The sequence below is a fragment of the Plecotus auritus genome, assembly GCF_963455305.1.
Source record: "Plecotus auritus genome assembly, chromosome: 4".
NCBI classification, from domain to species: domain Eukaryota; kingdom Metazoa; phylum Chordata; class Mammalia; order Chiroptera; family Vespertilionidae; genus Plecotus; species Plecotus auritus.
In genome coordinates, this window is record NC_137775.1 from 40,860,441 (window position 1) to 40,978,167 (window position 117,727).

Below are 117,727 nucleotides of genomic sequence, written 5' to 3' on the forward strand. Positions count from 1 at the left end.
CCACAGTTTGCTAATAAGTATTTCTTAGATTTCAATCTGGCTAAGCATTCATTCTATTGATTTACTGTGGACTCCTAGAAGTTTGTCTTTCACTGCTTTGCAAGCGTAACTCTGCTGAACGGAATCTGCAGGCCAGCTCGGTGGTTCTGTCCTGCAGTCCAGCATCCTCTTTTCCTCCATGTACCTCCTCAAGCATCCTTTACGACAGGCTCGGCCTTTACCGCTGAATTCCTTCACGCCACAGGGAGAAGAAGTGCCTGTAAGAGCATACAAGTGAGTAGTAAGTGATGGTCAAATGAAAAGCTGATTCAATGATTAAGACAGATTTCTTTTTTTTTTTAAATTTAATAAATCTTTATTGTTCAGATTATTACAATTGTTTCTCCTTTTCCCCCCCATAGCTCCCCTCCACCCGGTTCCCACCCCACCCTCTACCCTTACCTCCCCCTCACTGTCCTCATCCATAGGTGTACGATTTTTGTCCAGTCTCTTCCTGCACCCCCCATATCTTTTCCCCTGAGAATTATCAGTCCACTCCCTTTCTATGCCCCCAATTCTATTATATTCACCAGTTTATTTTGTTCCTCAGATTTTTAAAAAATATTTTATTGATTTTTTACAGAGAGGAAGGGAGAGGGATAGAGAGTTAGAAACATCGATGAGAGAGAAACATCAATCAGCTGCCTCCTGCACACCCCCCACTGGGGACGTGCCTGCAACCAAGGTACATGCCCTTGACCAGAATCGAACCTGGGACCCTTCAGTCCGCAGGCCGATGCTCCATCCACTGAGCCAAACTGGTTTCGGCTGTTCCTCAGATTTTTAATTCACTTGATTTTTAGGTTCACTTGTTTATAGATATGTATTTGTTGTTCACAATTTTTATCTTTACTTTTTTCTTCTTCTTAAAGAATACCTTTCAGCATTTCATATAATACTGGCTTGGTGGTGATGAACTCCTTTAGCTTTTTCTTATGTGTGAAGCTCTTTATCTGACCTTCAGTTCTGAATGTTAGCTTTGCTCCGTAGAGTAATCTTGGTTGTAGAGTAATTCTTGCTATTCATCACTTTGAATATTTCTTGCCACTCCCATCTGGCCTGCATAGTTTCTGTTGAGAAATCAGCTGACAATCGTATGGGTGCTCCCTTGTAGGTAATTAACTGTTTTTCTCTTGCTGCTTTTAATATTCTCTCTTTGTCTTTTGCCCTTGGCATTTTAATTGTGATGTGTCATGGTGTGGTCCTCTTTGGATTCCTCTTGTTTGGGGTTCTGTGCACTTCATGGACTTGTAAGTCTATTTCTTTCACCAGGTAGGGGAAGTTTTCAGTCATTATTTCTTCAAATAGGTTTTCAGTATCTTGCTCTCTTCTTCTGGCACCCCCATAATTCTGATGTTGGTATGCTTGAAGTTGTCCCAGAGGCTTCTTACACTATCTTCAACTTTTTGGATTCTTTTTTCTTTTTGCTTTTCCGGTTGAGTGTTTTTTGCTTCTTTGTTTTTCAAATCTTTGACTTGATTCTTGCATTCCTCCAGTCTGCTGCTGGGTCTCTGTATAATATTTTTTATTTCAGCCAGTGTATGTTTAATTTCTAGTTGGTCCTTTTTCATATTCTCGAGGGTCTCGCTAAATTTATCGGCCTTTTCTAGGATATTCTTGAAAAGCCTTATAACCGTGGTTTTGAATTCTATATCCAGTCATTTGTTTTCCTCCATTTCTTTCGTTTGTGATCTGTTTCTTTGCCTCCACATTTTCACTGCTTCCCTGAGTTGGTAGGGTAGCTTTGTGTGCTAGGTTTTCTATATGGCCCAGTGGGTCGGCCTCCCCAGTTAACCTGAGGTGGACACTCTTAGTGCACCCCTTTGTGGACTGTGTGTACAGCCTTGTTGTAGTTAAGTCTTGATTGTTGTTGGTATCACTGGGAGGAATAGACCTCCAGGCCAGTTGGTTGTGAGGATCAGCTGTGTCTACGTTGGGAGAAGTTCGGTGCTGGAGACAGCCTTATAGGATTAGACTTGCAAAATTGCAAAAGCCTCTGTGCTCAGCTTGGATGGGGTGGAGTCTCAGGGCGGAGCAGACAGTCTTGGCTTCCTGTCAGCTCTGCCCTTGGGTGCGTGCCTCCAGACCTCTGCCTTCCACGACTCCCCTGAGTTTCCGCCTGACAGTCCAGATTCCCCCTGTAAGAGCGTGGGTCCCCAGGGGCTCGCCCGGAACTGGGGTTCAGTGCAGTCGGAACTATGGTTCAGTGCAGTCAGGAGCTTCCGACTCCCTTCCACTAGGGAATGCCTGCGGCGACCTCCACATTCAGCTTTCTCTGCAAGCACTCGCGCGCGCCTCCAGACCTGCCGCGACTCCCCCGGGTCTCCGAGTCTCTGAGTCTCCGTGTGCCTTTCTCTCTCCCTAACAGTCCAGACTCCCCTTATATGAGCCTGGGTCCATGGGGTTTCACCCGGAACTGAGTTTCAGTGCAGTCGGAACTGGGGTTCAGTGCAGTTGGGGGCTTCCTTCCCCTCCCGCCAGAGAAAGTCAGCCAGGCACTCAGTCGCCATTCCTCTCTGCACGCGTCTTCATACCTCAGCCCTCCTTTGCCACTCCTCTGATTCTCCGTGAGCTTTCCTCTTTCCTTCTAGTTGTAGAATTTCCACTCAGCCAGCCTTCCTGTGGTTCTGGATGATGTCCGTTCTGTCTTTTAGTTGTAGTTTTGAAATTGTTGTGCGAGGCAGCAGTTTAGGTGCTTACTTATGCCGCCATCTTGGTTTCTCCTCAAGACAGATTTCTTATGTGGACCTACTATCACCATCTTTTTTTTTGAAATCCATGAATAAATATCAGTAGGAACCAAAAATTTATTTCCAATTGCAGCAGATAATGACAAGTGATGATGGACCAAGCCTCGTACCACTATCAGTTGTGTTTATTTCAGATTATTCACAGATTTTCCATTAAAAGGAAGTAAGTGAAATGCAGGCAATTTGTGAGGAAAATATTTTAGGTGAAATGAATGATAAATAATTTGATAATCTTTTGATTTCCTAAGAAGGAAAAATTATAAGATCTGTAGCTTCCTCTCAGAGAATGCTTTACACGCATTAACTCAGAAAAAGTTTGTTATTGCAAAGAAAAGGAAAAGGTAAGTTATCACATAAGCCTCTGGGAGGCAGGAGTGATTAAGTGACACTGCCGAGCTAGAGTGCAATCTTGTTTTCATGAGAAAACATCTGAAAAAAATGTGAGCAGCCTACACAGTCCACAGCAAGCCTCTGGAAGCAGATATTGCCACCTCTGGGGCCACTAGAAAACAAAATCAAATCATTGGGCAAATTACAAAATGGAACTTTTAGGAATTAGGGAAATAATGTGCCATTTTACTTTACAAACATGGTGATGAAATCACATTATATCTGTGTTTGTGGTTCAGTTTTACTTAAAAGTATTTTTTAAAGTTGCTAGGAGTGAAGACACCCCACCCCCATCCTTCCCACACGTACCATCCAGCCAATGGCAGGGCACCCTGGGAAAGTGGAAGTCTGAGGGAGCAAAACTTTTAAGTGTCATTATTACTCTGACATTCCTTAAAACCATTTCTCTGGAGTATCAGGCAAGTTCTCTTAACCTCTGGAGTTTGGAATGGTTTTGTAGGTTCATGTGACAACGGACTTCAAACTAAAGGCTTTTGGAGACAGGTCTGCAACTAGCTGCTCTCGTCTCTAAATATGACTTATAAGAAGGCATATGCCCATGGGAGAGGGAGTGGGATGGGGAACCAGGGAAATAGTGGGAGAGAAAAGGAGAGGGCTTGGTGGAAGGATGGGTGAGAGGGGGAGTCAGAACAAAGGACACATGGGGTTCCAGTGTTCCGCCTCCTGGTCCCTCTCGTTAGCACAAGTGATGGGGCTGCCCATGGATTCACAATCCACTCTAGCTCTTCTTGGGAGCTGCTTGAGGCCTGAGGCACAGGCTGACTCTCCCAGGAGAGTGTGGCTGTAGCAGAGGCAGAGCTCAGACAGACAAGCTCTGATGCGTGAGTGAGCCTTGGGATGATGTCAACAACAGCTGACCTGTCACAAGCCCTGAGGATGAAAACCAGTGGGAATCTTGTTTTGGAGCCGCCAGTGCCCAGCTAGCTCTTGGCTAGGTGCTTGGAAACAGACTGACTAACATAATGGAGTAATTTTGTAATCTGTCATAATACCATAAGCCACAGATCCACAGGCCTTGACCCCTCACAGGTATAATAAGCTCCTTTTTTCAGCTGCACATGTTCTCCCTGTGGGGAGTGGAGAGGGGGCACTTTTTCTAAATCATATCCAAAGCAGGTGTTTTCCTGGAGAACAAAGCATTATATTCATTAGCAGCAATCTTACGTATAAACCAGTTCTTTTTACTAGCCAGTTAACTAATTGACAGTTAAGAATTTGTATTAATAATATACTGTAGCCAGGCATTGCTTAATCTGACAGTTTTATTAAAAATGTAGGCAAGCTTTGCAAGCCAGCATGACTGTCAGCTTTATGCAGGAATCCTGCTTACCAAGGATCTTAACATTGCCTATAAAACAATATCCCACCAGCAGAAAATTGTTCTCCCAGGTCAAAGTCCAAGAGTCAGCAGAGTTACTCACTTGGAGGACTTTTTGTTGTTCCCTCTGTGATGCATCTGAACAAGGAATTGATTTTTGTCCCTGTTTTCTTGAAATCTTATTGGCCTGATTCACTTGTTCTGGCTGACCCATTTTTCAAGACCCAGCTTACATACTCCCCGAATCTTCTCTCATTTCCTCCTCTGATGGAAATCAAGTATCTTCCTCTTCCACTGTCCCAGCACTTGCACTGGACTTCTCTTGTGCCCTCGCCTCACCTTGGGGCACAGTCTGTCCCATCTATGTTCCCATCCTCCCTCCCATGATCCCTTGCCCACAGCAAATACCAAATATTCACTAGGTCAAATGGAATTTACCCTTCAGTGGTATCTCTAATCTCAGTCAGTCAGGCTGTAAACAGTCTTTTGACCTCTGTGCTTTTTATAACTACCTCTAGAATCTAGTCCTTCTCTGTGCCAAGACCTTTAATTCCTCTTGCCCATTCCTGTTACAGCCTCAACCCCCTTGAGAGGAATATCTCAAAGACAAAAATATGACTGTGGGACTCCTCTGCTTAAAATTCTTCCACAGGTACTCATTCATCTCCAGATATTTACAGAGCACAGACTGTGTGCCACATACTGTGTTGGGAGCAGGAACTTCAGTAGTGAACAAAACACTCCAAAATCCTGCACTCATGGAGCTGATATTCTGGTTGGGGGGACAAACAATACATAAACAAGTAAGTATATAAGTGCTATGGAAGAAAATAAAAACAGCAAGAGGGATCTGGAGTGAAGAAAGGGAAGGCCCTGTCAGCATGGCTCAATGGTTGAACATTGACCTATGAACCAGGAGGTCAAGGTTCAATTCCTGGTCACCCGGTGGGGAGATGCAAGAGGTGGCCAATCCATGATTCTCTCTCATTATTGATGTTCCTGTCTCTCTCTACCTCTCCCTTCTTTGAAATCAATAAAATATATTTTTAAAAAGGAAAGAAAAGAAAGGGAAGGCCAGCGCATCCTGGGTTGGGCAGGAAGGAGAGGCTTCTGTGCGAAGGTGACTTTGAGCAGGGACTGGGGAAGTGAGGGAGAGAAGCAAGTGGGGAAGAGCTCACCAGCCGGAGGGAACAGCAGTGGAAGAAGGTCCCGCGGTGACAAGGAGCAAGTCAGTGTGTTTGGGACAGAGTGAGGATAAGAGGTGGGCGGGGGGGGGGGGGGGGCGTTGTGTTGGACTTTGTGGGCATTATAAGGACTTTGGATTTTACTGTGAGCGATATGGGGAGTTTAAAATGTTTCAGCAGAGGAGAGTTTTAATATAACTTCAGTTTTTAAAAGGTTACTCTGGCTACTATGGGGAGTAGAATGCTAGGGAGGGCTGGATAAGGTCAGAGATAGGGAGACCTGTTCAGAGGCTATTGCAGCAATCCATCAGAGAGATGGCAGTCACCTGGACAAAGGTGGATCATGCAGGTAGTGAGAAGTGGCTGGCTTCCATGTTTTATCAAGGTAGAGCCAACATGGCTTGTTATTGGGATGGATGTAAGGAGGGAGGGAGGGAAAAGAGAGGGAGGAACCAATGGTGACTGCAAGTTTTAAAATATTTATTTTAAGCAATTGGAAGAATGGCTTGTCCTAGGACTCTGGTTGGCCCACCTTCCAGTGTGGTCACCCTCCTCTCCTTTTCTATGTTCTATATTCTATACTCTATTCACACCTACCTCCTCCATGTTCCATACTCACATTATTTCTCATGCCCAAATCTTTGCTTATAACAATCCCTCCTACTGGGTTGCCAAAGTATGGCCATTTGTCTACAACAGTGGTCGGGAAACCGAGGCTCGTGAGCCACATGCGGCTCTTTGGCCCCTTGAGTGTGGCTCTTCCACAAAATACCACAGCCTGGGCGAGTCTATTTTGAAGAAGTGGCGTTAGAAGAAGTTTAAGTTTAAAAAATTTGGCTCTCAAAAGAAATTTCAATTGTTGTACTGTTAATATTTGGCTCTGTTGACTAATGAGTTTGCCGACCACTGGTCTACAAGGTGAACTCCTCTTCCACCTTCAAGACTTCTAAATCTCTCTCTCTCTCTCTCTCTCTCTCTCTCTCTCTCTCTCTCTCCTCTGCTCCCCTCCCCTCTCTCTCTCACACACATGCTCATAATAGGCATATTTTCTTGCTTCTTTGAATATCTGGCAATCTTTGATTTGATGGCAGACGTTGTACCTTTTACTTTGTTGGGTACTATATATTTTTGAATTTTTATAACTATTCTTCAACATTTTTCTGAAATGAAGTTAAGGTACTTGAGAATCACTTGATCCTTTGGGGCCTTTTGTTTAAGATATTTTAGAGTAAACTAGAGCAGTGTTTAGTCTAGGGCTAATAATCATTCCCCATTATTGAGACAAGACCCTTCTGAGGACTACCAACCCTCCATGAATTCTGGGGTTTTCTGGTCTGGCTGGTGGAAACACACTATTCTTAGGTTTGTGCAAGTACCAGATATTACTCTCTCTGACCCATTTAAATAGTTATTTTTCCAACCTTGGGTTACTCCCCCCTCCCCATATTCATGCTGATAAATACTCTATAGACTATTTGAAGGTGGTTTTCTGCAGTTTCTGGGCTTCTCCCCGTGTGCAGTTCTCTCTTCTCCGGCACTCTGTCCTGAGAACTTTACTTGCCTTGGTCTCCCCAGGCTCTCAGCTCCATCTCCTCCATTCAGGGATTCCAACAGGATCCACCAGAGTTCCACTTTGCTGTGGCCTAGAAACCACTCAAGATAGAAAGCTAAGGAAATCTTAGGACTCACCTCATTTGTTTCCTATCTTTCAGAGACCATTCTCCTCCATTGCCTGATCACCGCTGTTTCACACATTTAATCTGGTCATGTTGCTGTTGCAGGTCAGAGGGTAAATCAAGTCCCTCTTACTCCATTATGGCTGAAAGCAGAAGTCCTAAAGGCTCCTCAAATCTGCCCTGAGAAAGCTTAAACGAAAGCATTGGGAGGATCAAACTCAAGTAACTTAGCTGCATGTCAGAATATAACAAATCCAGTGTCCAGCAATGTAAAATTCACAATGTCTGTCATCGAGGAAAAATTACCAGGCATACAAAGAAGCAGGAAAAGATGACCCACACCCAGGAGAAAAATCAACCAATAGAGACAGATCCAGAAATGACAGAGGTGATGGAATTAGCAGATGAATAACTTAAAACATCTATTGTAAATTGTTTGGATGTAGAGGAAAGCATGAGCATGTTGAGGAGAGATATGAAAGTTCTTTATTTTATAAAGAACCAGAGACTTGGATCCTAGTATTGATGCTTCCACAAGCTGGCTGTGTGATCCAGGAGAATACCTCTCCCTCTGTGGGCTAAGGACGTCCCTGCTAATACTCTCTTCCTCTCAATCCCTTTCTCATCCCCTGAGTTCTACATCCCATGTATCTGCATGTCTCCATCTCTACCTCTCAATCATCTCTCCCCTGGACTATGGCAAGTCTCCCGTCCTAAAAACTGCCACACCAAATCCTTTTCTCCCACAACATAGCCAGAGAGATTTTTCTGAAATGAACAATAAACCATGCCTCTCTTCTGGCCTTCCACTGCCCGTAGGATAAAGTCCACAGTCCATCTTGAGGCTCAAGACCCCTCTTGGTCTGGTCCCACCCTGATAGCTCCCTTGAGCCTCTCCAGAAACCATTCTTCTCTTTTCCTCGCGGCTCCACTCCTGCCCTTTCACCTGGGAGCTTCCTGCCTAGAACGTATGGCCCAATGATTTTTCCACTCAATTTCCGATTCTTTGTCAAATTCCCAGTTTAAACACCATGTCCTCAGAGAAGGTTTTTCTGACCACCTAGGTCCCTCCCCATAACTCAGTTGGGCACTGCTCCTGCTCTGCACTTTCCTATTTCTCGGATTCAATGGTCACAGCACTTATTTCACCACATTATAAATGCTTAATTGTCTCTGCCCGTCCCAACCTCTGTGCCTGTTCCCCATGGTGTCTCAGGACCTAACCCAGTGTCTGGTTCTAAAAAGAACAAATGAATGACTATCCTCTGTATCTATTCCAGTTCTGCTCCTCCATCCCACCCCCAGAGCCCTGTGCTAGGCCATGGCCCTGTCACCCTGGATCATGAAATAGCCTCAGACCAGCCTCCCTGCCTTCACACAATTCACCCTGCTCACAGCAGCAGGAGCCACTGTCCTCAAGCATTTTGATCATATCACTGCCCTTCTTAGAAGCCTACAATAGTTCCAATTGCCTCTTGAATTAAATTAAAACTGTTAATCATGGTTTTCAAGGGTCTCTACCAATTAGCTGCCTCCCTCCCCCCACATCTAACTGCTGTCATCTTCTCACAGGTCCTCAAGCAAGGCTCCCCCTGCTGCCCTGAAAACCTGCGCCATGTCCACCCACCTCCCTCCTAAGCCAGTACCTGGGGCATCTCTCCCCTTTCTTAGCTCACTCCCTCCTCTTTCTCCCAAGTCATATCTCTTCCCCCATTTTAGAAATACAGGCTAGGTAGGGCAAAAGTAGGCTTACAGTTGTTCATATGGAAAATAGTACAATAATCTTACCTAATAAAAGAGAAACATGCAAATTAACCATCACTCTGCCACGCCCACAGCCAATCAGAGTGAGTATGCAAATTAACCCAACAAAGATGGAGGTTAGTTTGCATATGCAGGCACAGAGCGGTGTGAAGCCTGCTATGAGGGGAAGGGGGGCGGCGGAGGGAGCAACTGGAGTGGTGCTCCAGACAGAAGAGAGGACTTGCCGGCTCCCGGGCTGCTGGGAGTGAAGCCAGGGGCCTATTCTTGCACAAATATCGTACAACGGGCCTCTAGTGAATAAATAATAATACAAGAATAAACTGTTTTGCATACTCACAACTGTAAATGTTAGTAATTGTTTCCTAAATCAATTCCATGCGGCTTTGTCCTTCCTATTATAACCTGTTTTCATGTATGCAGGATATCTGCTTATATGTTAGTGCCTCAGAGCTGGTGACTTCTGCTAATTGAGTTTTGGTATTATCTGCCCTATTAGGGTCCAGCAATGACAAGGACAAGGGACTGTGTCTTTTCATCCCTTGGGACTCCCTGTGATCCTCAAGCATGTTCTGTACCCGTTGCTCACCTTTGCAACAGAGATGGAGGGGAGACTGGAAAGTGGGAATTCCTAAAGGAAACCTGTTTTCCTTCAGGTTGCCCAGCCCAGACTCCAGGCAGTCTGACAGGTGCAGCCCAGCTGAGCAGCAGGCAGTTAGTGGTCAGCATCGCCCCCATGGGGGGATCTCAATGTGGTGGTGAAGAAGAGGGACAACAACAAACTTCTGAGTGCCCACTCTGTGCCAGGCCCTGTGCTTGGAGCTTCACAGTTGTTATTTCATGTCCACGCCCCTGCTCTCCCCCCTCCCCCACCCTAAACCTGATGAGTTAGGTGAGATTATTCTTAACTTACAAGCACTTTAGGAGTCAGAGCAGTGTGTATAATTGGCCCTCTCACTGACAGAGGTCTTGCAGATCCCCTAAGGTGGGGAGTGGACCTTCTGGCACAGTGCTCCAGATCTAAACCCAAGGCTGACAATGTTGTATCCACACAACACATACACAACATATATAATGATGCCTCCCACTTTATGTCTGAGGAAGACGCCCCAAGCCTGCCTGCCCCACACAATCCTGCTCACCCTGTTTCTTCTTTTCTTTTTTAAAATATATTTTTATTATTGATTTCACAGAGGAAGGGAGAGGGAGAGAGAGATAGAAACATCAATGATGAGAGAGAATCATTGATCGGCTGCTGCCTGCACGCCCCACACTGGGGATCGAGCTTGCAACCTGGGTATGTGCCCTGACCAGAATTGAACCGTGACCTCCTGGTTCATAGGTAGATGCTCAACCACTGAGCCACGCTGGCTGGCCCCTGCTCACCTTGTTTGTCTAGTCAGCCCATGTGAGACAGGACGCTTCCTATAAATAATTACTTTTTAAATTCTAGCCACAGATTCCTTTAAGAATTTGATGGAAGTCATGGACTCTTTTCTGAGAAAAAAACGACATGAACATATGACATTTATGTATAACATCGGTGTGCTCGGTCTCTCCTCTCCTGACTCCTTGCCATCGGGTTATCCTGACCCAGGACCTACAGAGAGAACTGCATGTTCTCTTATGCCTTTCCTGATTGCAGAATTCAGAACTTATTAAAGGGACGTGTTGGAGGACTCTGTGTCCATGTTGTTTCTGTATGTTCATGTTTCAAATGATGTGCTGCAGGAGTCTTGAGTTGACAATGCAAGTGCTAGCTTTATAGCGGAGACCTAAGAGAAAGCCTAGGGATTGAAAAGAAGTTGGAGAAGGGGTTTGGGGGAAGGCAATTTCATGCTCCTTTGCTCTGCTTGTACCCAATGAATCTGTGGTCCCCACAGTCGATTTGAGTCACAACACCTTTATTTCCAGAGGGACTCTCGTCGTGAGGGTAGATTACACTATCGTTGGGCTTCGGCTTCATGTTTTGAAGCACCATGCCAGAGTGTGCTCCATTTACAAGGGGGAGCTCCTTTTCAAACAGTGAACTCGTTTTCCTGGAAAACTCTTCCCTTTGTATTTGATGAGAAAGGAAAAAAGAAAATAACTGGTCTTGTGGGAGGCTGTTTGAAGCTGAAGCGTGACATCTCTCGGTGGAGAGATGGAAGGGCCTTCTAAGTAGGCCACTTTTAACTGCGACATGCCCGAGACCAGTGTCCGTGGCTTCAGAGTGCCTGTGAACCCCCTAAAGGTGTATGCAAAATTTGGGGTGTAAAATACACATTTTTCTTAACAAAAAATAAGAAAAGGTCCAGAGCTTTCATCAGGTCCTCAAAGGCTTCTTTGCTCATGAAAGGTTAAGGTCCACTGGGTTGGGCCTGTTTTCTCCAAGTGTTTGAGGGAAGATGACCTCCAGCAGAACCACTGGGGGAGCTTGTTGAACACTCAGATTCTGGGGCTCCCCCTCGCCCCCCAATCTTCTTAATCAGAATCTCTAGGGGTGTGAACTGGAACTCGGAATCTTTAACAACTTCCCCAGGTGATGTGGTTAAATTTCTGAATTACCTAGGTCCTAGGAGGTTTCAATTGTTTAACATCACAGGTTAGAATAAGACCAACAATGACAGTGCAGTGCTTATATTTACCCAAATAGGCCTGGGTTCAAATCCCAGCCCAATAACTTACTAGTTATGTAACCTTGACAAATTATGAATCCCTCTGAACCTGAATGCCTTCATATGTAACTGTGGGGCTAAATAATTGACCTGACTTGAGGTAATATTGCCCAATGCTTAGTAGGAGTCCAAAAAATACTTATTGGTCCTAGCTCCTCTTAAACACTGAGTATTTCCAAAACTTTCCAGGTCCAATGTTGTTTTCTTAAAAATGCCTTATGAGGCTTCCCCCCACCCCATAAAAATGTTGTCATTAAAAAAACAGGTTAATCATTTTCTACAATGATCCACCATCCATGTGTAAAGGAGTTTTGTTATATCATCAAATATGCTGAAATTTCTTTGTCTCAACTTAACAAAATAGCAATATTCATATTTTGCAGACTCTACTACACTGTAGCTCCCTCTGTGGAAACGCCTCCTACCCCCTCCCCCATGCACACACACTTGGTTGTTTTGAGCACATTCCTTCCCTTTGGTGATTTTGCAGCCCTATTCTACAACAGTTGCATGTTGTCTGTCATTGGAAAATCATTAACACAACTGGTCATTTTTATATACCAAAGAACATTTATGATATAAACAGAAAATTTAAAAGACATACAATGTCTAAATAAAAACAACAAACTCTTCTCATTCATTTTCACATACAGTAACCAAAGTTCTCATTTGAGGAAAAAAATCTAAGAATTTGTCCCTGGTGCCTTTCTGAGGCTAGACATTTATTTCAGTCACTGGTGGAAGAATTGCCTGTTTTGAGCATAAGAAATTATGGCTCTATGAAGAACCACAATTCTGCTTACCTTAAATTTATCACCTTATTATTCTTAAATCTGTTTATCAAAATCTTTTTGAATAGGATCAACCCAGGTTTTGTATTCTTTGATTGCCATCTGCTGGTAGTTCTCCATACCAGAAAATAAAAATTCCTAGCAAGATAGCAACACCCTGGCTAATGCTTGATTTAAGTAGTTCTTGCAACCTCAGAGAGAACGATACTCTAATGCCCATAATGATATCAGAGAATCATGCCAAAGTTCCAGAGAACATGCCTCTCAGAAACATACCGTGGGCAGTTATTTCCTTGGAGGATGGTGGCACAGCTACTAAGCATCACTCTGCAGGGCCAGTTGCTCACTCTTTTTAAAAAAGTAGACTTTATTTTTTAGAGCAGTTTTAGGTTCACAACAAAATTGAGTGGCGAGTACAGAGAGTTCCCATATACCCCCTGCCTCCACACATGCACAGTTGCCCCCACTATCAACATCTGGCACCAGAGTGAAATATTTGCTGCAGTTGATGAATCTACATGGGTGCATCATAATCACCCAAAGTCCATAGTTTACATTAGGGTTAACTCTTGATATTGTATATTCTCTGGGGTTTGACAAATGTATAATGATGTGTATCTATAGTAGAGAATAGTTTCACTGCCCTAAAAATCCACCGTGTTCTGTTCATCCCTCCCTAAACCCTGGCAACCACTGATAGTTTTACACTCTCCATAGTTTTGCTTTCATGCACTGGGGTGGGGGGGGGGAGTCCCCTCAGTCCGGGACCCCTTGGGAGATGTTTACCTGTGGGCCTAAGCCAGCAGTTGAACATCGCTCTCACAGTCTGGGACCCCTTACTCCTTACCGCCTGCCTACTCGCTGTTCCTTACCACTCAGCTCTCTGCTCCTTAGGCTCCCACCACCACTGCTGCGCTTGCCAGACATGAGCCCAGCATCTGGCTGAGCGGCGCTCCCCCTGTGGGAGCACACTGACCATCAGGGGGCAATTCCTGCATTGAGCGTCTGCCCCCTGGTGGTCAGTGCGCATCATAGCGACCAGTCGTTCTGGTCGTTTCACCTTAACAGCCGCTTAGGCTTTTATAATATAGATATTAACTTTTTTTAGTAGACCTTTATTTTTTAGAGCAGATTTAGGGTCACTGAAAAATAAAGTGGAAAGTACAGAGGTTTCTCATATCTTTTGTGCCCCCACATCAACATCCCTCACCAGTGGTACATGTGTTACAACTGATGAACCCACATTACACATCATTAGCACCCAAAGTCCAAAGTAAATATTAACTTTTGTACCTAATTTTATAATTTTGTATTTTTCTTAATTAGAGAACCTCAATTTTATAAGCTTCAGGACTCAGAAATATTCGCTTTTTAACAAGATGATTTATGTTTTTCCTGAAGTTCTAATCTCTATTGAGATTTTTTTTCTTCTTACTCAAATATCTATACCTTTGAAACTGCCCAGAGTGAACTCTTCTGTTGAGTTATGGCACTCTTCCAGGTTATAATTCAATCTGGGTGGGAAATTTCACTAAGTGCTATTTTATGGCTTACTTTGCAATGCCAATCATTACTTTTTCACCATGCAATTTAGCTGTGTTGGTGATGCATAAAGTTAATTTCATAAAGAAATGACCTGAGTTTGTTGATACTTCATCGACAACTTGCTTTAGTACAATAAATTTTCAGCTTTGTAATCACAAAAGTATTGACAAGTCCAGCATACTAATGAAAACTGAGGAGCCAAAATACAAACCTGCTCCCAATACTAAAGGAAACATATAGACCTCAACTCCTCTTTTAAAGTTGTTTTCATGGTTTTAGAGTTGAGCATAAACAAGTTCTAATGTCTTTCTAACTCACACCTCCCTTCACATTCTCTCCAAGTCTGAGATTGGGATTTCATTGGGGTCCTAAGGGCCTTAGGGGATAGGGAATGAAAGAATTGCAATTGTTTAGTACCTTTTACCTAGTCAAAGTTTCCACATGTAGGCTACGATTTGAAATTTCAACTGAAATAGTGTTGTGGAAGCTTTCTGTCAATCATAAGTGTTATAGAAATGTTACTTTGTTGATGTTACTGTTGTCATTATGATGGAGGTTACTTTTCATTTTTATTAGAGACAAATAAAAAGAAATTGGTTAGCCAAAACCGGTTTGGCTCAGTGGATAGAGCGTTGGCCTGTGGACTCAAGGGTCCTGGGTTCGATTCCGGTCAAGGGCATGTACCTTGGTTGTGGGCACATCCCCAGTGGGAGGTGTGCAGGAGGCAGCTGATCGATGTTTCTCTCTCATCGATGTTTCTAGCTCTCTATCCCTCTCCCTTCCTCTCTGTAAAATATCAATAAAATATATTAAAAAAAAAAAGAAAGTGGTTAATTTATATCTGAAGAAATTGAGCTCTTTTATAAAAAATTGTTTTTATTAATTTTAGAGAGAGAGGAAAGAAGGATAGAGAGATAGAAACATCGACATTGAACGACTACCTCCTGCACACCCCCTACTGGGGACCAAGCCTGCAACCGGGAGGTGTGTGCCCTGACCAGTAACCTCTTGGTTCATGGGTCGATGCTCAACCACTGAGCCACTCCAGCTGGGCAGATTTAGCTTTTAATGGGAAAAAATCCTGACTCTGAAACAAAATAATAAGGGTGATTTGCTAGGTTTTGGCAGTGAAGGTTATTGTAAGGTTGGGGGAGGGGAAAAGGACTAGAAACACTGTATGTATCTACTTAGTAATTCCAATCTTTCCAGTCTTTTTGAGGCTAATTCCATTAAGCAGAAAATTAAATAATGTTGATTATGGCTACACAAATGTATTTTGGTATGTATAAATGTAAGTCAATACCAGTAGTACAAGGATGACTTGCAATGAAGAGACAGTCTAAAGAAAAAGCAAATTATTAAAAGGAACCTAAAAATAGTTAGGCTTTCTACACTTAAGAGGAAATATCTACCTAGCAATTAAATATTCATTTATAGACACATATAGAGACAACGCAAAAATGCCTTTTAACATGTACCATTAGAACGAGAAGAAAATGTGGTTGTAGCTCTGGTTCTACCATACTCATTTACTTTTAAATATTTCATTAAAATGATCTCTTGAAAGAAACTATTGTGTTGGCTTAAAAGCATCACAACGAATCAGAAATTTTGACTAATTAAAGGTATAATTCAGATTTGCTTTGGAGAATATTTGGATGATTTGAGTTTATCTAAGTTCAATAAGGTTAAGTTTTAGGGTGAAATGTGTTTATACTTTTGGAAATAGAATACATTTTCAAATCTTTAATCTGCTTTGGTAAAAAAAATCATATTTTAGACTGGTTTGGATGTTAGTAAATAAATGTGATTTGTTCAAAATGTTATTTCATGGTTCAGTTCTGTTCAAGCCACTCTTATGCATGACCCCAAAGCTGCAATGAAAAGATTACCACTGTAGAAAAAAAGTCAGAAGTGAAATATTTATCATCAATAATTTATGTTGCCACGAGATTATAAAACTGATGTGTTAGCTTTACGTAAATGCTGAGTAAAACATGTAACCAGTTCAGCATTATTAATAGCTGGGAAGACTTAATAACAAATTCAACATAAACAAAAGAAACTGGGATCCTACCTATATCAGCTGAGTCAACTTTTGTTTCTGAAGCAAGGCAAATAGTTCTGAGCATCTCAGCATTGGGTGAACAATACTGTTCTGACTTCATAGTCCAGCCCTCTTCCTCTCATGTCTGTTTTATTTTCCTAATAGAGTCTTTGATAACTTTATACAAAAAAAAAAAAAAAATGAGGATGGAAACACAGAGAAAATGATTTTCTGAAATTTCCTTTCAAAATGGGACATTTCAAAGGGAAGCCAGAATACGTGTGAACAGTCTATTACCAAGGAAAGCATTACTGATAATGATAATACTAGTTTTGAGGACATGATATAAAATATGACATATGACTAGATTTCTCTTCCAACAACGGAAAGTATATTGAAAGGAACTTAGTAAATAGAATATAAAGTCTTAAAATGGCTTTTTACAAATACAGTGTAATATGTAATATGACATAAAGCAATTACGGCATTAGCCTACTGCCTGGGTGGAAGAAAGCGCTGTTGGCGTGGCGGCTGTACATATTAGCACTGGGATGGGTAGGTCACCTCTCTACCGGCTTGGGAATGTCCCGCTGTAAAACGGGCGCATTGTAGACCTCAGCCTTTTAATAACAAACATTACGTTGCAAACAAAACCTTGTGTCGCCCTGCTCTGACTGACCCTTGTTTCCAAAATGTGGGGGCTGGAGGAGCGGATCCGGAACCTAAAGAAAATTATCAGCCATGGAAATTAAAAAGTGAGAAGGAAGAACAGGTGAGGTAGGGATAGGAGAGAGGGAGAGGCAAGAAAGTTCTGCGCCCCCAATCCCAGCCATGCGAACAGCCCGCACCCACTGCTCGGTGGGGAAGCCTTCACCGACCCCCTGGGCCGGGAGTGGGTCGCTGGGATAGGAGGCAAAGAAGGCAGGGAGAGGGACTCCAGGACTAGCAACCGGGTCCTAGGGGAGGGTCTACGGGAGCTTGAGGGGCGGGGCTGTAGCTTTGGGGGCGGGGCAAGGGGCGGGACCTCGCAGAATTCCACGGCTGCGCGCGCCACGTCTCCCTTAGCGAGCGTGTGAAGCAGAGCAGGGGGAGGGAAAACACGAGCGGGGCGGGAACTATCTCTTCTCGCGAGAGTAGGCGACGGCAGCGGCGGTGGCGGCGGCGTGTCCGTGAAAGTAGCGTGGGGGCGGGGAAGAGAGGCAGCGTCGGCGTCCGAGCTACGCCACACCGGGCCGGAGCGCTGGGAGTCAGAGCGCTGAGCGGGGTCGTGGGGGAGGCGGGGAGAAGAGGGAGGCAGAGGCGGGTGGGCCATGGCGGGGCAGCAGTTTCAGTACGATGACAGCGGGAACACCTTCTTCTACTTCCTCACCTCCTTCGTGGGGCTCATCGTGATCCCAGCCACATACTACCTCTGGCCCCGAGACCAGAATGCCGGTAAGTTCGTCTTGCAGCTGCCCGCGGACCTGCTCAGGCCGCCCCCCCCCCCCCCCCCCCGGCCCCTCCGGGCCGCGCCGCTCCCGCCAGCTCGGGCCCAGCCCAGCTCGCCGCGTCCCGGTGATACCGCCCGCGCGGCCCGGTCTTGCGTCCAGGCGTCCGCCGCTGACGGGCCCCGGTCGCGGCGGTGTTCATCTCGGTGCCTCTCCGGGCTCCTCTCCACCAACCTTCATTGTCCTCCTACAATGGGGAGTTTCGCTTCTCACCCTCTCCCCATTGTTCTGGACACTCTGCAGCCTCCTCCTGTCTCTTTGTCTTCTCTGCCTCTGGTTTTATTGAGTATTTTTCTTTATGGAGGGAGCAGGATGGGATGAGAGGATGGGAATTGGGAGTGAGAGAGGAGTTGGCTAGGAGGTAGCCGAAGGTGCAGGCACAACTCTCAGTCCCCAAGCCACGTTCCTCTCCCCCACCCCCGTTTCCCAGTTGCAGCTGTCGTTACAGATGTTTTAGGTACCGTCTGAGCTGGGTGGCGTGTTCAGGATTCCAACTGAGCTCACCAGCCGTCCCTCCCCCGTCCCTTTCCCCCCTCGCTGTTCCATTTGTTAACTCATACTTGTGGTGGTTATTCATTCCCCTGAGCAAAAATAGGCTTTTCTCTATTTCCTTTTCTTTGGCGTTTCCTGTTTATGGCGGAAAAAGTGCGAGTGCAAAGGATTAAGTCTTGGAGGTAGTTTATCTTGGAGGTAGTTATGAGGTAGCTGGTTCATGTGCTTTTAGTTCCAAATCTTTTCACATTAAGTAACAATGGGTTAGAACACAGAATATAGATTCTTGTCAAGGTAATTTATGTGTGGGTAATGCTTGGATTCCATTTGTTGCACTGTACTAGGACATATGGCAGGTGCTATTCTTCATGCGGATGGAACTGTAAGGCCCTCCTAATAGGTTATTTATGGAAGCGTTAACAGTGACTAGTAGGTTTTGAGTATTAACATTTAGGGAAAGTTTCTACTTCACAAGAGCTTTGCCTTTTTGATTAAATTTTCCCGTAAGTTGGGTGTGGGAGGTCTAGGTTGTCCAGGTTATATACTGTACTTTGGGGTAAATGTTAACACAGACATTTGAATATGTTCAGAACTTATGCTTTAAAACTGATTATTGCTTTGCAAAATTCTTGAGTTATATACGTTAAAATTGAATGTAGGATAAATAATAACAAAGGATTTTTTTTTTTTTTTGCACATTTAGCAGTAGTTAAAATACCCATTAGGTGCAGAATACTGATCAAAGTTACCAGTTTTCTCATTCAGTGGGTAGTTTATGAAAATTGGATTTTGATCTTTTGTGCCTTTTCTTTCCTAAGTTTATTTAAATTGTCTGGGTTTTTTGGATAGTAGTTGTGTATAAGTGATAAAGTCTATTGCCTCCCTTTATCTGCAAATCCTAGGCCATTTTGGTAATTTTATTTCAATTAAAAAGAGTACATTTTTCAGTATAGAGTTTATTTTCACTTATCACCCATTTGTATGTGTAGCTGGTTGTGTGGAAGACAAAAGGGTATTGGGAGAGTAGGTAGGTTTGGTTTGAGTGTTGCAAGAAGCTGCCCTGATTTCAGAAATTAGTCATTTTAGTCTACACTGAATTTTTGAAATTTGAAAGTTATATATATATTATATATATATTACATATATATATAATATATATATATTATAATTATTATTTTAAAAAATATTTTTATTGATTTCAGAGAGGAAGGAAGAGGGAGAGAGAGAAACATCAATGATGAGAGAGAATCATTGATTGGCTGCCTCCTGCAGGGGATTGAGCCTGCAACCCAGGCATGTGTCCTTGACTGGAATCCAACTTGGTACCCTTCAGTCCTCAGGCTGACACTCTATCCACTGAGCCAAACCAGCTAGGGCTTGAAAGCTATATTTTCATGATGGGTTTTATATGATAAAATTTGCCTGATAACGTATCATAGGCAGGTCATACTTGAGCCCCTTCATATAGTTTGGTCTTTGGAAAAGTGGTAGGGAATTAATATTGACTAAGTCAATATGGACTTCAAATGTTACTTTATTTAATCCTCAAAAATATACAATGAAGTAGGTACTATTATTATCACCTTTATTCTTCCATGAAGAAACTGGAATTTAGAGAGCTTAAGTAACTTTCCTATGTGGTGTGGTGGAGTCAGGTCAGTTTAGCTTCCAATCCCTCTGTTATTTCCATATTGCTAGATACAGAGTTAGGTGTTTATCTGCCCCTTCTTCATACCTGGCTCTCTGCTTCAGATTTGCCTTAGCCAGTAAGTGTGCATATGTTGATGTGTTTGTTTGGTCTTGCCTCAAATTGCATTATAAAAATTAAGGTGGATACTTAAAAGCTATTCTAATCATCATGAAAATTGGTGTGTGTCTTTAGAATAGAGTTGTTTCTTTAGAATTGCAGTGGTATTAAAAGGATGTTTTTGTCATAGTGACATTTTCCCCAAAGTCCAGTTGCAGTATCTTGAATATCAGAGAAATCTTGAATTATAGGTTCACCCAAAGCTCTGAAAAAAAATAAAGTTTTTCAAATGTTTGCAGCAAAATAATTTGGTGATTTGTACTGACAGGATGCTACTTATAATATTCATCACACTTAAAAAATCATCGTATTTTGCTGTTGTAGTATTTATTTATTTGTTTATTGAAGCTGTTTTAGACCCTCCAGGGCTTGTTAGGGTAGAAATATGCTGTCTAAAATCTGAGAAATTCTGAAGTCTATCTGTCCTCAAAGATTTTGAATAAAGGATGTGGACCTGTAATATTATTTTTGAATAACACAATAGGATATTTTAATATTTGAGTTTTAAGCTTATGTTATTTAATTTTCCTGTGAAACTATAATCAGGGGTCCTCAAACTTTTTAAACAGGGGGCCAGTTCACTGTCCCTCAGACCTTTGGAGGGCCGGACTATAGTTTAAAAAAAAAAACTATGAACAAATTCCTATGCGCACTGCGGGCCCGGGACGAGTCGGCTGCTAAGCAGGACAGGCTGCGGCACCCGGCGGGCCGGATAAATGTCCTTGGCGGGCCGCCTGTGGCCCGCTGGCTGTAGTTTGAGGACCCCTGCAAGTAGCCAATACAAAAAGTCATGAGTCCGAATTTCAGAGTTCTTATGTCAGTCTTGACTTTTCAGGGATATCCTCTGTATGAAAGCATGAAAAGATTTTCTTTGTCAGCAATTATACAACCTTAAGTTTAGTTTAAGTAATCTTTGTTTAGTTTTTTTTTTGTTGTTTTTTTTTTAAAGATGACATATTTGGGGCTCTCAGTTTCATGGTTAATAGTTGTTTTAGTGTAGCTCATTTGGAATTATTGGGCTTTCAGAAAATATGGCACCATTTCACAGATTGTAAAATCTAGGGTTTGAGAAATAGAAATAGCTTAGTCATTGGCATATTTGGCATACTAATTGAAGTTAGTCTGTTATCCAAGACATTATCAGTAGAATCCTTTTGCCTTGATGTTTTGTCTAATATTTTGGGTTAAGTGGGCTTATAATTAATACCCCTTTTAGTAGTTGAAGGTGATAATATTGTAATGAACCCAGTTATTAATAACTGGGAAGGAGCAAAGGGAAGGTCAAATATTATAGGCATGCCCAGTAAAGTCTGGGTGAAATAGGGAAGGTACTTGTCTGTTAGTCACACCTAGGAACAGGTCATTGGCTAGAGTAGGTGTGGCTACTGCAAGTGTGGGACGATTTAAGATACTTAAGCTCCTAGACCAGCCGTGGGCAAACTACGGCCCACGGGCCGGCCCCGGCCCGTTGGGCTGTTCTATCCGGCCCGCAGAGCCAAAAGAGCGGGAGGGTTCTCTTGCTCTCCCCTCCGCTCCTTCACCAGCAGCAGTGTTAACATGGCAACTTCGGGAAACACAGCCGCAGCTCCTCCTTCTGAGTGGGCGGATTTATATCCGCCCATTCAGTAGAAGGAACAACCTCTCAATCTTCCAGAGGCTCCTTGTAATGCCCGCGGACACGTCCCCCGACATCACCCTGGGAATGCGTAGACACGTCATGGTGATGATGTAGGGAGACACGCCCCTGGAGAGCACAGTATCAGAGCATTAGCTAAAAAGGAGACCAACAACACTGTTCCCACTGAAGTTGATGTTTTAAAGACCAAAAACCTTTCAACCCAGTCTACATTGCCATTGAAATAAAATAAAAAAAGACTGTACCCTTTTATGTAATGATGTTTACTTTGAATTTATATTAGTTCACACAAACACTCCATCCATGCTTTTGTTTTGGCCCTCCAGTCCAGTTTAAGAACCCAGTGTGGCCCTCGAGTCAAAAAGTTTGCCCACCCCTGTCCTAGACAAAGGAGTTCTCTCTCCTGCTTGCTCCACTCCTGGCTTGTGGAACTCTCATGCTCCTGCATTTGCCCACATGGCCCACTGCCTTGTCTACCGCCCCCTGCCCTCCCCCTCCCCCCCCCATGGACTGATGGAATGTAACTAGCCTGACCCAGCACTACCATGGACTGGAAATTGGACACTAGTTTTGTTTCTAGCTCTGCTGAATCTCCAGCTGCACCTCTTTCAGGACTGGATTAAGGAAAACTGGACTTTGCAAACAAAGGGATGTAACTCCACACAAATAAGTCTCTTATCCTCTTGTGCGAGTTTTAGAAAATTATTTTTCTTGAGATATTGTAAGGACCTCCCCCCTAGCACAGTTGGGGTAAGTGATTCCCCACATCCACTGGTGGATACCCCACTTTGATAACAATTACACATTTATATAACTTAAGAAGTAATCACCCCAATAAGTCTAGTACCCACCTGACGCTATAATTAGTTATTATAATATTATTGACTATATTCCCTATGCTGTACTTTACCTCCCTATGACTGTTTTTGGAACTGGCAGTTTGAACTCCTTAATCCCTTCACCTTTTTCTTCCATCCGCCCAACCCTGCTCCCATCTATCTGGTGGCCAATGATTTGTTTTCTGTATCTATGAGTTTGTTTTTGTTTGCTTGTTTATATTGTTTTTCAGATTCCACATATAAGTGAAATCATACAGTATTTATCTTCCTCTGACGCATTTAAATTTGCATAATACCTAGATCCACCCATGTTGTTGAAAAGGCAAAATTTCATTATTTTTTATGGTTGAGCAAAATTCCATTGTGCACATACATATACTACATCTTTTTTTTTTTAATGTTTTTTATTGATTTCAGAGAGGAAGAGGGAGAGAGAGATAGAAACATCAATGATGAGAGAGAATCATTGATCGGCTGCCTCCTGCACACCCCCTACTGGGGATCAAGCCTGCAACCTGGGCATGTGTCCTTGAAAAGGGAATTTAACCATGACCTCCTGGTTCATAGGTCAGCGCTCAACTACTGAGCCATGCTGGCAGGACTATACTACATCTTCTTTATCCATTTATCAACCTATGGGCACTTAGGTTGCTAGGTTGCTTCTATATATTGGCTATTGTAAATAATGCTGCAGTGAACATAGGGGTGCATATGTCTTTTCTAATTAGTTTTTTGGATCTCTTCAGATAAGTATGTAGAGGTGGAATTGCTGAAAACTTTGATCTTACTCCTTGATCTTTTTCAATACTCACTGTGTGATCTTAGGCAAATTACTATTTAACTTCTATATGTTTACTCATCTGTAAAAGAGAGAACGTAGTTATCTGTTTCATAGAATTTAAAGTCAGGATTAAACAAATAGATATATGTAAAGTGTTAGAGCAGTGTCTGGCACATAGTGGGGCTGTTAGCTCCTACTGTTTTTGCTGGTTACATATCCTTTTTAAAAAATATATATTTTTATTGATTTCAGAGAGGAAGGGAGAGGGAGAGATAGAAACATCAGTGATGAGAGAGAATCATTGATTGGCTGCCTCCTGCATGCCTCCTACTGCGGATAGAGCCCACACTGGGAATTGAATCATGACTTCCTCATTCATATGTCGACGCTCAACCTCTGAGCCACTCTGGCTGGGCTAGTTACATAGTCTTTCTGGAACAGTTTCATTGGGAACTTAAGTACTCAGAGTTTTATTTTTATTTTTGTTTGAAAGGATTAATGAAACTTTTTAAAGAAAGTTACATTTCTTTATTCTTTGCTTGCTCTCTCTCAAATGTTGTCAAGTGATTCATCTCTGACTTGGGAATGTCAGTAGGAGTCCACTTTTAGTGCTTAGTAATAGAGTAAGAAAACTCTAAATTTGAAAAGTTACACATTTTGGTTTTAAGTTCCAACCTAGTCCCTATTTAGTTATTTCTGGACTCACAGCTTCATTTTGTAGGGGTAGTAATAAAAACCTGCCCTACCTACCCAACAAGTGATTATGAGAAGCAAAGAAATAAATGCATATAAACAAGCAAAACTATGTGCACTACAGAAATTGCTTCATTTAGCAAATGTTTATAGAGCATTAACTTTGTGCTAGATGCATCTTCTAGATAATGGATTAGAAGCATAAGGGAACTGAACAAAAATTACCCATGGCTAATTAAATATTTTGGTGTATGCAACCCCATTGTTTTCCCTCTGTGGGAATGACTTTAGACATGATTCCTCTTTTTGTGGAGAAAGGCCACACATCCCCTCCAGTCTTGAGTGAGATAATTGTGGTCCTCCTCATCAGCTCTGCTGCTGTTTCTTGAATGTTTACTAGCATCAAGGTGGGTAATACTAAATGCACTCACAGTAACACTTTGAGCTAGATTCATGTATTATCTCAGTTTTATTAATGAAAAAAATGGAGCCTTAGAGAGGTAACTAACTTGCCTAAAGCCATATAGCTACTAGGTAGAAGATTGGGTGTTAGACCCAAATCTGTCTTATGCCAGAGCTTCTCTTATTAGCCACTAATCTATACTGCCTCCTGTAGTTAATATAGCACATTATAATAAGTATTAAAATGGCAAGTGGGAGCACAGAGGAAAGAGTGGATAATTTTGTTTTGGGATTTAGGTGTTTCATGCAGAGGAGAGGTGACTTATGATAGGTCTTAAAAGGTAAGTGGGATAAGAGCATTCTAGATGTGGGAAAAGCATATGCAAAAGCAAGGAGATGTTCAGAAATGGTAAAAATTTAATGTCATTGACACTTAGGAGCATATCAGCCATTTTAGGAAGTTCATACTTTATTTGGTATGTTATTGAATAAAACAATGGAGGTTTTTAAGTAGGGGAACAACATAGTTTTGCTCTTGTAGAGCATTGTATGAAGAATGATTTTGTAGAAGCGGGGGTGGTGGCTAGGTGGAAAAAAAGTAGATGGAGAAGGAATCCATTTCAGAGACTAATTAGTCCATTGAGATATCAGGATGTAGGGGAATGGGCAGATTTGAAAGAGAATTCTAAGATAACTTGGGCTATTTATGGAATGTAAGTACCATAGAGAGAATAAGAGAGTGGAATGTAGATTTTGAATTTTCACTCATCTCTGTTTTTACTTATTTCCTTTTTCTTTCTTTCTTCCTTTTTTTTTTTTTTGATGATGCTTGGCCAGGGCTAAATTTTACCATTTTAAAGTGTACAGTATTTTTTTTTTAATTTAATAAATCTTTATTGTTCAGATTATTACATTTGTTCCTCTTTTTTCCCCCAATAGCCCCCCTCCACCCGGTTCCCACTCCACCCGGTTCCCACCCCACCCTCTGCCCTTACCTCCCTCCCACTGTCCTCATCCATAGGTGTACGATTTTTGTTCAGTCTCTTCCCGCACCCCCCCACACCTCTTTCCCCCCCCCGAGAATTGTCAGTCCACTCCCTTTCTATGCCCCTGATTCTATTATATTCACCAGTTTATTCTGTTCCTCAGATTTTTTATTCACTTGATTTTTAGATTCACTTGTTGATAGACATGTATTTCTTGTTCATAATTTTTATCTTTACCTTTTTCTTCTTCTCCCTCTTCTTAAAGAATACCTTTCAGCATTTCATATAATACTGGTTTGGTGGTGATGAACTCCTTTAGCTTTCTCTTATCTGTGAAGCTCTTTATCTGACCTTCAATTCTGAATGATAGCTTTGCTGGGTAGAGTAATCTTGGTTGTAGCTTCTTGCTGTTCATCACTTTGAATATTTCTTGCCACTCCCATCTGGCCTGCATAGTTTCTGTTGAGAAATCAGCTGACAGTCGAATGGGTGCTCCCTTGTAGGTAATTAACTGTTTTTCTCTTGCTGCTTTTAATATTCTCTCTTTGTCTTTTGCTCTTGGCATTTTAATTATAATGTGTCTTGGTGTGGTCCTCTTTGGATTCCTTTTGTTTGGGGTTCTGTGTGCTTCCTGGACTTGTAAGTCTATTTCTTTCACCAGATGGGGGAAGTTTTCTGTCATTATTTCTTCAAATAGGTTTTCAGTATCTTGCTCTCTGTCTTCTTCTGGCACCCCCATAATTCTGATGTTGGTACGCTTGAGGTTGTCCCAGAGGCTCCTTACACTATCTTCAAATTTTTGGATTCTTTTTTCGTTTTGCTTTTCCGGCTGAGTGTTTTTGCTTTTTTGTATTTCAACTCTTTTACTTGATTCTTGCGGTCCTCTAGTCTGCTGCTGGGACTCTGTATAATATTTTTTATTTCAGCCAGTGTATGTTTAATTTCTAGTTGGTCCTTTTTCATATCCTCGAGGGTCTCGCTAAATTTATTGGCCTTTTCTAGGAAATTCTTGAAAAACCTTATAACCGTGGTTTTGAACTCTATATTCAGTCGTTTGTTTTCCTCCATTTCATTTGTGATCTGTTTCTTTGTCTCCGCATTTTCGTTGCTTCCCTGAGTTGATAGAGTAGCTTTGTGTGGTAGGTGTCCTCTAGGGCACAGTGGCTCAGCCTCCCCAGTTATCTGAGGTGGACACTCTTGGTGCACCCCTATGTGGACTGTGTGCTCAGCCTTGTAGTTAAGTCTTGATTGTTGTTGGTATCACTGGGAGGAATTGACCTCCAGGCCAATTGGCTGTGAGGCTCAGCTGTGTCTACGCTGGGAGAACTTCTGCGCTGGAGACACTCTTATGAGACAAGACTTGCAAAATTGCCTAAGCCTCTCTGCTCAGCTTGGATGGGGCGGAGTTTCAGGGCGGAGCAGACAGCCTTGGTTTCCCGTCAGCCCTGCCCTAAGAGGCCCCTGGGTCTCAGTGTCCCTTGGTAATAGCTGCAAGCACCTCTGAGAGAAAGCTGCCCTCGAGTTTCGCCTGCTGCCAGACAGTCCAGATTCTCCCCGAATGAGTCGGGTTTCCCAGAAACTTGCCCGGAACTGGAGTTCAGCACAGTCGGGAGCTTCCGTCTCCCTCCTGCTTTAGAAAGCCAGCCGTGCACTCAGCCTCCTGTGCATTCAGCAGTCAGTCCTCTCTGCGTGTGTGCGCCTCCGGACCTCTGCCTTCCGCAGCTCCCGAGTCTCAGTGTGCTTTCTCTTTTCCTGACAGTCCAGATTCCCCCCGAATGAGTCTGGTTTTCCAGCGTCTCGCCAGGGACTGGAGTTCAGTGCAGTGGGGAGCTTCCTTCTCCCTCCCGCTTTAGAAAGCCAGCCGCGCACTCAGCCGCCCATGCACACAGCCGCCCGTCCTCTCTGCGCGCGTGTCTCTGTACCTCAGCCTTTTGCAGCTCCTTTGAGTCTCAATGTGCTTTCCTCTTTTCTTCTAGTTGTAGAATTTCCACTTAGCCAGCTTTCCTGTGGTTCTGGATGGTGTCCGTTTTGTCTTTTAGTTGTAGTTTTGATATTGTTGTGCGAGGCAGCAGTTTAGGTGTTTACCTATGCCGCCATCTTGGTTTCTCCCTGTTTTTCTTTTTCTTAAAAGCTATTTGGTGATTGGCCCAATAATAACCTATTAACATTTGTCAGTTTTGAATATTGAGTACAGGGAAAAGGATGGGTATGAACATTTTTATTTAAAATGAAATATTGATCTTACTGATTTACTTTATCTAGGTCATTTCTAATTACAGTAGTTTTCTCAATTTCTTCAATAGATTTATTTGTGTGTGTGTTTTTAAACAGAAAAAACTGGCTAGTATCAGCTTTGTGTTCAAAGGAATATATTTTATGAGTGTGCATATTTAATTTAGAGCAGCGGTCGCCAACCTTTCAGACCTCATGGACCACCAGTGGTCTGCGGACCACCAGTTGGCGACTGCTGATTTAGAGCATATAGTCTTCCTAAGACTTTAGATCTCAAAGGGATGTTAGAGATCTGAGAAGTTTGAGTTGTTTTAAAATAAAGTCATTCCCACTGTGTTCCATCTTGATAGAAAGGGGTATGTATTAGACAGGTAGCATAGACACACTTAAGTCCTACACAGTAGAGAAAACCAGCTGGGTACTTGGCAGTATGAATTATATGACAGCATTTAGGCTTTATAGATGTGGTGACAAACATTGGATTCGTAAATGCATTGTGTAAAATTGTTTTTATTTAAAGGTTATATTGCATACTTGCTTGATCTTGGAGAATCTAAAAAACAAAGATAGGCTTATTTTTATTTTCTCAGATGTTCTCTTAATCATACTTTTTATTCAGACATAAAGGTCATAACAAATATATCCTTATTGTACTTGGACTTTCTTTTTAAAAATGTTTTCTATTAACATACTATTGATAAGAAATGTTGCCATCTCACCATCACGTTGCTTTTTTGAAAAGTGATGTTCATTCTCTTAACATTGTGGAATTGTGTTTGTGTCAGTATGGATGGAAGAATTTTCTCATATAGATTTCAGATCATTTGACTTTAGATTTTTGCCTGTTTAGTTAAATCTAGTAGTTATTGGTTGAACGTTGCACTGTTTGCCTGTACTAGGAGCAGCAGACACCTACAGAGATGAATGCAGTATAGTCCTGTTTTGATAAGTCTGTAATGTGGGTGGAGTGGAAGGATTATAATTAGACAAGTGCACAAATTATTATATTCAGAGCACAACAGAATGTATAGTTTTTTTTGTTGTTTTTTTAGTAAGCTATAACATATTTTAAAATTTAAACCTAATAATTCCACTTCTGGGACTCTTCTGAGGATACAGTCCTTTTGTAATAAACTGAGTGTTTGCTTTTCTTTTGGACTTTGACATTTTATAGCAAATTGAGAAAAAAGAAACAAAAATGAACGGGTTTGCCATTCCCCCCCCCCCCCTCCCGAAATTTATGTGCTGTGTTGCCTTGTCCCACACATGTAGAATTGAAGTCCTTGCAGCAGTTTTATTTGTTGCACTTTCTTTTTTGTAAAATTCTATTTCACCAGACTTTTTATTAGAGGTATCATCTGATAAGTTGTTTTTAGTTACCTCTCGTTCTTAAAATTTTTGACTTGGATTTCTTACATACTACATTTTCTGCTTTGGATATACAGTTAGGATAGGTATGATTAAATTATTGAGAACAGGGACAATGTATTTTAGGCGATCTACTTATTCTTTTAGTAGGGGAAGGCAGTTAAAATAAGTGATTAATCACACAGGCCTATGAGTTTAAACGTGGGCACAATTCCTATCTCTTTTCTTTAGTGGTTATTTGCTATTCCTCTGATACCATCTGTAACTTTGGGCAAGATACTGAACCTCTTGGAGCATTTTTTTAAAAAGTATAATACATACATACCCCCAGGGTGATAGGGGAGTGTTCTAAATGAGAAAATTCATACATTCAACAAATTAGCACCACCTATTTGCCAGACATTGTGTTAGGCACTGGAATATGGGGGTGAACAATATAGATGAGATTCCTGTTCTCTTGAAGCTTACATTTTAATGTGGGGGAGACATACTACATATAAACAGTAAAAAATATCAGATAGTGATAAATAATATGTAGAGAAGTAGAGTATTCAGAGAATCTTCCTGAGAACATTTCTTCAAGCTGAGTGACAAAGGAGAGTCAGCCATTCCAAGACATGAATTGGATGGGAAAACCCTATTTCAGGCTGGAGGAACAGTTGTGTACAAAACTTTTACTAGTAAAGCAAGAAACAGTGTACATATTCCAGGAACAAAAGAGACCAAAGTAGCAGGAATGTGGCAGGTGAGAAGAATAATCTGGGATAAAGTCAGAGAGGGAGCTGGGATGCATCATATCTGTAAGACAGGGTAAGAGGCTTTGATTTTATTTTAGATGCAATGGGAATTGAAGGTTTATAAGCAGAGAAGTGACAAGGTCTGACTTACTACTCTATTTCTTAATGAGATGAAAACATTCTTTGGCCAGCTTGAACATATATCGTTTTTAGAATGAAGTCATATCTACTTAAAATGTTTAATTTATAAATTTTAGTTGCATATTTAAAAATCATATACTATCAAATATAGTACTTTAAAATAGTTTTATTCCTATAAAACTGCTTTTGCCAATTAGGTTACACAGTATATCCATCTATATATATAAAAGCCTAAGCGACTGGATGACCAGCCGGTAGCTATGATGCACAGTGACCACCAGGGGGCAGACGCTCAATGTAGGAGCTGCCCCCTGGTGGTCAGTGTGCTCCCACTGGGAGCGCTGCTCAGATGGGTGCTAGATGCTGGGCTGACCTGGGCTGATGGCTGGTGAGTGCAGCTGGGGAGGTGCGAGTGTCTCCCGCAGACACTGTCCCTGTGTGCCTGAGCAGCAGTGGAGGCAGGCACAATGGGCCAGGATGAGCAGGACCAGTGCCCAGCCTGGGCTTGGGCTCCTCCCCAGTCGCTTGCCACTTCGAGGTGCGCACTACTTCATGCTGTGTGGGATCGACGTGGACAGTGGGCTGGAGCCCGATGGCTGGCGGGTAAGGCCGGGCTGCAGCAGCACGGAGGTCCACTGATTCCCGCAGGCCAGACCGAGGGATCCCACCAGTGCATGAATCTGTGCACCGGGCCTCTAGTATTTTCTATACATTGAATGATTCAAGGTAATTTGCATCTTCAAGTTTTGGCAAGGAAATAGTCTTTTCAACATTTTCAGAATACAGTGTATATGATTCATTTACATTTGCTTGGGATATAGGACTTGGATTCTGAATATGATACGATCATTGGACATTTTTTTCCAAGCCACAGGTGTGTCATTATGTAACATTAGGTATTTTGATCATACTTTAGATACCTACAGCATTTTTAATCTCCATAATGTAGCCACTTGCTATATTTTATAGTGGTCTTTACAAAGGTTGCTTACAGTAACAGATAACACTTATAATTGTGAGATATATCTACCTCCTTGGGATAATTATTATTATATGGAATATATTATTATTATTATTGCCTTCAGATGATCTCTAAGTATGCCTAACTACCATTGAGATTTTAGGAGGAAGGGAGGAAGCTGTTTTTTCGTTTGTTTTGTTGTTGTTGCTGCTTGGCTTTTTTGGTCTTTTAAAATAGTTATCAAGCTCCCCAGCTTGATTGTCCCAACAATGAGTGAGCCAGTATCATCTTGGTGAGAGATGTTCTCAACTAACTGCAGATAGACTTTGGATAGCTAGAAAACTGATGTATAATGTTTTTAGACTTTTTGGAATATTGAATATAACTTGATTCTTGGCACTATTTTCTAGGATCCTTTTAAGGATTTAGGAATAGTTTTAGTCGTCTCTGAATTTTGGAAAGAGAAATGTGGAACATCTTTTTCCTTTAAATAAATGGTTATCTGTATATCATTTGGCTTTAATTTTAATAATCTTTGTTAAAAGACATGTCATAAAATTTAATCCTCAAAATATAAAAATTTATAGATATATTGATCTGAACTGAAAAATGAAGTCAGACTTTTCTGACCAAGTTTCATTTGCCTAATTTGTTTAACAGTGAGGACTGCTTTTGTCAATCAGGTTACACAGCATATATTTTCTATAAATTGAATGACTCAAGGTAATTGGCAACTTTAAGTTTTGGCAAAATATGGTTAAAGTAGAAGATAAAGCCATTTTGTCTTTGTCTTTATATTTTGCCATATGGGCAAAAGTGTACTTTTTATTTTTAAAAATAAGTTATAGTATTTACAGTTTTAACTCTTTTTGAACATATAGAATATTTACAAGTTGCTTATTAGTGAAAGCATACATATTTTACTTTTATTTTAATAATTTATCAATTTGTAATAATTATGTTGCCTTGATAACATAAATGTAGCACCAGATATTTTAACACATAAAACCTTATAGATGTTAAACTTAAGTATGATATGCAAACTTATGATATGTAATAAATCTTTGGTGATATGTGCCAAAGCATTTACAGGTGTAATGTCTTGATGTCTGCAACTTGCTCTAAAATAATTCAGATAAAAAGGAGGGAGAGGGAAAGAGGGAGCTAGAGTTAAAGTCAAAGTTGCAAAATCTGTGAATTTAGGTGAAGGGTGTTGTTTATTTTAATATTTTTTCAGCTATGCTGAAAGCCTGAAAATGTTTGAAATATAAAGTTGGAAAACCGTAGTAGTCACAGGGATTAAAAAATTAATTTTAAGAAGTATGTGTTATAAGAAATGTCTTACCAGGGTGAAAGTACATTAGGATACAATTATGTGGGAGAAGTGGAATGATGGGCTTGTTCATGAATTTTTTGTAAATGGATGATGGTATGAAATTACTATGGTTTTTAGATTCCATTGGTACATTTAACAGCAATGAAACTATTTTATTTTAAAATGTCAACTTTATGTCAGAAATGGCATCTTTTGCAACTCTTCAAACTTATGATGAAACATTTTTATGCCAAATTAGAAATCTATAAGAAGGTACATGATTTTAATGAAATTTTTGTGGTAAACAGGCAGGCAGGTTTGAAGACTTCAGACCTGGCTAACCATTCTTTCAGCTCTTTGGGTTCTAAGAATATGGTGCTCTGAGTTCATTCAGTTATACTACACACTGGCAGATTATCATGGCATGGACAGATGGATGTGACTGTTTTAGCAAAGGCACTGTATAGCACAACCATAATAGCCTCCCCCCCTAAACCTGAACTACTCCCACAAACATATAAGCTTATGATCAGCAGCTGAGAGCAGTCATAATACATTGTTATTACGTTGTTTTTTAAACTACAGAATTGTTTTATAACCTTGTATTTTCCCTTTTCTATAAATATGGATAATTTCTTAAAGAGACTATATCATATGTTAATGATATTACTAACATAATTTTTATTGGCCATGAAATTAGCAATTTCATAAACTGGAAGTTTAAAAGTGAACTGCTTTTTTATTCTTTTAAGTGTTTTATAAAAATTGTCTGGAGGGACTTTACTTGCGATACTTTGACTTGAGATCATTCATATAGAGATTTGGAGTGTGTATTATGAATTTTAGTTGTGCCTGAAATCTAAATATCATTGTACTGTGGTATAAATCATACCCTGTAATACTTATTGACTAACTTAAATTTTTTCTTAAAAAGGTTAAGAATTTTAATTTTTGGATTGGAAGAATGAGACATAATGTACACCCTGTACAAGACTGTGGAGGTTGAAAACCATGTGTACATTCTCTTGGCCAGAGACATTCAGATAATATAATTTCTTTGAACAGATCAGGCTGTCTGGCTAATAGACTTCAGCATTGTTCTTATAATCTTACTAGAGGCCCGGTGCACGAAATTCATGCACGGTGGAGGTGTCCCTCAGCCCAGCCTGCACTCTCTCCAATCTGGGACCCCTTGAGGGATGTCCGACTGCCTGTTTAGACATCACTTTCACAATCCAGGACTGCTGGCTCCCAACTGCCCTCCCCTGCAGGCTTGGTCCCACCCAACTGCCCTCCACCGCTGGCCTGGTCTCCCCTAACTGCCCTCCCTGCTGGCCTGATTGCCCACAACTGCCCTCCCCTGCAGGCCCGGTCCCCCCCAACTGCCCTCCCCTACAGGCCTGTTCCCCCCCCAACTACCCTCCCCTGCAGGCCTGTCTCCCCCAACTGCCCTGCCCTGCTGACCTGGTGTCCCCCAACTGCCCTCCTCTGCCGGCCCGGTCACCCCTAACTGCCCTCCCTGCTGGCCTGATCGACCACAACTACCCTCCCCTGCAGGCCTGGTCCCCCCCAACTGCCCTCCCCTACAGGCCTGGGTCCCCCACAACTGTCCTCCACTACAGGCCTGGTCCCCCCCAACTGCCCTCCCCTGCAGGCCTGGTCCCACCCAACTGCCCTCCCCTACAGGCCTGGTCTCCCCCAACTGCCCTCCCCTGCTGACCTGGTGTCCCCCAACTGCCCTCCTCTGCCGGCCCGGTCACCCCTAACTGCCCTCCCTGCTGGCCTGATCGCCCACAACTGCCCTCCCCTGCAGGCCTGGTCCCCCCCAACTGCCTTCCCCTACAGGCCTGGGTCCCCCACAACTGTCCTCCACTACAGGCCTGGTCCCCCCCAACTGCCCTCCCCTGCAGGCCTGGTTCCCCCCAACTGCCCTCCCTTGCTGGCCTGGTCTCCCCCAACTGCCCTTCTCTGCCGGCCTGGTCACCCCCAACTGCCCTCCTCTGCTGGCCTGGTCACCCCTAACTTCCCACAACTACCCTCCCCTGCAGGCCATCTTGTGGCGGCTGTCTTGTGGCGGCTGTCGTGTGGCGGCCATCTTGTGTCCACATGGGGGCAGCCATCCTTGACCACATGGGGGCAGCCATCTTGTGTCTTGGTGTGATGGTCAATTTGCATATTACTCTTTTATTAGATAGGATCAATCGTTTCCTTGGTTTTGTGTCTAAAAATGAGAGATTGTGGATACTTAATTTAATGAAATACAGATAAAAAAATCACCAGTGGTTTTTTCAGAAGTGTCCATATTTAATTATGAAATTCAGAAAATTAACATTATTACCATTTCCTTTTCAGATCCCATTCAAGTTTTGTTACTTGTCTTACTGATGTTCTTAATAGTAGAAGATCCAGTTCAGAATTATACGTTACATTTAGTTGACACGTGTCTGTAGTTTTAAGTACAGCACAGTTCTTCAGTTTTTTTCTTGACTTTAAATATTATTTTGTAGAATGAACCTGAATTTGGATTGTCTGGTGTTTTTTTTTAAATCTTCACCCGAGGATATTTTTCCATTGATTTTTAGAGAGAGTGGAAGAGAGGGAAAGACAGTAATATTGATATGAGAGAGACACATTGATTGGTTGCCTCCTGCACGAGGCCCTACCAGTGCTCGGGCCTGGGAGGAACCTGCAACCATGGTACGTGCCCTTGACCAAAATCAAACCTGGGACCCTTTGGTCATAGGCTGATGCTCTATCCACTGAGCCAAACCAGCTAGGGCGTCTGGTGTGTGTGGTTTTTTTTTAGGTTTTTTTTTTTATGATTACATTCAGGCAGGAATTTCACAAAACTGATTCTGTGTTCTCATTGCCTTCTGTGAGATTGTATGATTGCAGTTTGTTCCATTGTTGGTGATGTTTACTGATATCCTGATAAAGGCGGTGACTCCAGGTTTTCTGTATTTTCTATTGCTGCTGTAACACATTACCACAACTTTAGTGGCTTAATACAACATATATTTATTCTCTTATAGTTTTGGATACCAGAAGTCCAAAATTCGTTTCATTGGGCTGGTTACAATGTTGGCAGGGCTGGTTCTTTCTGGAGGCTTTAGAGTAGAATTTGTTTCCTTGCCTTCTCCATCTTCTAAAGATAGCCTATATTTCTTGGCTTGTGACCCCTCTCTCCATCCTCAAAAGACATCTCTCCAACCTCTGCTCCCATTGTCACATCATCTTCTGTCTTTGGTCCTCTTGCCTGCTTCTTTTAAGGATCCCTGTGATTATATTGGGCCCATCCAGATAATCTAGGATAATCCTCATCTCAAAATCTTTAATTTACTCATATCTGTAGAGTCCCATTTGCCATGTAAGTTAATATGTTCACTGGTTCTGGGTATTAGGATAGAGACATCTTGGCGGGGGTCGGGGGGCGTTATTCAGCCTACTTCCTCACTGTGAAATCATTCTTTTCTCTTTTGTAATGTTTTTGTGGGAAGATACTTGGATCCCTGGTTCCTCTTAATGGAGAATGATATTTAGAAGCCAAGATCTGGGTGCTAGGTGTGCTCACTACTATTGAGATGATACTGTTCTTAGCCTCACTTATTAGATAGAGCTAGGGAATATGTATGTATGTGTATTGAGCTACTTCTGTATTAAAAGATATTAGTTCATACTGAGGCCTTCAATTCTAATCCAGTAACACAGGGTTCATTCATATATATATATATATATATATATATATATATATATATATATATATATATATATCTACACACACACATATATTTATACTAGAGGCCCGATGCACGAAATTCTTGCAAGGGGCTTGGCCCTCGCAGCCCTGGCTTCATCCAGAAAGTTGTCTGGACGGTCGTTCTGCTGTTTGGTCTAATTAGCATATTAGCTTCTTATTATATAGGGTATATATAAGAGCCTTCTCTGACAGTGAACAACTGATTCCAGTTATCCTTAGAGGGGTGGGCAAACGTAGGTTAACAGTAGTAATAATACAAGAATAAACTGTGTTTTGTATACTAACAGCTGTAAACCTACTTTTGCTCACCCCTGTATTATTTGATCAGTCTCCCTGCATATTTCCCTTTCTGCCACCTCCCCTTCCCCTACATGGATCCTTCTTTACCATATATGGTTCTGGTAGTTCCTGCCATATATCTGCCTTGTGGATGCTTTTCTCAAAGCATGGTGCTAACATGATAGTTGGACTTCTTACATGGTGGCTTTGAAGCATTCTATCCTATCTAATAAAAGAGTAATATGCAAATTAACCATCACTCTGCTACACACACAAGCCATGCCCACCAGCCATGCCCACTAAGCCAATCAGGAGCAAATATGCAAATAAACCCAACCAAGATGGCTACAGCCACAGAGAGCAGAAGGGAGGCTTGGGTTTCCCCGGCAATGGAGGAAGCCAAGCCTTCCGCCTGCCCTTGCCGGCCTAGGCATCCACTCAAGGCTACAAAGTTTCAATGATAGAAGATACATAAACCCAAACAGAAATGGCGGCAGCCACCGAGCTGGAAAGAGCAGGAGGCTAGGGTTGCCTGCGGCGATGGAGGAAGCCAAGCTTTCCCCACACCCTGGCTGGCCCAGGCCTCTGCTTAAGGCTACAAAGTTTTAATTATAGAAGATACATAAATCCCCAAAAAAATGGCTGCCGCCACGGAGCAAGCAGAAGGCTTGGCTCCACTCCAGGCTACAAAGTTTCAATTGTAGAAGATAAATAAACCCCAGATACCAGGGCCTCCGCTTGGGTCGCCAGGGGGCATGGCTGGCCTGCAAACCACCACAGGCCCCTCGCCCAGGCCGCCCCATGCCCCAAGGGAACCCCCACCCTAATCCGGGACACCCTTCAGGGCAAACCAGCTGGCCCTCACCCGTGCACCAGGCCTCTATCCTATCTAGTAAAAGAGTAATATGCAGATTGACCATCATTCCAACACACAAGATGGCTGGCCCCAAGTGGTCAAAGATCCTGCCCCCATGTGGACACAAGATGGCCACAACAAGATGGCCAGCAAGGGAGGGCGGTTGGGAGGGACCAGGCCTGCAAGGGAGGGCAGTTGTGGGCGATCAAGCCTGCAGGGGAGGGCAGTTAGGGGTGACCAAGCTGGCAGAGGAGGGAAGTTGGGGGCGACCAGGCCTGCAGGGAAAGGCAGTTGGGAGGGACCCAGGCCTGCAGGGGAGAGAAGTTGGGGAGTACCAGGCCTGCAGGGGAGGGCAGATAGGGGTGACCAGGCCTGCAGGGGAGGGCAGTTGGGGGGGACCCAGGCCTGCAGGGGAGAGCATTTGGGGGGTACCAGGCCTGCAGGGGAGGGCAGTTAGGGGCAAACAGGCTGGCAGGGGAGCAGTGAGGCATCAATTAGGCTGGCAGGGGAGTGGTTAGGGGTTGATCAGGCTGGCAGGCAGAAGTGGTTAGGGGCAATCAGGAAGGCAGGCAGGCGAGCAGTTGGGAGCCAGCAGTCCTGGATTGTGATAGGGATGTCCGACTGCCGGTGGGATCGGGCTTAAATGGGCAGTCAACATCCCTCGAGGGGTCCCAGATTGGAGAGGGTGCAGGCTGGGCTGAGGGACACCCCCCTCCCCCGTGCACGAATTTCGTGCACCGGGCCTCTAGTTATCTATAAAGTTCTTTTACTTATTTGATATCTCATTTAAGGACTGTGGTTTTGTAGTTTCCTAATATTATGAAAGTAATTTATATTTAGTATTAGCCAGCTGGCCTTAGTTTAAATGACCTTTGTTTGATTGGCAACATCCAAAGCATCATAAATAGTCAGGACCCAGTTGAACATAGGCCTTCTTTCCAGTAGGCCTGAGTAGTGTGTGATCTTGGCCATGTCATTGTCATAGAGCTTTTTTTAATTTTTTTTAAAATCCTCACTTGAGGATATGTTTTTATTGATTTTAGAGGGAGAGGAAGGAAGAGAGAGGGAGAAACATCAATGTGAGAGAGAAACATCTACCAGTTGCCTCCTGTATGTGCCCTGATCGGCAATCGAACCTGCAACCTTTTGATGTATGAGATGATGCTCCAACTAACTTTATGAGCCACCCAGCCAGGGCTGTCATAGAGCTTCTTCACAGTCTGTTTGGTCTGGTGCTTGTTGGCCTTGACATTGGTAATGAACCCAAGTGTGTTTTTGTCTTCTATTTTCATGGTTGACTTCAGTACTAAGGGGGAACCCAATGATGGCATAGTGGTCAAGCTTGTTGCTCTTTTGAGGATATTTGGGCTGCCTTTAGAATGTCTTGGGCTACCAGAAGGTGAATAACATGAGGATCATTTTTTGTGTGTGGCTCTGGATGCCTTATAGCACCTGCCTTCTTGGCCTTGGCTTCTTTCTTTGCTTTCTGCATGCCATCTTTGTGAAAGTGTATTTTATTTTAAAATTTAAAACATTTTTTTTTTTTAAGTTGGGAGCATTATTCAAACCAAGTGATTATAGTTTTACTAGAGGCCTAGTGCACGAAATTCGTGCACTTGGGGAGGGTCCCTTAGCCTGGCCTGCTCCCTCTCGCAGTCTGGGAGCCCTTGGGGGATGTCCGACTGATGGCTTAGGCCAGTGGTCGGCAAACCGCGGCTCGTGAGCCACATGCAGCTCGCGAGCCGTGGTTTGCCGCTCTGTTGACTAATGAGTTTGCCAACCACTCTGGGATAGGGGCTTAATCACAAGAAACAATAACAGCCTGTAATTATTGGAATCGAGAGTCTAGGTCAGTGGTTGGCAAACTCATTAGTCAACAGAGTGGCAAACCGTGGCTCGCGAGCAAGCTGCCGTTTGCTGACCACTGGCTTAGGCTCACTCCCTCTAGGGCAGTTGGACATCCTTAGCGCTGCCGTGGAGGCAGGAGAGGCTCCCACCACTGCCGATGTGCTTGCCAGCTGTGAGCCCGGCTTCTGGCTGAGCGGCACTCCCCTTGTGGGAGCGCACTGACCACCAGGTGGCAGCTCCTGCTTTGAGTGGGATCAGTCTGAAACCAGCTCTCCAACATTCCCCAAGGGGTCCCGGATTATGAGAGGGTGCAGGCCAGGCCAAGGGACCCCACCGGTGCACGATCGGGGCCAGGGAGGGACGCAGGAGGTTGGCCAGATGGGGAGGTACCGTGGGAGAGCTCCAAGGCGTGTTGGGCCCATCTCGCTCAGTCCCGATTGGCTGGACCCCAGCAGCAAGCTAACCTACTGGTTGGAGCGTCTGCCCCCTGGTAGTCAGTGCACGTCATAGCAACTGGTCAACCAGTTGACTGTCCCCTAGTGGTCAGTGCATGTCATAGCAAGCAGTTGAGTGGCCTTAGCATATCATTAGCATTTTACGCGTTGGTTGAACGGACGACCAGATGACCAGACGCTTAGCATATTAGGCTTTTATTATATAGGATTATAGTAAAACTCTATATGATATGTTGGCCTTGGTTTAATTTTTTTTTTAATTGATTTTTTCCTGGGGACTAAAATAATGCCTTTTGTCATAACTTATATGAACTCATTTTAACATCTTATGGATTTGAGTGACTTTTCTAATTTAATATAATTATTTTCATGTTTGAAGAATATAATTTCTGCTTAGCTTCTTTAATAAACCACATACTTCAACTACTTTATACTTTTTATTGTTTCTATATTGGAAGGAAAAGGAGGAGAGAATGTCTCAGAAATTACTGATTATATGACTTAAGTATTTTGGGTTCAAGTTCGTTTTTACATATTTCAATTAGAAGTGTTTAAGTCTCACATGCAAAATGATTCCCTGGTAGTTGAATAAAATTTCCCAAATAGATCATTTGTTCTAAGTTGCAGAAAATTTAACCTATCTTGTGAAATTTTCTTAAACGTTATTTAAGTAGGCTATACTTTCATATGCCAATAAAGTATTAGCATGGTAACGAAGGTTAGTATTGTTTTAACACTGGTTTTGCCTTTACTGTGAAAAATGGTTTAACTTATCACCTTATTATTGTTTTTGACAGAGCAAATTCGATTAAAGAATATCAGAAAAGTATATGGAAGATGTATGTGGTATCGTTTACGATTATTAAAGCCCCAGCCAAACATTATTCCTACAATAAAGTAAGTAATTGGTTTCAATAAAAAAATATTTAGTGTTTACTTTTTGCTAGGTATCATGTAAAATAGGTGTATAATAATGAATAAAATATGTATCTGTAGAGAAATTGTGACCTTAGGATGGTTAAGATGTGAATAGTAAATTTGAGAGCTGTCTGAACAGAGTGTTTTACAAATTCAAAGGTGAGAGTGTGCTTCTGACTTAAAGGAGAAGGGGAGAAAAAGTCAGATCTTAAAGGAAAACCTTGTGCATCTTGTCAGTATTTGAATTTTTGTCTTAAAGACATAGAGGAATCTTTAAAAGATTATAAAAAAAAGCAGGGAGGTGACATGATCAAGTTTGAATTTCATGTGATAAAGTTTATTGAGCACATACTGTATGCCAGGTGCTGTGATAAAGTTTATTGAGCACATACTGTATGCCAGGTGCTGTGCTAAGGCTTTATTTTATTATTTAATTATTTATTTTTAAAAAAATATATTTTATTGATTTTTTACAGAGAGGACGGGAGAGGGATAGAGAGTTAGAAACATCGATGAGAGAGAAACATCGATCAGCTGCCTCCTGCATGCCCCTTACTGGGGATGTGCCTGCAACCAAGGTACATGCCCTTGACCGGAATCGAACCTGGGACCTTTCAGTCCGCAGGCTGACGCTCTATCCACTGAGCCAAACCGGTTTTGGCTGTGCTAAGGCTTTATAAGTTATCTCATTAGTTTTGTATTAACTTCAAGGTAGATGTTTTTGCTTTTTCTCAGATGAGAAAACTGAGACTAAGAAAATGAGGTAACTTGAATGAGATCATACAGCTAGAAGTGGTGGATTGGAGACCTAGTTACCCTTTGTTTTGGCAGGCCCATCTGCTTAAACAGGCCATTACCATGTTTAATTAGAGTAGGCCTATTTGATTTTGTGAGGCTATGGGATATGCTGGTTTAGAGCATAGGCTTTGGATCTTCACCCTAATCAGTGGTCGGCAAACTGCAGCTCGCGAGTGACTAATTGAGTTTGACTAATGTGTTTGCCGACCACTGGGATAGGGGCTTAATCACAAATAACAACAGCAGCCTGTAATTATTGGAATCGAGAGTCTAGGTCAGTGGTCAGCAAACTCATTAGTCAACAGAGCGGCAAACCGCGGCTCGTGAGCCGCAGTTTGCCGACCATCTGCCTTAAGTCATCAATTTAGAGGTAATAATACATGAGACTGATAGGAGGTGAAAGAGTTGCCATTGTTAGAAGACTGTATCTTGTAAATTGCCTACATTTATCTATCCAGTAGATTGGAGGGGAAAACCTAAGAGGAAATAAGTAAAAGTCGAATCAGTTATTTCTTTTTAAATAGTTTTTATTGATTTTATAGAGGAAGGGAGAGAAGGGGGGAGAGAGAGAGAGAGAGAACGAAACATCAATGATGAGAGAGAATCGTTGATCAGCTGCCTCCTGCACCCCTCACACTGGGGATGGAGTCTGCAAACTGGGCATGTGCCCTGACTGGGAATTGAACCTTGACCTCCTGGTTCATAGGTCTACGCTCACCCACTGAGCCATGCTGGCCAGGTTTTAATCTTGTTTAAAATGATGATGATAGTTTTTACTTGTGTAACTTCAGGAGGTTTAAATAGATTTTGTTTTTTAAGACTTTGCCTGGTTTAGTTCCTTTGTAGAGGGAGGGAAATCTTGGCTTTGGTGTTGAGTTCTTCAGTGATGTGAAACTAAAAGGCAAATATTTTTGACCTACCAATCTCTTCTTTTCTGGACTTTGGTCAACACTTCGTAGGTATTTAAACCTTAGTTTTCAAGAAAAAAATACAGTAGACTAACTCTGAAGTTCTCTTCGGTGATTAATAAACTGATTTACTTAACTGGAAGTACAGATTTAAAGGATATTCAAGTAAGGAAGGGTTACATTGATACTGGTAACAATTTAGATAAGGTCAGAAACATCCAAACTTTTTTTGCTACTTAACCATGAAGTATTCTTGCAAAATTAAGCAGTCATTGTGTAATACTTTAATTTCTGAAAGTTGCTTCCAAAATAACTTTTAAAGTATGCTTAAGAAAAATACAAAACTTCACAAGTTAACTAATTACTGACTCTATATGTAGTGAAAATGCTTATCTTTTTAGAGGAACCAAACATGCTTTCTAAAAAAAAATAGGTCACAGAGCAGGATGCAGTTTATTGTTTCCACCTTTGCTTTGGCTCTCGGGGAAATTAGGCCATGGTTTTATTGGTTGTGGTAATTTTTTTCATCAGCCTGAGGGGTTCTGTCTTGAGCCTCTGCTCTCCTCCCTTTGGCTTATAGAGCCAGATGCTACAAGTAAAGCATCTAACAGGGGCATAACATATCCTAGGTGTTTTGTTTCCTTTTCCTTCTGCCCTTGTTTGATTTTAAATCTTGCTTTCAATTTCACCTTTTTTATCTTTGTTTTCTGACCTTTGTTAGCCTGTTGGGAGAGTTGGTAAAGAAAATGTGGAGTTATTTGTGTGGGAATAAAGTATATTTTCATGTGTTCTTTTGGATATTGGGGTAATTAGCAAACTTTGGAGTTGAGTTAAAAATTACTATTTTAAATTATTTTTATTTCAATTCAATAAGTAGTTATTGTGCACCTACTCTGTATGTCAGGTATTATGCTAGGTGCCAATATACTGTCATTAACAAGTAGACAAGTTTCAATGACTTACAGTCTTGGGGGGATGCTGTCAAGAAAACAAATAATGATGATAGAGTTTAGTAAGGGGGATTCCATGAAGGAGTAGAGGAAGGGCTCATATCTCTGGCTCTACATAGAGAAGTGTCCCTGAATAATGAGGTCTGAACTGAGATTTGGGTGGAGTTACTAATAACAGCCAATAGCTAGTATGAATTGATTATTTAGGATATCTGAAGCACTTTCTAGGTGCTTTACATACCTAAACTCAGTTGATTCTCAAACCTACCCTAAAAGTTGGAAACTGAGATATAAAAGTCTAAGCCAGTGGTTGGCAAACCGTGGCTCGCGAGCTGCGGTTTGCCGCTCTGTTGACTAATGAGTTTGCCGACCACTGGTCTAAGCAACTTGTTAAGATCTCTTGGTGAATAAGTGGTGAAGCTGGGATTTGGCCTTAGTTGGTAGTTTTGTTCCAGAGCCTATGTTCATAAGTACCTCTCCCTAGATAGCCAGGTAAAAGTGGGAGCACTCAGATAGGGCTCCCTTTTCTTCTTTTGGCCTGTAGATAGTGTGCAAAGCAGCTTGCAGTATTTATTATGCTCTTAATAAGGTATAGAGAATTATTTGACCAGGTGGAAATAAATTTTCATCTCAGTGCTAACTGTTTAAGCTATTCTGAAGTTAGTTAAAACTGAATTAAGATCATATCCAGGGCTCAAGGAGCTTGCATCAAGTCAGAGGAGGAAGGAAAGTCACAGTTTCTACTTTTTTGTGACAGTAATTACAGTCTCCCTATTGACAAAGATTGCTTCTTGGAGGGTGAATAACCTGAGTTGAGCTTTGAAGAATGAAATAGCGTTTGGATAGGCAGAGATGTGAAATGGAATTCTAGGTAGAAAGATCCCAGAGAGCAAAAGCATGATGGTGGGACAAGCTTAAGGGACTTTGTTTGAAAAATCAACATGTTAGAGGTAAGCAGGTGGGTTGGAACTAGATTCTAGAGTCTCATTCCAAAGCTAAGTTCCTAACAAGAGAGATGGAACATTTTCTTTCTGTCTTTGAAGACAGGCCACCCCAATTTTTTTTGATTAAGCCTTCTATGATTCTTTTTGTTTTGGTTTAAAAATTTCCATTCATTGTAACAGATTGTGATATTTCATAAATCTTTCAATTTCACCACTTAAAGACAACCACTATTAAGATGATTTATCTTTCTATATTTTTATTTGCGATAAACTTATTTACAAAAATAGGATTATATTACATGTACATACAGCTTTGTGTTGTTGGTTTTTTTAATTTAATAACACAAGGTAGATAATCTACCTTGCACAAATTTTTAGTGGCCAGATAGTGTTTCACTGTATGGATATACTGTTAATTTATTTGTCTAGTACTCTGTTGATAGGCATTTATGTGCATATATGTTTTCTGCTGTTATTTATATCTGTAGACACCCTCTAGTTTATTTCCTTTTAAGTTTCTTGAAGTAAAGTAGATGGATAGTTAAAAGGGTATGTACTTCTTTAGGTCTTTCGATACCTTATTGCCAGATAGTCCTTCGGAGTATAGAGTGTGTGAGAGTTCCTTTTTTCTTTAGTCTCTCCAACACTGGTAATAATCTTTAAAATATTTTCACTAAACAGAACATATTGGAGAGAATAAATTAGTTTTTTTCCCCAAATTATATGTTATTTTATATCTTTTAAAAAACTATTATGTACATCTTTTTTATATCTTTATTGGCTAAAAAATGTTCCATTGTGTAGCTCTATCTTTGTTTATTTAATTAGTTTCCTATAAAAGGACACTTAAATTGTTTCCAGAGTTTTACCATTATAAACATGGCTATTTATTCATCTTTGCACAATTGACCCATTGTTTTCTGCAGTTTGTCTTTCTAAAAGTGTTATTGCAAGGTCAATAACAATTCTCTTTTACATTAAATGGTTTACTGAATTCTTGAATATTAATATATTTTGATTGAATGTAATAGTCCAATAAACTAATAAGTTGAATTGCAGAATTACTACAGTTCTGCAAGTAGTAATTAAGAATATGAAATGCCAGGCATTATACAATATTCTAGAGAATTCAAAGGTGAAAAAGACACTGTTCTTGCTATAACAGGAGTTTAGAATTTGAGTCAGTGGCATAGTGATATGAGACCACTTCAGATTGTTTTATGCCTTGATCTTGCCATAATGCCTCTTAAAGGAAAACCATATAGGTGTATTTATTTATACTTCACTTATCTTTTTTCTAAACAGGAAAATAATTCTGCTTGCAGGATGGGCATTATTCTTATTCCTTGCGTACAAAGTTTCCAAAACCGACCGAGAATATCAGGAATACAATCCTTATGAAGTATTAAATTTGGATCCCGTAAGTAGTATCCTATCTAATAAAAGAGTAATATGAAAATTGACCATCACTCCAACACACAAGATGGCTGCCACAAGATGGCCAGCAGGGGAGGGCAGTTGGGAGGGACCAGGCCTGCAAGGGAGGGCAATTGGGGGCAATCAAGCCTGTAGGAGAGGGCAGTTAGGGATGACCAGGCCGGCAGAGGGGGGAAGTTGGGGCGACCGGGCCTGCGGGGAAGGGCAGTTGCGGGGGGACCCAGGCCTGCAGGGGAGAGCAGTTGGGGGGGACCAGGCCTGCAGGGGAGGGCAGTTGGGGGTGACCAGGCTGGCAGAGGAGGGAAGTTGGGGGCAACTGGGCTTGCAGGGAAGGACAGTTGCGGTGGAACAGGCCTGCAGGGGAGGGCAGTTGGGGGCGATCAAGCCTGCAGGGGAGGGAAGTTGGGGGCGACCAGGCCTGCAGGGAAGTTGGGGGTGACTGGGCCTGCAAGTCACATTTGATATTTAAATGTGACTATACTTTTATTTAAATACATCATTACAGTGACCCCTGACAGCAGGGGGTTGAGGTGCTGCTCTTGACTGGTCAAAAATTTGAGTATAGCTTTTGACTCTCTAGTCCAGGGGTCTTCAGACTTTTTAAACAGGGGGCCAGTTCACTGTCCCTCAGACTGTTGGAGGGCCGGACTATAGTTTAAAAAAAAACTATGAACAAATTCCTATGCGCACTGTGGGCCTGGGATGAGTTGGCTGCTAAGCAGGACAGGCAGCGGCACCTGGCGTGCCGGATAAATGTCCTCGGTGGGCCGCATGTGGCCCGCGGGCCGTAGTTTGAGGATGCCTGCGTCTAGTCCAGGGGTGGGCAAACTTTTTGACTCGAGGGCCACAATGGGTTCTTAAACTGGACTGGAGGGCCGGAACAAAAGCATGGATGGAGTGTTTGTGTGAACTAATATAAATTCAAAGTAAAGGAGCGGAGGGGAGAGCAAGAGAACCGGATAGAACAGCCGGATCCGGCCCGTGGGCTGTAGTTTGCCCACGGCTGGTGTAGTCCTTCACAGTATTTTCAGTCTGCGGTTAATTGATTCCATGATGTGAAATCTGCGAATACCAAAAAAATCCATGTATAAATAAATGGACTTGTGCAATTCAAACCTGTGCTGTTCATGGTTTTATTCTCATATCATCAGTGCCTAGTGTACTGCATGACACACAGTAGGTGCTCAATAAAATAAATATATCGGACAAAATAAGTATATTTTTATTTAAAAAGTACATGGGGTGGAATTTATGGCACAAAATATATAGGATAAAAATTCATTTCCTGAAAATATTGAGTATTGTATATTTTAAGTTCAAAATAGGATGGGTTTTGTTCTTACAGCACTGTGCTTTTTTTTACTAAAATAAACCTTTTCCTTTTAGGGGGCAACAGTAACAGAAATTAAGAAACAATATCGTTTGCTGTCACTTAAATATCATCCAGATAAAGGGGGTGATGAAGTTATGTTCATGAGGATAGCAAAAGCTTATGCAGCGTAAGTATCATAGGACTCATTACATATTTTTAAGAGTGGTAAAGATAGTTTTCTATTTGAATAAAATAGTAAATAAAATAGTTGTCATACACTTTTATTAAATGTTGACCTCATATGCAGAGTCTGTCATTTATAGAACTGCCTGGCAGAGCTAAAATGGTCATCTAACTAAAACCTTAATTTAAGTAACTTAGAGTAGTGCATTTGCCATATGAAGTTGGTTAGATTAAGTAGTGATGTGTTAATTGAGCTTTTTCTAAGCATCCTAATTAGAAGAGGATATACTTATTCCCGTTTTCATTTCTAATTTTTTTTTAATTAGGCAAGATCTATTTCTCTTGTTTGGGCAGTGTAGCTTGTCTCATTTAAATTCTTTACAAGACCTGTTTAATTTTGGGGAAACAGGGTAGAGTTTATACAATTAGAAGTAGTTAGTCCTTGAGCATTACTATTACAAGAGATAAAGGTTAGCTGGATTCTTTAGGACTTGTGATAGGTATATTCTACATAGCTCTTATGTTAGGTTAAAGAGTAAAATACAAACAAGATGTTTGTTTTTTGAGGATTTAATGATAAATTTGTGAGTTAATTTAAAAAATCCTATCTAATAAAAGAGTAATATGCAAATTAACCACCACTCTTGCTACATCCACAAGCCACGCCCACCAGCCAATCAGGAGCGAATATGCAAATAAACCCAACCAAGATGGCTACAGCCACAGAGAGCAGGAGGGAGGCTTGGGTTTCCCCGGTGATGGAGGAAGCCAAGCTTTCCACCTGCCCTTGCCGGCCTAGGCCTCCACTCAAGGCTACAAAGTTTCAATTATAGAAGACACATAAACCCCAACAGAAAAGGCTGCTGCCACGGAGCAAGAAGAAGGCTTGGCTCTGCTCCAGGCTACAAAGTTTCAATTGTAGAAGATAGATAAACCCCAGATACCAGGGCCTCTGCTTGGGTCGCCAGGGGGCGTGGCTGGCCTGCAAACCACCACAGGCCCCTTGCCCAGGCCGCCCCACGCCCCAAGGGAACCCCCACCCTGATCCGGGACACCCTTTAGGGCAAACCAGCTGGCCCCCACCCGTGCACCAGGCCTCTATCCTATCTAGTAAAAGAGTAATATGCAGATTGACCATCACTCCAACACAAGATGGCTGCCCCCATGTGGTCAAAGATCCTGCCCCCATGTGGACACAAGATGGCCACCACAAGATGGCCAGCAGGGGAGGGCAGTTGGGAGGGACCAGGCCTGCAAGGGAGGGCAGTTGTGGGCGATCAAGCCTGCAGGGGAGGGCAGTTAGGGGTGACAAAGCTGGCAGAGGAGGGAAGTTGGGGGCTACCAGGCCTGCAGGGAAAGGCAGTTGGGAGGGACCCAGGCCTGCAGGGGAGAGAAGTTGGGGAGTACCAGGCCTGCAGGGGAGGGCAGATAGGGGTGACCAGGCCTGCAGGGGAGGGCAGTTGGGGGGGACCCAGGCCTGCAGGGGAGAGCATTTGGGGGGTACCAGGCCTGCAGGGGAGGGCAGTTAGGGGTGACCAGGCCTGCAGGGGAGGGCAGTTAGGGGCAAACAGGCTGGCAGGGGAGCAGTTAGGCATCAATCAGGCTGGCAGGGGAGTGGTTAGGGGTTGATCAGGCTGGCAGTCAGAAGCGGTTAGGGGCAATCAGGAAGGCAGGCAGGCGAGCAGTTGGGAGCCAGCAGTCCTGGATTGTGATAGGGATGTCCGACTGCCCGTTTAGGCCCGATCCCAGGGGATTCCTCGAGGGGTCCCAGATTGGAGAGGGTGCAGGCTGGGCTGAGGGAACCCCTCCCTCCCTGTGCATGAATTACGTGCACCGGGCCTCTAGTATAAGTAAATAATAGGATACTTAGATATAATAACAAACAATGACAAAAGTTGGGGAAATACTATCTTATTATGTTCTTAATAAAAATACAATGACTGTGTGTCCTCTTCCCCCTTTTCTGTGGATTGCTTGTTGTTATATGAATATGATTTTGTAATCAGGAGCATCTGAAGTCCATACCACTTTTTTTTTTTTCTGCACAGCTGATGCCCTTCTAATTACTGTCTTTCTATTAGTGTCTTCTTTTTCCCTTTTTTGATTGTGTCTCCAAGAATTTACTCTAATTGTGCAAGTATTGCAGTGATTTAGTTGCTGTTTTCAGAAGAACTGAAGATTTCAGAGGAAATCAGATAGACAATATTACTTAATCGTAGTTTTAATTTTAGTGCAGTTATTTTTTTCTGTCTTAGTCTTCAGGTATTGTAACATGTTCAAATTTACAAGTTTGTTCTGAGGTTACTGGAAATCTGACTCTTTATGATGTATCACTATTCTAAAAAGTACAGAAAAATAAAATGTGGCCTTTCATTTTAACTCAGTTACATGATCGAGATATATAATGTTTTGTATGTAAGATGTCTTAGTTGATGGTCTATATCACACAAATTGAGAAGTAAATGATTATGGGACCCAGACTTTGAGATCTGTGACTTGTACAAGTAAGTATAACTAGATTTGATAAAACTGTACATTTTACTAAATATAAGTTCTGACTGATTGAATTGAAGCTCCCATCTTATATATAACTCTAGCAGCCTAAGTATAACTGAAGCAGCTTTTGGAATGCAAAAGTTAGAGGCTTTGACCTATAAAGCTTTTTAGAATTTGCTTTGGTTATTCAGGATATTTTCTCTTTCTTTTCTGCCCATTATAATAAACTAGCTGGGTCATTCCTATTTCTTCATATCAGATTTTTAACTTAGAGGAAAAAAGGAGGTCTGGTTAATTTTTGAGGAATTAGATCAACTATTCAATTTTCTGGTTCTTTCTTCTGGATACAGTTGGGGTTTGACTTTCAGGTATAAAACCTAGGATCAAGCTACTTTCTAACAAGTGGGCAGCAGAGATGTAACCTTCAAGCTATTTCAATTTTTAAAAATATGTTTTCATGTGTTTGTACACATGAGTATGTAACTTAACTTTACATAGCCAACTCAGGGTCACGAATATATAATTTAGTGAACGCATTCTCTAGATCCGGTTTATAATCTGGGGTCCTTGCAATTGTATACAGAATTATACACACACACACACACACACACACACTCAAGGCCCGATGCATGAAGATTCGTGCAAGAATGGGCCTTCCTTCCCCTGGCTGCTGGCATGTCCTTCGCTCTGGCCGGAGCTGCCTTTTCGCTCTGGCCTGGAGCTGCCTTTCTGCCTTTCCACGCTGCCCAGAGGCCCAGAGCAGCTGGGGCGGTGCGGAACACCTGCGTTGTCACCATGGCAACGATGCAAGCATCCCGCCCTGACCCCGGCTGCTCGGAGCCTGCGTATGCGAATTAACCCGCCATCTTTGTTGGGTTAATTTGTATACTCACTCCTGATTGGCTGGTGGGCGTCGCGAAGGTATGGGCAATTTGCATCTTACTCTTATTAGTGTAGATGCGTGTGTGTGTGTGTGTGTGTGTGTGTATGTACACACACACACACACACACACACACACACACACACACACACTAGAGGCCCAGTGCCCAAAATTTGTGCACGGGGTGGGGGTCCCTCAGCCCAGTCTGCACCCTCTCCAATCCAGGACCCCTCAGGGGATGTCTGAGGCCCGATCCTGCAGGAATCCCTGTGGGATCGGGCCTAAACTGGCAGTCGGACATCCCTCTCGCAATCTGGGACCACTGGCTCCTAACTGCTCACCTGCCTGCCTGCCTGCCTGATCACCCGTAACCATTCTGCCTGCCGGCTTCATCGCTTCTAACCCCTCTGCCTGCCTGCCTGATCGCTCCTAACCTCTCTGCCTGCCTGCCTGATTGCCCCTAACCACCTCTGCCTGCCTGTCTGATCGCCTCTAACTGCTCCCCTGCTGGCCTGATCACTCCTAACTGCTCTCCCCTGCCGGCCTGATAGCCCCTAACTGCCTCTGCCTTGGCCCCTGCCACTGTGGCTTTGTCTGGAAGGATGTCTGGAAGACGACTGGTCTATCCGGTCTAATTAGTATAGTAGATACTAGTATACTGTGTGTGTGTGTGTATGTACTTTTTTATTGATTTTTAGAGAGACAGGAAAGGAGAAGGAGAGAGAGAGAGAGACAGTGATGTGAGAGTGAAAGGTCCATCGGCTGCCTCCTGCATGCCTCCTACTGGGGATGGAGCCTTCAACCTGGGCATGTGCCCTGACTAGGAATCGAACTGGCAACTTTTTGTTGCTCAGGATGACACCCAACCAATTGAGCCACAATGGCCAGGGCTTTATGTATGTATTTAAATGTGTATATATTCCAGAGCAAAAGAGGCACAGATTCCATTAAATTTATACTTGGATTTATGATACAATCTTTTAACTCCAAAGTTAAGGGATATAATCATGTTTAGGAAACTTTATTCTCATTGAATTATAAAACATTATGTTAGCACTAGAGGCCCGTTGCATGAAATTCGTGCACTTGCGGGGGGGGGGGTGGTGTCCCTCAGCCCAGCCTGCACCCTCTCCAATATGGGACCCCTCGGGGGATGTCCGACTGCTGGTTTAGATTGGGCCTAAACCGGCAGTCAGACATACCTCTCACAATCTGGGACTGCTGGCTCCTAACCACTCGCCTACCTGGCTGCTTGATTGCCCCCAACCACTCTGCATGCCAGCCTGGTAGCCCCCTAACCACTCCCCTGCCAGCCTGATTGACACCTAACTGCTCCCCTGCTGGCCCGATTACCCCCAACTGCCCTCCCCTGCAGGCCTGGTCACCCCCAACTGTCTTCCCCTGCAGGCCTGGTCCCTCCCAACTGCCCTCCTCTACAGGCCTGGTCACCCCCAACTGCCCTCTCCTGCAGGCCTGGTCACCCCCAACTGCCCTCTCCTGCCAGCCATCTTGTGACCATGTGGAGGTGGCCATCTTGTGGCGGCCATCTTGTGATGACGTGGGGGTGGCCATCTTGTGATGGCAAGGGCATGAGGGTCATTTTGCATATTACCTCTATTATATAGGATTATTGGGCTTGTTTAAACTTATTATATATGAATTAACAAATCACCTAGCTTTTAAGTACTTTAAGTCTTAGGAATGGTATTATACTAAAGCACTAGTAAGTGGCAAAGAAATCACTGACTTTTTAAAAAGTTGGTGAATCCTTTTATTTGAGTATCCAGCATGGTACTATCACACAATGGTTGTACAAGTTGGTTTAGTGAATGAGTTAATAGGATTATAATCAGGTATGGTTGCAGGTTAAAAATCAAGTGCTTCTATGATGTGAGTTGTGCTTTATTTTGCAAAATCTGAGGACATTGTATAGAGAACAGAGCAGTTTATTGTGTTGCCATCAACAGAAAGGCAGAGGGGACAGAGATAATTATTTTGTGGAAAAGAATCTAGTTAGAAGACAGAATATTGGGAGAAATAATAGCTGAAGCTTTGGGTGGGGTGTACAGTTGTGCAAGGATAATAGGGCAAACTCTTGAGAAACATCCCTCAACAGAAAAGAATCTTAGCACACCATTCCTTATTAACTTGAAATCTCTCTAATTATGCTTTCCATTGGCTCCTGTATTTTACTGTGACTTTAGTTCAAATAGTGTAAGTAGAGATACAGTTAAATAAGGACTAGAGATGTCAGGATACTTATTTTTATAAATTATCAAATCAATAAGTTTTAAAATACTTTCAAATTGTTGAAAATTTTTGCCGTTTTATAAAGGTACTTCTTCATTCTCTCAACTTGGAACTTGGTTGAATAGAACCTACATTGATTCTTAAGTACATATATTCTGGGAAATAGAAATATGACCAAAATTGGATTTGGACATAAACATAATCTTTTGCCAACTAATCTACAAGAAAGCCTTTCTTATTTTATTAATAATAATAATAATAATTTTTTTTTTTTTGGTGTATTTCTGCCTTGTCCCCTTAACAACATTGTGAAGTGTTTGAAGGAAATAAAATTTTATTTTAATGTTTTCTTACCGTCTATGCTGGGACCTGGAATAAAACCACTCTCAGTCTGTGCCTTTAGCTATTGCCCAGGTCATAGGTAATATTTATATTTAGATGTTAAAAAATATATTCACTCTGTCACTTCATATTGCCTGGTTTAGGAAGAAAATTGTGATCTCAGCACAGTGCAAATGACCTTTTTCACAGCAATGGAGTTTTATAGGTGTCTTTCTTTTCTTTTTTTGTTGTTGAGAATATGGTACCAGTTTTGGAGGGATTATTATGAATTAATTTTATATTTAGAAAATAGGTTATATTGTTACTGAAGTGTGAGCATGCTCATTGAAGAAATTTTGGAAATGTATGAGCATATAAGAAAAAAAAAAGACACCTATACTCCTCCCTGCCTTCTCTCAGAAAATGTGTTAGCTTTTAAAGTTTCACTTCCTGGCTTTAAGTAGCTAAACTTGAAGACCCATGGGGCAACCAGGAATTTGTATCAAGGCTCAATAGTTGACATTTTCTGTTAATCCAGAATTTTGTGCTTTCCTGTTTTTCTGATTTCAAAGAAGCTTTCCTTGATTCTCTGAAATTAATATCTTTAAGAAATAAGTTGGTTGGTTAATGGAATTTGTATATGTGGATATTTCTCTTTTCCGCGTCCAACGCGGCTAGAGAGCGGCCCGGTTCCTGAGTAGGGGCGGCTGGGGATTGAGAAAATGAAAGAAAGAGACAGACACAGAGATAGAAGGAAAAAGCTGGGGCCGGGTGGGACCACTGTCCTCTGACAGGGAAAGGGACAGAGACCCTGAGCCAATACAGCGTGTTTATTTTATACAGCAAAAAAACAGGAAGTTTTACTAAAAGTCAAGACAAAGGAGATTATGTGCATTCTTGGGTGGGCCCGAGTCGTATTCATTCCTGGTGCCTGGCTGGATTTAAATAACAAAACCCACCCCCTGGCACCTGGGCTGAAGGTCAAGCTGATCACACTCCTGCCTCTGGCAAAGCATGTTTGCAGGATGTGGCTCTGCCTATGCCACTGGATTCAGCTGACTATAATTAAAGAAATGCTCATGTGCCTTCCCAGGTGCTCTCTACAGTATAGATGAGTACTTTTTTCAGGTGGGGCTTTCTAACTATTAAATTTTGTTCTTTTGATGCTAGTTTAACTGATGAAGAGTCCCGGAAAAATTGGGAAGAGTTTGGAAATCCAGATGGACCTCAAGGTGGGGTAAATAATTATTGAAAAATTCTGGGGATATGGTATATATTAGTCAAATATTAATTAGATAGAAAAGAATATTTTGATTATCTTGGTTTACGAGTAGGAAAATTACAGCCACAGGGAATTAAACAGATGTGTAAATTGAGTTCTCTTTAATTAATTTTTAACTTTATTTTTCTTTCTAGAGAATAGTTTGTAAGATAAAACTTAGATTGATTTGATGACAAGAGTAGTCACTGTCATTCATATTTCCAGTTAGTAGTTCATAAAAATTGAATGACAAAAATACTTTCTTTTCTGACTTTAAATATTTTCTCACATATTCACAGTGTTTACATAAACTCAGGAAATATAAAGGGATTTAGATTTTTTTAAAGAAGAAATTCATGTACTTTGAAAATTTTTTTTCCTTCTGGAAAGATTTAGTTTCAGATATAGACTATTTCCATTAATTTGTGTAATGAGAACACATGTTATAAGATGATTTTTCTGTTTTTTTTGGAAGGGGGGGGCAGGGATGAGAATCAGAATTTTGGGATATTAATTCTGGAAATACAGAAATGTTCTTTCTATTTTAGCCACAAGCTTCGGAATAGCCCTGCCAGCTTGGATAGTTGACCAGAAAAATTCAATTTTGGTGAGTCTATTGAAATCACATTATAATATGTTTGACATAAAGAGATCGATTACAATGAAAATACTGGTATGCTATTTTTAATTTAACTGTGTATTGTGAAACTTTTTATGTGATGGAGAAAAGAATTCTTTCTTATGGTTAGGTTGCTGGTTTGGGTTAGTGTGTTCTAACTGTAGTCTTAAAACAAAGTTGTGATTTTCTTTTGGAGGCAGTTTCAGATCAGGTCATACCCTTGGTTTGGGGAACTACTGCTTTTTAAATTTTATTTACCATTAATCATTTTTTATTTTCCAATTCAGTTGACATACAATATTATACTAGTTTTAGGTGTACACCCAGTGATTAGACATATAACTTAAACCTCATCCCAGTAAATCTCATACCCATCTGACACCAGGCAGAGTTATTAGGATACTATTGACTATATTCCCTATGCTGTACTTTACATCCCCTTGACTATTCTGTAACAACCAATTTGTACTTCTTAATCCCTTCACCTTTTTCACCCATCCCTTCAACCCCTTCCTGTCTGGCAGCTGTCAAAATATTCTCTGCATCTATGAGTCTGTTTCTGTTCTGCTTGTTCATTTATTTTGGTTTTTATATTCAGTTGTTGATAGATATGCATTAATTGCCATTTTATTGTTCATATTTTTAATCTTTTTTATCCCTTCTTAAAGAAGACCCTTTAACATCTATATATATATATATATATATAAAAGGCTAATATGCTAAATGTCCCTCCAACCAGTCGCTATGACATGCACTGATCACCAGGAGGCAGACCCTCAACGCAGGAGCTGTCGTGATGTGCACTGGCTATTTACAGAGAAATGGCACCTTGGACCTGGTGCCCCCAAAGCAACACTTGACTTCTCCCAAGTGGGACACAGGCCCCGCCACCACGGTGGAGCAACACCCCACCAAATTGCAGCTGACACTGCCGAGACCCCATGGCGCAAAATGTGACCCACAGCCCAACCCAACTCAGCCCGGAAATGGTGGCTATGGGCCCTGGGTAATGTCACGTAGCAACATCTGGCTTCCTCTCCCTAGTGACTAGCCTCCTTGGAGTTTCTTCAGCCCAGAAACACGACTTGCTTTATAGCCAGGTGGAAACATTTTATACTTTAACCAAATGTCTGTGAAGCGTTTTCCCAGGCATCATCTCATTTGATCCTCACAGAAGTCCTGGAGTAGGTGGATAGGAGACTCAGTGGAATCCTATTTCCTTTTCATTAGCTGGAAAACAGAGATTTAGAAAGCTTAGAAACTTGACCCGACTGAAAAGAAGGAAGAAATGGTGGAACTTGAAAATGACTTCACGTTTTTTCACTGCATAGAATATAGTCAAACATTGCTGCAGTTAAATATTTTACCCTTTGTTCTCCCTGCATGATCTAAAATAATAATCTGCTTTGTGTTGATATTTACTGCTGTGTTGCTGACAATTACCTGAAAGAGAAGTTGGGGTGCTTCACTGGGCTGGAGGAAGTTTAGCTAAATCAGAAAGTAGGTCTAATTAAGCAAGTTTATTCTATATTCTATATATATAAAAGGCTAAGTTGACTTGCACATGTGTGATACATACAAAGGTCTTGCTGGCACCAGTCACACACGTGTGTTTTGATCTGTCATTGTTGATCATGAATTTGGTTGACACTTGTATTATAGAGAAAGGGCGAATAGTGATATTAAAACATTTCTTCTAATTAATTTCCTTTCAGTGTACATGAATTCATGCATCGGGCCACTAGTTTCATATAATAATGATTTGGTGGTGATGAGCTCTTTTAGCCTTTTCATGTCTTGGAAGCTTTTTATGTCCTTTGATTCAAAATGATAGCTTTGCTGGGTAGAGTAATTTTGGTTATAGGTCCTTGCTTTTTATCACTTTGAATATTTCTTGCCATTCATTTTTGGCCTGCAAAGTTTCTTTTGAACTTTCTAGTCTTTCTTTTTCTTTCTAGTCTTATGGAAGCTCCCTTATAGGTAACTATTTTTCTCTTGCTGCTTTTAAGATTCTTTGTCTTTAACCTTTTGCATTTATTTAAGACTAGTAGCCCTGTGCACGAATCCGTGTGCCAGTAGGTCTCTGCCGCCCTCCTGTAGCTCTCTTCCCACTGCCCTGCCCTCCTGTAACTCCTCCCGGCCCCCCTCATACCTTGCTGCCCTGCCCCCTCCTGTAGCTCTCCGCCCCCCATTTGTATTTTGCTGCCCCATCCTTCTGCAGATCCATGATCTGGTCATTACGCGGTCGGTTGTTATGCCATATGGCATAATGGATAATTAGCATATTCCTCTCTTGTTATATAGGATGTGTCTTGGTATGGGTCTCTGGGTTCACCTTGTTTGGGAGTATCTGCACTTCCTGGACTTGTATGTCTAGTTCCTTCACCAAGTTAGGGAAGTTTTCTGTCATTATTTTTTTCAAATAGGTTTTTAATTTCTTGGTTCTTCTCTTCTCCTTCCAGTGACCCCATGATGTGTATGTTGGTACACTTGAAGTTGTCTCAGAAGCTCCTTATACTACCTTTTTTTGGATTTCTTTTACTCTTCTGATTGCATATTTTGGCTTCCTTATGTTCCAAATCACTGATTTGATTCTTGGCTTCATCAACTCTACTGTTGATTCCCTGTAAATTATTCATTTCATTTAGCATATCCTTCATTTCTGTTTGGTTCCTTTTTATGATTTCTGTGTCCTTTTTCATGCTGTTGAAGTTCTCACTAAATTCCTTGAGCATCCTTATAACCATTGTTTTGAACTCTATGGTAGTTTGCTTGCTTGCTTCCATTTCATTTAATTCTTTCTTTTTTTATTTAAAAAATTTTTAAATTTTATTGATTTTTTTTTTTTTTTTTTTTTTTTTTTAAAGAGGGTAATGGGGAGAGAGAGAAACATGGCTGTGAGAGAAAAACATAGATTGGTTGCCTCTAACACATGCCCGGACCTGGGATCAAATTTGCAACCCAGGTATGTGCCCTGACAAAGAATTGAACCAGCCACCTCTGGTGTACAGGATGACACGCTAACCCAGTGGTCGGCAAACTGCGGCTTGCGAGCCACATGCGGCTCGCGAGCCGTAGTTTGCCACTCTGTTGACTAATGAGTTTGCCGACCACTGGGATAGGGGCTTAATCACAAGGAACAACAACAGCCTGTAATTATTGGAATCGAGAGTCTAGGTCAGTGGTCGGAAAACTCATTAGTTAACAGAGCGGCAAACCGCAGCTCGTGAGCCGCATGTGGCTCACGAGCCGCAGTTTGCTGACCACTGCTCTAAACCAACCAACTGAGCCACACTGGCCAGGGCTCATTTAGCTCTTTTTCTGGAAATTTCTCCTGTTCTTTTATTTGGGACCTTTTGCTTTATCTCCACATTTTGGCTACTTCCCTAAGTTTGTTTCTATGTAGTAGGTAGAGCTGCTGTGTCTCCTGGAGACTTAGTAGAGTGGCCTTGTGTAGTAGTTGTCCTGTAGGGCCCAGTGGCGCAGCCTCCCCTGTTACCCCAGCTGGGAACTCTAGGTGCGCCCCTGTGTGGGCTGTGTGCACTGTCCTGTTGTAATTGAGCCTTAATTGCTGTTGGCATCACTTGGAGGGATTGACCCCGCAGGCCAGTTGGCTGTGAGGACCTACTGTGACTACAGCAGAGTAGCTGCTGTGCAGGAGCCGACCCTATAGAACTTCATTGGAGCTATTGTGCTCACCAAGTTAGCCCCAATAGTTTCTTGCTAGTAAAGGTGGTAGGATTGTAATCTGGCATGGTCTGAAGCTGTCCACCAGGTACACTGGCTCTGGGGACTCCCAGGAGGTGCAAGGTCATCCACTGCCTTTGCCTGCCTGGGACCACCTGGCATGAGCTATGAAGCAATCTGCAGATGGCTCCTACTTGTGCAGGGTTTGGAGGTGCCCAGGAGAGGCCAAGCTGCAAAACAAGGCTGGCTGCCACTAGTGCTGGGGCTGGGCCCACTTAGCGAGAGGTACAGGAGATGCCAAGACCAGATGCTGCTTGTTTGAGAGATTTTAGGGAAGTCTGTAGCAGGTGCCAAGAAAGGCAGTTGGTATGGAAAAACCACTGGAAACGGCTTGGGTGGGCCCTCAAGTTGGGTGGAATGGGGTCTCAGGCAATTACCAGAGTGTGGTGAACAGTGTGAGCCAGGTTGATGGAGATTCAGATATGGCACCCATTTGCTGGCTCTTTGAGGTTGGAGAGGATCTCAGAAAAAGAACAGTGGCTTCTGCCAGCACATTTCTCTGCTCCTCCAGCTCTTGCTCTGATGCCAGATAATTCAGTTCCTCCCTGCATATGTCCCTCGTGCCTTTTGAGCTGCTGTCCCAGTGCTGGAGCTCAGAGGGAGTGAGTCCGAATAAATCCATGTGCAGGCCCTTTAAGAGAAACTGCATGGGACTCCAGCAGCCCTCATTATCACTCAACCACAATCCCCACTGGTTTTTACAGCCAGAAGTTATGGGGACTTATCCTCCTGGCACTGGAACCCTGGGCTGGGGGGCCTGGTATGGAGCTGGGATTCCTTGCTCCTTAGGGAGACCACCATAGCTGAGATAGTCCTCCTGATTTTTATCTAGCACATGTGGGTGTGGGACTAGCCCATTCCAAGTTCCTGCCCCTCTGACGAGTCTCTATGTAGCTTCCTTAAATCCCTAGTTTTAGGTCTTCCATTCAGCTAGATTTTAGGTGGTTCTGAATGATGGTTATTCTTAGTTGGAGGATTCAAATACTGTCTTTATCTATGCCGCTGTCTTTACTGAAGTCCTGGAACTACTCTCTTTTTTATGGTATCGGTATTTATCCTAAGTTGTACTCAAATGTTAAATTACCCTTCATTTCACATTTACCCAGGCTAAATTAATTATAATATATGCTAGATTAGTGGTATATATTCCATATGGTACTTAAGGAGGTAGTAGGATATCAGACTTCAATCACATAGATGCTGAACTCTAAAATGTCAGGGATTCCCTGCTTTCTTGAAAATAATTATCTAGGAGCTATCTTTGAAGTAATAAAAACCAAAATCCATATAGTCTGTAATTTGTTTTGAAATGGCTATTTAATGTTATTTTATGGTAGATTAACATTTGTTTTCTTCAGTGGTATATAGTTGCTGTATGTAAGTGTGTTTATCATGCCTAGGCTTATTCTGGGAATACTAAAGAAGAGAAACATAGTTAGCTACCAGATTAGGGATCAAGCAGTAGGAGAAAAATCTGAGACCCCAATAGACTTCAAACAGAACATTATGAAGTTACTCCTCAATATTTAGACAAAGGAACCAAACAGGGTTCTATTATTATTTATTTCCAAGGCATTAACCACTTGCCAAGTTGTGGATATATAAGTACTTGACTGGAAGGGAAATATAATTTCTGTTTTGCTGGTGTTTTCTATAGACAAATGAAAAGGTAATTTATTGTAGTGGCAAAGAACAGTTTCTGTAGGTGGAATGCCAATCCTGGTTCCCACCTACTTACTAGCTGTGTGACCTAGGACAAGCTATGAAACATATATATGCTGCAGGTTATCTGCAAAAGGAAAATAATAATGGTACCTTCCTCAGAGGACTTGAAAATAAGAATTAAACAAAATAATACATGAGGAGTGCTTTTAATAGTGCCTCCTCCATGTAAACCTCAAAATAAGTGTTCATGGATGTTGTTATAATTTGCCTGATGAAGACCATAATTTTTTTCTCTTTATTTTTTTTTTTTTCCAAAGTGCATTTTATTTTATTTTTTTTATTTATTTTTTATTTTTTTTTCAAATTTTTATTAAGGTATTATATGTGTACATATCTTACCATTGCTCCCCCCCCCACCCCACTCCCATACATGCCCTCACCCCCCAATGTCTTGCATCCGTTGGTTACTCTTATATGCATGCATACAAGTCCTTCAGTTGATCTCTTATTTCCCCCACCTCTCCCTAACCTTACCGCTGTAATTAGACAGTCTGTTTGATGCTTTACTGCCTCTGTAATTATCTTTTTGTTCATCAGTTTATAATGTTTTTCATTATCCCTAAATGAGTGAGATCATGTAGTATTTTTCTTTCATTGACTGGCTTATTTCACTTAGCATAATGTTCTCTAATTCCATCCAGGTGTCTACAAATGGTAGTAATTCCTTCTTTTTTATGGCAGCATAGTATTCCATTGTGTAGATGTACCATAGTTTTCTGATCCAGTCATCTGCTGACGGGCACCTAGGCTGTTTCCAAATCTTAGCTATTGTAAATTGTGCTGCTATGAACATAGGGGTGCATATATCCTTTCTGATTGGTGTTTCTGGTTTCTTAGGATATATTCCTAGGAGTGGGATTACTGGGTCAAATGGGAGTTCCATTTTCAGTTTTTTGAGGAAACTCCATACTGTTCTCCACAGTGGCTGCACCAGTCTGCATTCCCACCAGCAGTGCACGAGGGTTCCTTTTTCTCCGAATCCTCGCCAACACTTGTCGTTTGTTGATTTGTTGATGATAGCCATTCTGACAGGTGTGAGATGGTATCGCATTGTCGTTTTGATTTGCATCTCTCGGATAATTAGTGACTTTGAGCATGTTTTCATGTGTCTCTTGGCCTTCCTTCTGTCTTCTTTCGAAAAGATTCTATTTAGGTCCGTTGCCCATTTTTTTATTGGATCATTTATCTTCCTTTTATTAAGTTGTATAAGCTGCCTGTAGATGTTGGAAATTAAACTTTTATCAGTGATACCATTTGCAAATATATTCTCCCATACAGTGGGGTTTCTTGTTGTTTTGTTGATGGTTTCTTTTGCTGTGCAAAAGCTTTTTATTTTGAAGTAGTCCCATTTGTTTATTTTCTCTTTGGCTTCCATTGCCCTAGGGGCAGTATCACTGAAAAAGTTCTTTTGGCATATGTCTGAGATTTTGCTGCCTGTGGATTCCTCTAGTATTTTTATGGTTTCCCGTCTTATATTTAAGTCCTGTATCCATTTTGAGTTTATTTTTGTGTATGGTGTAAGTTGGTGATCTAGTTTCATTTTTTTTGCATGTATCTGTCCAATTTTCCCAACACCATTTATTGAAGAGACTGTCTTGACTCCATTGTATGCTCATGCCTCCTTTGTCAAATATTAATTGCGCATATTGGTTTGGGTCGATATCTGGATTCTCTATTCTATTCCATTGATCTATATGTCTGTTCTTGTGCCAGTACCAGGCTGTTTTGAGGACAGTGGCTTTGTAATACAGCTTGAAATCTGGTATTGAGATCCCTCCTACTTTATTCTTCTTTCTCAGGATTGCTGTGGCTATTCGGGGTCTCTTTTTATTCCAGATGAATTTTTGGAGAGTTCTTTCTAGGTCTGTGAAATATGCTGTTGGTATTTTAATGGGGAGTGCATTGAATCTATAGATTGCTTTGGGTAGTATGGACATTTTGATGATGTTGATTCTACCAATCCATGAATATGGTATGTTCTTCCATCTGTTTACATCTTCCTCTATCTCTTTTTTCAGTGTCCTGTAGTTTTTCGCATATAGGTCTTTTAATTTTTTTCTCTTTAATTCTAGGTTTTACTTGTATATGGATTGGCATTCATGGTCATCCTTCCAGTTGTTGTGGTAAGTTCTAGCTCTTTTTATGAACATATTTTTGGAAAGGGATTGTTGGTATGCTTTGGAGTGTCCTTGTTAGATTGTATAATCTATCTATGTATAATCCATTGATCCTTGAATTTTAAGAATCTTATATTCAACTATATTTTAAAGGTCTTCTAAAGGTGACATCACTTGAGTATGCTAAAGTATATTTTCTCCCAATTCAGAAGTTAGACACAACTGATAATACTACAGTTGTATTTAGAGTTTAAAATGAGTCTTCCTTCACTACCTCCCTCCATTTTCTCTGGTAGAGATAATCGCTACTTAAGTTTGGTGATTTCCCTTTTAAATACAATGTCAGGCAAAAGTAGGTTTACAGTACATGAAACAGAATTTATTCTTGTTTTATTATTTATTAATTGTATTATTTTCCATATAAACATCTGTAAACCTACTTTTGCCCCAACCTGTATTTTTCTATACACATGTTACAAAATAGCTTATATGTATTGTTCTATGACATTTTTGCTTTAAATATTAGGGGCACGACATTTAGAGTGATCTCATTTTTAAAACAGCTACATGGTACCTCAATATGTAAATACCATAAAGTTTATGATTTTACTGTTTATTACTTTTATGACTGGTGTTCTTTTTGCTCTTATAGTTCTTGAGTCCTATGTGAGGCTAATAATTAACCTGTGTGCCTTGTTCATAGGATTTTTGTGTGAGATCCAATTGTATAGAAAAATGTGAATTAAAATAGTAAAATTGCTTCTTCATTTATTTGTTAAATATTTATTGAAGACATGCCATTTATCAGGAACCAGCTTATTGTTTATAGTAGTGGGTTGGTTCATTTCTGTTTTGTCTTCAAACAATTTCTAGCTGAAACTTAAATGTCTTAATGGTATAATTGTAGTGAGGTAGTCATCAGGCAGTATAAATATTTGCAAAATAAATAATTTAAAATATGTATTGAGGGTATTTGTTCTAAAGCTGAGGAATTTTTATTGGTTTATGAGCATTTAGAAAATTTGACCACAAACATATTCCTTATTAAACTAGCATTTATTATAGTTTTTATGCTTTATTTCTTATTTAATTTTATTTGTGTTTTAGGGGTCTTGGTGGTATCGCTCAATACGCTATAGTGGAGACCAGATTCTAATACGCACCACACAGATTTATACATATTTTGTTTATAAAACCCGAAATATGGATATGAAACGTAAGTAAATTTAAGTAACCATGACAGTAGATTATTTTCTGAGTCACTTATGTGGAGTTGATATACATTCTACTGGAGAAATTCCATTTTACGTTGATAGATATTTAGCTCGTGTACCTAAAGCTGGAGGAAAATGCTAACACTTTACCACATTTCTTGATCTATTGCTATTATTTCCATCTACTCAGCTATATATGTATTTTCTTCTCAGAAATTTTATGTTAAAGCTTTATGTGGACTAATTTTGTAATAATACCAGCCAACATTTTTTTGAGTATTTGTTACGTGCCAGGCATGCATTAACTCATTTAGTATTTGCTATGCCCCTGTAAGTGTGTGCTGTTTCTAAGCACATTTTATAGATGAGGAAACGGAACCCAAGGATGCACAATGGTGACAGAGTCAGCATTAAACCCAGGCAGTCTTGTTCCTGAGCCATAAACCAGTACATTATCTTGTATTAATTGTAATAAAATAAGTAGAGGTCTTGGGTGTGTTGAAAGAAAACTGTGAGGATATTTCATTCTCAGAGTCTTACTTTAAAATCCTGTATAATAAAGAGGTAATATGCAAATTGACCCTCACACCCTCGCACAAGATGGCCACCCCCATGTGGTCAAAGGTGACCACACAAGATGGCTGGCAGGGGAGGGCAGTTGGGGGCGACTGGGCCGGCATGAAAGGGCAGTTGGGGGCAACCAGGCCTGCAGGGGAGGGCAGTTAGAGGCGACCAGGCCTGCAGGGGAGGGCAGTTGGGGGCGACCAGGCCGGCAGGGGAGGGCAGTTGGGGGTGACCAGGTCGGCAGGAGAGGGCAGTTGGGGGTGACCAGGCCAGCAGGGGAGGGCAGATAGGGGTGACCAGGCCGGCAGGGGAGGGCAGTTGGGGGCGACCAGGCCTGCAGGGGAGGGCAGTTGGGGGTGACCAGGCCGGCAGGGGAGGGCAGATAGGGGTGACCAGGCCTGCAGGGGAGGGCAGTTGTGGGTGACCAGGCTTGCAGGGGAGGACAGTTAGGGGCAACTGGGTCGGCAGGGGAGGGCAGTTAGGGGTGACCAGGCTGGTAGGGGAGGGCAGTTGGGGGCGACTGTGCTGGCAGGGGAGGGCAGTTAGGGGCAACCAGGCTGGCAGGGGAGGGCAGTTAGGGGCGACTGGGCCGGCGGGGGAGGGCAGTTAGGGGTGACCAGGCCGGCAGAGGACAGCAGTTGGGGGCGATCTGGCTGGCAGGGTAGGGCAGTTGGGGGTTACCGGGCCAGCAGGGGAGGGCAGTTGGGGGCAATCAGGCTGGCAGGGGAGCATTTAGGCATCGATCAGCCTGGCAGGAGAGTGGTTAGGGGGTGATCAGGCTGGCAGTCAGGTGAGCAGTTGGGAGCCTATAGTCCCAGATTGTGAGAGGGATGTCTGACTGCCGGTTTAGGCCCGATCCCTCAGGGATCGGGCCTAAACCGGCAGTCGGACATCCCCTGAGGGGTCCCAGATTGAAGAGGGTGCAGGCTGGGCTCAGGGACACCTCCCCCGCCTTGCATGAATTTTGTGCACTGGGCCTCTAGTCCTATATAGTAATTTTATATAATAAAAGGCTAATATGCAAATTGACTGAACTGAGAATGACCGGTTGCTGTGATGTGCACTGACCACCAGAGGGTAGATGCTAAATGCAGGAGCTGCCCTTTGGTGGCCAGTGCACTTCCACAGGGGGAGTTCCGCTCAGCCAGAAGCCCGGCTAATGGCTGGCGAGCGCAGCAGCAGTGGTGGGAGCTTCTCCCGCCTCCATGGCAGCACTAAGGATGTCCGACTGATGGCTTAGGCCCGCTCCCCACGGGACATCCCCCGAGAGCTCCTGCACTGAGAGAGGATGCAGGCTGGGCTGAGGGACCCCCACCCCTCTTCGAGTGCATGAATTTCATGCACCGGGCCTCTAGTTTCTTATGTTTAAAAAAAAAAAAAGAAAGGAAAAAGAAAGAAAAGAAAAAAGGAATACCGTCCTAAATACTTTCTGTGATCTCATAAAGTTAACATTGTAAATTTTATCCCTGCAATATGTAGTGTTGTCTTTCACAATCACTGCTATGCAGAAATCATAGACATCCTGCTTCCCCTCCTTAAAAAGGAAAAAGAAGATAAAAGTTTTAAATTGTGCCTCACTGGAAAATGTATTTTTTTTTGTTTCAAAACCTAAGTGGACTTTTCTGTATTTTGGGTTTGCCATTTTACTATCTTTCTTGATAATCAGAAAGAGACTCCTCAGGATCATGTGACTGTGTGATTATATTCCTGAAGAATGAGCAGATCTTTTATTTCTGAGGAGCAAGTGAACATTACTCTCCCTTATGCACACATGCCACTCTTCCTTATGCTGGCTTGAAATATTAATATATAACTATTTCCTTGTGTCAGTGTTTCATGTTTTTATCTGTTTTAATTTGTTTTTGCATCAGTGATATTATTTCTGTTTCATTTCTGAGGGTGGTATTTAGACTTATACAATTAGTTCTGTTAAAAAGCATTATTTAGCTGGTGGGTTTGGTTATATATCTTTTGCTACTTTATCACTGGCACTATTTATATGTTCCATCTTAGGAACAATTTCATAAAAACATTTGGAGGTAGTAAGGGTAATAGTTCACATATTACTGTGTTTATTGTGTGTCAGGCTCATGTGAAGAAACTAGGGTCCATAGAGGTGAAGACTATTATCTAGGTCACTTAGCTAAGAAGCAGAAACTCTAGGGTTTTATGCCCTTAACCTCTGTGTTGTACTGCTTTTTGTGAACATGTTGCATGTATTTTCTGCTGTAAGGTGAGATCGATAACTAGTGCCAGTCATGAAAGAGCTTGTATAGGCTAACAAGAATAATGCTAATATATGGGTAGGGCAAAAGTAGGTTTATAGTTGTTTGTATGGGAAATACAATAATCCTATCTAATAAAGAGGGAATATGCTAATTGACCATCACTCCATCACAAAGATGACTGCACCCACAGCTGAGGCCAAGTTCCCTTAAGGAGCCTTAACAAGCAATCAGCAGGGACCTGAGGCTACGTCCTTCCCCGCCCCCGTGGGGCTTGACAGGGGACCTCAGGCCACAACCCCCACCCAGCAGGGCTTGACAGGGGACCTCAGGCTGTGTCTCCCGCCCTCGCGTCAGGCTGGGGGACCTCAGGCTGTACCTCCTGCCTTGGCACCAGGCCAGGGGACCTGAGGCCATGCCCCCCACCCGGCGGGGCTTGACGGGGGACCTCAAGGTGCGCTTCCTGTCCTGGTGCTGGGCTAGGGGACCTCAGGCCGCATCCCCCACCAGGTAGGGATTGACAGGGGACTTCAGGCTGCGCCCCCCACCCCGGCACAAGGCCGGAGGACCTCAGGCAGCACCCCCCACCCCAGCACTAGGCCTGAGGTTGCACCCCCCTGCCTGGCAGGGCTTGTCAGGGGACCTCAGGCAGTGCTCCCCACCCAGTGGGGTTGATGGGGGACCTTAAGGTGCACCCCCAGTGCTGGGTCGGGGGAACTCAGGCTGCGGCCCCTCTGCCCAGCGGGGCTTGATGGGGGACCTCAGGCTGCACCTCGCTCCCAGTGCCGGGCCGGGGGACCTGAGGCTGCGCGCCCCCCCCTCCCCGCCTGGCGGGGCTTCACAGGGGACCTCAGGCCATGCTCCCAACCCAGCAGGGCTTGACAGGGTATCTCAGGCCGTGTCCCCCACCTGGCGGGGCTTGACGGGAGACCTCAAGGCACGCCCCTGTTTTGGTGCCGGGCCAGGGGACCTGAGGCTACGCCCCCTGCTCAGCAGGGCTTTACCAGGGTGGGACTGGCCAGGTCTGGATCTAGCCTAATGGGGGGAGGGGTGGCCAGGTCTGGGTCTCATGTGATTTTGAGGCGCATGTGGGTAAGTGGGGACTTGACTTTGGGTCCCCCTTTTAATGTGCATGAATTTCGTGCACCGGGACACTAGTTAATAATAATAAAAGAATAAACTCTTGTGTTCCACCTACTCACAACAGTAAACCTACTTTTGCCCAACCCTGTATGAGGTTGCGAATCCTGTGTATTTTAAGGAACACTATTAACCCAAACTCTCCAGAGTTCTATAATAAAAGTTTCTGTAAATGACAGTATATTTTAGTTTATTGAGGACTCTGAGAAGTCATAAAGCAAAGAAACCTATAACTCTTTTTAACTCATTATTTCTCAGCCATATTTAACCATAGAGCCCCCTTTTTTCACATAATGTTTATTAATATCACATGGAATATTTAATGCTCTAGAAAATTTCTGTGGAACACATGTTTAGGTATAGAAACAGATATTATTGGAAGTGATTTTAATGCGTATAGTTGCTTGGGGCCCTTGATTTATATTTCTATTCACTTGCTATAGGCAACATTGTGCATGTTTTAAAAAGTGAGGCTTTTTTATGGAATAAATTAATACTTGTTAGTAGTGGAGTTCACATGGCTTTTAAGCATTGTGTGTGGTTGGAAAATTGCCTCACCCTAGGATTAATGAGGTTTTATAGCAGGGAAATTAATAGGTGAGCAAATATATGTATTTACCTTCATATTTCTTTTGTTTCCTTAGGTCTTATCATGGTTTTGGCTGGAGCCTCTGAATTTGATCCTCAGTATAATAAAGATGCCACAAGCAGACCAACAGATAATATTCTAATACCTCAGGTTAGTCCTTTCGCCTACATTCCTTGATAAGTATTTACACATTAAAGTTAATGATTTTTTTAGATGTGTATTTTTGAATAATTATTTTATTTACTCTAGCTAATCAGAGAAATTGGCAGCATTAATTTAAAGAAGAATGAACCTCCACTTACATGTCCATATAGCCTGAAGGCGAGAGTTCTTTTACTATGTCATCTTGCTAGAATGAAAATTCCTGAGACCCTTGAAGAAGGTATTTGTGATTCTACTCTCTACAGGGTTTTAGTGATATGCGGATTTAATTAGACTACATGGTACACTGTTTTCGTCACTGTTATTTTTTTTTCTCAATCAAATAATTGCTCAAGGGCTTTTTAAAAAGAAATGTATTTGTTACATAATAACTTCATAAATACTTGGAAGGTCTAAGTAAGTCAGATGTTATAGCAAATGTTAAAATGTGAAAGTGAGAGAATACTCTATTATGAGAAATGTTTAGTCAGTTGCACACTATGTAATAATTCCTAATGACTTAAAAAAAAAGATTTTGTAAGGTTTTGCAGGGAGGGGGTGAGAAAAACATCGATTTCACAACAAATATCCACCACTCTCTAGGCGTGGTTACTGAAAAAAATGGTTAATCTCTAGTTAAAGCTTCATAAGTACATGAAGCCATCTATTCTACTTAAAAGAAAAGCAGTAGATTGAGACAGTGGTGTTTCCAGGGCTGTCATGAACGTGAGTGTCATTTCTTCTTCACTTGTATCATTTCAGTTGAAGTTTTAAAAGAAAGTTATTCTCAGGGAATAAATGTTCTTTCTGAATGACCCTTTTAAGCCAGTAATGCAATCAAATGCCTCTGAAAACAAGGCCAGTTGATGCTCAGTGATTGGTGATAGGATAGTTTGCTTATGATGGAATGATGGAACACTATTTAAGCATTGTTATTAGAGTTGCAATTTAAATAATAATTATGTTTCTATTGTTTTGTACAGATAATAAACCATCTCCATTTTTACCAAATACCTAAGAAGTAGGGAACAAAATTTTTTTAGGTTGAGTATTAATCCAATGGATGATCTTAATGGTTAACTATTATATGCAGTACTAGAGGCCCGGTGCATGATAGTCATGCACGGGTAGGATCCCTAGGTCTGGCCGGTGATTAGGGCCCATCGTAGGGTGACCAGCAGGGTGATCGGGGCCCCCCGCTCACACCCGCCTTGGCTGTCCTGGCGCTGCTCGCTTGCTGGCCCTGCCCCCTGCTGTCGCTGCCAGTCGCCTTCTTCTGCAGGGTGACTGGCTGGGCGATTGGGAGGGCCCCTGCTGGCACCCGCCTTGGCTGGCCTGGCGCTGCCCACTTGCTGGCCCTGCCCCCTGCCGCTGCTGCTGGTAGGGGCCTCCGGGCTGGGGGTAGCTCCTGCGTTGAGCGTCTGCCCCCTGGTGGTCAGTGCACATCATAGCGACCGGTCATTCTGCTGTTCAATTGTTTGCATTTTAGGCTTTTATTATATGAGATAAATGAAAGCATCTCCCCCTCATTCCTCCTCTTTCTCTCTGCATTTATTCTCAATCTTAGCCTTTGGATTTATCCATAACTCTACATATAGAAACTTGAATGCACAAGAAGAAAATTCTTAAAGTTCTTAAATATAGTAAGATTAAGCTAAAGATTAATTGGATAGGGAGTCGATTGATAAAGCCTAATACCATAATATTAAAATTTGGCCTTTGAAACATCTAATCTGAATTAGGGTTTTCTGAATGATTGTGATAATATATTGAGTAGATACTGTTGGGTTCAACCTGTAAAATTCTGAAGTTATAGGAAATATTTGTAGAATACCTTAAATTTGTATTAGTCTTGGACTATAGGTGATAAAGATGTTTTAATTATAAAGGTAGAATGATTTGTCAGGTTTTTTATTGTTTTGCAGATCAGCAATTTATGCTGAAAAAATGCCCTGCCCTACTTCAAGAAATGGTTAATGTAATCTGCCAACTAATAATAATGGCCCGGAGCCGTGAAGGTGAGGAGGAGATTTAATTAATTATGTTGTACTTTTTCTTGCAAGCGTATGCAGATTACTCTTCATAGTTTTAAGATTTTATGGGTACTTACCATAATTCTGTCTATAAATTAATTAGCTTTCCCACATTTATTTATGGTTTTTCTTATTTTTTTCCTTATATTTTCCACTATGTAAAGTGTTTATCACAACTTATGTTTTAATTTGAATTTTTTCATGTTTTATTGTTATTTATTGTTTGCAAAGATTTAAAATATCCTTTCTTCTGATTTTGTTAGAGTTAGGTTATTCTGTATTTTAACAGTGAGTTTTAAATAATTCTTTAAGTGATGTAATAATGATTCATCTGTAAGTACTGCTTTTTTTGCATGAAGGGAAAAAAGAATGAGGGAGTTTGTGGTCTGTAATGGAAAGGGAGAGAGAGGCCCTTAAAAAAGGAGGTAGTGGTTGTTGTTTGTTATTATGTATGATGTCAGTTATTGGCATGGTGTTAGTATGTTCTTGATACTGATAATATCTGATAATTTGCTGTATTTGGAGGTAATGCAAAGAATTTTTCTATTAAATCAATGGTTGTTGCTGGATAATATGCATTTGACCAAGTGTGTGTATGTGTGTGTGTGTGTGTGTGTGTGTGTGTGTGTGTGTGTGTGTGTGGTATTTTATCCAATAACTTTTAAAGGAAAATCAACACTATGATTCTAAAATTTGAGGGGTTAGGGATAGTCACGTGAATCTTGTGTTTGTCATAAATTGTATACTCCTGAACATGTCCAGCTCTGTCTTTTCTTTTCCTCCTATTCTTTCTAAGAAAGGGAGTTTCGTGCTCCAACTTTGGCATCCCTAGAAAACTGCATGAAGCTTTCTCAGATGGCTGTGCAAGGCCTTCAGCAGTTTAAGTCTCCCCTTCTGCAGCTCCCTCACATTGAAGAGGACAATCTTAGAAGGGTTTCTAATCATAAAAAGGTAATTCTTTGGTACTTTAAAAAATCAGTTTTAAGCAGTTCATCATGTCACTTAAAGATAACATGAATGAAAGTTTTCTAGAAATTGTTACTATGAATTTCTTAGATTTAAAATATCTTAAACATTCTAAAACTCCCTCAAGTAGTTCTGTCAGGTAGCTGTTTAATATCTTTTTTTAAAAATTTTTTTATTGATTAAGGTGTTACATATGTGTCCTTATTCCCCCAGCTGTTTAATATCTTATTACTGTAAGTTATTTTAGTACAGTTTGGTGCATTTTTAGCAGTTAACACATTGTTCTTCATATTACATTACTAAAAATAAATGCACTAAGTAAAAATGCACTGTATACTTTCCAATAATTTTATTTGTGGGTTAAATGTTGGGCAGTGGTTTATTAGTTTAGTATGAACAGAATAAGTATTCAAAAATAAGTAGATCAAATAAAGATAATGCTTTAAAAATATATACATATGTATATATTTTAAATATATTTCTTTATTGATTTCAGAGAGGAAGGAAGAGGGAATAGAAACATCAATGATGAGAGAGAAGCATTGATTGGCTGCCTACTGCACGCCCCCTACTGGGGACTGAGCCCGCAACCTGGGCATGTGCCCTGACCATGAACTCCTGGTTCATAAGTCACTGAGCCACACCAACTGGGCAAGATAATTCTTATTTAGAAAACACGGTTTATAGTAAAGACATGATAATGAATCTTAAGATAAATGAAAAATTTGAGGAAACAGAAGAAAATACTGAACAAAATCGTAATTTTGTACATTTTAAACATTACTTTGTATGCATTAGACAAAGTAGGCAGAAGATGGACATTAGATTGATAGTATATTAAGGTAAAACTAATGTATATTAGAAATTTGCATTAGAGTTCACCTTTCAAGTAATTGTGTTATTATGCTTATAAATTCGATCACATTTTAGGTTACAATTGAAGATTTCAGAATCCAAAAGCAGGCATTTCACATACCTCGTGATCTAATCCATGTCTGTGAAAATAAAAATTAGTAACTAGCACCAAACACCTGAAAATTAAAGAATACTCTCCTAAGTATCCATTTGGATAAGATAGATATTACTGTAATAACAGATAGCTATATTTAGGCAATAACAAAAAATGAGAATATTCCATAGGATACAGCTGTACTTGGAGATAAAGTCATATTCTTATCATTAAAATTGAATAAAGGTCAGAAAACTGAGCACATGAAATGACAGTAGTTCTTGTGGGTCAAGATTCTATATGAATACTAATTTTTCCCTATAACTTTATTTTTTCTAATTAAAAAATATAACCCTGTATTAACTCTGTAATAAATAAATCCTGAATTTAAATTTCCTTGGAGCAAAAGGCCATGAAATGCTATAAAGCTGTTATTTGCTGCTTTGAAATATATATAATATTAACATTTTTCTACAAGTTCTTGGATTGTGTTTTAGTTAACATGCTAATAGTTTTCTTTTATGAAAAGTTTTATGACTTTAGGATTTATTTTCTTTTTTTAAAAATTCAGTACAAAATTAAGACTATTCAGGATTTGGTGAGTTTAAAAGAAACAGATCGTCACTATCTATTGCACTTCCTAGAAGATGAAAAATATGAGGAGGTTATGGCTGTCCTTGGGAGTTTTCCACATATAACTATGGACATAAAATCACAGGGTAAGTGGGAGGTTTCTTTGTGGAATATTGCTTTCCTTTTGTTAGAATGGCTCTTGTTTGCTTGACTCAGGATTCTCCAAACACTTCATTTAATAACGTAACTTGTAATTAGACTTACAGAGTCTAATTTCCTATTTACCTGTCAGATTTACTGTGATGGAAAATGATGTACACTTAATAGTTTTGAGAACACTAACACAGTCCTAGTTTTATTATCCTCGTAATGGGAATGAAAGAGTTCCAGATGTAATGAAAGAAACTTAAAATGTATCCATTAGTGTGAAAAACATAGCTGCTTAGTTCAAAAATTAATTTAAAAACCCCAACTTATTTATGTTCATGAAGCCTTGAAAATTACCATATTCTGTGCCACATTGCATGTGTTTTTCTTGACTTACCTCTATGTTTGCTTGGAGTGAAAAAAAATAGAGATCGTTTTTTTCACCTACATAATTGCCCTGTTTGTTCCCATTTCAATAGCTGAATAATATTGTGGAATTACCGAATTAGAGATTATCTGCTTCATTCCTTCATTATGGCATTATTCTGAGCTTTGACATTTATTAAGTTACTATTGTGGTAACATTCTTGTGGGACCAAGAATACAAACATGCATTAGGAATGGTTTCTGTCTTTAAAGGGCTTATAGTCTAACTAGAGGCCCAGTGCACAAAATTGGTGCATTGGTAGGGTCTCTAGCGGCTGCTGGCTGCCAGCCAGGTACTCCCTTCCTTCCCCCGGCCGGCCCTGGGACAAACTCCCGGTCAAGGGGACAATTTGCATACTATGCTTTTATTATATAGGATTGGGGAAATAGGTTATAAACATAGGATTAAAATAAGGAATCATGGGCTAAAATAAGGAATCATGGGGAAAGTGTTAAGTGAATGGCACAGACATAGTGTATTTATTCACTCAACAAATATTGAATAACACTACTACTGGGTGCTGGGGAAGCAGTGGTAATACAAAGCCTCTGCCTTATTGAGTTTACATTCTAATTGGAATTGAGATAGAAGGCTCTCAAAGATTGGGTGTTTGAGAAAGGAAGCTAAATTGCAATCTGGTTTCAATTTGGCTGGCGTATAGGATACATGTAGTGAAGACTGGTGCTGCTTTGATGGGGGGGGTGGGTGTTAGGATTTCCTTGTGGGCCCATGAGTTTTCAAACATTAAAAGTATAAAGCTTCATTAAGGACCATAATAATTTAATTAGAAGCTATTAATCTAGTTTGAGACTGAAGAGATACTCTTTGATAATAATCAAGGGTTGTAAAAAGTACATGCTGCTTTAAAAAAAATGAATGTTGGAGAGATTTTTTTTTTCATCTTCACTCAAGGATATTTTTCCATTGATTTTTTAGAGAGAGTGAAAGGGAGGGAGGAGTGGGAGAGAGAGAAACATTGATGTGAGAGAGAGACATTAATGGGTTGTCTCCCACATCCACCCTAACCCAGGCTGGGGATCGAGCCTGCAACTGAGGTACATGCCCTTAACCAGGAATCAAACCTGTGACTCTCTGTTCCATGGACCAATGGGAGAGATTCTTTATTAGATGTGTAAGGTACGATTATTTTGTCTCACTGCAGAACATTATGCTGTGTTTCATTCCATAGTATTTTGTATAGACGATTTATATTTTTACTATGCTATCCAAATGTATATTATGAATAGTGTAGTTAATGGAGGGAGAGTAGAATTACAGAAGCAGGAAAGGGGCATCTGCGTGATCCAAAGCTGGAGATGGTGGATCCCTTTTCCCACATTGCTGGAGGATATACAGAGTAAGCTCTTCTTCACTTTAAAGTGTCAGATGGCAGGTAGATACTGTTGATTCATGTGCAGTGCTTATGTACATACAACTTTGCAGTTTTGATGAATATGTAGCCCAGATTTTGTTGAGGGAATGGAGACTTCCAGAAGAAAGGAGATTTTACCCTTTTTTGATGCCCAGCCATTGCACTTCACAGCCAGTAATGGAGATAGCAGTTAAAGGTTGTTGGAGGCCATTCTTTTCCAACTGGTGGTGTGTCAGTGCAGACTAAAACAGAGTGTACTCATCTAAATCTGTTAAAATACACATGACAAACTTAGAAAAAACCTGGAGGCAGAAAAGCATAGTGAAGAAAACATTTATAGATAAAATCTGTAGGGAAAAAATGAATACATTTGAATGCAGGATTAGTAAGTTATATTAATGTTACTGTTTATTTTAATGTTATTTTAATATTAAAATTTATTTTGTATTAGACTTTTGGGGCTGTGTGTGGCAAACATGGTTTTAAGAAATTAATTGCAGCCCGGCTGGTATGCTCAGTGTTTGAGCATTGACCTATGAACAAGGAGGTCATGGTTCGATTCCCAGTTAGGGCACATGCCGGGTTGTGGGCTCGATCCCCAGTGTGGGTTGGGCAGGAGGGAGCTGATGGATGATTCTCTCTCATCATTGATGTTTCTATCTCTCCCTCCCTCTTCCTTCCTCTCTGAAATCAATAAAAAAATATATAAAAGAAATTAATTGCAAAATATATTTTTAAATATCTTGAAGTTGTTCCCTTAAAAATTAATCCTTTTTATGTGGCTTAAAATACTAGTTTTAATTTATCCTGATAGGCAGGTACTGATCATACTGGTAAAATCTTGTGCAATAGAGTGACATAACTATTTTTAATATCACTGTGAGAGAAAGCTATGGTATGGTAGTCTTCACATTATACTTTGTTTTAAAAAAAAACCTGGGTTTGAAACGTGGCAGTGCCACTTTAGCCATTATGTGACCTTAGGCATTTTCCTTTATTTCTGAACCTCAGTTTCTTCTTTAAAGTAGGAGTAACAGTAATCCTTCATAGAGCTAGTTCAAGGATTTAAATGAGCACATTGTTGAAGGCATCTATTGGGGAGCCTTATACAAAGTAGACAGTCAAATTATTTTTTTGAGTAAGTTTAAAATATAACATATTTGAAATACTGAAGTATCAACTTCATTTGGGTAGGTGTTAAGTTTTGTTGTTTGCATTGACATAAAGCTTAATTTTTATTTTTTACTCAAATTTTTTCTTTCATCTTACAGTATTGGATGATGAAGACAGCAACAACATCACAGTAGGATCCCTAGTTACAGTGTTGGTTAAATTGACAAGGCAAACAATGGCAGTAAGTAATCTTTGTATTTTTATGCTTTAAGTTATGTGTTATGTCACCCTAATCCTATCCTATCTAATAAAAGAGTAATATGCAAATTGACCGTACCTCCACTATACCACAAGCCACGCCCATCAGCCAATCAGGAGTGAATATGCAAATAAACCCAACCAAGATGGCTATGGCCACAGAGAGCAGGAGGGAGGCTTGGGTTTCCCCGGCAATGGAGGAAGCCAAGCTTTCCATCTGCCCTTGCCGGCCTAGGCCTCCACTCAAGGCTACAAAGTTTCAATGATAGAAGATACATAAATCCAAACAGAAATGGCGGCAGCCACGGAGCTGGAAAGAGCAGGAGGCTAGGGTTGCCTGCGGCGATGGAGGAAGCCAAGCTTTTGCAGCCCTGGCCAGCTCAGGCCTCTGCTTAAGGCTACAAAGTTTCAATTATAGAAGATACATAAATCCCAACAGAAATGGCTGCCGCCTCGGAGCAAGCAGAAGGCTTGGCTCCACTCCAGGCTACAAAGTTTCAATTGTAGAAGATAAATAAACCCCAGATACCAGGGCCTCCGCTTGGGTCGCCAGGGAGCGTGGCCGGCCTGCAAACCACCACAGGCCCCTCGCCCAGGCCGCCCCATGCCCCAAGGGAACCCCCACCCTGATCTGGGACACCCTTCAGGGCAAACCAGCTGGCCCCCACCCATGCACCAGGCCTCTATCCTATCTAATAAAAGAGTAATATGCAGATTGACCATCACTCCAACACACAAGATGGCTGCCCCCATGTGGTCAAAGATCCTGCCCCATGTGGACACAAGATGGCCACCACAAGATGGCCACCACAAGATGGCCAGCAAGGGAGGGCAGTTGGGAGGGACCAGGCCTGCAAGGGAGGGCAGTTGTGGGCGATCAAGCCTGCAAAGGAGGGCAGTTGGGGCGATCAAGCCTGCAGGGGAGGGCAGTTAGGGATGACCAAGCTGGCAGAGGAGGGAAGTTGGGGGTGACCAGGCCTGCAGGGAAAGGCAATTGGGAGGGACCCTGGCCTGCAGGGGAGAGCAGTTGGGGGGGACCAGGCCTGCAGGGGAGGGCAGTTGGGGGGGACCAGGCCTGCAGGGGAGGGCAGTTAGGGGTGACCAGGCCTGCAGGGGAGGGCAGTTGGGGGCAAACAGGCTGGCAGGGGAGCAGTTAGGCATCAATCAGGCGGCAGGGGAGTGGTTAGGGGGTGATCAGGCTGGCAGGCAGAAGCGGTTAGGGGCAATCAGGAAGGCAGGCAGGCGAGCAGTTGGGAGCCAGCAGTCCCAGATTGGAGAGGGTCCAGGCTGGGCTGAGGGACATTCCCCCCCCCCATGAAATTCATGCACCGGGCCTCTAGTAAATATAATAAAAAGAAAAAAAAGTTATGTGTTAATGTTTTTCCATTTAATTTCTCATTTTAAGTTATATATTCTCAAATCAAAACTATTGAGTAGCAAAATCGAACTTGGCAAGTTATGTTAGCTGTTTTGAAATATTAAATTAACTCATAGTTTTTCATACTAGTTTTCACACGAGAAAACTTTGAAAAATTAATTATTCATATATTGGTTTAATTAATTCCTTATAAAACATTATAATGCCGAAACCGGTTTGGCTCAGTGGATAGAGCGTCGGCCTGCGGACTGAAGGGTCCCGGGTTCGATTTTGGTCAAAGGCATGTACCTTGGTTGCGGCCACATCCCCAGTAGGGGGTGTACAGGAGGCAGCTGATCGATGTTTCTCTCTCATCGATGTTTCTAACTCTCTATCCCTCTCCCTTCCTCTCTGTAAAAAATCAATAAAATATATTTAAAAAAACATTATAATAACAGGATAATGTGGGTATAATTCTTAAATTTTTAAGTGCTATACAGAGTTTACTATTGATTATTATTGAGAATTTCATCACCTATTCTTTTTCAGTCCATTCTTTAGAGCAGCGGTCGCCAACCTTTTGGACCTAATTGGACCACTAGTGGTCCGCGAACTACTGGTTGGCGACCGCTGCTCCAAAGGTTTTCTTAAACCAGCAGTGGCCAAACTTTCAGACCTCCTGGACCACCAGTAGTCCGTGGACCACCGATTGGTGACTGCTGCTTTAGAGAATTTAATCCCTTTAAATTTTTTAAATAAAAAATTTAAAAATTATAATGAAAATACCCGATTTTAATGTGAAAAATTCACGCTGTCTGAGAAAAAATTCAGGCACTGCAAAAGTATAGGAAGAAGTGAATATTACCTAAAATCCTACCCTTCTGATATTATCAGTTTTGAAGCTCACCCCTTTAGATATCCTAATGCATGACTATCCATAAAGTTAAAGTATTTTTTTATAATCCTTACCCGAGGATATTTTTTCCATTGATTTTGAGAGAGCGAGCGAGAGAGAGAGACAGATGACAGACAGAGAGAGAAACAGCAATGTGAGAGAGACACATCTATTGGTTGCCTCCTGCAGGCACCCCGATCGGGGCCAGAGATTAAACCTGCAACCCAGGTACATGCCCTTGAGTGGGAATTTAACCTGCTACTCCTTGGTGCGCAGGCCGATGCTCTAACCATTTAGCAACACTGGCCAGGGCTTAAGTGATGTTTTTATCACAGATCCCTTCTCTCACTCACTTCTCTCCAGAAACCCCTTGTCCGTCTCCAATGACCAGAATTCAGTCTTGTGTATATCCTTTCATATGTTTCTTCATTGGTTGTATTTGTATTTACTGTCTGGACCTTTACAGTGTGTGTGTGTGTGTGTGTGTGTGTGTGTGTGTGTGTGTGTGTGTGTGTGTGTGTATACTGGTATTTTTTCTCACTTTTTTATTAAATCTGATCATATTATATGTTTCCTGCATCTTTACAGTGTGTGTGTGTGTGTGTGTGTGTGTGTGTGTGTGTGTGTGTGTGTGTGTGTGTATACTGGTATTTTTTCTCACTTTTTTATTAAATCTGATCATATTATATGTTTCCTGCATCTTGTTTTTCTCAGTTTCTATTACATTTATGTTACTTCCCAAGTTATAACTTTAGTTGTAATTTGTTTTTAATAGACTGTGTAGTATTTCAACTCAGTTTATTCAACTAGTGATAGATTTTACCCTGTTCTGCTCTGGGGTGTGTGAGCATCTGTAGGAAACATTTGCTGCATTTAAACTGTCTAAAACCTCTGATAGGAGAATCATCTTTTGTAGTAGGATATATCAAATCAAAATATGTGGATTTTGTAGTAGCAAGTGGTAAGGAAGCATTTGTGTTATAGATTCTCGATGAGAGGTGCATTCTGGGAGAAGAGGAAACGAAGCTAGTGGTCAGGATTGATTTTAGAATCCAAATTTATACTACCTACATACTTTGGAATTCCCAGCCTGATAAATGAGCAAAATATCAGCCTTGGGCTGTGGATACCTGGAATAATTGGTAGAAGAAAAAACAAATCTGCCTTGGAGGAAGGAAAGTCTCAAGTATTTATTGTTCAGTTTTTGTGTGAACTGTACCTCAGAGTAATTATTAGAACCCAGTAATAAATGAAGAAATGAAATGAACCAGAGATGATAGATAAGAAGTTGGCAAATCTTTCTATAAAGGTCCAGTTAGTAAATATTTTTGGTGATATAGCCTATGTAGTCTCCGTAGCAACTACTGAACTCACAAATGGGCATTGATTGTGTTCCAATAAACTTTATTTAAAAAGCAGACCCCTAAATTAGGCTTAACATTGTCATTGTTTTTACTTGTTAGCTTTAATAATTTCAAGGACTTTATTAAACACAACCCACATCACTTGTCATCTTCTCATGTAGATTCTTACTGGAATTTAAATGCTAAATGTACTGATTCTAAATGGATTGTTTGGTGGATGGATGTCTTTAGGGTATGTGGATTTTCTTGGTGTTCCACTTCTTAGTTATAGACCCAATGAGCAATATCACTGGCAATAACGAATAAGCTAATATTACTAGTAGTCTCATGAAGTTTTCATGTTGGAAAATAATGTAATATATTCAAATTTTCATAACATTAAAATAGTCATGTCTGATTACTATTAGAATAAAAGTGAAAATTTAAACTAAAATATTTTTGAGTTTATAATGAATTTACATACCTTAAGTCATTGCATTTATAAATTTCAGTACAGTGTACTTTCTGAAAAATATTCAAGACAGATGTGAGATATTTCAGAAGGTAATGTCTGAAGTATCATTTAGTGATTGCTCATTTTCCTGTTCTCCCCCCCTCCACTGTCACCAATTAAAAAACTTACTGGTAATATATTTTGAAAGATTGTTTTGCTTATGTGAAAGATGAATGCAGGTTGACAGATTATATTTTTCTTCTCACTACCTCTAGGAAGTATTTGAAAAGGAGCAGTCCATCTGTGCTGCAGAGGAACAGCCAGCAGAAGATGTGGTAAAAACTTGAGTTTTCTTACAGTTCTTTCCTGGTGATAGAAATGTTTTGTTTAGTTTTCTGACTGATTTACATTTCTGTGGAAGAATCATTCAGTTTACAAAAACTTTACTTTAGCCATTCCCATTTAAAAATTACCATGATTCCCAAAAACTATTGATATAATTTCTGAGTGTGTATGTGATTTACAGCAAGGCGATACTAGCAAGAACAGGACAAAAGGAGGATGGCAACAGAAGAGTAAAGGACCCAAGAAAACCACTAAGTCAAAAAAAAAGAAAACTGTAAAAAAAAAACCTATACCTATTCCTCCCTTATCACAATCAAAGCAACAGAAACAAAAGCAAGCAAATGGAGTCATTGGGAATGTAAGTTTATTATTGTTATTATATAATTATTGAGGTATAACATACACTAAAATGTTCAAATCTTATGTGTGCAACTCCTGAAATTTTACATATGTATGTATTCCTGATACCCAGATCAAGATATAAAACCTTAACCACCATCCTAGAAAGCTCCCTTGTGCCCATTTTCAATCAATGACCCTTCTACCCACCTCCGTACTCTCCCCCCTATTCTATTATTACCATAGATTAGTTTTGCCTATTCTTAAACTTCATGTAAGTGGACTTATGTTTGGTTGCTTGGATTTAATATCATATTTGTGGTACTCATTTGTATGGTGTATAGCAGTAGTTCATCGTGTGTGTGTGTGTGTGTGTGTATGTGTGTGTGTGTTATTCTATTGCATGAATATACTACAATTTATCTCTTCTGTAGTTGGTAGACATGTGGATTGTTTCTATATTTGCTTATTATGAATAAAAGCGGTATGTTTATTCTTGTACATTTCATTTTATGGACATTCATTTTTCTTGGATATGTACCTAGCAGTGGAATTACTGGGTCATAAAATTGGTGTGTGTTTTAACTCGTTGAAAGAACCTATTTTCCAAAGTTGTACCATTTTATGCTACTGCCAGCAAATAATGAGTCCAGTTCTTCCACATCCTCACCAGTATTTGGCTTTACCAGTCTTTTAAAATTTTAACCATCTGTGGTAAATCTGTTGCAGTATCCCTGTGTGCGGTTTTTATTTGTATTTACCTGATTAATGATAATGAGCACCTGTTCATATGCTTACTGGTCATTTTGGATATCCTTTTTTTCTAGTGGGTTGTTTGTCTTCTTATGGATTTGTAGGATTCCTTTCTATATTCTAGATATAAGTCCTTTTTTACTCTTCATGGTAGCTATTGGTAGTTCTTAATTTTAATGAAGTCTATTTTCATCAGTCTTTTATGGTTAGTTCTTTTGTGTCCTGTTTAAGACATTTCTGCCTATTCCAAGAACATGGAGATATTTTGTTCTCTTTTAGAAGTATTATTATTTTACTTGTTATATTTAGCACTGTGATACATCTTAAATTAATTTTTGTGAGTAGTGTGAGATAGGGATTATGGACCAGTTATTCTAGCACCATCTGTTAAAAAGATCATCCTTTCTTGTCTGAATTGCAATGGTGATTTGTTGTAGAACAAAGCGTTGTAACAATGTATGTGCAGATCTGTTTATGGACTCTCAAATCATTTCATTGGTTATTTGTCTATTCTTGTGCCAGTGCCACACTATCAATTAATTAATTATGGTGGCTTTATGTTAAGTCTTGAAATATGGTAGTGTAAGTCCTCAAACTCTTCACTTCAAAATGTTCTTGACTATTTAGATCCTTTGCATTTTCAGCTGAAACAATTTTCACACACACAAAAAAAGCTGCTGGGATTTAGACTGGTATTGCATTGAACCTATGATTCAATATGTGGAGAATTCACATGTTAACAATATTGAGTCTTTTTATTCATAATCATGATTTAACTTTATTAATTTGGATCTTCCTTAATTTTTCTCAGCAGTTTTTTGGTAACTTCCAGTGTCAGAGGTATAGCACATTTTTCATTAGATTTACTCCTATGCATCTAAGGCTTTCTGGTGCTATTGCTTCACATAACATTAAAAAAATCATTCTGCAATATTTAATTGTTGATGTATAGAAATACAGTTGCTTTCTAAATATTGACCTTATGTCAAGGAGTCTTGATGAATTGACAATAATTCTCACCATTTGTAGATGTTTTTAAAAGTATTTTCTATGTACACAATTACGCCACCTGGAAATAAAAACAGTTTAGCTTTTTTTTCTTTTTAAGTCTGTATGCTCTTCCTTTTTCTCTTAACATACTGGCTAGAACTTGCAGTGTAATGTTGATTAGACGTGAAGATGGTTGGTTATCCATGTCTTATTGATCTCGGGGAGAAAGCAAACATTATTTCACTATTAAGTGTGATGTTAGCTCTAGGGTTTTTGTAGATATTCTTTATCAGTTTATGAAAGTGTTCCCCTCTCTTCCCATGCTGAGAATTTTTATGAACAGATACTGAATTTTATTAAATGCTTTTAAAACTCCATCTAATGAGACAATTTTATGATTTTTCTCCTTTCTGTTAATATGGTGAATTATATTGATGTGTTAAAAATTTTTAAACCATCATTGCATTACTGGAACAAATCTCATTTGTCATAACATAGTATCTTTTTTTAATATTTATCTGGATTTAATAATATTTGTTTAGGATTCCTATCTGTTTTTATGAAAAAATATTGGTTTTTCAAGGAATTTGTCCATTTCTTCTTGAGTTATCAACTTCATTGACATAAAGCTAATAATATCCTTTATTTTTAATGTCTTTTAAATCTGTAGTTATGTCTCGTATTCCTAATGTTGGTAATTTGTATTCTTTATCTTTTTTCCCTCTGGTCAGTTAGTCTTGCCTAATAACGCCTATCAATTTTATTTATTTACTATTATTTTTAAGAGAACTTTGCTTTTTTTCTGAAAAATACAAAATTATCACTGTGATATATTGCCAACTCTTGTTTATCTGTATTTGAATTATTCATGTTACGGATTATCCAAGGAAAATTATTTTTGTAATTCTTCTTTAAAAAAAAATCTTTATTATTGAAAGTATTACATATATCCCCCATAGTTTCCCGTTGACCCCTTCTAGCACACCCTGCTTCCCACCTATCAATTTTATTAATATTTTCAAAGAACTAACTTGTTTTTGTTTGGGTTTCCCTTCTGTATATCTACTTCCTCTTTAATTGATTTTTGATCTGTTTTATTGCTACTTTTGTTGCATTTAATTTTGCTATTTCTTTTGCTTCTTGAAATAGACTAGTAAGTATTTTGTTTGGGATATTAGCTTTTCTTACTGCATTATACTCTATCAGTTATAGATGATAATATTGAACTACCAAAACGGTACTTTTCTATAAACTTCCTATTTCCCCTTCTTCAAATAAATACATTGCATAATACATGTTTTTGAAGTATGAGCCATCTTAGCCATTGTGGTAGTATGCTTTGCAAATAGGAATAAAATATTTTTATTTTACAAAGTATGAAGAATGAATAAAATGTCTAACAATAGGCAGGTAAGCCAAATGTTAAAGCCTTTCAGTCTGACTCCCACATACTTATAAATAAGAATGTTTATAATTCTCTAAAATTCTACATAAGTAGTGCAATTGTGATTTTAGCTAATTTAAATAAGTGACATTCAGGGACTCAGAGTGATATAGTCATTGAGACACTCAGGACTTTTGTGTTTGCTTTTTCCTTTTAGGAAGCTGCAGTAAAGGAAGATGAAGAAGAAGTTTCTGACAAAGGCAGTGATTCTGAAGAAGAAGAAAATAGAGACTCCCAGAGTGAAAAAGAAGATGGTAGTGACAGAGACTCTGATAGAGAGCAAGATGAAAAACAAAACAAAGATGATGAAGCAGTAAGACTTAGGGGTTTAAATAATTGGAAGTATACCTCAGATGATAATTTTGGTTTTCGTTATTGTTTATTTGCTTGCTTCTTTGCTTGTCAGTTTGCTTCCAGTATATTTTATAATCCTGTATTGTTTTGCAGGAATATATTTGAGGAATAGTGGTCAGAATTATAAAGATTTCAGAGAGAGTAAGGGAGAGGGATAGATAGAAACATCTTGGCTGCCTTCTGCACACCCCCTACTGGGGACTGAGCTTGCAACCCAGGTATGTGCCCTGACCGGGAATAGGACCAGCGACCTTCTGTGGCATGATGCTCAACCAGCTGAGCCATACCAGCTGGCTAATTTTCTTAAAGCTTAGATTGCTAAGTAGATTAGGATCTGGGTCTGAGGTGACTTCAGTTCGGTCTCTTAAAGCAATTTTCAGTGCTAGAGATGACTGGAAGTATGAGTAAAGAAAAGTGGGTTATGAAATAGGTAGCAGTTTACTTGGAAGAGTCTCTCAGAAGTTCAGTGTAATGTTTAGGGCAGTGGTCGGCAAACTTTGACTAATGAGTTTGCCGACCACTGCGTAAGGCATTACCCTTACCCAGAAGTTTTGACTTCAGGTTAAAGACATTAGTACATTATTAAAATGTTTTTTAAGTGTTTTTCCCTAAGGCAGTGGTCAGCAAACTCATTAGTCAACAGAGCGGCAAACCGCGGCTCGCAAGCCACAGTTTGCTGACCACTGGTTTAGGGTAAAGAAACATTACTGTAAACTCTAATGTCAAGAGGTTGGTTAAGGGAAATGCTAACATTTATAGAAAGCCACCTTATTTGAAGAGGTATATTAGACATTAAGGAAAGGGGAGTTTCTAAGCAATTTATTAAGATTGTGAAGTTACAGAGAACAGAAAACAAAATCTCATGGCATGGCATTAAGTTGCACATGATTTATGGGAGGACAATAGGAAAGAATATTTGGTGGATAAATAATGGTCATTACAAGTTCCCTGTAAATGATCTCTGACTGATCAGCTGTTTTCTTTGTTTGTGTTGTTCTTTTTGACTGGGCCATTTATCTAAAATAATTGGTTTAGGAGAGAAAAAGAGATTCCCTGAATAACCTCTGAGGCAAAAGATAAAGGGCAAGGATAAAAGTAAAGGAAATAATGTACCTGCTCTTGGGAGTGGTGGGGAAAAAATAAGGATGATTGTTTTTTGTTTTTTTTTTTTTAAATATATTTTTAATGATTTCAGAGAGGAAGGGAGAGGGAGAGAGAAACAGAGACATCAATGATGAGAGAACCATTGATGGGCTGCCTCCCGCACGCCCCCCACTGGTGACCGAGCCCGCAACTCAAGCATGTGCCCTGACAGGGAACCAAACCGTGACCCCCTAGTTCACAGGTCGACACTCAACCACTGAGCAACACAGGCCGGGCCATACTTTGGGAATTAAGCTGATAGTCAGAAAATTAAAACCTAGCAAAGAAATTATCCCCAGCCTTGCTTTGAGAAAGAGTTTACATATTCCTTTCTGAGTCTATTAGGGTTAGAAGAGTTGATTCTTAGGATTTGAGTCTCTTCAGATGACCAAAAATACATTCATTTAATTGACAAAAATTATACAAATAACAAATAATTATTCATTATCTGTCATATTCCATGCACTACATTAGATGACAGGAGGGCAAAGCCAAATGTGAAACAGTTTCTGCCCTTGAATGATAGGAGGGTACTGGGCAAGGCAGGTAAACATTAGAGTCCAAAAGAGATTATGCACATTTAGAGCAGGGTGCTGTTACAGCACTAAGGAGAGAGCAGAGGGAAATTTGTGGAATTCAGGGACTCATACTTCAGGCTTTAGATGCTTTTGAAAGAATAATGAGTAGGATTTGGCAGGTAGAGAAAGGGGAAAACAAAAATGAAAACAGGGTTTAGGAGATGTGAAATAGCTTTGTGAGTTCAGAGAAGTCTATGTAGTTTGAAATGACTATAATAAAGAGTGCAAGGAGGAAGGCAGTGATAGGAGACTGTAGAGATGGGCCGGGTCAGATTGTGAACAGAACTGTGGTCAAGCTAAATGGGTTAGATTTGATGCATGAAAAGTAGTGTTGTAAGTTTTGAGCAGGGAAATGATCAGATTGGTCTGACTGAACTTAGCAGTAGTTAGCGTTTTCAGGAATAATCCTATATAATAAAAGGCTAATATGCAAATTGTCCCCTCAACCAGGAGTTCAACCAGGGGGTGAGGCCGGCTAGCCAACTGCCTATGGCCCCTCCCCTGGCCAGCCCGGCCCGATCTTGGCCCTGATTGGGGCGGGTGGCCAGACCCCACCCATGCATGAACTCATGCACCGGGCCTCTAGTATAGAATAAGATTGAAACTCCTCAAAATGATTGAAAACATATTTGATTTCATTTAATTTTTATTTTACTAGGAGTGGCAAGAATTACAACAAAGTATACAGCGAAAGGAGAGAGCTCTACTGGAAACCAAATCAAAGATAACACATCCTGTTTATAGTCTTTACTTTCCTGAGGTGAGTTACACATGGCCTAGTGTTTTCCTTATTCCATTCACTTTCTCTTCATATATTTCTCAGTTGCCATTTATCCTTTTGTGGTGGGTACTGGCTCAGATGTGCTAAATGCAGTCTGTTCTTGATAGGCCTCATTTCTGAGGCATATATTTCTTTTTTTAAGTTATATGTTTTTATTGATTACAGAGAGAGGAAAGGAGAGGGAGAGAGAGATAGAAACATCAGTGATGAGAGAGAATCACCCATCGGCCGCCTTCTGCACACCTCCTATTGGGGATCAAACCCGAACCCCAGGCATGTGCCCTGACAGGGTATTGAACCATGAAGGATATACCTCTATATGAATTATGTGTTTAAAAACAGGATTGTTAACTTTTTAAGAATTTTTGTGGTGTGTGCAGATTACTAAGGGTTGTGCTTTATGATGATTTCTCATTAGCAGTTCAGGCAGCTACTCATACAAATGCGAATTTTGGCTCTAACTATGTGGATGTTGTGAATCTTTCACTTCTATCAAGTTTTAAGTAGGATGAACGTTCTTAAACTTTTCCCATGGGCGTTCTCTGTCAGTCCTATACTGGCCGCTTGGAGCTACTAGACTTGCTGTGGTCCCAGTAATTGCCTTAGTCTTTGGCAGTTGTGGGACCAGCTAAAGGTCAGTAATTGTGAGCGTGGCTGAGCCCCTGGCTCCGGACAGGTCATTGCAGTGCTGCTTGTTCCCTTGTCCTTGTTTACTTTGTGCTTGTGGCCTGCTCAACTTTTGATCTCCTTGATAGGCTGTATTTGCCTTTCAAATGAATGGGATGTGCTTGACATTTCACTGCTGTGGATGATTCTGTCTGTGGCTAGAGGTCAAGAACTAGTTGCCTCAGTCAGGGAAGCTGTTCCACAGACTGCCTCACAGCTTTGCCACAGAACCTTCTGTTTACCACTCATGTTTGGCAGGTGATTTCATGTATAACTTTGCTTTCTGTTCTAGAATGTCAATGCAGAGTTGCTGGGGGCTGCTGAAAGCAAATTCCTAAGTAATTTGGCTTTCCTAATAATAAATGAGTCGCTCTGACAGACTTTTGTTGTGACTTGGTGAGACGTCAGCCCAGGATTCCATTTTAATGGGCACGCTGATCCATGGCATGTCCTGAACATTAGCCCATCTGTTAGGGGCATTTTTCCCATTGCACTGGTCATCTGCCAACCACAAGGCTCCTAAAATCAATCGAATAAATTCACTCAGTGATTCATTTTTAAAAGTGCCATGGGATTCTATAAGCTGCATAATTTTTATCCTTGTAACAGTTTCATTTTAGACCATGCTTAGTTAACAGGCAAAATATTCATTCACTTTCTTAGAACATTTTAGCAGTAAAAATACCTTTTCCCAATTTAATCTGCATCTGCATGTTAAGCATCTCAAAGTACCATTTATCAGATAAAATTTATTTAGGACTTTTCTAATGTTTACCGGTCTACTTCCCAAGTATCTACCCAACTACCCTACTACCACACTACCCACTTAAAGATTTATATTAATAATTACATGTTATTGAAACTCATTTCCTATTTAATATGTTAAGAATGGTTGGGAATCACTCACAACAGAAAAGTAATTTTGTTTAACATGCAAATAACTCTGGGTAGAGCATCTTTTCCACTTGCACTTGTGCATCAGAGTTGAGGCACAGGTGCCATGCCACAGATTGATATTCCCATGCTTCTTAATAAATATTCTGGAATGAGTCTCGTTTTAATAAGTAGCCTGGGAGAGGCATTCTCCAAGTGGAGAAGTAAAGAAGAAATGCATGTTCTTGAACCTATCTCTGTGCTTCTTATGTTACACGCATGTTCTGACAGTGAAGTGTCACAACTACCTAAATAACAGAGGCCTTTACCTCACTTCATTAATAATCATAACTTATTTATTGCAGTCTTTATGCTAGACATTCTAACATATTTTACTAGTATGATCTCAGTTCATCTTTACTACACAGCCTGAGGTCGGCACTCATCATTTAACAGAAGAGAAAAGCAATGGTTAGAGAAGTGAAATAATCCAGGCCTGTGTGGCTTTAAAACATAATTGGCAAACTGCAGCGTGCAGACAGATCTGCTTCCCTCCCGCTCTTGTGAATGAAGTTTTATTGTAAATGTTTTACTGGAACACAGCCACATTCATTCTTGTCCTGCTACAATGGCAGAGTTGAGTAGTTAAAACAGACTCTATGGCCCACAAAGCCCAGGTATTAATACTCCACTTTCAGGCAATTATGTTTTTACCCACTTTGTGTGTGCAAAACACACAGACAAACTTAAATACATACACATATACCTGTTGTGGTCATCCTAACCCTGAGGTTAAGCTGAGGATGGGTTAATCATGTACTTGTGATTTATTTATTCTGCTTATTAATGTTGTATTACTTTGTTGTTTAAGTCATTTAAACAAAAGAGCTTTTAATTTTAATGCCTCATGGTTAAAATGGGCAGTGCAAGTGATTTTGGCTTAAACACAAACATTTTTCCTATGAAACTTCAGTACTAGTCAAAAGTTATTTTTTTAACCTTCTTTTGGATGATTGAGAATTTAGAATAGTCTGTTGTTGTTTTGGTTAAGTATTTAGAATATTCTGGAGTTTATTTTATTGTTGGCTCCAAAACATTTTTTAAGCTATTTTAGAAAGATGTCTTTCCTAAGCAGATGACTAAACCATCACTGATGTGCTGTAATATAGTGATGGTAGCCGAGCAGACTGGCGTTCAGTGCTTCCAGGCTGCTTCGTCATCTTTTTTTTTTTTTTTTTTTTTTTTAAGTTTTTCTGTCTCTGTTGGTTCTCCCTGATGTCCCTGCTATGCTTTATGGTGACAGGTGTTTTTTTTTTTTACCCAGCTCCTTTTCTGTTCCTAATCTTTTATGAAGTACACCTAAAAATGCTGAACTTATTAATATGAAAATCATGTGCAGTGAAAGGTATAAATAGACTCTTAGATTTCAAGATGGTCTCTTATGAGTAATGTGTTTCAATTTATTGATTTCTCATTTGGTTGCCCAAGTCTCTTCCACTCCTACTTTCTGGCTTTTGCTTATTATTAGCTGAGATTTCTAAGATTATTTGCTAGATGCTATTGTAATAGTTTATACTGTTTTCTTTTTTTAGTTTTCTTAAGATTAATCAGGGATTTTTAATACAGAGGCCCATTGATAGGGCCTAAAGGGCCATTGGAAACCCCAAACTTCGATACAAAATTCTTTTGGAGAGCAGATCTACAAATGGATAAGAAAAATTTATTTGTTCAGTAAATATTTGTTATACATCTATTTTGTACAGTACAGCAATGAATAAAACAAGGATAATAACTCTTAATTGAAACAAGGCAAAACTCTAGTTCTTTCTGATTATTTATATTCTTTTTTTTGTTTGCAGGAAAAACAAGAATGGTGGTGGCTTTATATTGCAGATAGGAAGGAGCAGACATTAATATCTATGCCATATCATGTGTGTACACTAAAAGATACAGAAGAGGTAACTATCCAACAATAGTATTTTAGTTTTTACAAATGTACAGCATCTCATCATCATGCTGCTTCATAAAATTTGTTTTTAGACAACAGTTTATCATATTAGGCTTATTGCATTTTAAGACATTTTAAACTATTCTCTGGTGTCTACTTGGGGAAGGTCATTTAAAATTTATAAAGTTTGAATGGCTAAGGTAGACAACTTGGTCTGTCTTTGAAAAAACTTGTTTTCAACTTATTTTTGGAAATTTTCACTGTGTCTAAGAACCTGGGCATATGCCCTGACCAGGAATCGAACCGGTGACCTCTTGGTTCCTGGGTCGACGCTCAACTGCTGAGCTACACCGGATGGGCAAGTAATTTTTCTTTTACGATTTGTAGGTTTTAGTGTTTTAGTTGTTAGGAAGACCAAACTGTGAGATCAAATAAAAAAAAAGATTCTCCCATCATATTTTTCTAGTTTGTATTAATGGCATATTTTTAAAGATATTAAAAATAATTTTTAAGTTGATTTTTAGAGAGAAAGAAAGAGAGAGGGAGAGAGAGACATAGACATCAGTTTGTTGTTTCACTTATTTAAGCATTCATTGGTTGATTCTTGTATGTGTCCTGATAGGAGGTTGAACCCACAACCTTGATGTATCCTCATGATGCTCTAACCAACTGAGCTACCCAGTTGGGGCTTAATGGCGTATTGTAATATATAATCTTGCCTACAAAATCTGAATTTTGGAGATTGGAGGCAGATAACCAGAAATTCCAGATGTTATCTTAAACATGTATTCTTCCTTTGTCCAAGTAGAATTGAAACTTCTAAGACTGTAACTCTGTATTTAAAGTTTATGATTTAATTGGAAATAAAATATCTTCTTGACCTTTTAAGGCATTGGGCATTTGTAAAGGAAAAACACAACTTCTCCTGTGTTTCTGCTTTACTCAGTCACATTACTAACAACATCACAACACTTCTGACACAGATGTGTTGGTTCGCCCCCCACACCAAGCAATTCTCTGTCATACCAGCTAAGTGTCCTACAGTTTAACTAAATGCTGACACTATCTAGCTGTATAGTGTCAGATCTCACAGGCTAAGCTCAGTCCCACAAGACCGCTGGTCCCCCACTTTCCCACTTCAGGTGCCACTCACAAGTCCCAGGTTGTCACCTGTACTTCTCACCAAATGGCTAAAAATCAGGGTCCCATGACTTCCTCCCTGGGTTCAGTAATTTTCCAGAATGGCTCACAGAACTCAAGAAAACACGTGTACCATTTTGTTATAGAAAATATGATAAAGAATATAAATGAACATCCATATGCAAGAGATACATAAGCAAGGTATGTGGGAAGGGGCATGGAGCTTTCATGCTCTTGCTGAGTATACACTCTCCCAGCACCTCCATGTGTTGACAATCTCAGAAGGTCCCTGAACCTCTTGTTTGGGAATTTTTATGTAGGCTTCATCATGTAGGTGTGATTGATCATTAACTCAGTTTCCAGCCCTTCTCTGGAGAATGGGGTGGAGGACTGAAATTTTCAAGCTTCTCCAATCATGGCTTGTCTTTCTGGTGACCAGTTCTTATCTAGGAGTCCACCAGAAGTCACCTCTTTAGAACAAAACATTCCGATCACCCAGGAAATTCCAAGGGATTTACGATCCAGGGTCAGAGAGCAAATATTAGAACAAAAGATGCTCCTAGTATGCTTGTCACTTAGTAAATTATAGGGATTTAAGGAGCTCTGTGCCAGGAACCAACAGCAGGGACCAATATATTTATATATTCTATTATTTCACAGCATTTATCTTAGAAATAAGTAAATTTGGCAAGAATTATTACCTTTCTGGTGACGTCTTTTTTTATTTCAGCATTTCATTAATTTTACTTTTATACCCTACCTATTTCATTTCTTCAAGTTGTCAGAGTGTGATGGTCAACAAAAGACTTTGTTGCTTTAAATATACTTTCTTAAATTATGGCGATACAAATTAACCCTATCAATTCTGCCTAATTTTATTTCCTTTTGTATCGTGTATATAATGTATGACATAAGTATCATATACATATTTGCTGCTGTTAGAACTTTTGTAGCATTTGTTAGGCTGTCATGTGAGTAAACACCTAGCTATTAAATACTCTGGTGAAGGAATTTTAGGAGTGCCGTGGTGTTTTTTCCATTCCTCAAGATACAGATTTTAAGTGCTAATTTTTCTTCCAGGTAGAACTGAAGTTTCCTGCACCAGGCAAGCCTGGAAATTATCAGTATACAGTGTTTTTGAGATCAGACTCCTATATGGGTTTGGATCAGATAAAACCTTTGAAGGTAAGAATAGTGACTCTTCAGTAAATGTGGTTGTTTATTTGAAGAAGTGCTTAATATACTAGGGAAGCATTTCTAGTTTTAAAATGTAGAGTAATGGAAAAAGAGTTCATCTCATACTTTATATATGATACATTTGATGGACTATTCTTTTAGTAATAAACCGAATTTGTTGAGTTAAAGGGGTGTTAATGATTTAGAATCTTAGATATAAATTACTGTAATAATTTAGAATCTTGACTATAAATTACTTAAGTGATACCTTTTAATGTGCTGTAACTTTATAGGGGTTCTGTTTTCTTTAGAAAAGGATATGTGTTTTCCCGCAGATTCTCTTGGCCTGTTTATTAATTTTTCTTTTTTTTAAGGAGATTATTTAGGTTACTGTAATAGGGAAAAGGTTCATTTTATCAAAAGGTAGGGGCTCTCAATACACAAGGGTGTCATCCTCAAGTTTTATGGAGGTGATGAGGAAAGATGGAGATGGTCCTACCTTGGCATTTGAGAGGGCAGAAGATCCTTTACACTTAGCCATCTCCCAGAACACAAAAGAAGGGAAATTTCTCAACTGGTGTTGCTCAGATAAAGTTCAATGTTGTTAAAATAAAGTATGTAAAACATTTAGCACAGAGACTAAGAGCTCATAGTGGGGACTTCTAAGTGACAACAATTCTTTAGAATAAACAGAACAGTGAAAGCTACTCTTTAAAGACCCCATCACTAGGAGTTTCCTCATGGACAGCAGTTCCATATTCATTTTTTTGAATATTTATTCTAGTTCTGTGAAATATGCCATTGGTATCTTGGTAGGAATTGCATTGAATCTATAGATTTCTTTGGGTAGTATGGACATTTTAATGATAATTCTTCCTATTTATGAACATAGTATATGCTTCCACTTAATTTGTATCTTCTTCAGTTTCTTTCTTCAGTGTCTTATAATTTTCTGAGTCAGGTCTTTTACATCCTTGGTTAAATTTATTCCTAGGTATTTTTTTTTTTTTTGATGCAATTGTAAATGGGATTGTTTTCTTAGTTTCCCTTTCTGATGGTTCATTATTGGTATATAAAAATGGTGTTTATTAATTTTGAAAGTAATTTATTCTTTAGCATTTTAGAGCATATACTCTGTGTAAGTGTCATTTGAACCACACTCCCCTTAGTCTTTACTATTTCACTGCAGGTTTTTATGAAAGTATTCTATTGGCTTAGGAAGATTGTGCTGCAGTATCATTTCATGTGGACTGGAGTCCCAGAGTAATGGGAGTCAGTAAAGGCACGCCTCTTTTCCCACAAGGTTACCACATGTCTTTCCTTTGGCTGTAGAATTTTACTTCATGAGTCTGGAGGCTACAAAATACATCTTTGAAAGTCACATTTGAGTTTTTTTCCCTCAGCAGAAGACATGAAGACATCACTCATTGTTCTTGCTCAGGAATCACAAGTATTAATCTTCCATGCCACAGAATAAATAGTATAGCTTTTATAAAATCAAACTATCAAACAGTTAGAAATTTAACTACATTTACATGTTAGTAGACTTACCTTCTTAATTTTGGGATGAATGAATGTTCTAAATGAATACTTCAAATTTAGAGTTATGACCATAAAATCTAGTCCTATATAATAAAAGCCTAATATGCTAAGTGTCCAGTGGTCCATTCAACCAATCAAAGTGTAATATGCTAATGATATGCTGAGGCTGCTCAACCGCTGGCTGACCACCAGGGGGCAGACAATTGACTGATCAACCAGTCGCTATGATGTGCACTGACCACCAGGGGGCAGATGCTCTTGACTGGTAGGTTAGCTTGCTGCTGGGGTCCAGCCGATTGGGATTGAGTGAGATGGGCTGGACATGCACTGGAGTCCTCCCGTGGTCCCTCCCTGGCTGGCCAACTTCTTGTGTCCTTCTCCAGCCCTGATCATGCATCGGTGGGGTCCCTCGGCCAGGCCTGTGCCCTCTTGCAATCCAGGACCCCTCGGGGGATGTCGGAGAGCCGGGTTTGGCCTGATCCCTTAGGACAGGCTGAGGGACCCACTGGTGCACGAATTCATGCACCGGGCCTCTAGTTATTTATAAATGCTTTGGTCAAAGAAAACCTTTTTTTTTTTTTTTTAAATCAGTTATGCCTATCAACATTTCTGTTGTCTACATTTAATTCTTCTTTATAGTTGGAAGTTCATGAGGCTAAGCCTGTGCCAGAAAATCACCCACAGTGGGATACAGCAATAGAGGGGGATGAAGACCAGGAGGACAGCGAGGGCTTTGAAGATAGCTTTGAGGAAGAGGAAGAAGAAGAGGAAGATGATGACTAAGCAGGACTACAAATGGACCATATTTGCACATGTTTGCAAATTTTTGCTGTTTTGGAAGTGTATAATAAACCAGAAACAGTGCAGAACTGATGTTGAGGGAGGTATTCTTTCCTAGAAATGGGTGCATAATATAACTTAGGCAGTGCTGGTGCCTTGGTACAGTCTGAAAAATGCTTAAGGCTTGTTAAGCCTTTCCAGTATGGGAGGGTGCATTTACTTCATCTGCAAATGATAATAAACCCTTTGTTATAACGTCCAGAAGTGTGGGCTATGTATTATCTGATCAATTTATGGTCCCAGTAAAAGAAAAAGTACATGAAAAACAGTCTATAAATGAGCAGCTTCTTTGTTCAGTTTTAGTTTTAGCAAACATTAAAGTATGATAAACACCACAACTATGTTTTAAGTAACATCTGCTCAAGTTTTAATCTTGGTAAGCGCTATCATTCATTTATTGACATTTTGCAGTGATATAAGATTATTTATCACAGTTCCATTTATAGCTTTAAACTTTTTATTTTTAGCTGTCATAAGTTGGCATTCGCTCACATTCCACATTAAATAGAGGGCTACATTTTGGGATTTTCCTTTCTTAATTTCCCAGAGTTAATAGATTATAAAAATGGCTTTTAATGGCTTAAAACATTTTTAAGCCTCTATTTGAGCAGATCAATGCAGGATCTAGTTCTTTTTGTAAGCTATAGATGTAAAAATGATTGTGGGACCATATGTTCTCTGATGTGGTGACATACGTTAATAAACCTTTTTTTAAAGGTTCATTATAAAAGCTGAAACACATTCTTAGCTTTTAATCTACCTGATTCTATCACAAGCCTTTTAAGGAAAAAAATATATAAGTGCAAAGGAGGCATTTTTTGTATTCATTTTGGACTCCTGTCAATAAAATAGAAGTTTGACTCGTTTTACGTTTGTAATGGTGTGTGTCTTTTTACTCCCAGAGAAAGGATATAATAGGCTAATTCTTTTATTTTCCAACTAAAAATTTAATATTGTACATTACTGCTGAAGTGACTGCTCTTTCTATATACCATAGAAAAACCCATGAATGGGAGGAATTTCCCTCTCACACTGCATCCTAGAAGGAGAGTGCTTATAAAGAGTAGGAATGTATACGTGATGAATCGTTGAAGTAAGATGAATATTTTTATGATTAGGTATGGAGGCAGCATAAGTTTCTAATATTACAGGACTGATTGTAATAATACTCTCCTATCAAAATCTTCATAGGCCAAAGTACTATCGGAATACTAATTTATGACCTTGTGTATTTAAAAGTTTGCCACTTCCATGCAGAATTAGTACTGGTATTTTGTTACTGCAGTAATTGGAAATAAAACTTGAAAATTACCAGAAACATGAATTTTCTTTGGGTTCTAAATTGATGATGTGGTATTCTCTGAGATACAGTGAACGTAGCTTTTCCATTGGAACTTCCATCACCTGTTGTTCTTTTTAAAGGTGTGAGACCCTTCCTTGGCAGGCAGGAGTGCCACTGAGGATTTGTTTCATTTTGCAAGTCAGGAATGGGTTTAATTTTTGAGTCAGGTTTTACTGGGAAGCTCTGGTGTCAGGGGAGGCAGCTGGTGGTGGTGGAAGGGAGTGAGCCAGCCTCTAGCATCAGTGAAAGGGGAGGCTAGAGAAAGCATGTGGCGTGAAGGCAAAGTGAGCAAACCAAACTGTGTAACATGCATATGTCATGGTTCTCTTGAAAAATTCTTTCCAAGAAAGGAATTTCTATTCTAGTGGCTATTTTCTCTTAAAGAGGCTTTATCAGTTTATTGAAATAACTGGCTTCTTTTTGTTTGACTCTAGTAAGGATGATTTCACAACCCAGTAACTCCCCACAGTGCTTACCAAAACAGCGTTACCTCAACCCACCACTCGGTATTCCTTTGCCCTTCTGGTGATATAAAGGGTGGGGCAAAAGTAGGCTTACAGCTGTTCATATGGAAAATAATGCAATAATTAATAAATAATACAATAATAAACTCTGTTCCATGTACTCACGGCTATAAACCTACTTTTGCCCCACCCTGTATATATACTTCCCAATAAAATAAGTACATTTTCCTCTAATGAGTCCATACCACAGTAATGAAAGGCTTGAGCCTTCGGGTTATGGTTCTCATCTTTCCAGCAAGTCTGGAAACTGCGTCCCATTTTTCTTTCTCTTGACTGAGATTTAAGAACCGACTTAAACTTACCCTGGTTTGCATTTAATCTAACGAAAACCCTTATTGAGTGTAGTTCCCATTTTTGTTCCTAAAGTGACATTTTGTCATCAGGATACATGAACTTATAGATGAAAACACTCAGTGTATGTATACAAAGTGAAATATTATGAAATTAAGTTGCATAATATTCTTATCTTTGTAATTGATGAAGTACCTATTAAACTCTCCCAAGAGGAAACCACAATTAAAAGTCTAGCAGTTGTAAATGTTAGGGTTATAAAACTTGAGGCCCCACGCTGTCTTCTATGTGTATAACTCAATCTCATAGTCAAATGTTCATGTCCTTTAAGTTTTTTGGTCAATTTTTAAAAATTAAGGGGCACATTGAATAGAGGTTGTATAGAACAAATGTTCTGTTATATTTCTCCCGGCTTGCACTGAGGGGTGAAGGACCAGCCTGTAGATCCGAATTGCTCCACTGTGTGGTGGGAAGCTCAGGCCCTGGGGAGAAGCAGAACGGGAGGAGGGTGGGGAAGGGAAGGGAGGTGTTGAATGTAATGAGGCTCTGAGCATATTATTATTATTCTTATTCCTCACCCCAGGATATGTGTATTGATTTGAGAGGGAGAGAAACATCAATCAGCTGCCTCCCGTACACACCCTGTTCAGGGTTGAACTCGTAACCTCGGTATGTGCCCGGATCAGGCACCAAACCCACAACCTTTTTGGTGTACAGCCACCCAGCTGGGGCTGAGCATATTCTTGACCACAATCTTTTCCCAGTTACTTGCTTTAGCCACCCAAAACCAGATACTGGAATGTTCTTTAGCAACAATTCTTTCAAATGTAATTCAGCACTTAAAATAGTTTTTGAGGATTGTTGATCATCATTCATTGTCTATTTACTGAGTGTCTGTGTTCCTGGGTCTGTGATTGGATACTGGGGCTATGAAAAGAAAATAATTTGTATTTTTTAAAAATTATTTATTGATTGATTTTAGAGAGAAAGAGAGAAACATTGATTTGTTATTCCACTGATGTATTCATTGGTTGATTCCAGTATATCCTGTAACCAGGGATCAAACCCGTGACCTTGGTGTGTAGGACAATGCTCTAACCAGTCAGGGCAAGAATTTATGTTCCTAAGGACTCACTAGTATCGGGGCAGATGTGTGGCAATCTATTTTAATCCTTTAGCATTAGCTAATATCCGTTGTTTGGAATGTCTTTTTTTCAGTCTTTCCATTGTAGGCAGAGGGATTATATTTTTAGGTGCTAGCTATTTATTGGCTTAAAAAAGAAAGCAAATCCTCGACCTTTTTTTGTGTGTGTTTCTTTAAAGCATTTTTCTTCCCAAATATTCTTACTCAATTTGAAATCCCCTATTATAGTCTGCCTTAAAGTGAAACAGCCTAACAGTGAACCATAATGTGACATTTTACCAGCTGGGTTGTGATTAATCCAAATACGTCTTAAGAAGTTAGCATTAAGCATCTTCACATATTTAAACTTGATGCTAGGGCTATTTTGCAAAACTTAAAAACAAAATCTGTGATCTTGTACATTTTTGTAACCTGAGCTAAAAATCCAAATGCAGTAATCACTGGCAGGCTCGAGGGCGGTGGTCTCAGGTCGGGGTGCACATCGCAGGGCATGGGATGATCAGTCCACTGGGGAAATGTTAAAGTGGTTATTTGTATTTAATCTCATCCTTTAAAATTTCTATTTTTATGTGTTTTATAATGTACACAATATATTGTTCAATTGTACACTTATATAATTTATAAATAAATAATACATTTTATTGGTGTATTATATATTCCTTCTGATGTCAATGCATGGTAAAAACATTTGGAAACGCTGTGTTTGAAGTACTGATAGGGTGACATTTAAGCTAAAATTAAGGTTTGGACCTTTGGCACATCACCATTTGCGTTCACAGCTGTGCTGCTCTGCTGAAGTCGAAGGGTTGGCATTCACTGTGTCTAGCCCTACAGTAGCCCCAGGAGCAAAGTGATGCTTTTGGAGATGGAACTGAATCCGTTTGGTGATGGGGGTTACTGGCAGAGGGGAGAGGCCCATGGAATGGAAGTGGGGCAGGTGAGGGCAGAAGGGCTGGTGGGTTGATTTCCAGCAAAGGCTGCAGCTCTGTTAGTGGTCCCCACAATCAGTGACTACTACAAATTAAAGGTGAGTGTGGTAAGGGCTATCCACTCTCTTCAGCACTAGGTGGTTCAGCAAAACCTGTCAAGCTGGGTCTGCAAAGGGAGCTATGTTCTTCTCACCTCTGAATACCCGAGGTTCCGAGGTCTGTCTACATAAGGTTAAATCTGGATAATGTCAGCAGCAATGGATGCCCGTGGGAGTGCAGAGTCTACAAAGCAACTGCAAATAGTTACCTGTAGTTCTCAGTGTGGTTCCAGTAGAGGGAGATATGACTGCACTTTCCAGAAGTACAGAATGGTTTAGCTTGTGGGACTAAGAACCACAATTAAGACATGCTTTCTAGTGCATTTATATTTCTGAATTCTAGGATTATTTCCTTTTCCTTCAACCTCTGTTATTTCTATCTAACCGTTTCCTTTCCTATGTGTGTCCTTTAATACATTCAATTCACTTCTCGGTTTTCTGGCTGGAAACATTAAGTCCCTATGCAACAAACCACAGGAGACAGTCCATATTCGTTCATTGTTTCAGAACTGTATTAGATTGTTTTCTTGAGAGAGGTAGGAAGTCAGGTAGGACAAAGAAATCCCTTTTTTCTACAAATTTAATTTTTTTAGATGTTTTTAAGAGCTATGAGAGGCCTGAGATTTTTACTCTGTGCAAGCTAATGAGTTAACCCACCTCAGGGCCATCGACACTGGCAGAAGACAGGACTCCCAGGTCAGAGGCACCGAAGGCCCACGGGAGCTTCATTCCCCATCCGCTCCTCTTGTCCCCCAGGTTCCATTGGGGGTTATGTGTGGATTAGCCCAGGTGGGTGCTGCACATGCAGTGTGTTTGTGTCACAGCTGAAGAATTTTGAGCTCAGAAAACCTAATCTTTTAAAGGATCTGCAAGCAAAGTTGTGTGCAGAAACATCAGCTATCTACGGGAAATTGTCTCTCAAAAGTTGGAGTTCAAAATATATAGGACCTCTATTTACAAAGAAATACAGAGCTCTTATTCTCAAAGGGTGTGAGTTCCTTTTAGCGAAAAAGAGGACCAGCGAGGTCATTGTCCTGGAGAATAATGTGCATGTAAGCTTCTTACGAATGTTTTACCTTGTTGTCAAGACAGTTTTATATTACAAATGAAGATAGTTCACCAATTGAAAAATACCCAGAACTTTCCAAGTTGAAACTGGTCCAGCATGACAATGGAAAAAAGGTGTCTAAAAAGTGAACACTGTTGTATATTGTAACCATAAAAGATTGTTATTATTGCTCTCTGCATCCCTCCCCAAAACAACCCCAAAGCCTGTCCTTCCCCCAAACAACAACCCTCCACACTCTTCCCAACAAACCAATTGTCTTCCTCCACTGAGTCTGAGTCCTGGTGGGAGAGTTGCCATTCCGTTGCCGTGTCCTTCCTGAGATGCTGCCAAGCCAGGGAGTGTTTGGAACCCCCACTGGTTGAAATAATTGAGGACCCTCTGAAATATTTTTCTGAACAGTCATGCTGGCATCTGACCATCCTTTGAGGGGAAATTCGTTTGTTTCTAGCTGTGAAAATTTATTTATTTAGAGATGATGCAGGTGAATAGAGAGGGCAATCGTATTTGCTGATATCTTGATAAAAAATTAGGCATGTGACTAAAATTCAATGAGATTTTAAAAATCATGACCTCTAAGCCATATTGCAGATTCTCAAGGCAATATTCACTAATATTTCTGGAATACGATAGCCTCTCTCATTTCTACATCAGTCTGCATCTGTGTCTTTGCAAAAGTAGCCTGCTTCCTTTATTAATCACATCCAAATTTCTCCAACTTCATTTATTTTGTGCCACATTCTTGGGACTCCAGCCACTGGCTATGATGTGCATCACTTTCCAAATTCTCCCAAAGCCTACAACTCCTCTTCTTGACACATGAGAGAGAGAGATGGGGAGCATCAGGAAGGGCCCCGAGTTGAAGGGAGGCAAGACACCCCTTCCTGGCATCTTGGAGTTGCAGCTCCCCCAACTCTTGGTTCAGAACGCTGCACTTCCTCCTTGTCTCAGGATCCCAAGGATCTTGCTCCATCTCCCCCAGCCCTCCTCACAACACACTGATCTAGGCCTATTATCATGGAAATTATAAGGATTGATGTGATTTTCAGTGAAGTGCTTTTGAGACTTGGAAGTGAGACAGTCTGTTAGGATTCAGCATTTCTTTATACACAGAAACCCCCACATCTTTCTAGGGCGCTGACTTAATGACAGGGTATCTCACGAAATGTCAGGAGTGACACTGAAGCGCAGTGCGTTTCAGATGGTGTTTTGGTTTGCTAGTACCAAAACCCAGGTTGTGAATGTGTCAGTGTGTTAAAAAAAGAATAGTTTTTAGAGTGAGAACGAAACCTCTAGCAAGGAAAGCCTTCCTCCATCTCAGTGTGATTTGTAAAGTTTTCAGATGGTGTTTCCGTTTGCTAGTACCAAAACCCAGGTTGTGAATGTGTCAGTGTGTTAAAAGAATAGTTTTTAGAGTGAGAACGAAACCTCTAGCAAGGAAAGCCTTCCTCCATCTCAGTGGGATTTGTAAAGTTTTCTTTGCATTTGCTAGTAGGTACTTGTAATCCCATTGAACCAAGTGCCTGCCTCCCCAACCCCTCCGCAGCCTAGCATCAGCAGAGCTGGAATGTAGGGATAGTAACAAAATTCCTGGGTTTTAGTCTTCAAGCCACCGCCATGGGGTAGAATTGTCGTGGGAAGTTAATTGTGTGTGTGTGTGTGTGTGTGTGTGTGTGTGTGTGTGTGTGTAAATGTGCAGAGCTTATGTGTGCGAGTGTGGAGAACTTGTATGTGTGAGTGTGGAGAATGTGTGTGAGTGGAGAATGTGTGTGTGTGTGTGTGTGTGTGTGTAAATGTGCAGAGCTTATGTGTGTGAGTGTGTAGAACTTGTATGTGTGAGTGTGGAGAATGTGTGTGAGTGGAGAATGTGTGTGTGTGTGTGTGTGTGTAGAACTGATTTGAAGTGAATTGCACTCCCAGTTGCACCCACAGAGGAAAACCAATGGTGTTCCGGAAGACGCTGTGACAGCGTGAAGTGAGTGTGTCAACTGCAGCTGAGAAGGCAAGCGAACTGAGGACTGAGAATCGACCATTGGATTTGCCAAGAGGAGGTGTTGCTAATCTGCATAAGAGCAATTTCAGTGGGACAACTGGAGACAAAAGCCCTACTCCCACTCTGAGTGGGCTTGAAAGAGAATGGGAATTATGACCGTGGTATTGGGACAAAAGCAGACAAAGGGGCCAATGGGAATACAGAAACGGATGCACACGTGGGGACAGACTCACATACTTGATATATGTGACAAGTTGGCACACAGAACAGTGAGGGGAGGAAGGCATCTTCAAAATGTGCTGTGACAATGGGATATCCATCTGGGGGAAAATGACATATGGCCCCCATCTCATGCCTTACACAACAGTTAATTCCAGGTGGCTTGTAAGTCTAAATTTGAAAGACAAAACAATAAAAGCTGTTAGAATATAATACAGGACAATCTCTTCATGACCTTAGAGTAGGATACAAAGAGCATGTCTCAAAAGGAAAAAAATAATGTGATTAATTAAATTACATCCAAATGAAGGGCTTCTGGTTTTCAGAGACACAATAAAGCAATGAGCAAGGCAAGCCCCAGAGCAGGAGAAGATATTTGCCATACATGTAATTGACAAAGCACTTGAATCCATACTAAGTAAAATCTCCTACAAATTGGTGAGGGGAAAAAAAAAGACAACTCAATAGGAAAATGGACAATAGGCTTAAAAGGTGGCTGGGTCATTCAGAAGCAGACCCTGAGAAGGAGTTTGTGGTGCACGATGTTTATTCTGAACAAAAAGGGGAGGAAGCAGGATTGGGCAGAAGAAGGAGTTGAACTTAGGTGTAGGCCTAGCAAAGTCTGGGCCAATCTGCTGTGGCTCAGGAGTGATATTGCTTGTTAACGTGTCCCGTGTCAGGTTGACATGGCCTTGCTCAGTCAGGGCAGGGGCTCCCAGGAACAGCGTGACCTTGGACAAAGTGGTTCTCTGGCCGACCCTAAAGGAGCTGCTGCCTAAGGCTGTCTGCTGACCACCTCCTTGAAGGAGGGTCTGACTGCTGTGTTTCCAGATCTACTACTTCACAAAACATATCTTAAGGGCCCCCCCAAAAAATATATGAAAAGCTCTTCAAGCTCTTTACTCATCAGGGACATGCAAATTAAAATCACAGTGAGTTATCACTACATGCTCACCAGAATGGCAGAAGTTGAAAAGATTGACTATATCAAATGGTACTGAGGATCCATATCAACTGGAAATTTTATCTACTCCAGGGAGGACTATAAATTTGTATATCAACTTGTTACACAGTTTGCCATTAGGTACTAAAGTTGACATTATGCACAGGCAGTGACCTAGCAATGACACTTCTAGGTATTTATCCAACAGAAATGCATGCACATGTGTACCAATAAACATGTACAAGACCATTCACAGATGTTCTGTTCATAACAGCCCCAAACTAGAAGCAACCTAATGTGGACTGATAAGACAATGGATAAATACATTCTTCTGTGTTTATACAAAGGTTGTGGTTGGCAGCCTCCAAGATGGTCCCCAATGAACCCTTTCTCCTGGTGCTCACATCCTTGGATGGTCCCCTTCTACACTGGACCAGGAAGGTCTGTGTGATCAATCGCATATATGTGATGGCGTATCACTTCTAAGATTAAGTCACAGTGTAAAATACAAAAGACATGGCAGCTTCCATCTGGGGAGCTCTCTCACAAGAGAGAGAGCTCTCTCTTTTTTTCTCTTAGACTATTGGCTCTGGAAAATCTATGACATGAGCAGCCCTGTGGAGTGGCCCATGTGGTGAGGAACTAGTTTCTTGTGAACAGCCAGTGTGAGTGAATTTGGAAGTAGATCCTACAGCCCTAGATAGGTCTTCAGAGATGACAACCTCAGGCAACAGCTTGACTGCAACTACAACGAGAGATCCTAAGCCAGAACACCCAGCTAAGCCACGAATGACTCCAGACTCTCAGAGTATAGGTGATATAATAAATGTCAGTGTTGCCCAGCTGGCATGGCTCAGTGGTTGAGTGTCTACTTATGAACCAGGAGGTAATAGGTTCGATTCCCGGTTAGGGCACATGCCCGGGTAGCGGGCTTGATCCCCATTGTGGGGTGTGCAGGAGGCAGCCAATCAATGATTCTTATCATTGATGTTTCTATCCCTCTCCCTTCCTTTCTGAAATCAATAAAAATATATATTAAAATAAATAAATAAATAAATAAATAAATAAATAAATAAATGTAATTTTTAAGCTGTTAACTTTTGTGGTAACTTGTTACGCAGCAATAGATAACTAGTGCTGGGATGCGATTCTATAAAGTAATGAAAATAAATGAAATGCAGTTATGTATGTCAACATGGGTGAATTTTACCAACACAATATTGAGTGAAATAAACTAAACATAGAAGATGTTTTTTATTATTCCTCTAAAGTTAAAAAAACAACAACACAGGTTAAACTAAAGTACAGTGTTTTTTGTGTGTTGTTGGTTTGTTTTTTTAAGAAATGCATGCCTAGATGGTAAAACAATGAAGTCAGGGGGTGATTTTTGTAAAAGGATGGTGGTTATCTTTGGAGCAGACAGGGGTAGGCAGTGGGAGGGGCATGGAGAAGTCTTCTGTGCTCTTGCTAACCTGCTGTTTCTTGACCTGGATGGTTGTAGCAAGGGTATTTTTGAGATAAATCATTAAGCTGCCTGCTTCTATTTTTACGCCCCGCCCCTATTTTTTTGGTATATGTGTTACATTTCACAAGAAAAAGGCGAACAAAGAATGGGAGGAGAGAACTGGGGGACAGACCGCATAGGTAACTCTTCAGAGGAATGTTGTTGCAAAGAGGACCAAAAACCCCAGCGGTAGCTGGATGAGCATTGAAATCAAGATTTTTTTTTTTTTTTAAATGGGAGGAAACAGCAATGTGTCTTATGTGGAATGAAATAATCTATTGGATAAGAAAGACTGACAAGACAAGACGTTGTACTGATGGAGCCAGATTCTGGAGTGAGAAGGATGGGTCTGGGCTGAGCTGGGCCCCAGGCCCCAGGGTTACTGAATTACTCAGGGTTCTGCAGAGAAACAGAACCAATGGGCTGTATCTATAGTTATACAACCGATTATTAAGCCTATATCTGTCTGTCTATCCATTTACATCTATCATCTACCTATATCTATCTACCTATCATCTATTATCTACCTATCATCTATCTATCATCTATCTATCATGTATGTATCCCTGTGATTCCCTTGTCCGTGAAGATAGTGAATGAGGTGTCTTAGGTGAAAACACTATCTTCTCAGCCTCAGGAAGTACTAGTTCCCCCAGGACCCCCATCTCGCTCCCCCAGGACCCCTCTCCCGCTCCCCCATCCTCCCCTCCAAGTCCTGGCCCTCAGGCCCTGTGTCTGGATTCTAACCGGGAACTGAATGAGTGAGTGGCGTTTCCAGTTGTGGCCACCAGGGGGCGGGTGGTGGCCTAGACCAGGCCGGCGGGGAACGAGGACAGCCCGCTGCCTGCGCGGGTGTGGCTGGGGCGCCTTTGCCATCCTCCATTTCCGCCGGCGACCTCACCGCCACTCGCCAGACCCCAGGCACTCCAGGGTCAGGGCGGCCCGGGCACCCGCTATTTCACCGACCCCGAGTCTGACCAGGTCCCCTTTGCCCACGCCCAGGACCGGCGACTTCTTCCTGGCCCCCTGGGGCGGCATTGCCGTTTCAATGCTGGGTTTCTCCGTCGGAGGGACCCGGCCGGCGCCCTGCCTCCTAAGCCCCGCCCCCGCCACTGTCCCAGGCACTGGCGTCTTCACCCCCACCCTGGGGCGGGGTGGGGTGGGGTGGGGTGGGGTGGGGTGGGGGGCGGGGAGAAAATACAGCTACCTAGTCCAGTGGCCTCAGGGGGGTTACCGGGTGAGCTTGCAGGGTCTCCCCCCAGCAGGGGGTAATCCAGCCACCCCCACAATAAATGCAATCCTCATTAGCACGCGCCACCACCACAGTCCACCTGAGCGGTGTGGGGCTTGCTTTGGGGAACAGGGCTGCCAGACTTACACACACAAAAAAGGATGCGGAGGGAAATTTGAATTTCAGATAGACAACAGATTATATGTTAGTGTATAAGTGTGCCCCATGCAATATTTATATTAAATATAAATATGGAAATATATTTTGGGAAATCAAAATATTCCTTGTTTATCTGAAAGTCAAATTGGACTTGAGTGTCCTGTATTTTTTTCTGGCAACTCTAGCCAGGAATGAATATCCTATATGGAGGAAGGAGGAAGCTCTCGTTATAAGAGAGTCATTTCTGTTTGGCCTTTTGAATGGCTTCCTATCTACATATTTTAAATTCCATTTATAAATACCCAGCTAGTTAACAAAAAATCCAACGTCTCTCTGTTTTGTTTTAGTTAAACTCATGTACAACTCATGTACAAGCCATCAGTTTTCTTTCTTTTTTAAAAAAATATATTTTTATTGATTTTTAGAGAAGGGAGAGGGGAAGAGAGATAGAAACATCAATGATGAGAGAGAATCATTGATCAGCTGCCTCCTGCAGATCCCCTACTGGGGATTGAGCCTGCAACCCAGGCATGTGCCCTTGACTGGAATCGAACCTGGGACCCTTCAGTCCGAAAGCCGATGCTCTATCCACTGAGCCAAGCCATCTAGGACCCATCAGTCTTCTTAATAGAGTTGAAAAGAAGCAATAGATCATGTCAATCATGGCAGATGGCTAAAGCGGCTGCCCTTTACATCTGGGGAGCCTTTCCTTTCGTGGAGCTTAGTAAATATATTTTGAATTTTTATGAGTTTATTTGAGCTAAACTGATGACATGTGCCAGGGGAGCAAGATCTTAAATACTCTTGAGAATAACAGTTTTGCGACTTCTTTTATCCATTTGAAGTAAAGGAGGGGAATCTTCTTATATTGGTTTATTTTTATGGGCAAATATGGATTTTGACTTTGTGGCAGGGAGGTTTACTTTCTGACGGGAGTCCAAGCTAAATAGGAACTGTTCTGTGGGGCAGAAACACGGAAGTCATGATACTACCTGTACACCTCCCTGAACAAGGCCGCGGGCACCTCCTGGGGACCTCACTTCTGGGTAACCATTACACACACACACACACACACACACACACACAGATGCTATGTGTCCATCCCATTATTCCATTTAGATTTGGGGTCAAGGGACTCAATCCCCTATAAGGGAACAAATCCTTTACAATCCTAATAACACTGCATGGCCCTTGTTGAGCCCATTTCCCTCACTCCACTGTAGAATCCCATCCAGAATCAGACGGGCTCAAACGTAGACTGGCTCCCCCTGGCCCTGACCTGCTTGGTCTTGGGGGAGAGAAAGCCGAGTGTATGGGGTTGCTATGTCTGCTATAACCAAGTGCCACCAGCTGGGTGGCCTACACGACAGAAATGTGTTGTCTCACACTTCTGGAGGCTGGATGTCTTAGACGCAAGTGTCAGCAGCACTGGTTCCCTCCGAGGGCTGTGAGGGAGGACCTGTCCCAGGCCTCTCTCCTTGGTTTGTGTCTTTACATTGTCTTCCCTCTATGCACGTCTGTCTCTGTCTGATTTCTCCTTTTTGTAAGGACACCAGTCATGTTGTCATAGAGCCCACCCTAATGACCTCACTTTACTCTGATGACCTCCATGTCAAATAAGGTCATGTTCTGAGGTCCTGGGGGTAAGGAGTTCAACATGTCTTTCTTGGGGAGGTACAATGTACCCCGTGACCCCAAGGAAACCCTGATGAGTGAAGGTGCAATTCATTGGTGCCTGAAAGAGGACTCCCTCAGGGTTCCCAGCAGCACCTCGATGCAGGGCCTTGGCTGCAAGGCCCGAGCTTTGTCAGGAAGCTCCTGGAACTGAGCGGTGTTCATAGTAATTTGGGTCTCATAAAACCCCACCTCCACGCAGTCTCCCCTCACTCAGACGATAAAACTGCAATGCCGTTCCGTGTTCTGTCACACACAGTTGAAATCTGAGGAGTCAAAATAATACCTTGCCTACGTCTTTCTAAGGGAGCTTAGTCACTGATGCGTTTCAAACTCTGACTTTGGTCACCTTTTCCTCACAAGATTTGAATATTCTTATTAGTAACAGGAAGCCATGCAAGCAAGTGAGACCACCCCAGTTCCTCCTTTGGTTCTTGGAGAAAAGGAATCCAGTCCATCACCCTGTAATTTCCACAGAACCATCACCTTTCCAGTAGCGGCCAAGGCCAGTGTGAAAACAAGCCGGTCCCGCTGGAGCTTCCCACGCTGGAGCTTCCCAGGCTGCAGCAATGCTAACTTGGTAGGCAGGGCCAGCGTGTCCTGCTGCGGTAGCGCAGGTTTTGATGATCCCCAAGCCTAATTTCAGATGGTTCTTTTTGCCAAAGTAAGATCCCTTGTGTCACTATGTTGGGATATGATTTTTTTTTTTTTTGTCTCTCTAAAATATATAGTGTGCAAAACTGGCAAGTGAACAAATGGGATGGGGAATTGACTGCAGGGAGGGAGTCCCCCTGCTGTAACTTGGGGCTTCCGAGGTAGTTGTTTGGAAAATGAATTAGATTCTGTCCTTAAAAAGGAAGTTGTTTGGTAAAGTGAGGAGGCCTTGATCCAGCTGAGCCACAGGAACAGCTGGGGCATAACACCCTCTGCGCACCCGTGAGGACATTTGAGGCTTGTGGCTGCTAACCAGTGCCTGCAAGTCATTCTCATCAGCAACTTCTTACTGCACTGTGAGCACACTCATAACGTTTTCTCAGTATGTTTCAGGTAGAAAGAGATTGAGGACCAGACTCTTTAATCACTGTGCCTTCCCTCCTTGGTGCCCTCCTTCTGGACATACAGCTTAAGCTTTTGTGTGTCAGCCCGGCCCCAGGAGACACCACCCTCTCAACACATGCATTTTCTCCCTCCTCCCTGCAGCAGAAACATTCATGTTTCCCATCATTTAATTGCTCTGTGTTATGGTTTACATTTTATTCTTTAATTTTCCTCTATCTACCATGTTACATGTAGCTTAGCAAACACACACTCATTTCATTCTGATACTGGGTCCTTAATGGTTCCCCCTTATTTGGTTTGCTCCCCACCCCCCCATGCTTTGGTTTCCTCCCTCTTTCTCAGGGGTAGGAAAACCATGGTGCAGGTGTCAAAGTTGGCCAAAAGGACATGGCCGGCAGTCCTGGTGCCATACCGCCAATCTCTTCAATAGTGGTCTCTCTAACTCTTGCGAGAGCAGGGTGTGGTGAAGTCCCCTTCCCAATTCCTACAACCTGTTTCAGGAAGTTTGGGTGGGCAACATATGTAGTCTCCTTCTTCCCCAGAGTTGAATGTGCCTACAAGTTTACGCTCTTCCACAACCCCCTCTGTAAGGCCTGTGGAGATAACAGCACAGAAGTCACCGGCAGGTCTTTGAGCAGAGCAGGCAGGTTGATGAAGATGTTGGTGAGTCACAGAAGGGTGCTGGGGTGTGGGGAATTGTTTTCCTGGGTTACTTTGAATAAGGCACTTCTCTGTGCTCTGGAATATCTGGTGGTCAAAGGGCATGTTATTCAAAGTTTTAGGATTTCTGCAAAGAGAAGTTGCTGTAAGTTTGGTGAAATCAATTCTATGTTTTAAAAAAGTTTTGGATTGATGACCTTCTCATAGGGCACTAAATGTTTCTGACTACTCTTTGAGGGTCTCCTGCCTTCCCCAGGGAATGTAATATACCTTTTTTTCTCTGGCTGCCTTCAATATTTCCTTTTCATCTTTTATTTTCACCAGTTTGAAAATGATATACCTCGATGTAATGTTTTGTTTGGTTTCAGCTTGATGTTTCTAAGCTTCTTGGATTTGTGGTTTGGTGCCTATCATGAATTTTGGGAAATTCTCAGCCTTAAGTTAATCCAAAACTTTTTTCCCCCTATTGTCTCTCTTTTCTCCTTCTGGTATTCTAATTGCATATGTTTTTGACCATTTGAAATTGTCTCACTTTTAATATAAAAACATAGATACATTATGAGTAAAAGTGTATAAATAAATACCATGCAAAAGTTAAAGAAAGCTGAAGTAGCTATATTACATTAATATCTGATAAAGTAGACTTCAGGAAGAAATATTTTCAGGGATAAATGGTGTGCTACATAATGATAAAGGGATGAATCATCTAAGAAGACACAACAATCCTAAATATGTATATACCTAACAAAGCAAAAACTGCTAGAAGTAAAAGATGAAAGAAACAAATCCATAATTATAGATGGAGACTTCAATGATTGCTAGAAAAAGTAGAATATCATTAGATATAGAGGATCTGAATAATACAAGTAACCTACTTGACCTAACTGATATTTATAAAATACTCTATTCATCAACAGCAGATACACATTATTTTCAATTGCACACAGAACAATCACCAAGATAAACCATATAATGGCCCATACAGAAGCTCTTCACACGCTTTTTGAAATGGAAATCTCTTATTGACTTCCAGAGCTGCAGCCCATGGACAAGAGTGGTGATGTTACCTTGAGAGCATTAAGGGAATTCCTGCTAGACCAGGGCAGAGGGCAGGCCAAAATATTAAAAAAAGAGAATATGTCACACACTAAGTCTTTGGAGCATAATGACATTACACTAGAAACCAATGACAAAATATCTGGAAAATCCTCCAATACTTAGAAATTAAACAAAATACTTTTATATAATCCATGGGATAAAAATGAAGCCTCAAGGCAAATTTAAAAATATTTTGGGAAAAATAAACAAACATGAAAATACATTCTATCTAATTGGTGGGTTGCAGCTAAAGCAGTGCTTGGAGGAAAATTTATAGCATTAAAATCTTATATTAGAAAAGAAACAATGTCTCCAATCAATAACTTAAGCTTCTATTATAAGAAACTAGAAAAAAAATCAGTTGAAACCAAAGCAAGCAAAAGGAAGGAAATAATAGTCTAAAGCAATGACATTGAAAAAAATAAATCTTCCTACCCACCCCTCACCCCCAGGAGAATCCCAAGTCCTTATGTACATCAGTGGATACAAGCAGAAATGTATGGAGGAGGAGGAATTCATCAATGACACAGGTCAAACTTGTGTTACCTCTCTCCCACCCAGGACCTCGGAGAACACTTGATGTTATAAATGCTTTTAAAAAAGATTATAAGCTATTTATGTAATTTTTAAAGCTAACATATGTTGAGAGCTTATGACAGTCGAGGCATTGTTGTAAGCATTTAAAATATACTAGTTCATCTAATCCTTACAAGTAACCTATATATCTACCCCCATTTTAGAGATGTAAAAATTGAATTGCATAGAAATTTAGTCATCTGCCAAAAGTTAGTCATCACCTCAAAAGCGACAAAGTCAAGATTTGAATGCAAGCAGTCTGGCCTCAGAGCTCAGATATAAAGGAGTGTTTGTTGGTATCTGTGACTGTATTTGTGTCCTCTGTGCATAGCACAGTGTCTGGCATACATAACTCTGGATGAGTGTTAATTGGGTGATTTACAACTTGAGACCACTTTGGAATAAAAATGGAAAGAATCTTGGCCTATTAGAAAGGTGACTTCAAAGTTGCTAAGAGAGTAGATCGTAAATGTTCTCACCACACATGTGCATACACACACACAAAGGAAATGATAATTATGTGATGTGATAGAGGTGTTAGCTAAGTCAACAGTGGTAATCATTTTGTAATACATAAATGGATCAAAGCAACATGCTGTATACCTTAAACTTATACAATGGTATAAATCACAATAAAGGAGGATGATGACTCTACATTTTAAACTATTTATAAGTTTCTGATGTTGGACAATATGGAGGACCCTTCCCTTTATATTGTATGATGTGATATAATGAGTGACAGGAGAGAGATGATGTGTTTGGGGATTGAGCTGAGAAGATGGGGAGGGAGGTTTCTCTGATAATATCACAAAAGTCACGAAGAAATCCTACTCATTCTCTAGAACCTTCATACCCATTCTGTGTGTTACCTGTCATTACTTTCACTCTGAGGAGCCCAGTCAGAGGTTAGGTAACTTGTCCAAGGCTGCTCTGTCAACATGCAGTGGGTAAGGGGTCCACCAGAGCAGACTGAGTCCACCCCCTACCTCCCCCACTCCTTTATCACCCATTATGTACTGGATTCCAGTGGAGGAGCTGAGGCTCAGATGGCTCCCCACTCAATGCCTTCAGGTTTAAAAAAACCTATATTTTTATTGATTTCAGAGAGGAAGGGAGAGGGAGAGAGAGATAGAAACATCAATGATGAGAGAGAATCATTGATAGGCTGCCTCCTACAACCCACCCTCCCCCCACTGGGGATTGAGCCCAAAACCTGGGCCTGTGCCCTGATCTGGAATCGAACCTGGGACTCTTCAGTCCACAGGCTGACACTCTATCCACTGAGTCACACTGGGCAGTCTGCCTTCAGGTTTTAACACACCTTTATGCCCAGGAGACTTTCCTCGCTCCTCCAGAACTTCATGGATAATGATGTATGTGGTGACCAGGGTGCTGCTTGGGGGTCCAGAGACAGTGAGAGTCCCCCTCGTGTTGGTAAGCCCTGTGTTGGAAAGTCCTTAGGCCTTGAGATGTGGGTGGAGGCTCAGTATCTGGAAATGAGAATTCAAGTGGTACCTAAAGTGTAGTTTTATGAGTTATAATGTTGATGAGGTGGCCTCTGGGCTGGTGAGAGATGAAGCTCTGAGAATAAGGAGATGGTGCCCTCTGACCTGTGGGCCTCGTCCCCGTGTCAGCTCCAAACCCACGTGTATGTCTTTAGAGTGCTTCTCCTACTAAAGATTTCTTAAACGAGAGAGCAACAATATTCCAATTAGCATACTTTCCCCAAGCAGTGTGGTTTCTTAGCAGGATGTGTAAATTAGCATTAAGAAATTTATTCTGTGCTTCTAATATACATATTAAAGCACAGGAACAAAAACTGCTGCAATAAAAATTTACTTAAGATTATTCACATCAGCAAAATGGACTAGGAAGCTCCAAAACCCTTGTTTCACCAAGACATCTAAATACAACCCAAGACTGGCCGAGATAAACATGTAGGAGGTGGGGCCAGGAGGGTCCTGTGAACCCTTAAAGGGGCACTGGCTGTCCATGCATCCTCTACACTGATCCTCTAATTTCTTCTGTTTTCCTGCTTTTAGTTTTTTTCTCTATTATCTTGGGAGTTTCCTTGACACTATCCTTTGATATTACTATTAAAATTTCCATTTCTACTCTCATATTTTTAATTCCAAGAACACGCTTTTGTCCTTTTAATGTCTTGTTTTAAAAAAATAGCAGTCCGTTCTCATATTATTGATGTGATATATTATATTATGTCTTCCAGGATATTAATCATAATTTTTAAAAATCCTCACCTGAGGATTATGCTTTTTATTGATTTGAGAGAGTGAGAGAGAGAGAGAGAGAGAGGGAGAAACATTGATGTGAGAAAGAAATATCAATCAGTTGCCTCCTGTATGCACCCCAACCAGGGATCAAATCCGCAACCCAGGTATGTGCCCCAACTGGGAACTGAACCCACAACCTTTTTAAGTGTATGGGACGATGCTCTAACCAACTGAGCCACCTGGCCAGGACTTAATCACAAATTTTTAAATTTATTTTTTCTCCCTGAGGCTTGCCTGTTTTCACCAGATCCTTTTTCTTCCTCTTGTTGGCTTTGGTCTCTGTCTTTTATGTCAAAGGCTCAAGGTTAGCGAAGCCCTTAAGGTGTGAGTGTGTGTGGGCAGGCACGTCCCTGCTGAGCTTCACTGAAGGGGGTTTTGCTGGGCTGACCCATGTGAACCCCATCTGTCAGTGTGTGTAGATCTTTTCTCCAGGGCGGGTCAGTTTCCCCAGAGGAATCCACCCGTGCTGCCTGGGGGTGTCAGCCTTGCTGCAGACAATGTGGGTGGTGCTGTGGGTCTCACCGCCAAGGGTGAGAATATTCTCTGATTGCTGCTCTTGATTCAGCACCTCTGCCCTCAGCGGTGCCTGTGTCCTTGAGAACAGAATAAGCTTCTTTGGATCAGGCTGAGGGGCCAACACCCACAGCACAGGGTGGGAGGGTCCGGTCTTCTTGTTCTTAGTCCCGCCTCACTTTGACTTTTGAAGGTTCCAGAAGCCTCCAGTTTCAGTGCCCTTTATGGTGTGAACTGTGTGCTTCTTGGGACCTCCCACTTCAGATGAAAGGGTCAGATTTCTTGGGTCCACCAGGTCAGTTCCCTCTTGTGTCCATCTGCTTTGCAGCTTTTACAATTTTGTTGCTTTATTAACCCCTTTCCTTTTGTTTCTCATCGTGTACAGGGTGGGGCAAAAGTAGGTTTACAGTTGTGAGTAGGCAAAATACAGTTTATTCTTGTATTATTTATTAACTAGAGGCCCAGTGCAGGAAATTCATGCACTCGGGGGGTGGGGTCCCTCAGCTCGGCCTGTGCCCTCTTACGGTCCGGGAGCCCCGCGATCAATCGCCCCAAAGAGGTAGGCCCCACTCACCCAGCCAGGCCTCCTCCATGGACCGCCCCAAAGAGGTAGGCCCTGTCCACCCGGCTGGGGCTCCTCCATGGACCGCCCCAAAGAGGTAGGCCCCACTCACCCGGCCAGGACTCCTCCATGGACCACCCCAAAGAGGTAGGCCCCACTCACCCGGCCAGGCCTCCTCCATGGACCGCCCCAAAGAGGTAGGCCCCACTCACCTGGCCAGGACTCCTCCATGGATCGCCCCAAAGAGGTAGGCCCCACTCACCCGGCTGGGGCTCCTCCATGGACCGCCCCAAAGAGGTAGGCCCCACTCACCCGGCTGGGGCTCTGTGATGAATTGGCCCTGCAGAGGGAAGCCTAAGCTACCCATCGCAGCCTGCCAGTTGGTGGCCTGGGCCTCCCTCTTTGGGGCGATTGTGGAGCCCCCCAGACTGACCGATTGCTCCTCCAGCCAGTGGCCTGGGCCTCCCTCGGCAGGGTGATCATGGGGCGATGGCCAGGCCCCTGACCAATTGCATCACACCTACCTTGGCTTGCCTTGCACTAGTGGGTGTCATAGCGTGATCATCCAGAAGTTCGTCTGGAGGGTCGTTCTGCTGTTCGGTCATTCAGTCGATTTGCATATTACACTTTTATTATTATAGATTATTGTATTATTTTCTATATAAACAACTGTAAACCTACTTTTGCCCAACCCTATAGTTATGCCATTTAGATTCCCTCTTCTTTATTATAGCACTATTAGAGGTCTGGTGCACGAATTCGTGCATGGGTGGGGTCCAGCTGCCTGCCCTGATGGGGGCCGATTGGGGCTGGGCTGGCAGGGGGGATGGGGGGGGGCCAGGAGATTGGCTGGCCGGCCCCACACACGATCAGGGTTGGGGGTGGGCAATTGGGGGAGGGGCAGGCCAGAGGGAGGGGCCACAGGAGGTTTGAGGGGGCCAATCGGGGCCCCAATTGGACCCGTTGGCTGCCGCAGTGCACATCATAGTGACTGGTCATTCGGTCGCTTGGCTTTTATATATATAGATATGCCTATCTCTCTCTCTCTCTCTCTCTCTCTCTCTCTCTATATATATATATATATATATATAGATATGTATACACACACACACACACACACACACACACACACACCAGGTACTATTTTAACAGCTTAACATCTACCTATTCTAACTCATGTAATCCTCACAGTGGTGTTACTATCCCCGTTTGCAGATGAAAGAAGCTAAAGCACAGAGGGGTAAGCCACTCGGAGCCACTGAGCTTCAGGTAAAAAATTGTTTGTACATTCCTCGTTAAATGTTCTTTTCATTTTAGGTTTTGCTCTTCCCATCTCCTTTGGTATTTCTGACTATAACTCTGGGCTGGACTCCTTCCCACAAACTGGGGGGAGGCGGGCATTCCTCTCTACAGGGTCCCCCCAACTCTCTGGGCTTTGTGCTTAGCCCAAAGAGGTCATTCATGGTTGAGGTCCCTGGAAGGTCAGTCAAGGGCCCATTCCCAGAGGGTGCTGCCATGTGCTGCTGAAAGCAGGCAGTCCCTGAGTCCCCATAGTGTCCCCTTGGCCCCAAACCTGCTCCTTCAGTTCTCACCTGGCCATTCCCCAAGGCCTGCCTCCAGCCCTCACATGATTCAAGAGGACAGAACTGACCCTCCCACCAATCCCCTTCCTGCAGGGCCTGGCTATACCCCCCTCTCCCCCACAACACACACTGCGCAGCCAGATTAAGGTGACCCCAGGCCTCCACACACTCCTCTCAATGTGTAAACTATTTCATCTTAACCAGCGCGTTTGGAGAGTACCAGTTCCAGCCGCCTTCCTCTCCGGAGTTCCCTGCCTCTATTAAAGGATGCCACACAGCCAGGGAAGTCCTCCTGCACAGCTGCCTACGTCCCCATGCTTAGCATTTGAATCCCTCTGGTCTTGGCCCCTGACTTCTCCTGCGCTATCTTGGTTTCACTTGCATTGATCCAGGAAGCAAAACTCAGTCTCTTCACCAGTTTCTACAAGAAATTCAACCACATCAAGCACTGAGCACTTTCTGTGGTCTTTCCTGGAGATCAGTGTGGGAGAGGCTACGTGGGTTGAGGGTCACAAGCAGCTCACAGCATCCTCCCAGCTCCCCGTCCCCGCCCCCGTGATCTTCTCTTCTCCCAGACCCCCCTCCTTCAGCACTCATTCCTCTTCCTTTTTACTGAGAGCACTGACATTGTTCCGGTATCCATCCCTCCTCAGGCAGCTCTGCGCCAGGGAGCAAGCAAAGCCTCTCTGCCCTCCACTCCTTCAAAGGAGGACTCATCATTGGTTCGAGAATGGGCGTGGCCTAATTTTAGCCAATGAGATGAGAGAGAGGTTGGTCGGAGGCTCTAGGAAAGACGTTGCTTAGCTCCCAAGTGCAAGGTACCTGGAGAGGCTCTCCCTGTGGTGGATGTGATGGCGAAGTAAGAGGCTTGGAAGCTACTGGCAGCTCTAATGTGACCCCGAGGGAAGCCAGGCATAGGATGATTCAGATCAGGTCTTTGGTGGCATCACTGAGTTGCTGGGTCATGCCCACATAAAGCTCCTGGTTCATAGGTCAACGCTCAACCACCGGGCAATGCTCTTTCTTTTTAAATTAGTTACTTGCAACCTTAATTCCCTCATCTTTCTGGTTGGCCACCGACCAGTTTTCTGGGTTCAGTTTCTACCCCAAGTGGGCTTCTCAAAGACATGTGGAGTTGGTTATCCTGAAGGGAAATTCATCAACCAGTTTTTATTCACCGACCAGCAGCTTTTTTTCTTTTTTAAAGAGAGTGAAAAATTTCAGACTGCATCATTTGCATTCAGATGCAAGTTTTGTTTCAAGGACAATGGTGGTATTCTTGCCTTTTGGTAACTAAGGAGCCCATGTTGGAGATCTTCCCTCAAATAGAGGGAGATGGAGCCCCAGGTGATCAATGACTTTATTCTAGAAACTGAAACTGCAAGCAACCCCCAGCAGGCTGTTTTCTAATGAAATTTTTAAAAAGGTAGAATTTCTCTTAGCTGGCCCCCTGTTAGGTTGCTATATTCCTCCTCTTT

At 41.3% G+C, this 117,727-nt stretch overlaps 1 protein-coding gene across 2 annotated transcripts; it reads left to right on the plus strand.

Moving 5' to 3' along the window:
• Window positions 1-17,305: 17,305 nt before the first annotated feature.
• SEC63 (SEC63 homolog, protein translocation regulator) lies at window positions 17,306-96,105 on the plus strand. 2 transcript variants are annotated; one of them, XR_013960443.1, is made up of 21 exons: window positions 17,306-17,613; window positions 40,049-40,148; window positions 45,075-45,189; window positions 46,593-46,705; window positions 53,820-53,881; window positions 54,459-54,517; window positions 62,074-62,124; window positions 63,226-63,334; window positions 67,906-68,000; window positions 68,100-68,232; window positions 69,917-70,009; window positions 70,821-70,975; window positions 72,511-72,658; window positions 75,730-75,812; window positions 80,154-80,213; window positions 80,405-80,581; window positions 83,907-84,062; window positions 86,483-86,584; window positions 90,004-90,102; window positions 92,317-92,417; window positions 94,590-94,628. XR_013960443.1 is itself a non-coding variant. In XM_080665309.1 (21 exons), exons 1-21 carry the CDS (start codon window positions 17,490-17,492, stop codon window positions 94,731-94,733), a joined length of 2,283 nt encoding a protein of 760 aa, XP_080521435.1. In that variant the 5' UTR covers window positions 17,306-17,489; the 3' UTR covers window positions 94,734-96,105. The 2 variants fall into 2 exon arrangements, 1 of the variants encoding a protein (XP_080521435.1); XM_080665309.1 differs by having other exon boundaries at window positions 92,313-92,417; window positions 94,590-96,105.
• The last annotated feature ends 21,622 nt before the right edge of the window (window positions 96,106-117,727 follow it).

What these genes read in the sequence shown, in the direction of transcription:
- SEC63 (XM_080665309.1), top strand. Translation starts at nt 17,490, where the DNA reads ATGGCGGGGCAGCAGTTTCAGTACGATGACAGCGGGAACACCTTCTTC. An exon ending in AAGTATTAAATTTGGATCCC is followed by an intron (nt 45,190 to 46,592) that starts GTAAGTAGTATC and finishes TTTTCCTTTTAG; the next exon opens with GGGGCAACAGTAACAGAAAT. An exon ending in AATGGCCCGGAGCCGTGAAG is followed by an intron (nt 70,010 to 70,820) that starts GTGAGGAGGAGA and finishes ATTCTTTCTAAG; the next exon opens with AAAGGGAGTTTCGTGCTCCA.